The sequence below is a fragment of the Phalacrocorax carbo genome, chromosome 1, assembly GCF_963921805.1.
Source record: "Phalacrocorax carbo chromosome 1, bPhaCar2.1, whole genome shotgun sequence".
NCBI lineage: Eukaryota > Metazoa > Chordata > Aves > Suliformes > Phalacrocoracidae > Phalacrocorax > Phalacrocorax carbo.
This window is the reverse complement of record NC_087513.1, coordinates 34,879,455-35,023,633: the sequence shown is the minus strand read 5'-3', so window position 1 is coordinate 35,023,633 and position 144,179 is coordinate 34,879,455. Positions and strand designations below refer to the sequence as shown.

At 40.5% G+C, this 144,179-nt stretch overlaps 1 protein-coding gene and 2 long non-coding RNA genes across 4 annotated transcripts in view; 1 reads left to right on the top strand and 2 right to left on the bottom strand.

Annotated features, from left to right (window-relative positions):
- AMIGO2 (adhesion molecule with Ig like domain 2) overlaps nucleotides 1-5,145 on the top strand; it is an 8,806-nt gene extending 3,661 nt beyond the window's left edge. The window contains exon 2 of the mRNA XM_064448408.1: nucleotides 3,401-5,145. Coding sequence (XP_064304478.1) covers nucleotides 3,474-5,039 — 1,566 coding nt within the window. The 5' untranslated portion in view covers nucleotides 3,401-3,473 and the 3' untranslated portion in view covers nucleotides 5,040-5,145. The remainder of the gene's footprint in view (nucleotides 1-3,400) is intronic.
- A 50,553-nt stretch (nucleotides 5,146-55,698) lies between these two features.
- Nucleotides 55,699-65,650, bottom strand: LOC135312717 (uncharacterized). 2 transcript variants are annotated; one of them, XR_010372399.1, is made up of 5 exons: nucleotides 64,612-65,650; nucleotides 64,185-64,423; nucleotides 61,740-61,887; nucleotides 60,275-60,485; nucleotides 55,699-59,698 (listed from the first exon to the last, which is right to left on the bottom strand). It is a non-coding gene; the product is annotated as an uncharacterized LOC135312717 (long non-coding RNA). The 2 variants fall into 2 exon arrangements; XR_010372400.1 differs by lacking the exon at nucleotides 60,275-60,485 and having other exon boundaries at nucleotides 61,740-62,696.
- A 19,812-nt stretch (nucleotides 65,651-85,462) lies between these two features.
- On the bottom strand, nucleotides 85,463-133,533 carry LOC135312721 (uncharacterized). The gene is made up of 3 exons (XR_010372401.1): nucleotides 133,411-133,533; nucleotides 90,275-90,443; nucleotides 85,463-87,541 (listed from the first exon to the last, which is right to left on the bottom strand). It is a non-coding gene; the product is annotated as an uncharacterized LOC135312721 (long non-coding RNA).
- Nucleotides 133,534-144,179: the final 10,646 nt, after the last annotated feature.

Sequence of the window (144,179 nt, the reverse complement as noted above, 5' to 3'; positions counted from 1 at the left end):
GGTACATTTATGATGTCTGTAATTTGGATTTGCGTCACCAGGCAAGGCAAGTTATCTGAAACAGTTCTCATTTGTCAACTTCAACGAGCTTGGGAAATGCACAACCTAGTTTGCAGCCCTTGCAGAGTGTTTTTGCTCCTTAGAACTCAAAGGTATTACGCTGATTTACACCAGCCACTGATCCGCCCTTGGGATTTGGTTGCAGACTAGCTCAGAGTACCTGGTGAGGTAGTTGTTGGTATGGACAGAAACAAACGTGCAAGGCTATTTAGTGTATTAAACTTGGTAACCCATCCAAAACCGAGCATTGACCTATTATGTCTCATTTGGAGTATCTCCTGGATCGTAGTTATATTCAAAACAGGAGCTGATTTTTGAAAGTGCCATTCATCTTTTTGCAAGTGCAGTTACATTAAAAATTTGGCTGCATAGGTTGCAAAATCAGGCATTCAGGTGTTAGTGGGAAAGGTAACCTATGCAACAGCAGTTTGTCTTCCATTTTGTGGGTGCTTTATAATTCAGTCATTATGCACATGGTTTTATGGTATGCAGTTTTCAGATACCTTGCTTCATGCAACAAACTAACTAAATGAGCAGTTATTAAATTCTTTTTTTCATCTGTCAGTGTGTTTCTGTTGTGCCTGATGTACTGCGTGCCATACAACTCCACACCGCGGTGCAGATTTCCTGATGGTCATTTCTGTAATCTTTTCATAGGTTTCATCCTCTAGAAGAACTTGTGTCTCTTAATTGTTGTCATAAAAGACTAGCTAGCTAGCAAAACGGACTAAGTTAAGTGCTTAGGACTGGTTAAAAAAAAAAAATCCTCTGGGCTCGTAACTTCCCACTGAAAACCCCCTGCATTTAGATACTTCAGTAGGATCTTAAAAGCCTAGAAAACTTTATGAACCTTGATACTAAGCTTTTATTCTAATCAATTAATTTATTTTTACAATATTCCTATAGTTGAGATCATGTTGCTATATCCCTTTTATAGACAGGGAAGCAAAGAGGAGCCTTTATAGCCAGAAATGGCAGCTAGAGTCATAGCATTTTGACTCTCATCTCAGCACTTCTTGAGATCAGTTCTTCCCAAACTTAATACACAGAGGTTCCTTATTTTCTAAGTGTCAAGCTGGTGACTGCAATGTGTTCTTTATCTTCTAACAGTCACCAGTGCACATAGTTTGCCTCATCTCACAGGAATTCTGTGACAGAGGCTAGGATATGCTCCAGTTCTCAGAAATAGACATTTACCGACCTCTTGATGTAATCACCCTTTATTTATCCTGTTCTTCCTCAGATCCTGTGCACAGAGTTAGGAAAGGTTTTGGGGGGAAAAAAATTAAGCAATCACGTAGCTACGGGCTGTATATAAAATTTAAAATGGCACAGAAAACATTAATTCTGACAGTTTAATTTTTGAGCACTTAACTTGGCAGTCTTGTCATTCTTTTAATATAGTTTTTGGAAATGCAAACATTTAAAGCCAATGTATATGTACATTCATGTGAAAGGTGAATCCTGCTGCCTTCATATTTCTTCTTTGAATGGGTCATTAGAAGGTTCAGCTCTTTAGATTCACAGCACATACTCTACCACTTGACTTATGAGTAGAAGATCCATCAGGAGAAGACAGCAGCCTGCCAGATTGGCAGAGGGTTAGAGAGGAGGGGAATAAGGAACTGAGAGGGAGTGCAAATTAGCACATTTCACATATATTAATTAATTGCATAGATAATCTTAGATTCATAAGTAGCAGATCCAAAGTGTCTGGAGAAGTGTGTTCTAAGGTTCACCTCCTGAAACATTTGCCTCTCTTCTGCTTAACCCTGTTCTTGCCCTTTACACCCTCCCCATTTGCTTTTCTGGCCTCATATGCCTTAACCCACTTCTGCATCCTCAAACTACCTCCTTCTCAGTTGCTTCATTGGTAGCAATGATGATGCTCTATTCACATCCTCCTCCCATGGTTTTGCCCTTCGTTCCCAATGCATCTTTTATCCTCCTTTTACCTCTCTCCCCTTTGGCTGTTTCTCTGCCCTGCTGTCCCCCACCCTTTAGGTCTTGATTTTAATGTTTTTGGACTCAAGACTCATCCTTTCTTCATCCATCTCACCTCATCAGAGAATATAACTTATCCTTTCATTCTTCTCCTTTCCACTTGAGGTTGCCTCTTTCTCCTCCTCCCCGCTGCCCGCAGGCAGTCTCCCGGCTCCTGGCCATAGCCGCTATCAGCAGCGCAGAGCAGACATTGCGGGGTTTGTCCCGCTCAGATACTGTGTCAATGGGTAGGTGAGATTACAGAAATGAGTATGAGGTTAATAAGTGGGGGCTGAATACCACGTTTGAACTATGAAGGGGTGGGATAATCAATGCATGTGGATTCCCCTGGGAATGTACTGACAAACTCTTTAATAAGTATCCAGGGAGAGCAAGAGTGAACAGAAATGTTCATTACTTTGCTAAGTGTGTGTACATTTTCTTAAGAGATGGCAAAAAGCATGTCCCTCGGCACAGAATGACCCCTGCCAAATGTTACATCCCTGCTTCAAAGCATAGTGACACTAAAATATTCTCAGAAAAGGGTATGGTTGGTTTTGTTCTTACTATTTAAGTATGAGCAAAATATTTTTGCCTTTATTAAGTTTTGAGAAATGGCTGACTCATTCTTACTGAAAGTTCCTGAAACTTGTGCCTGAGGCAGGCACCAGGCATAGAAAATTTCTTCTTCAACGGTTACTTTGGCAAAGGTAGAAGTAGCAGAATACAAAATATTCCAATTGCGCATCTTGAATAACTTCAAAAATAGGCTGTTGCTACCTGAACTATCAGTTACTGATTTTTTTTTTTTAATAAATAAATTCATATGACATTTAAAGCTAAGTAGTCTGAGAAAATCCTTTGCTTGAAAATGTGTGACATTTTCTGATTGGGAAGAAACACATGTTGTAACTTCTCCCCACTAGACAAGAAAATAGCTTTTCTGGGTGAGGCTTTTTCTTTCCTGTACCAGGAGTTTTCTATCTAGGTTGGTTTGGAAGCAGGTGGAGGATGCCATTGCCCAGTCATGTTCCATGTAGGAACATTTCTGTTTTGTTTTTTTTTTAATCAACTGTCAGAAATAGCATTTCTTGGTCCAAGACTGAAGAGTAGTTGCATTGTTTTTTGAAGAGAAAAAAATATTATATCTGTAGTATGAATATTTACACAGGGGTACAAAATTTTATGTTTACATAAAAACAATGTTAAGCTTACATCACCTAAGAACAACTAGATTTTATAATTAACTAAATAAAACATTAAGGATTCATTCCCTGTGTTTTTCAAAAGGCATGCGTAAGAAATCAGGCAGGGTATGAATCGTAAATGTTAACGTGCTGTATCCCTCTTTTGACAGCCATTAGTGCAAAGCTAACTGCACATAAAATCTGTGGCAAGGAGCACTGGGAGACGGCTAAGAGACAGTGACAATGTCTTTAAACTGGCGGACAGTTCCTACTCAACTTGGAGTTTTTAAAGTGAGCTGCAAGGGACTGGCATGTCTCTTGGTCTTCACAGTGAGTGTCTGTGGCAGTGCCCCGGGGATGTGTCCAACAGCCTGCATCTGTGCCAGTGATATCGTAAGCTGCACCAATAAGAACCTCTCTCGAGTGCCAGGAAATCTTTATAAATGTATGAAAAGGCTGGATCTGAGTTATAACAGAATTGGGTTTCTGGAGCCTGAATGGGTCCCAGCACTGTTTGAGAAACTGAACACTTTAATAATCAATCATAATAGCATTAGCAGCATTATCACTGGAAGCTTTTCCACAACCCCAAATCTGAAGTACCTAGACTTGTCATCCAACAGCCTGAAGACGCTGGGCAGCCCTGTGTTTCAGGAGCTAAGGGTGCTGGAGGTTCTCCTGCTGTACAACAATCAGATAACACAGATAGAGTCTTCAGCCTTCGGAGGATTGTACAAATTGCAGAAACTGTACTTAAGCTATAATTTTCTCTCGCATTTCCCGCTGGACTTGTACACTGGAAAACATAAGCTGACAGACCTTGTGTTGCTGGACATTTCCTTTAATCACATCCAGTCGATGCCTGTTCAGCGCCTGAGTTCAGTGCCGGCCAAACATCTTAGTGGAATTCATCTTCATGGCAACCCGTTTTATTGTGACTGTACGCTGTACTCCATGCTAATCTTCTGGTATCAAAGGCACTTCAGCTCAGTGGTGGACTTCAAAAACGAGTACACCTGTTTGTTGCAATCAGACCCAAGAGGTTACAATAAACTGCCTTTGCTGCATGACAACTTTCTGAATTGCTCTGAAAGCACCGTCAACAGCTCTTTCCAAGCCTTCGGGTTTATTCACGATGCCCAGGTTGGTGAGAGGCTGATTGTACACTGTGACAGCAGAATCAGCGATGCAGGCACGCACTTTGTTTGGGTTACTCCGGACAATAGGTTGCTGGAGCCAGATAGGGAGACTGGCAACTTTAAGGTGTTTCGTAACGGCAGCCTGGAGATAACAGATGCCCAGCTAGAGGACTCAGGGCTGTATTCCTGCATTGCAATAAATAAGAAAAGACTATTAAATGAAACCATAGAGGTTAGAATAAATGTTAGCAATTTCACAGTGAACAGGTCCCACGCTCACGAAGCATTTAATACAGCTTTTACCACCCTTGCTGCCTGTGTAGCCAGTATTGTTTTAGTACTGCTGTATCTCTATCTGACCCCCTGTCCGTGTCAATGTAAGGCGAAAAGGAGGAAGAGGAAGCTGAACCAAAGCAGTGCCCACTCATCCATACTGAATTCCACACCGCCGCAAGAACTGCCAGCCGATGAGAAGAAGGCTAGCACTGGTAAACGGGTGGTTTTCCTGGAACCCGTGCACGAACCAAAACACAGTCAGAACGGGAAAGTAAAACTGTTTCCTAATGACAATATCATTGCTGAGAGTATCTTAAAAACTACTCGAACAAAATCTGACTCCGATTCTGTCAACTCCGTGTTCTCGGACACACCTTTCATGCCATCAACTTAGTTTGCTGCCTGTGTTTGTATTGTGCAGTTACATCTCTGAATACCTCTTTTGCTTGTAGCAACCATCAGGAAAAACAAATAAAAAGAAAGAAAAATGTTTTAAAAAAGTATCTATTGTCAGTCCTTGAACTGCGTCTCCTCTCTTTGTGAGTGCAGGGCCATGCGACAGTGATATCTTGTTTGGGAAAAGCAGAAAACGTGGCATTAATGTGAATTCCTTCAATGCAAGTTTAGCCTTGGCTTTTACTCTCTGGTCCATACACAGCAATTTCTCATGCATGTTTAGAGGCACTTTCAGTGCATGCAGCTGACTCGGAAGAGGCTGACCCCTATAAAACACTCTCAGTCACGCTGATAACTCAGCTCCTCTGCAGTAAGCACAGAAGAAAACTCAGACGGCTACTGAGAGAAATGCCCAGGCTTCCTGTAATTCCTTACATAGGCTCATAAAATCTTTGCATTAAAATCACTAGGGGAAAAAAGTAATGAGTCTTCTTGGAGTGATCAGAACAAAAAGATTCAATTTACCACCAGGATGACTAGCCGCACTGGATAAATGTTTATGGCCTTCAACTGATAATGTGTTTGCCAGGAACTGCTTGAAAACTTTAAATGGGGGGCATTGTACTAATGTTATTCAAAATTTAGTCATAGGATTAATCACAAAAAGTAAAGTCTTTATACATTTTGACACATAATGAGAGAAGTAAAAGTTAACACATTACTTTTGCAATTGCCTTAGACGAGGAATGAAAGTTGCCATTCATGAGGACTCAAACTCATCAGCAGTAACTCATTAAGCTGCAGTAACTGGACTGATTGCAATCAGTAGTCTTAACTCTGCCGCTCACTGTACACTTGGCATCACATGTGGTGAACAAGCCTGCCACCTTCACCATGGCTCCTGCTTCATCTCAGGATTGGGTGGCTTCTCTTCAGAGCTAACTTCACAAAATAGGGAGGTTATGTCAGTCCTTTCAGTGGCACATGGTTCCAGCAGTCTCATAAAAGTTGCTTCCTGAAGATTTTTCTTAAAAGAGGAAATACAGTATTTGGACAAATTCATTAAAATACTGACTTTTTGCACGGTGAATTCAGAAAGCTTTTCTCTAGACTTGGCTCTTGTCTTGTATGTGCTGCTTCCTTTCTTGCCTAAATGTATCATTAAGTTTAAGAACCTGCGAAGGCTGGCCTGGACTACTCGTGCAACACAGGTTGCAGAAAGTGTTGTGTTATTTCAATGAGCATACTGTTATGTTTGCTATTTCTTTGTCTGTTCTATTTGCCTTTTTGTTGTTTTTTTTTTTTTTAAAGCTTATTCACATTGGGACTGGGCTGGACTTTGCCAGTCTTCCTCACATTGATTAGTGCCAACTTCAAAGGAGTTTTGCAAGGAATTACAGCTTACCACAGAAGAGTAATTGGAGCATGTCTGTCTCATTCTATCTTTGGGGAATATACTGAAAGGGTAAAGGATAAACAAAATCAGAATCAAAGGGCTACATGGTATGGCAACTATAATTTGGTTTTGAGAGGCTTATTGTAACAGCCACTTGCCGTTTTTTTATTATTTCTTTTGAGAGGCATGTCGTCATGCTAAAGCTTGTATCTGGCTGAGCCAAAGCTGTCAACAATTGATTTGCTATGGAGAAGTCCTCGTGTACCTAATTGTTTGAAAGCAAGCTATCTGGAAAACAGATTAGATCAGGAAACAGTGTTGCTGTGATGTGCACAAATTATGTGAAATTAGAAAACTGCTGGAGATTTTCATTTAGATATTCAGGGAAAGAGAAGATTAAAATTCTTTTTCTAGGCAGAGGATAATAAATATTTAGGAGAGAAAGATCACAAGGGGTTTGGGTCTTTTATTTGTACATTTTGTTGTGTAAATTTAAAAATAGCACCTGCTATCAAGCAGGTCAGTGTCCTTTCATAAAGCTCTTTCTCTCTTTTATCCATATGCATGCATTAAAACAAAATCCATATGTTTATATACAAGGTATGATGGAAAACCAGTGATTGTCTTTGCTGAAATCAGTGATATAGTTGGGTCATCTGTCAATGAGGCAAAGGCCTGGCTCCTTCCTTCTCAAAGATTTTTTTTATTTAAAAGATTTAATTAAGCTGCATGACCTGGGACTGTGCCACATGTGTGGTGAGTGGGTATCCTCCATGTTGTGCAAGGAGGCAATCAGTGACCCAGAGCCAAAGGGCTGAAACGGTGGTGGGGCAGAGTGGGAAATGGAGAGGCAAATACTCTCATGGAAGGTTGTACAGATCGGTTACAGCTCTGGGCAGATAATATGCTCTGTTGTCATACATGAGGTTAATTGACCCAGATTTTGATGTTTACAAGAGCGCTGATGGTCAGTGCCATATTGGGCTGGAAAAGAAACAGGCTGTTGTTCGTGCAGCTGAGAGGCACACATACACATCTCCTTAGCAGCTACGGCTGAGCAGATGCACACCACTGCTGTTCACAGTGCAAGCCAGTGACACCATGTCTTGAACTGACCGTGCACTTTAAAACTGCATGGTAGTCCTAAATAAAAAATGTAGAGATCCTGCAGCCTGCCTTCCACAGGGCTGCTGTCCTGCAGCAAGAGTGTGGGGATTTGTGGGATCAGAGTAATCCTACCAGATAACTACAGAAGCCGAGCATTGCTCTAAACAGCAGATATTTACTATGATTATTAGCTAGCTGTACTTTAGTGACTGCTTCAAAGTGTTCAGAGTTGTAACTGTGATTATGAACAAGGTGGTAAAACCAAAGCTTTTGAAGGAACCATTGGCTTGTTTGCCGCTTCTTTACATTATCACAGTCGCATGAATTCAGTAGGTGCAACTTTAATAAAGATTTTTAAAGCCATTACTGCGTATATATAGCACCAACACCACAAATCTACAATCCCATTCCTCTCCTTGGAAGGCTGTGGAAAGCTGATGCAGCTCAGCTGTTCCTCCCTTCCGACTGCAATGCAAGCCCCCCAAGGGCTCTGAGCCAACATTGCCATCCTGCTCCATGGTCACATGGCACCCTGGGTGGTCACAAGGGGTTGCCCAGATGCTGCACCAGCAGCTCCAGTGTGGTCCACCTTCCCGGTGCACCTGCAACCACCGTGTCTTCCCCGTTAGTCTGTGCCCTAGATTACACACTGCTGTTTCCAGCAACTACCAAAGAGCTGAATGACGTATCTAATACAGGGTGAGCTAGGTTCTGCAAGGTGTTGAGTGCTCTGGCACCAGTTCAGCCATGCTCTTAAAACAGGTTTGCAGTAAGGCAGAGGTACCAACACAGAGGCAAGAATTCTCTGGTTGGGCATGGGCTTATGTACTGCCTCTGCAAGATGCCTGGAGTGAGATATTCCCCATGCAGCTCATATAATCCCAGGTGAGTTTTGCCCCCCCTTGTCTTCTTTCCAGTTCCTGAGACTTTGCCAAACAAGGCTCTAACCTGTAGCTAAACACTATGTCTTTTTGTGGTCCTCCTTTAAACCTAAGTCCTCCACCACTTGAATGGCGGTGAACAGCTTTCCTCTTACTCAAGGGCCTGTTGCATCAGTTGCAGCTGTCTCACAGATCAAAAATAAGGGTAATGGCCACAGACAGCTCTGGGAGATCATGTCCTTGCCTCTGTATTTCCAGTACTTCACATGCCTACAAGGCATAAGCTTTTGTGGAATGCTTTGGAAACCAGTCGTGTGAGGCCAGCACAAAACCTCTCAGGCCAGTCCTGAGCGTAGCAGCAGCAACTGCACAACTGCATTGTCCCCATATTACCCACCTGTAGTGGCAGGTGAGAGGGAAGGCTGCTAGTCATCTCTCCAGACCTAAAAGTGTCTGACTGCAACCACCTCACTGTTGATGAACACATACAATGGCTGACTCCACCTCAAACACACTGAGCAACTTCCAACCAAGCTGGAAGCTGAGGGTGAACTGAAGTGCTTTCCTGATATCAGCCATTAATCTGCTGTTGGTTATGACAGCCAGTGCCATGTCCGTTTAGTGCAGGTGTTCACCTCAGCTTGTTAGACAAATAGTGCTCTGGGTCAGTAATATATCTATCTGCTTAGCATTGCTTCTTTGAAAAGTCAGATTTCCAAGGACTGCTCATGACAGTGTCAAAGGACTAATGGAATATATAGCTCGTTCTTCTGAACAAGCAAAACCCTAGGGTCAAGTTGTGATTAAACCATAAACTTTAATTTAGGATAGCACAAGATAATTTCTTCCTTAGACTAAATCAACTGCCTTCACAGTGCTTTTATTTCTCGACTGCAGCATATTCCTAATAACCTTTGATATCTCTGAACTGGGTGAGAACAAACCAGCCTTTATGGGCCAAAGCATGCTATTGTGGCCATCTCTAAAGTAATGCAGAAGTGACAGTCCCCTGTGGACTACAGCCACTGACCATCCCGCCCAGCACACACTTCTGCTCTCTTTATCGAGGCTGAGCCATCACCATTTGGCCGTGGCAGGTGCAGGGACTGTTTCCAGACTCTTCCTTCATAGTTCTCTCTGTCAAGACTGACTTCCTGGAGATGGTTTCTGGATGCACTGCGATGTTGCTGAAAGGGATCCTTTTAATTGATTAATTAAAACAGCTACTTCCAAATGGTTTCTAAATGATGAGAACTGGCATTGGTAAATAGTAGCTTTTGAGAAGACAGGAGACCAATTTCATTTACAGCCTGAGAAATGTAGATTTTACTGACTTTCTTTCTGCTCTTTCTGGTAAACAGTACTTGAATCATTATATATATAGAGAAAGAGAGTGCATATTTAAGGCATTCTTCCTCTGTTTTCTTTTATGTCTTTCCATTTGTCCACCAGGGCTCAGATGTGGATAAGAGTAGAGATTTGAGGATGAAGGGGATAAGAGCAAGAAATAATTTTGGCCAAAGTTCACTTCGTGTTTTAAAAAAAGGCTAATATCTGAGCTCTTGCCTGGAATGGGTACATGATAAAGACTTAAAAAATGAAACACTTTATACATTTACCTAAACCTGGAATTCATGGGTGGTCTGCAGGGTCTGGGTGTTAGCAGAGTTCTGACAGTAATGCAGGTGTAAAAGTGATCCATACAAAAATCAAAGTGTAAGAGAATTAGTGTTTGGTTTTGAAGAAGAGATAACCCAAACTTGCTGAAGAGATCATATCATAGGTAAAAGGATCATGCCTCTCTGCCTTACTTGATAGAAAGCTCTATTTTCAATATTAACTGACGGGACAGACGCAGTGGATAAATTATTTTTCTTTTGACTTACTGGTTTATGCTCTCATTATGTTAGGTGGATTTTTTTCTCTTATATAAACCTATTTTCCTTTCCTTTGCAGAATAACTTAATTAACGGGAATAATAATGTCTCATTTAGTTCTCCTAATTCAGTCTACATTTGGTAGGGGAGGAGAGGATGGTCTAGACTGATACAATCAAATTGATGACACCTAGATATCAGGAAAAGTTAGTTGTGAATTCAAGTGTTTTCTTTGATCAAAAATCAGAATCACAGAATCATTCAGGTTGGAAAAGACTTTTAAGTTCATCGAGTCCAACCGTATCCAACAGAATTCAGCACGAGATTATCCAGGCATAGACCTGTAGGTTGTTTTAATTTAACTGAAATTTTCTGTCTCATTTGACTAATTTAAAATGGCATATTTCAAGCCTTTTATTTTTTTAAAGGAGAAAGACCATTCATGCAACTTCTTGCATCAACTTAACTAAATTGCTTTAGAAACTATTACTAATGTGAAACAACTCTGTTAGCATAAAGCAGCTCTGGTTTACAAAGAGGCTGTCCTGTTTGTATGAATATTTCTGATGACAGCCCAGGATCAACTGTAAGTATTTCCTTGGCAAGATAGAGCCAAATTGCATCATACAGACCTTTCCTAGACAAGTGGGAAGATGTTTTCTTTAATCAGATTAGCTCAATCAACAAACTCAATTGAAATCCTCATCCAGCCCTTGCCACAGATCGTCTTTTGAATTCAGTGACTTTATTTGCACTTTTGAGCATCAGAGACTGCTATGGCATATATCCCTGACAGGAACATCAGGACAAGTGAAGAGTGGTGGTGAGGGAGTGAACATGTTTGCTTGAGAGCTGCCTAATACAGTACACTGCCAATTTTTCTCCTCAAGGGTTAACGGCCCTAAAACCAAAATGCTCACCAGGACCAAACGAACCTTAGACACCCTCTCCAGAGAGGGGTGGAGGCTCTGGTATCTGCTCTTTCCACAGAGCACAGAGCCTCAGCAAGTGCAAACACTGCCCTTTGCATAAGACAAAATGTCCTTTCACAGAAATGAAAGGATTTCTAGCACTTTCCCTGGTAGCTGAGGTGCTGTCAGCAATAATATGCCACAAAATAAATTAGCTCAGATAAGCACTGCTGTTGCCTGGAGCAGCTCAATTAGCCTTTTGCACTTGGAGCAGAGGGTTTTACAGCACTAGGTAGAGCCTCAGATCAGGCCACATCTGACTTTTGTCCTCTTTGCTCTTTTTACCTGTCACAAGAATCACTGAAAAGCATTGGTTTTGTTATGCTTTTTTACAAGAGTATTTAGAACATACAAAATCTTGAGCCTTTACCCAGGCAGTCCACTGTTGCCTAAGTGTTGGTGGAAGGGAAACAAAGCTTTTCTCCTCGGTTTTAGTGCCAGAAGGTTCTTTCTGATTTAAGCCATGGAAGCAACAGTGTGGATAGGCTGTTACTACTAACACGCTCAGGTATGTCAGTCCTGGATATGGCTCCTGCTGAAGGAGATATTTTGCAAAAGAGCAGCGGGTATACTTGCTGCTCTGACATTATTTTTTTTTAAAAGCATAAATTAATATACTCGAGGTATCGTCTTAAATAATTTCAAGCCCTATTTTTTTTAAAGTAACATTCATGAGGGCAAGTGAGTGGCATTTGTAATTGCAATCCAATCAGTAATTCTGTAATTCTGTAATTTCTCTTTAATGAGAAAACTTTCCCTCGATTTTATCTCCTCTCCTTTCCTTTTTGTTCATATACTAAAAAGGTAGTTGATCTATTTTTCAATGCGTGTGCCTCCCTTCTCTGTTTATTTTCAAGCACAGATAATCACTGCATACAATTTAAGCAAAGCAATTGTGTTCAGTGAATGGCCTCTATGATCCATATGTTCTGCAGAGATAAGCCGATTTGTTGAGTATGCCATTCTGTATATCATTTCACATTTTAAAAGTATATTTAGACATGCTGCTATTATTGTTTCTACATTTGTGGTATATAATTTTCTTAAAATTTCCTTCCCATTACAGAAGAGGAATACAGTAAAATGTCAGAAATCATTGCATTTACTAGAAACAGTCATTTTTGTCCTTTAACACTGTAAGGTTTTTGTTTTTTAACAGTCCCACCTATTAATTCACACCTAATGCAGAGTCAGTCTGGCTTTCAACAGCGCCTGCTTCATACCAGTTGTGAAAACAGGGTTCTTCCCTTCACCTAGCAAGGAAAACACTTTTTTTTATTAATAGCAGTACTTTATCCCACATCCACAAGGTCTTTCAAAAAATTTGATCCTAGGCAGAGTCTGTGTTGGGTTTAAAAAATGTTACAGGTATGTAGAAGCTATATTCTCATCATTTTTTCCCCAAGAATTTTGTTATAGGGTTAGCACTGTGGCTGTTGGCATTATCATTTTGTATTAAAGAAAATTGATTTTCATTGGTGATCCATCTGCAAAATTGCCGTTGCAAAGTGCTGTTTGCTCTATGCAGACTGCTTGTGATGAATCCCCAACTCAATCATGTGCCTGTCATCTTGTGTAAGTGCCCGAGAGTGATAAGAATGCACATGGCCAGTTCTCCAGCATGGCCAGAGCCTGCTCCTTTTATACTCATCGGGGAGAATTTGTTGGAAAGCACACCAGAAGAATCAATGTGCTGTGTACTTGGCACATTCGTGGTGCTTTATAATTGCTTCATAATAAAGAAATGCGATAGAAGGTAGTTTTAAAATTCTTATCTTCACGGTGAATAAAAAGGTTATAAAGCTACCCTGTCATTACTGTGCCATTTTCATATTCTTCAAAAGTATAAGTAAATCTCTCCCTCTCCAATATATACAATAGTATCAAATTAGGCCTATACAAAATACAGTACTCCCTGGGAATAACTCAGAGTTATATTTCCTGTAGCTCTCCTACAGGTCTTGCTCAGTAAAGCATAACTTGCAAAATTTGTGTTCATCTACTACAAAGAATCATGGACTATGCTAGTTTTCGTTGTCAGCGCCGATATGTCCCCGGCTGTATTATGCAGGATGCATTTCATAGTGATGACATGTGTGAGGGGGGGCCCTTCTTCTTATCAAAACAGCGTTCAAAAAGCAGAGCGAGGTCTGGGGCTCAGAGGCAGGGCTGTTTTATTGCCGCCCAGAAGTGATGAGCTTCTCTTGTGGAGAGCACAGTCTGCTCCCTGCATTGGCCATGCAATTTGTTAAAAATAGAAACACTGTAGAGGGAAATTTTTGCCAGATGAAAGATACTATCCTTCGAGTTAAAGATAAGAAAATAACATGCAAGAGTCAAATAAAACCAAAAGCAGTACCTGGACCTTGGTAGGAGCTCGGGCTTTTGAAAATATATTAAACCTTCATACTGTCTTAATGATTTCTTCCTGCATAGAGCACTGTTGTTTCAATAAGGCACGTGCAGATCGTTCATCCCAGAAATGAGAAGACCTTACCATGGACAGAAAACAAGTACTTTCTGGTTATCATTAACCATCATCATGTCCTAAGTTCAGGCAACTTTGCTAATGCTAAATGATGGTAAAACTAATCCATGATCTTCCTAAGAGGCAGTGGACAATTGGACTGATTTGTCAGGATGGCACAGGACTAGTGACCTGGGTATTTCCTTAAGTTTTTTTGTGCTTTTGAGTAGATCTCTTACTATCTTCAAGCTGTCACTTGTAAAAATAAATAACTTATGGGAGAGATGCTGAAAACTTGTCATTGAAGTAGGAGTGCTTAGGATTTTTATATTTTCTCTATAGAAAATCAAGGAACTAACTTAATTGTGCCCAAAAGACACAATGTAACATTTTCTTCTTTAAAGATATATTCACTAAAGTGTGTGACATTGCAACAGGATACGTGTGCTGCTGTCAGCTTTGCCAATTAATATTGCACCCTTGTAGTGGGAGGAGAAGAATTGTCACAGTAAGAGGGGGAAATGCATGTACATCTCTGGAGACTAAATATACAAGATGAGGATGGCTTTATATGGTTTCCCAAACAGCCAGTGTGGGAACTCATGTTCTCATGGAAGCTAGAAGAAACACAGGTCTTCTGGCTACTAACTGTGCCTGGATGGACCAACAGCAGCTGTCACCAGAATGGACAGATGCCACAAAATTCAGGTATTCCTATAGACTGATACAAAGCAAAGTAGGATTAACCTTATCTTTCTGATAAGGAATGTTTCTTTTTTCCCAAAGCTTGTGAGAGGAGTTTGACCAGACTTATAGGACCTGAAAAAGCAGCTTCATGTATGTATAGTAAGCTGTAAGCTACAATCTATGACTATTGATAACCACTCTGGAAATACAGTGTAATGGTATTTTGGTAAGGCCTACTTTAAAATCTGTCTCTGAGCATCTTTGTGGAGGTTGATTTATCAATAGCTGCAAAACATTTTGATTTCTTGTGAGAGGAAGCATTATAGTAGCCCGTATTATATTAGGATCTTTCCACACCGTGGATGCTTTTTGAATGTCTTTCTGCAGCACAGTGCCCATTGTGCTTCAGGGAGAAAATACTTTCACAGTAGGTACTTATCAATATACAATGTGTGTGTCTTCAAATATATGATGACATTACTTGCTGACTATAACATTTTCACACAAGTACTCCCAGACTGTAGCCTACTGCCATCTGCTTAGGTTGAAGAGAAATATTTTCCTCCAGAGCATGATTTAGAGCTTCAGAAAGCCTTTCCCTCTTCACTGAACACACAGGAAAACTAGGGAGGCTATGTAATTGAACGTACACTAGCCTGTGGGAATGCTGCCATAACGGACCATTTGAGTCTAACTCTGAATCCCTTCAAAAGGCCGTGCTCTCAGCTGTGGAAAGTGTTTTTCTGTAACATCCATGCTGAAAAACTCCCCAAAAACTGACACAAGAAGCCAATCCTTGAAGTCGAGATGCATGCTGTAGTAGTGAGAAAGGAGCCTCGCTGATCAGTGAAGATTCAATGCCAGCTGACCTTTCCAGAGTGCCAGAAATGCTGTTTTTGTCTGTAAGGTTTCAAAGCCTCTTGTTGCTGAGAAAGTTGTTATCACTGACTGCTCCATGGAGTAGCACTGGCATATTACTGACATTAGTCTGCTGACACAACTCAAGTTTAGGCTTTGCTTTCTGCCAACTCTACTTCCTTCCGTGAATAATAGCAGAATCTGGAAGTTTTTGTGATTTTTTTTTTCACATCTTGTTTTTACTTAGTTTCTACATGAATTCATGAACATAAGCCAGACTTAACTGCACTGCCCATGTGCAACCTCTTTTCCCTTTATCTCCTCTTCTTTATATCTCGTGGGCATTGCTCATGGGGATTGCTTATGGCCAGGCTGAGGTTGTGATCTGCACCCAGCAAGAGGTTCAAGGAGGATGCAAGAGGTCCAAAGAGGTGTTTTTAACCTTGTGGAGTCCCTTCAAAGGTGAATAGTTTGGAAATATCCAGGTAAGGTCTGACAACATAGGACACATACTCTCGATCTATGCCAAAATCTAAAACTGTCTTTTGGTATTCAAAGCAGGGTTTCTTGAATGTTTCAAAAATCCTCTGAGACTGTCAGTAATCTTTACATGAACAATATATATAAATATGCTGTCTCTGTGGGCAATTTTAATTTGGGTAGCTGAAGCACAAAGCCACTGCAGTTTCCTATCATTTCCAATTTAAGAATATCAGTAAGAAAACCCTCCAATTTAGTCACCCACAAACTAGCAGTAGCAACATTAATGAGGTTGTTAAAGCTAGAAGAGAATTAAGCTAAATTTTAGAAGGGACAATAAAAGAATCACAGAGATCAGTAAGAAGAAGTATGACTTGAGTCTCTGAAGTAGGTAATCTAAGATAGAGATAGAGCACATCAGGAAACATAAGAATTGGTGATAGGAGCTACATCAAATGCACAATGATAAATTTACAGGAGACAAAAAACTGGGAGCAAAGTGCATTACAACTGCACCAAGACCTTCACAAGAACCTAAAATCAAAAGGAGTCATACAAAAAATAGAAATAAGGAACATAATTTAAAAGGAATTGAGAAAGTTCAGATGGTTAAGGTGTTAACATTAGTTCGGAACATAAAGGCAGCAAAAATATGCAAGGTACAATAAGTACATGAGGAGCAAAAGAAGGGCAAATTAAAGGTTCATTGCTTAACAAGCAATGCACTGAGCACTGAAGAGTTCACTGTCTTCACACAAAAAGATTAATTTCTGATCAGCTACTTAACCAGATTAAATTTAATGTGAAGATAGGAACATAGCCAGAAAAGGGAGAAATTAAGTTACAAAATGTCTGGATAAGCTAAGTGTAACTGGAGTCATCAGGGCCTGATGACATTCAACTTCACTTGTTTAAAGGAATAGGAAGAAATCTCTGAAATATTCACTGTTTTCTTTGAAAAGTCACAGAACATGAGTGGGTCCCAGATAATGCAAGAAAAGCAAATACAGGCCATACCTTTTAAAAAACAAACAGGGAAATATAGATTATTCAGTGAAATGCCTATCCCTGGAATGATTCTGGAACAAGTGGTTAGATAACCAGTTTATAAGTGCCTGGAGCATACTAAGATGGTAAAAACAGCTGACAGATTTGACAAGAACAAATTGTATTGACCCTGCTCACTGCTGACAAGTTAACTGGCCTTGGCTGGATAATAGGAACAGCTTTTTGGCCACCTGGACAGTGAAACAATGGGACAGACTATTGACTGATGCTGTTGCATCTTTTTTTTCTTTTTTTTGCTAGAGGATTTTTCAAAACAAGTTAGGCACACACCGTCTGGGAATGGTGTAGGCATCTTTGATCTTTCATCAGTGTAGGGTGTTGGACCTGAGGAGCTGCAAGATCTTTTCCAGCCCTATAGTGTTATCTAGGCAACATTTGTTTGGGTCCCCCTTGCCCCATGACTTGTGTTGCATGTTTCCTGCCCTGGATGCAGGTTACTGAAGATTGTCTGGGATTACATACAAACTCTTTTATTCAAAAGTGACCTGAAATTGAAATGGTTCATGTGTGCTTCATCTTCCTTTGGAAATTTTAGCAGAAAACAAGCAAACTTTTTCCCCGGAAGTTTAGTTTGGTTTTGCTCCTTAGGATCATATAAACAGTACTTCTGAAATCTGCCCTTTCCCAAAAGTACCTCTGAAATAGATGTCATACACAGGATGATGAATGAATTAGTTGGGGGACAAACTGTGGTCACTCCACTGTAGAAGTGAATGTAATCTTGTCATTAAACTGTCTCCCACTGAACACTAGCGTGTTGGGAAAATCTTGGGCCATACTATATTACTTGTGAAGCAGCTCCACAAACAAAGTGTCATTTGGGTTCACTTTTCAAATATTTCCAAGTCACTGAACAAGATATTGCCTTAGCTGTGAGTGCTGATCATTGTAGATGAATCTTCCTCTGTTTCATAGTTTCTCTCAGTGCAGGCAGGCTTAACTTGGCCTTGGAGAACAGAGATGGGAAAACTCAGATACTCTTGGGACCTCTAGTAAGGCTGGGGTTTGCTTTGCAGTGCATGCAGCCCAGCATGAAAGAGTGCAAGGCATGGTCAGTGTGATGGCTGGCATGATTTAGTATTACTCAGCAGGAGGAATTTGTGCTGTCTGGGCTGGACTTCAGAAAATGAGAGAGGTCTGTTACCACAGAGTGCCCAAAAAGGAACGTCCCTTTCCTCCCCCCACTCCAAATTTATGTGACTGTAACAAGTTTAAAAGACAATGTTGTCTTTGAAAGGCAGGGTTGCCTTCGCTGTGTGTAATACATCTCATTTGACTGTCTACTATTTTGCAGTGAAAATAGTAGATATTTTTTCAGGTAATAAAATACTTCATCCCCAAATGGTGGCAATCCTTTCACATTTCTGATAGCACTTCCACTAAAAGGAGACATTAATCTGCAAGGGTGAGCAAGGCAGAGCTACCTCACTACAGTTATCTCCTTACCACTTTTTCTGCCTGGCATTTTTTAGGATCCAGTGTCTTTAGGAAAAATGGAAGATATTAAAATATCCTTAATAAGTTGCATATATAAGGACTCAGACCTATTGAAAGTATGTTTTGCTGGTTATCATTTAACAAAACCAAAATTATAGTCTGAACAAGCTTGTGATGTTAAACACATCTTAAAACTCAATCTGTCTGTAGTATTTTATTAAAATAATGAGACCTTATTAAAAGCTAATTGCCACATTTCATTTTAGAGTGGGAGCTCTTAAAGAATACAAGATATATATTAGCCTTGTACAGATTTAGGGCTTGATTGTTCTCTTTCAGATGGTTGCATCAGAAGAAACTATTAAACATAATAAAGTGACAATAAACTAGACTGAGAGCAGAATTAGGGCCTGCAGTGCAATCAGTAACCTTCTGAGATCCTCACAGCAATGCCACAGTGACGGAGCTTTGCAAAGCTAATAACATACTTCTTAATTTTTACCCCGAATATGAGATCTGGCTGAGAAACTTTGCATTTCCCACATTATTTGTATTCTATTATACTGAAGTGTTCAGGACATATTCAGTCACTGGAAGCATGAGACTGGGCTCCTTAATAAACTATTTTATGTACTGGATGGAATTAAAAAAAAGACACAGAGTTATCAGCATTCAGCTGAACAACATCTTTTTATGTAACATGATGTTTTCCATCCTTTACATTGCAGACACTTGGCATTTGTGATGCTCTGAGATACCTTTGCAGAAAGCTGCACAGGAGAATGGTATATGATAAAGTCAAACCTGGAGAGCACACAATGGTGCCAACTAAAGTGATTCTATTTTGGTCTAGGCTTCTCTTTTGTCCCATACTAGAATAGCAACTCTATTTTAAGCACCGAATGAGCCTTTATCCTGAGACTATCCTGTATCTTGAGATTATCTGTGTGTCTTCAGGCAGAGTTACTGAGTTCATCTGTGCCTTGATTTCCCACAGATAAAACATGGAGAAGGTAAATGAGCTAATTCACAGTGGCACCATGGGCATAAAAAATTACTCAGGACTGTCAGAAGTCTGGGAACTCTGGCAGGTCTGGGAGCACCAGCTTTGGAAGTGTACATGCGCCCTCAGCTTGATTCATCATGACTCATCCAAGGCCAAAGTAGGACCCAGCCTCAGTGTTTTCCACCCTCTGCTGCTTGTCTTCCCAATCCAAGTGCAAGAAGAGAGATCCAGAAGAGCTGCTTCCTGGTGTCAGGTAGATGGCTGGAAAGTTTTCCTATGGATAATTTTTTAAAATTTTCTGTACATTTTGTAAAGAAATAAACTTATTTTAAAAACACTCATTTTTTTCCAATTTCTCTTGAGAATGTGAGACTGTTGCAGAAAAGGGTAACAGTTTCCTCAGGTTAAATATGATGCCAGACTCAGATCCCATTTGCATCAGTAGAGTCAAATAAATTCATTTCAGGGCACGCAAGTGTAACTGAGATCAGGTTCCAGGCTTTCATAAGTAATCCATGATCCTGTGGCTGAAAGTCACCTACATTTATGCACATTGGGTGCATCTTTCAGGCAGAGAACTCATCCTGTGAGGGATGTTTTGGTTCACTGAGCAGCCTTTCATAAAATATTACAACTGCCTCTTGTATTTTGCAGGTGCAATCTCCATTCTATTATCTTTTATCCTACACATTACTCTGAAAGAGTTACATGTGGAGAAAAATCTCATCAGTAGCCTGCCACAATGATACACTATTTGCGATCGATGTAATGGGTGCATTGATTAAGTTCTCTGTGGAGTTCTCAACTCCATGTCATCTTTCTGAACAGTAGATTTTTGCCTTTACATCTCTGATGTAGCCAAGATGTGTAAAAATTGATGTAGACTGACAACTTATTAGTTACACTTCTGAAGAGTCTCAAGTGGATAAGCTGTTCCTCCCCAAGTCAGTTGTGAGTTATACTCACTAATTGACTCAAATCTGCCTGGGTTAGGTAGTAGTGTATTAATAACCAAGGGCAAATGGTGGCTAGAGCAAGGGCTTTGGAGTCACATCACGTCAAAACCATTTTCATTAAAGCCACCTGCTATCATTGTATTTCCTCAAGCTGGAATCCTTAAATAATAAGAAAACATGTTTCAGAACCATTCCCAATTCTCTGCTCTGTCAAGTGACTGTCAGAGCTCTTGCTGTGAGCTGGAAGCTGGGGTCGCCATCTTCCTGCACGAGAAAAAGGGCAGCCCGCAGCTCTCCAGTGCCCAGAGAGAGACCTGCATGCCACTCTCCTGGCAGCCATCAAAGCAGACATGGAGAAGGGGGACAAAAACAGGTTGGGAGAAAGAGGTAGGAATGCGAAAAGGAATGAGAGCAACAAACGAAGAAATCAAGAATAAAGCTACCATGAGACAAGGAGAGGAAATATATAAACACGAGTCTGTGAGGTCAGAAAATGTGCTGTGCAAGGGCATTGCTCAAGTCTGAGCTAGGCTATTTGTGGGCCACAGGAATCTCCAGAGAAACTGTTTGAGATGGCTGAAAGCCCGCTGGAGCGTGGGTCTTGTTCTGCTGCACTGGCTCACTCATCACACCAGTATCCAAAAGGAGCCATTCTTGTGTTGTCTGGATGCACTCCGCATGAATTTAAATAGTTATGATCATTTCTTTTTATTTAAGAACACTTTATTGTGATAATTTCAAAATACTTTTGAAAATATATAATACTACAGACAGGAAACACAGATTTCATGCTACCCTGTTATACACAAGCTCTGAACATAGCAATTTAACTGAAAATAAACAAACCTGAAAATCTGTATTTCTGTATAGCTAGCAGAAAACCATTTTAATGCTATCTTGACAATTTTAATGGGTTATTTTTTCCCGTTACAATTTATTTACCTTTTGATACATTATTGGGAAAAATCTGTTCTTTGTAACACTTCCGAAAGAAAATTATTCTCTAGAAAATTCTTCAGCCACCTTTATTAAAGTTAACCTCCTGTAACTGCAGTCAAAACTTAACAGCTAAAATAAAATACATTCTCAAAGGAATGTCTGAAGCTGTGAGGGATATGGATCAGAAACGAAATGCTTCATAACGATTTCACCTCTAACTGATCTGTTTCCACAACGAGAGGAAAAGCTGAATAAAAGACCATTTATAGAAATAAGAGGAGGGAAGGTGAGTAAATAAACCAGAAGTAAAATTTTAGGACAATTATTTTGTGTAAAGCAGGTATTTGAATTACCATATTGAGTTACGTGAACATTTTTGTTCATAGTCAGAAGGCTTTAGTGACTGCAATAGGAACAGGACATAAAAAGAAAAGATCTCCAGGAGCACTACTATGGAACAGAAATGGGAGCAGATGGCCAGAGTTTGTATAAACAGTTTCATGTGTAACATGTTTTATTTTTAAGGAGTGATGTTAGCGATATATTTCGATATGAATACCTGTAACATTTAAGTATTCGAGGCCTCCTTAAAAAAGTATGGTTTTGAAACATTGAAATCTCTTCCTGTCAGTGTGGACTGCTTATTCTTATACCCTGTTCCAGATAATAAAAACACTTGGCAAGACCTGGTATTTCAAGCACAAGCAACAGTAATGGACAACTGGCTTCTGGCCTGGAGCTGAAGAACATGAAGGTTGCACATGTCTGCCACCAGGTACATAGGCATTCCCCAGGAATACCCATGAACCTTTAGTAAGATAATCTGGGATAGTGCATGCCAAATTAGTCTCCTTATCCTTTCTTTAAAAACATTACACATTTTTTCTAAGATTTTGAGGACATCCCTGAAATGGAGAAACTTTTCTTTGTCCCCTGTATATTATTTTCTCTCTCTGCAAACAAACTTCCCCTAAACAATACGCTCTGTTCATGAGGATGCAGACTGACTGAGATTTCAGTATGGGCTGAGTTACAAGTGTGTAAACCTAGAGTAACAGCTGCACAGTCAGTGATGTTGCTTTAGACTCAGGCTGGTTCAGCTGAGACTAGATACCAGCCAAAATGTCTACATGCACAGAAGATGTAGGTCTCCTTGCAAAGCACTGCCATTGCACAGATGAGGAATGTGTGAATTGGAGGCTAATTCTGTGGGATTCCTCTGTGGCACAGTGTGCCGGGCATTCAAACGAGTTAACTTATGACTATTTTCTGTGGCTGCACTGTGACACTTAAGGCAAATATCAATCATTTTATTTGAAAATCTGGAGGGAAAAAACACATGAGTGATGAGAGGAGATCATATTGTTTACAAAATACTGTCTCCTCTCTGAGCCACATCCTTGTGATTTCAGCTAAGGTCAAATTTTACGGATGAAGTATTACCCTTCTGAAAAGTGTCTGCCGTATGTGTCTTGAGATCTGGAATTTACAAAGAAATTGGCTTAGCTTAGTCCCTCAAAAGATTTGTCTTTTCAGACAATGTAGGCCATGTGCACAGGATGGAGAACCATGCTCTGGGATGTGGTTATCTGGAAAGGATTTGAAGATCAGGGGAGAAAATTACTCAAGCTGAGGTCCCAAAGCAATGTGCTAACATGATTCTTACCTTTGCAAATGGGAATCCCAAGTAGGAGCAGGAGAGTATGTTACTTTGTGGGAAGAGCGTCCTCTTGTGGTGCCCACTCTTTGAAAGAAGTGTTAAGAAACTCAGGGGAGTTCAATGAAGAATAACATATCAGACTAGGGAAGAGGAGGAAGGAAGGGAAAACAATCTTTAAAGGCTGATTCCAGCAGCTTAGTATGTTTAGTTTAATGAAGCAAAGGTCAGGAATGACATGAGCACATGTCAGAGAAGAATTTATTCCACCTGACCTTAGCTGATCTAGCGTCATCTAGTGTAAGCCACCTCTTCCAGGCCCTCTCTGTAGATGGGAAAAGAAAGTATCATCACCCCAGGATGTTTTTGCTCCAGCATAAAATAAATGTCCCAGGCAGCTTGGATAAATCATTATCTGTCCCCATGGGCTACTGGGGAAAACTAAATGATTTGTTCAGACTAGGGGCCTGATTCTGAGACAAGAGCATTAGGAAGAGATTAATCCCGACATGCACTGCACAGGAGCAAAGCTATGCAATAGCTCAGTGGAGTAGACCAGGGTTTAACAAGAACTATCAGCTAATATTTGAAGCTAGGCTAATTCAGGCTATAAATAAAGAGCTTTAAAATCAGTATAAATATAATTAACAGCTGGATTGATTTACTAGAAAACGCAGTAGATCCTTCATGACTTATTTTAAAAGAGATTTGTTGGTTTTTTCCATAAAATACTTGAGCTCAAAAAATTAATTTCAGAGAAGTCCTACATCTCACATTACTTTAGTAGTGGGATTCAACTGTCCTAAGTTAGGGATCTAAAAATGTATCATTCACATTTAAACGCAGCATCTCAGGCTGAGGTGCTTTCATTATTCACAAAAAGTAGGTGCCTCTGGAGGGTGATACATCTAATCCTAAAAACAGGGCAGAGAAATTGTTTACCAGAGGCACCTGTTTTCTTCCCACTGTTTTTAAAGGGTGCACTGGGCAATTCAACTCGACATAGGACATTTAACTTCTTGCCATCCTATCCAAGTGAGATGGTTCTTGCATTAGATGGTGTCTCCTAGCCTGACAACTCATGAAGCTCTGACCAAAGTGATGCGCAGTGCTTCCACACCCAGTCCAAGTCTGTACGTATTTCTTCTCACTAATGCAGATCTTGACATAAAATATCAAATTCCATCAGCTTCCCTGAGCATATCACTGTCTTCCAGTGTTTTTATGTGTATGTATTAAGTATTAAAATATAATTCTGTTCAGTTACATGACTATGTAGGAACAGCAATGTTTTATTCATTTATTTGTTTCCAATGCCCATTCTAAGCAACATTAAATTATTTCCGCTTATTTTTATGGAAAATAGAAGAACTAAGCTATTCCCAGTTTTCTACTCTAGAAAGTCCAGCAAAGCAGGATAAGCAGAACATTTTTATTAATGTATTCTCAGCTGAGGGAGTTCATCTGAAGAATCATTAAGCCTCAGTCATAATAACATGAGGACAAAATAATGGCTATATATTCCCAAGCCACCATTAGAAAGGCATTTTTTTCCACTTCTACCCTGAATAATTTGAGAAGAAAGACACTTAGAAACAATACTGTCCCCATCCTAGACCTTGTCATCTATTTTTCAGTCCTTTGTTCAAAGGGAATCTGAAATGCCATTGCTCATTTATATCTCACGTTAATGCATTCAAACAAAATTTCCCTCTCCACACTCCATGTGTTTAAAGGTATGTTTCACAGACATGCTTTTAAAGGCATGAAAAAACCTCAAAATGCTGTCTTGTGCAAAAAAGGCATTGACAGCAGATGCTTCTTCCAACTCTTGACTAATAACAAAATGACTCTCTCTGAAGTCTCCAAATAGCCCTTCATCTTCATTAAATGCAAAAGTGGTTTCAGAGTTCTCCTTCTCACAGGCTTTAGGCTCACGCAGTGAATCAGTCCCAAAGGTGAATGTGAAAAACTGCAAATTCCCCCCCACCATCAGCACCACTCTGTCTTTCCTACAGAGAACCTCAGAGAGGAGGATTGTGTTTTGCAGGGAGAAGCAGCAGTCTGTGCAGCAGAACCACATTTATCCCTCTGCCAAAGTGCTTTATGCATCTGCAGTGTGAGGGCCAGATTTGCCTTCGCATGCCAATTTTTCAAAAGAAAAGCCTCAGCTTTCCAGATCAGTGGTAGAATATTTTTCAGCAAATCAGGCAGACAAGCAGATCAGATACACTTCCATCTCTACTGGGCCTGGACATAAACCTTAAAAAAATCCCATTTTGCAAAAACTTCTGTGACAAATTATAGCATCTATCCACCATAAGACAAGAAACCCTAAATACTGGGAGAATTGTGTCAGAGACACTCTGTTATGAGCTCTTTCAAAGTCCTGCTGACATACACAACTCTTTACAGGGAAATTGTCACTTTTAAGTATATAGTCAAACGTATCCTGAGCAAATCACCAGAGTAGTCAGTCTGTGAGCAGATCAGCACAAGAGCTGAGGGCACCATGTCTTCAGGGCCAGGCCGTGCTTGTGCTCTATGGGACAAGTGACAGCAACAAGGCCATGGAAAGTGACCCTACTAGCCCCAGTCCCTATGGGTGTATGGTGCATTGCCAATCGCAGAAGCCGAGCAAGAGAGAAGCAGGGAAGCCTACCCACAGTGAGATACAGCAGATAACCATAGCTTTCTCTTTGGCTGGTATCTACATCTGAACCAGTTATCTAGATTTCCTTCATAGCTAGTGAACAAAAGCGCTTGTCCGATACAAGTCATATGTTACGTGCCCTAGATGGATCTGCTGGCTACAAAGTGCATCCCTATGACTAGCTCGGATGTAGACACCTGTATTACAGAGATCTACCCTTCTGTGAAACCTATCCCAGAGAAAATATCTGACAGTGCAAAGATACCGGGGGACAAAACTACCTATGTGAGAAACATCTGGTTCCTCTTTTATCCTGTGTGCAGTATTATGGCTAAAACGCGCTGTGTGACCTCTTCACAGATGGAGGAGAAGGCTTAATTGCGCTGCAACAGATATAGCTCCTTGATTTGAGGCTTGTCCACAGGATCAGACTTTGGCACTGAGCTTTTATGGGGTACATTCACTCATAACTGCATAATACTACAGGGAAGTGTTCACACTAAAAACCACAGATGTTCATCACGAATTGTGGTTTCACCAACCACAACATATTACAGAAATACACAATGTCATTAGATTGCAGAAAAGTCTCAGTATCTCAGAGATGTTGAAGGTTCTGATGGTGGAGGATTTTCCAAACTGTAGAGCCCTGGAAGCCTCAGCTGTTGCCTAAACTTTATTTTTCTACTACTTCTCTTTTCATCTGATTTGCTCAAAGACGGCAGCTGACAAAAATGTCAGTTCCTTTCAGTTGCTTCCAGAGTCTGGAGAAATACATGCTGTGTGGAAATGCTTTACTGCTCTCTAAAGTACAACAATACCAATTATAATTTCTTTTTTTTTATTATTTGTGAAAAAAAATTCAAGAGGAAAACCTGTTTTATTCCATGTTCATCAAGAGCAAGATCTGAAGAGACCAGACTTCCTAGAAACAAGAAATCCCAAGCCTGGGTTATCTCTAAGCCAAATGTATCTGAAAGAATCCTCCAGAAGAATAGAATCAAAAGAGGAGGAATAAAGGCTCATTGCCACAAGAAGTAATTTCCATGAGCAATCTGTAACTTGCTCTTAAACAAGTACCATAAAATTGGTTGTGTCTCTCTTTCAAGGAAAGTAACAACCAGAAGACCATTTCATGCTTTTAAGTGAAATTCATTTGTTAGGCAATTCTTTGCAGCTTAGTGGACCAACAGTCTTAATTTTGATTTTACTTCTATTCTTTATCCCCGCTTCAAATAATAAAAGACTCATCAGTTTTCCACTGTAAACTATTGATATCAGCTACATTAGCATAACGTACTACAGCTCTGGCTAGCCTTTCTGTAAAATGTCATACATGCATTCTCTGCCAGCATTGGATTTGGCAGAGAAGCAGAACAGGCAAAGAATGAAGTAGGTAGGTACTGGAAATATGCCACTCTGTCAATATTCCAGAGTCCCATCCACTAGCATAGGTGACCCTCTTGGACTGCAATCCATTTTTAGAAGCACGTAGTTCCTAGAACCCAGCTTCTGGGTATTCTATTAATATAAAAAAGAAGTTCCTTGAAAACAGAAAAGTTAACAAAGTTGACCAGGAATTTCTATAGGCAGAGATAAACAGCTGCAGAAATGTGGCAAAGGCAGCAGGTATCTTCATCAACTGCAAGACCACCACCCTCAGGGGACCATAGCAAAGGAGTATGGAAGGCCTAGCACACTCACTGGAGAAAGCCAGTGTACCTTCCTTTCCAAGATAGCGCAGATGCCTCTGATTTCAGCAGAAACTTGCCTAATTGCTGGAGGGAAGTAGTCAGCCCTTTTTTCCTCATCTGCTGCCCTGGAGGAAACAGCAATTGCATCTCCAGACCCTCAAAGACTGGCAGAGGAGCAGCTGGGAGCACAGCCCATGGCATGCTGAGCTGTCCAGCAGCCTCCTCATGTGCTCTCCCGCAGACACTCTTACCAATGGTTGGGGTTGCCATCCAGATGGACCACAAATCTGGACTTAAAAATGGCCACAGGTTAGCACTTGGGAGGAAACACTGACTTATACTCTCTGTTTATTCTGGGGATAAAATTATTTTCTTTTCTAGTTATTTCTGCATCTCACACTTCTCACGGCCTCTATAGAAATGTTTTCCAGCTATGCGATACCATCAGTAGGCAGGGTTACCCCACTCATTATACTTGCTTTATCAGTTAGTTCTAGCACAGATGGAAAGTCAGCAATGTCACAGGATTTGCATACGGCTTGCTCTTCAAGCTTAGCCTCTAATAGAATAACAAAATGACTGACATACAAGAACTGATTAGAGGGAACATGAGAATATAGCCACCAAATGCACAGGCACGCACTGCAATTTGATAGAGGCCAAAAGTCACAGTGCGGTGCAGTACCGAGTTCATATGATTCACATCTAATTCAGTGACATCTCTTACCCACAGGCAAGTTAGAATCGTGCCACAAGAATTTCCTGTCGTTTCTTTCTTTTCCTCTCAATAAACTCCAAGACCTATTTAATACTCCAGCTACACTGGGGACCATGCTTTTAAACAGCTTTTAAATAGCCTACCCATTCTCAAAGCAAAGATTTTCAGCCTTCCCATGCCATGAACTGATGTTACAGAAATGTCACCTTTCTCATAGTCTCGGCACCTCCTGCTTGTCCAGCTACAAAGACCAGGAAGGAATAATGTGGGCTCATTAACTCTCTTTCCAACTCTCATCTGAAAAAACAGTCACTAAGCCAAAGTAAAAAGCAACATACATTCTTGATGCACAGAGCATATTGCTGATCTAGTGCTGGTGAAATGTTGTTTCCTAGGAGCTGAGCAACCCCGTCATTACACCAGAATTTTCTAAGTGTCATTTTTTAATAGCTCTTGAATGACTCTTATCACAAATATTCACTCAATCAAGCTATTAGATTCTGAAACCAGAAAATCAGTATTTTCTAGATGTGTTACTATATTTTATATTGAGAGGTTTTTAAACAAACATTTCTGGTTTTGCTGCATCTAGAAACATCTGCTGTTGTGTCATGTCCAGTAACATGCTTTGACTATCATGCCTCATTTGCAGCAACCTAATATTCAGAATTGAAATAAAAAGCAGAAAAACAGCATATATTTGAAAGTCTTCTTGGGTTCTACAAGAGCATTTTCATGTTTCCTCCAGTCCTTGCTAATTGACAGTTTCTCAGTTCTCAAGAAAAGCCCGTGTCTTTCAACTTACAATGATCCCCCCTTTTAATATTAAATGCGTTTCAGGTATAACACTGTCAATTTAGACACCATGGCCAGATTCAAATAACCTGATTTCCACATACCTACCCTGTGTCTATGGTATCCTACTGACCAGACAAGAAGGGCAAACAACAATATCTGTGCAGAGGGACAGAGGAGACATTTGGGCTTTGTGAATGCAAACCCAGGTGTAAATATTGACGCAGGATGAGATACGGTAAACAGGTAAGTTAATGACACACTTGTGCCGATTCCTCGGGGTTGATTCCTTTGTTATTTAATATTATGGTTATCTCAATGATTCAAATCTCATTACTGCTAGCAATGGCTGTTACTAACTTGCTGTTGCCTTACCACATGATGTGCTTTGCTACAGTACTGGGACAAAGATTTACCATATCTAATTTAAATGTTCATTATCTATCTAGTCTAAGCTACTCAAGTAGGCTTTTCCATAAGCAGTGAAGTATATATAAAATATGTATCTAAGTATCTTTGCAAAACTTGCTCTGTGAAGGTGTCAGTTTCTCTTCCCTTATATGAAAGAAGCTAAATGACTGTCTTTGTTAGTCTGCTTCCCCTGTGTGCTCCTAATTTAGCTTGGACAGCTAGAGTTAGGCAAGACAGATTCCATACTAAAACCTTAAATCGCCTTTTAGTGTTATATTCAGTGACCTGTTATAAGTAGTACATGTAACATAATTTCCTTCCTATTTTCTTTGAAAACTAATTATTCTAAGCCATTTGTTGCTTGGGTAATTCATACCTTGACATTTGTGTTTCAGAGATGTGCCACCTTAGTGAAGCAATGCAAACAATCATGTCAGGTCCAGAGGCATATTCTGTGATTCTAAGACAGAGACAGCAAAAATACACATTAACCAACTTTTCACATGAAGGCCACAGGAAAATACAGAGCAAACAGCTGTTCAGAAAAATCGCTCCAAAAGGTGGGACCAACACCAGCCTGATTAGCCACATTCTTACTCATTCAGCTCCTCTTGCCAATAACACGAATTCAGACTATGATTATGTAAGAAAAGGTTTCACAGTTTATTTATTTCCAGAGTCCCTTTATTGCAAGGATTTCTTTGATTTTGGCTAGTGGTCCCAGTTTCACCACTGAGTAGGACACAGAATATTTGTAGCTATGTAGATAGCAAGGATCCCTGCTACATCCCTCTTGTGCTAAACCTTCATCATTAAAAGGATGAAAGGCATACCAACCCAGTGTCTGGCCAAAGCTCAGTTCACTTCTCCAGCCCCAGTCTTCACTCCAGACAGCTAAGGGGGCACTTGAGTCATCAAGCAGCATGCACAGGTGGCCCATGAACACAGTATGTCTAGCAAAAAGATTGCCACATCTGGGCTCCTAAAAACCGCAATAATAATGTGGCACAGGAGGAAAGCAAGAGAGATTGATGTCATCACTGCTCCCCATAATGGCAGAAAATGAGCTATGTCCTGTGCCCAGCTGGTTGCTGTGTCAGGCAGGTCTGGGTCATGTTGGGGATGTCTGGGGTGGAGATATACTCAATAACTCAAAGAAAGACCCTGCTGGGAAGGGGTCCTCTGGGACACTAAGGCACCATTGTTATGCCCAGAAAATACTTCCTCCAAGTAATTAATAAGCATTATTTAGTGTCATGGTTTTGGCTGTGATAGAGTTAATTCTCTTCACTGTAGCTGGTATAGTAATATATATAACATTATATTTCCATTATAATAATCAACTGCATTAATAATTAAACTTTATTGGCATTCCTATTTAATGCAAATACTACAGGAAATATTACACAGTTGAGATTTTTGCATGCCTGGATAGTTCTATCCAGGACAACTTTACAACTATCTTGTCTCAAACTAGGCCCTAATGCAATTATTTTTTATAAAACAATTATTGTATTACTTTAAGAGGCATAGCTGTAAGAAAAGATTAAGGCAATCCTAGGTCTATAAGATGTGGGGTGACTTGGCCCTCCGGTCTTTCTGCAAGACCTTACCCTGCATTACAAATACATAACTCCTGTTGCAAATACCAGAGTTAAACACACTCTTTGTAAACTCTGCAGCAGTTGGACCACGGAAAGGTCAAGCATGTGTGCAGTGGGTCTTACTGAAAGGTCACAAGAGATGCAAACATGAGTCACCTTTAGCATGGTCCGCACCATTTCTCCCTTTGGAAAATGGGGACTAAATCCCTCTGGCCAAACCTCTCTCCCTCCTCCCTGAGTGCAGAGAGAGCAGGACGAGAGGTCAGTGTGCTTCACTGGCGGCTCTCCCCACAGGGCAGCGCTCCAAGAGGCGCCTTCTGCCAGTGCAGGCTGCGAGGAGGTTTGCACAGCTCACCTGGGTCACAGTGGGTCCACAAACACATTACAGGAGTAGCCAGTCTATTTTCCTTAATCCCTTTTCTGGTTTTATTTAGATATTTCTTCTGTATACTTCTTTATTCAAAACATGTATGATACCTACATTCACCGAGGCTCTCAAAGACAAATACATTCTAACACATTAATATGGAATGACAGCGGGTTTACATTTACTGTATTTTATCTCATCCTCTGCAGTTAATTATGCCTCAGATTAAAACCCCTAAAATCTAACACATAGGTTTAAGAGTAGTAATAATAAACACATAGGTAACTGCTTCAGGATTGAGACCTAGCTGTCCATTGATCATATTTTTTGAAGCATGGAGGAATGCCCCCAAGCACTGCACATCAGTGCATAAATACAATTATAAAATCAAAATAAATTTAGAAATATTTTTCCAAATATTATTTGAGTTGGTGAATTCCAGGAAATTTCACTTTGCTGTTAGAGTCCAGTACTGTACCTTTTAAATCTGCTTATTATTTTTAATAACTGCGTGCTTTAGGATGGGATCTATAGGACTCCCTGGCCAACAGGCTGCTGAAGTCAGCCCTTTCACTCTATTTAAGCAAAAGTACCTGGAATTAATGACAAGTTATTTGGGGGCCATCAAGCCAAACAGTTTATATGGGGTAAACAGCTGCTGAACCAGAGCTGAGCCTAGATGCCTGTATGATCGGGTGACCCAGGCACCACACGCCTCACTCCCAGCTGGTCCCTGTCCATGGCCGGAGTCACCATCTCAGCATAGCCATGGGTCAGGGCTGCTGCCGCCAGGACATTCTCCCAGCAAAGCCATGCTAACCCTACAGTCAGGTATCACCTTCTGCCTCCTGCTCTGCCTGGTGAAAAGACCACTCACTTCATCAGATTTATTGTCCCTCCTGCCTGGCAATCACCACCTTGCCAGCTCTGCCAAAGCAGTTTGTGCGAAGCACTTCTTTATTCCATGCATTTCTTAATCCATTTCTTTGCTCCAGGAGAGGTCTGTCAGGCCAAGTCAAACCACCCTTTAGAAATGCTGAAGCTCAGAGCAGCGGAGCAGGGAACACCCACACAAATTGCACCGCTGGTGGGAATGAGGTCAGGCACCTGCATCGCCAAACAACACAGCTCCGCACTGATGGGAGAGCCCACCAAAAGCCCAGAGCGGGAAAGTCTAACATCTAGGAAGGTCTTCTGTTACTGAAAGCACTCTTCGCAAAGCATATTTTGTGTTTGTTTTACTGGAAATACTTGATGAGAGAAAATGCCTTTGAAAACAGCTGGTGCTTTCTGGTCTATTTAATCCTGCTCAGTGCTCAGTAAGTACCCTTCTTAATGAGCCAATTGTTTGTGCACCTACTTGAAGATTAAGATTTATGTGAATAATTTTGTATTGACTGCCTTTTTAAGGTAGATACAATTCAATAAAATATCTAAGTATATGTTGCACAATAGTATATATAAAATAAACTAGACTGATTCCATTGAATCACAGAAAGTTATAGAAATAGACAAAAATCAGCCCCACCCTGTTAATTAAAGAACATCACCAATAAACCAAGAAGGAGAAAAAATCACATTTGTATAAAATTTGTTTGAATCGCAACAAGCAACAGTGTACAATGGACAAATTTATCATATTTCCAAAGAGAATATTTTCCAGACTAGCAGTTTATCTATTACCTAAGGCAGGGCACTCGAGAGATTGGAAAGAAAAGGCTTTTTTTTTTTCTCTGAGGATGTAGTGGAACCTTTCTAGCCTCCTCCAAGCCTGGAGGTTGGGCAGAAGGCAGCTGAACTGGAGATGACCTTTTGCCCCTCCATCCCTGCAATCTCCCAGTGCCTCCACTGTGCTGTTCCTGCCCCCACCTCCAGCTGCACGCACAGGAGCGGTGGTGAGCACCAGGGGTGGGCCTCAGCCATGGCTATACATCTCAGTGTCATCCCACTGCCCACTGGTGGCAGAAGAGGTATTTGTCCTTATGGCCCACACCCAGCCAAGAAACACGCAGCTAGCACACGGGGCTTACGAGTCAGCTGGAGATGGATTTTCATTTCATTACACTAGATGGAAACCCAAGCTATTCCTATGAGCTCTCTTCAGCAGCAGAGACAGCCACCCCACATGCAATCACAGCTAGACAAATTTTTTATTGAATAAGGCCCTCAAAGATAAACAACTTTGCTATTAGTGCAGTGCAATGAAAATAAAATTGATGGCAAATGGTTGCCAATGTGTCTTGTTCAGGCAAACACAGGGAATGGTGGAGAGACACAACAAGTGTAAAACAAAAATTGGTGGAAATGAACTATACTGTGGATCTGCCACTATCTTACAGACTCCTTTAACTATGGGAAAGCCGAGATAGTTGGAGATTTATCCCTTTCTGCTTCCTCCTCTCTAAAAATTTTGTTTAGATGTATACAACAGCCTTTACATACAAAATAAAAACCTTGAATAAAGTAAAAAATTTGAACATAGAAGGCTAGAAATATGAAATAGAAGTATAGCATAATATGCCTCCTGCACACAAAAGGAAATAATAGAGAAAAGTCTATTGTTATTGTAAGAGTTTATTATTGTCATCTAAAACACTAGGGATGTGTTTTTGAATCATATTGTCCAATTGTTTGGACATATATTTTAAGCAACAGGCCTGAGATTAGAGCAGAATGGAAAAATAACTATTTTTGCAAGCACCTCATGCAAACAAAGACTAGCTCCATTGAAGGGCAGCATCTTTTATTGATTTATTTTATATTTCATTGAAAGCAAAATCCACTTACCTTTGTTAGTAAGGAGATAGTAAAAGACAAGAATATATGATTTAATCTTCGTGTGTGTGCCTATGAACATTTAAGTGCTGATTTTATTTCAGCGTTTTACCATCAGCTGTCTCAATATCCCAGCAAGACATGGTCAGCCCAGCCAAAAGCTGCCTGTGATATGAATTGTGAGGAGTTCCAGGCTAACAGCATCCTGTGTAACAACACGTTTTCTTTTCTCAGTTTTAAAATGGCTTATTTCCAATTCCACAGTAAGTTGCCTCATTCTTCTACTACAGAGTTGGGTAGGAGTGCTATTCTTGTACCACACGTTACATAATTTTGTCAAATCTCTTCTTTAAATAAGATCGGTCCTACTCTTTTCAGAATCTACCACCTTCGTTTTCAGCTTTAATTACATCTGTCAAACAACTTTCTAGATATTGATCAAAGATCTCTTTAGAGCAGCTTTTCTGCCTGTAACTCCAGCTTCCAGCACTGAGGAGAGGAAAAGCACGTGAGGAGATCTAGGAGCGCTGCTCCTTTATTTCCCTCCTCCTCACCCCTCCCAGCTTTTTGGGGGGGAAATCCCATCAAAATATCCTAGTTACTCCACTGCCTTATTTATTTATGAGAACAGAACAAGACTTAGAGGGTCCCTCCTTGCACTGCTGCCATCTGACATCTGTGCAGTGCCATCCACAGAGGTGGCACCCTGTGAGGATGCTATCAGCCCTAGGCTGCGGCAGGGAACATCACAGCCCACTTCCAGCTTCAGACCCCTCCCCGCCAGGGAAAAGGATTTACTGTCAAAAGATGAGTCAGAAATTTGTGGCAAATGGTGTGTTTGCTCATATGTCAATGATAAAAAATCAATGATACTGATAAAACAATGAAGGAATGAGAATGCAAGGCAGATAATTAGGTGTAGAAGAAAGACAAGACCCATATTGTGAAAAGTAAAAAGAAAGCAAATATTACCGAGAACTGCTCATTTCTCACAAAGCACTGTACATTCTTACCATCCCTCTTTCACTGAAATCTGTTCAGGCGATATAGAACCCCAGACCACCTGCAAACTATGTGTTATGTCTGGCAGCTGCCAGTTGTCTTGAGGACTCAACTTGGGGAACGTCAGAGCAGGGTCAATGCCACTGTTTGCTGAAACAAGGTCTCTGCTGGTTGACTTTCTACTCCGTAGTTGAATAAAGGGCAGGAGTGCCTGCAAGTCCCCACTACACCAAGGGGTATTAGTGCAATTTCCCAAACCAGGAGGATGCTCTAGATGGGGCAAAACTGTTGAGAAAAAAACTAATATCTTTCAGGAGGGTTTTAATAAAATCAGGGTTTTTTCTGTAAAATTTTGGTGGTGATGTTTTGCTTTGGTTTTGTTTTGTTTTTTTTTTCCTTCCCAGTGCTACCCTCAAATCCTGCAAAAGCTGGAAAGGGTGACTGACTCCATCCTTCCTCTCCCAGTTATGCTTTCCTCATCTCAGGGGTTTTTCTTCTTTTATTTTTTTACCACTACTAAAAAAAGTGAATTTAATTAAGGCAAAACTTCAAGATAAAATTGCTAATCACCTTGTTAGGGAAAATCAGCAATTACTGAAAAAAACTTCTCTTTCTTTTTCCCTTAAAGAAGACAGGACTGCTTATGTTACAGCTGTACCAGTGAATCATTACCACTTCCTTTTTGTTTAAGTTGCCTTCACAATCATTGCAACTGTTTTTCCTACCATACACTGGGTCACTAGCAGGGTTTATGGTGAAATCTTCTGTGCCTTTTCCCCTTCCCAATTATCAGTCTGAGTGTAGCCTGTTTTATTCTTCATGATAATATGAAATGTTACCACCTAATATGAGCAGCTAAGAAAATAGCATATTTTACTTTTTTAATTCATTAGCAACTACAAAATGTAGTATTTTCTAGCCTCATTAAAAACTAAAACTTTTGAAAATGTTGCAGAATCGAGGGGTTGAATTATTTCTAGCTGGAGAGGATATTTTCTTCTTTTTTTACAGAAACATCATAAATCAATGTGCTTTCCATGGTGTCCATTTAAAACAATGTACTGATTTTGATGAAATCAAAGGAGAAAAAAAATCATTTCAGTTTGGAAAGTGAAGCATTTTACTCTGAAAAACGTTGACATTAACCATTGTGACAAATGGTTTTGATTATTGTTTCAAATCTGCAAAATAATAAAAAAAAGCTCACAAAATATCTCAGTATCTTTTTAGTTTCACTCTTTTTTCCCCAGGTAATTTTTCTACATTTTTCACTCAAAACATGCCCTATAACTCTGGTTGTATATTCTTATCCAGACACATGCTTTTTTTTTTTTTTCCAGACCTCCTCTTTGCTGATCTCTTGTAGCTCCTGGCTGTTGAGAGAAGCAGAGAGTAGATATGGATGCCAAATAAAAAGCATGGGCTCAACAACCTTACCAAAAAAACCTAATTAGAATTGTTTTCTAACCTTCACCCAGCACTGTTTTTGGTAAGACAGTGATAAAAGAAAACAAAATTAAGCTGGTGCTAGTCCCAAATATGTTTTTATGCTAGAGCACTGGTATCAGTTCCTCAAATGAGGTGACTGTGGTTTGAAAAGTCTATAGTCCGTGACAGCAGCTTTTTGTCTTTTCTATCCTAGGAGAAATATTTTTCCCCAATGCTTCATTCTTCAAACACCCAAAAAATTATATTATGCTTTTTTGTCAAGTTATAAATGTATTACAATTGACATTCTGCCAGAGAGAACTTTAAACCCCATACATCTTAAATATAGCTCAAACTCTTTACCTCTCTCAAATAATTTTGACTCTGTGGGCTATCAGGTCTATTTGTCTTTTGTTTTCCTAGGTGATCTTGCATCTATATTGTCAGGTCTCATAATGAGGGGTCAGAGCAGACACTAAGAAGTTCTACTTAAAACTCAGACTTTCTGCTATGAAACCTGTCCTGCTGCCACACCCACAAGCCTATCTGCTTGTTATCCAGAGAAATGCAGTCTTTGCAAACTGCCACAGAAGCCTATTTCAAGAAATGCCCAGAAACAGCATTTTTTTAAGGAGCTTGGGAATAACCCTGTAGGCTTCTCAGAGTAGGCTTGGAAGGTGATTTCAAAGATCACAGCAAGGTACAATCAAGGGCATCTGAAAGACATCTGTAAAAGAAAATGCCTGCATTAGAATATTTTTTTTTCCATTTCTGCACCTGGTTATGACAGCAATATCCCAGTAAAATCAATGGAGTTTAACAAAAGAATTAGACTAGAGCATTTTGAATAAAATAGTGCATACTTCAGTAATATGTGAGAGAGATTGAAAGCATCAGTACATTTCTGAACATATAAATGTGAGCGCTCTACCTTTAACAGGCTACACTTTGCATTTAAATTATATTATCCACTTCAGTACTTTGGGCCTGATTCCTCTTTTGTCTGTTTTTATTCAATGAGATCACTTGAATAAAAATACAGTTTCGGTGACACTGAAAAGTATTGTGAATTTCTATTCATTTTGCAGAATTTTGATGTCAGAACATAACTTATTTCTCAAGGTGTTTTCAATGCAAAAAAAACTGAGAAAAAACCCTTGATAAGACTTTAATAAGAGCAGACTCTTGTTCCTTGTTACTCCCCATAGCAGCATCTTTTTTGTGATTGCAAATTCTTGCTGGTTTTCTTGGTTTATTGTCTGTAGCCCTATTATCTTTACAGAAGCTACAGATTTCATTAACTTGGCATATAAGACTTATCTCTTCTTATTTTTTTAAGTTGTCTGTGTGTAAATATTACTGTCCCTGGGGAAGAGTGGAATTGCTTGTGTTGAATTTAGTGCATCCATAACTCCTTCAGCTTTTTATTGGAACAAATACAGAGGTAAAATTCATCTTTCAAGGCCTTTAGTGCCTGACCAGGCTGGAAGGAGAGGGCATGGGGCGGGGGGATCCTCCTCATGTAATTTTCCCTCTGCTCTCTTTTCTTTTTCTCTTGTAGTTGTTGCTTCACTTTCTCCTACTTTTCCAGGCAGCTGGACATGGTTGGAGGCAAATGTTCTCCTGGTGCTCCGAGAAAGCAAACAAAACATCTCAAGCTCTTGGCTAGTGCAGTTTCTTCTCCCATCAGGGCTGAGAAGGGCGTGACTTTGGGGCTTTATAGTGCTCCATGGCCTTGGTTCACCTCATCGCGTCCTCCAGGCGAATGCATTTCAGCCATGCCACAGGGGTGATGCTGTCCCCAGGGAGGAGGTCTCCCCTGAGCTCCGAGAACGCGGCTGAGTGCCTGGAGCAGGAGGCAGCTCTCCCTGTGCTCCCAGTGTAACTAAGGGAGGGGGTCAGGCTCTTCCACACAGGAAGGTGTCACAGCATCTCAGCTGGGAACCTGCGGTGAACTGCTGTCCCAAGGCTCAGGCACTGCCTGATGAGACGGGGTGCCCAAGGACACCAGGGACTGGACACCCACAGCCAATCTTCCCCTGTGGGGAACGCGGTTTCATTTGGGTGCCTATATTTTGACCTAACCACTGCTTTTAATCTTGATATAACATTCCAAAACTGTGTTTGCCAGCTCCTTTGTTTCAATACATGCCACACACAACACCAGGGGATGTTTTTAAGGGTCAATCTGAGAGTTCTGGGTAGTTTGGTAACACTTAGACTAGGCAGATAACCTACAGGCGTGTTGCACTCTTTGGGTGCAAAGACCCAAGTGGTTTTTTTAATGTGTCTTTAGTGAGTAAAGGTTGAAGGAATTGGAGGAGTTGTTCAGCTTGGAGAAGACAAGACTGAGGAGGGAATGGCAGCAGTCTTGCAAAGTGTGCAAGACCCTTGAGAGGGGAAGTGAATTAACTCTGCTCAGTGACCACTGTGGCAAGAAGACACGTTAATAGGATTCTAGGGCCAACTGTAGCCAAAGTTTCATTTAGCTATCAAGAAACTCTTTCTAATACTGAGGATCATTAGCCACTGGAAACATTGTCAGGAACAATTTAGGTACAGTTAACTCCATCTAGGGAGAAAGAGACAGACTACACAACCTCTGAAGATCCTATTTTACTATTAATTCATTTGGACTAGGCATTATGGCTTTTAATGTACAGGGGTTCAGACTGGATGTCTGTTCTGTCTGTTCTGGTCTTTGGCTTTATTTAACTGTGGAAATTAAGAAATCTGTTTCTCAGTCTGTAATTCAACTTAAAACCTCTTTCAAACCCTCATGCCTGTGCAAACCACAGCAGCACCAAGGCTGCTCAGCCAGAGCCTGTCCTGGGTCTTGTTGAGTCACAGAAACAGCGGCAGAAGCACGAAAGGACAGAAACTGGAGATGATTTCGTCTAACGCCCCTGCTCAAGCAGAGTCACCTAGAGCAGGGTGCCCAGGACTGTGTCCAGACAGCTTTGGAATATCTCCAGGAACGGCGACTCCACAATATCCCTGGGCAACCTGTGCCAGAGGTTGACCACCCTCCCAGTAGAAAGGTGTTTTCTTGCATTCAGAGGGAACCTCCTGTGTTTCATTTTGTGCCCGTTACCTCTAGTACTGTCACTGCACACCTCTGAGATTAGTCTGGCTCCCTCTTCTTTATTCTCTCCCATCGCATATTTATACACATTGATAAGATCTCCCTGGAGCCATCTTATCTTGAGGTTTAACAGTCTCAGCTCTCTCAGCCTCTCCTCCTGTGTCAGATGCTCCCATCCCTTCATGCTCTTTTGCCAGACTTGGCTCCAGTATATCCATGTCTCCCTTGTACTTGGGAACCCAGCACTGGACCCAGTACTCCAGGCATGTCTCACCAGTGCCTGAGATAGTGACAATGACAGAAATCATCAAAAGAAATGTAAAGTGGATCCAAAGTTCAAGGAAAGACTAATTTGTATGAGGCTGCCACAAGTGTCCTGCTTACTGCATGGGATCAATCAACAAGATTTAGCTGTGATGATATCATGTTTCTAAAGATACCTTCCTGTAGCTGGATATGTTATCATTCATTAGTCTGAAGAGAGTGAGAGAAACCTCACTGTTATTTCAGAAAACTTTCTCTTTTCTGAGAATACAATTTTTTATTATTATTATTATTATTATTTTATTAAATGACTTTCCTGTATTTTCCTAAACTTCACAGGGGTATTATTAAAAAAAAAAAACAAAACAAAACACTTAACAGACCGCTGTTACTTGAAAAAGAAATCTTGCTCCTCATCTGATATTGAATGAACCATACAATCAGCCACTAAACTGCAGTATCTTGCCCAGGGATATTTTATATTGTATATAATACCTCACTGCAAGAACACCTTCCTCTTCTGCATCCTACTAATGCACTAGATGTCCACAGAGATTTTTTAGGAGTTTGTAAACTGCTTACAATTGAAATGACAAAATGAGTTCCTAAATTATGAGAGCTGGTTGCAAAAGAATACACAACAGTTCCCAAAGAACAGGAAGAGGATCCCAAAAGTATAGAAGCTTACAGCAAGGAAGTCCTTTAGACAACTCCTTGTTTAAAGTAGACAGGAATGTTTAATCTTCTCACAAGGAGAAAATATTTTTCATGCTGTCAACCTAACATACGAGCTATAAAAATAATAGATATTCTGTCATCCTATCTGGTTTTGCCCCAAAACACAAGGGATTTAAGAAGAAAGTTACTTGGAACTAAGCCACATGTTTGGTATGAACATCCCTCAAGACCCAAAACATGTTTATGAAATAAATCCAGAAGGAATTAAAATACTATAGAGTATTTTCTAATTCCATTTATGCCCTCTTGAAAAAAAAAATGTTCTGAATTACTGCTCATTCAAACCACTCCTCAATAGGAAAGCTTTATTATTTTGAAAAAAGAGCATTCACCCATAAAACAAAAACAATATCTGCAGTAGGAGACTAAACAAGATTAAGCTACTCCCTGAAGAGTGATAAATTATTTACCAGAGCCCTCTTTCTCTATCCTTCCACTTTCCTCCTGTGTCACCCTCCTTGCATGCCCTGTGTCCCAGCTCAGGTGCTGGTAGGAGCACACTCATCACTCCTGGAGGGATGCTGGCAGACTGGATTGAGAAAGTCCCCAAAAGCCAACCCACAAAGCTGCTCAGGACATGGAAGTGTGTTACCCTTGACTGAAAGCCCTCTATGCAGGCTTTCCTCAGGCAGCAGCCCACACAGTTCCTCCAGAGACCCCATAGCTGCAGAAGGGTAATATGCTCCTGCGACTCCAAGGAGTCCCAAGCTGGGAAAGGGACCTCCTTTGGAATAACTGAACTCTATCCAGTTATTGCTGGGAGCTGCAATTTCTCTCAAGTCCCTGTTTGCCTCGGCAGCTGCTGGCTGCGTATGCTTTTCTCTCTCAAGAGCTGCAGCTACCACAGAGCTGCAGCTCTGTTCCTGGTAATTTAGCAAAAACAGATGCGAGATTTACATGACCATGCTCACAGGGCAGGTGGGATTCATCTTGCCAGAAGCTAGAGATATATAGTATACAACCCATGTAGTCATCTAGACTTCCATTGTAGTTAAAGGAGAGGAATGCACACTTCTCAGGTATGAGCTACATGATGTATTTTAGTCATCTACATTAAGATGAAGTGACAATTTCTTAGAAGTGACTTTTTTTCCTTCACTTACCAAAGGTGACTAAGTCAGATGCTAAAAAGTTATCTGAAATTAATCCCATCCATTCTATCCTGCTGGTGGGTTAACAAGTCTTTATAGACAATAAACATGGTGGCTGCTCACATATACATTATTATCTTCCATATCACTGCTAATGAGGAAAAGATTTGCCTAAAAAGAACGCAAGGGGACGTTCATTCTTTAGCATTCATTCATCCATTATCAATAATCACAATCACTAGCCTGGCAGCCATGCATTTGTCTGAAACATTATTTCTTACACAAATGTGTAATTCATTTCTGGAAAGGCAAAATTAAGCCTGAGGGGAAATACGTAGCTTATGCCTCATTTGTATCTAGTGACAGCCCTCCAAAAGACAGGGCTGTGTACGCACAGTGCATTAAGTGGATCACAGAGGTCACTTTGAACAGCTACTTGTTACTCTGGGCTGAAAGGGCCACTGGTATTATGCAGATCATTTCAAGCAAATGCCAGTAGAGCCAGTCTAAACTGCACTGTTTCCTTATATATTACAGGCAAAGTATTTTAGGAAGGTTTCTGGCAATTTTAGCATTTTATCATTGGAACCCATTTTGCCCTCTTTGGATTGTGGAGTCAGCTGCTCTTGCTATCATCCATCAAATTATATAGGTTTCAGCAAAAACTATAAAACTCACGGTGACATTTTTGTATTTCAGTGCTCAACACTTCAGACTCTTCCAGGCAAGGAGTGAGTGAAATCTTGGTCCGAATGACACACTGTCTTTTCATATGATCCAGCTTTCAGTTTCAGTCCCGAAAGGGCTGCCAAAAATTTAACATCATTTTACACCTCTCTATCTAAATGTCCAGAGACCACAGCATGTGGGATGGCAGGCCTGTTTAATAAAGTTGTTATGGAAAAGCAAATAGGGAGAGGAACAAAAGGAAAACTTTCTAGACTTATTTTTAAACTTTGCATGTTTCTGGACATGTTCAAAGGTCCAGGTGTTACTCTTGACTGCAAGGATGTAGAGCACAAGGAAGTGCTCTTCTGGTGGAATGACTGAAGGCACAGAAGTTCTCTGCTCAGACACATCCACAAATACAGAGCAGAGCAGTGTGCCCACCCACCATGTTCAGCTCTACAAGGAGAAAGAAACATTGCTCTAAAGGAGCCTTTTCTTGTTTCTTAAAGTATTCACCCTGCCCATACCTCACAATCAACTGCAAGGGGAACCGAGCTACTTCACTCTTCCACACCAAAAGACAAGCTATGGAAGTAAGGTTTGAGGTAAGGCTTAACATAAGGCAAACATCTTCATAGGGAGTGGTATGAAATCAAAAGCCTCTTGTGCACAGACAGGGAGTCTACTACATCTATCTCTGACTCATAAAGTAGAAAGGACATGGGTTAAATCCAGGTGCAGCATGCTGAGAGATACCTTCTTCACCAAACTCCAGAAAGTCACGCTCTTCCCTTGGGGGTAGAAGTCACTTGGTGATGCTACCCTTCAAGGTATCTTCTTCCCCACATTCTTATTTTCGTGTGATTGTATTGACCCTACACATTTCATTGGTAATAACAAACCCAGAAAGTGCAAGAATTCTGGAAAACACGTTCACTTTTGTTTATAGTCTTTTCAAAAATGCCAACTTGTGAAGCCAATCTGTTAAGGTGGACATCAGGGCCCTCTAGTGGCTTGGGAGAGGGGAAATTATGAAAGAGGAATGGCAATGAAATCTTTCAAAAACTCAGTAACATTTCCTACAGCTTTTGAATCAAAACATAAAGCATAAGCAGAGTTCCTCCATCACTTCCAGTAGAATCAAAAGTCTTCATTTGCCCATGTTCCTACTTTGCTCTTCCACTCAACTTTTATTTTGTGAAGTAGGACTAAACTGGACATTGCACATTGCCATAATTTTTCCAAAGCCAAAGGCTGACTGTGATCCTAACATAAATCCTGAACTCCTCCTGTCATGGGGAAAGGCATTCCCAGGCTGCCGCAGATATGGCAAGCCTGTTAATTGTATGACCTGTCAAAGCTTGTGCACCAAGAGTGGGACACAAAATTAGCTTCCATCTTATTCTGCTTAAGTGCAGTGACTTTTTTGCACAGTGCTCATTTACAGCACAACTCTTCTGGTTCCTGTCTTATTCTAGAACTCCAATACCTGGGAAACAGGTCAGTGGGCACTTTGAACCTCTGACTGCCATGAATGAAGATGTCCCAGCCATAAGGTTGCACTACAGCCAGGGGAGCAGCACTCTTTATTACCTCAGCCCTGGAGGGAGGCTGCAGCAGGCCAACACTGTGTCTCCTCAAATGTCACACGGCCTGAGGATTGTCTCAGGCTTTGCAAAGAGGCTGCAGCTGAACCCCAAAACCATACTCAGCAGTAAAGTGAGAGGCCACTCAAGTGTTTTCTCTTAAAAATGCCATGCTATTTTGTGAGAAATTTGGATAGCTGACCATTCAAGGATTTTGGAAGCCAGATTAAAGATTTCTGAAATCTCTTTAAACACCTCAAACTGTTGTAAAACAGTAGGAAGAAGGCTTAGAAATACTCAGTGAGCCTCAGGTAATTCCCATGGAGGTAATTTCAGTTTTGCTAACCCAAAAAGTTTGAAATTCTGGTTAAAAGTATTCTGCTGCATAATCGTAAGATTTTTCTTAAAACCTTGACAGTGTAGGAAAGGCAGTATGGGTTTCTCTTTTTGCCTAACTTCTGGTCTTCAGGTTTCAGTATAGCACTTTCTGTATAAAATTTTATTTAGATCACAGCTAGAAACTTATTTTTATGTAAAATTGGAGATTACCACAGACGCCTTAGAGGCCCAGAGACAAGCATCTTCTAGGCAGGACTTGCAATAAAATCACAATTGGCAGCAGAGCAATTTACTGCTGCTGTCATGCTTATAAACGTCTAGTGTGGATAACCTCAGGTGTTTTTTTAATCAAGGGAAATTTCATGCCAGATCATTGTCCACTTTCAGAAGAGATTCGAGAGACCATGCAGGCCAAGATACAAAAAAGAGAGGTCATGTTTGTGTTTAGTTTATAGGCTGTACCAAGGCTGCTTTCAGTAAGTGTTTAGGTATCCAAGGGGCAGGTACTTACGGAGACTCCAAAAGCCCTGTTGTGGTCACTGCAAAAGGGAAGGGTCAGGTATGAACACAGAAATATCTTCAGCTGATCAACACTGTGATTGTTCATTAATCATTATAAGCTCTTGAGACCCAAAGATTTGGTAGGCGTGACCCCATTTAAAGTTGGTGCCCTCTCTCCTCTCTTGTGAAAGCGTGATTTCATGACTTGGCGATGCTGCAGAGAGGATGCTGACTTTAGCAAGCTGCAGATGACAGCAGACAATACATCTGTCCAACACAACAGCATGTCAAAAAAAGATACCTCTCCCCTGGAAGAAGTCTAGCTGCATGAGCACAGTGTTTTGTTGTGTTAAATAGCTGAGAGGAGGCCAGTGCTGTGGTAGGACAGCAATACTGCCTCTGGTAACATTTACCTATGCTGAGCATAGCATCAGGCTGATCTTCACACCTGAAGTCTGAATCAGCAGCACAGGTCTTCCACTGGAATAAAAAAACTGTTTCTTTAAATGCATCTCCTGTTCAAAGCCTAGTTTCCTTTTTGTCTTGTTTTTTTTTTTCTTAACTTCTCTCTGCTGATTTCACACTAATTATCGCCTTTACATAGATAATAAAGCATAAGGGCTCATCCAGACTTGAAAGTTAAAGCAGATTTATGCTGAGCATGAATTTGCATGACCACAATGGCTTTTTCTGAATAATTTCCTGTCTGGACAGTCCCACTGCTATTATAGAGTAGAGGGAATAATCCCCAAGTCTCTCTTGAGCATCGCCTCAGACCACAGTTAAACCAACTCAGCCTACCTCTTGTGGGCACTTGGGGAAAGAGTCTCCAAGTGCCCCGGCCTCCTTTCTTGAATGAGACATGGCTGAGAAAAAAAGGGCAGTGGCCAGACCTCTGAAAATGCCTGAAATATTGTGTGGGGTTCTCAGGGCTGCGGTTCCCCAGAGCCTTCAGCACCAATGGTGGCAGCTGTTCTCCACCTCCCATCACACTCCACTCCTCTCCTGAGCAAAACCCAAACAAAGCAGAAGATGTAACCTATGTATCTTATATTTGGCCTGCAATCTGAATGCATTTTTCCTCCCACATGCTGTCATACTGAATTAACGGTTCATCTGTAAGTCCTTTTTCCCTTCTACTCTGATAGATCATTGTTTCTAAATGACCAAGATGGAATAAAATGTACCATGAAGAGCCCAAAAGGATCAAATTAGTGGAGAGTGGATTAAATGTGCAGCATTTTCCATTTCTCTAACACTCACAGGGGAAGAAATGAATCTATAGGATATTAGAAAATGTTGCACTAATTGACATTTCAACCTGCCTGTGACATTTTCTTTTGAAGTCATCCATTAAATCACAACGTGCCTGGTCAGTACCTGTAGCAATGCATTGTATTGTCACAGCACTTCAAGTACTTCATACAGAGTACGCTACAAGTAAAATTACTCCATCTGCTTACAATCTTATTCAGTATTGTCTCATATTTTTTCCAAGACCCTAGTTGCCTTAGTTTCACAAAAAGATGCTGTGGTAATTATTCCAATAGGAGACCTATAAATGCTATGCTTTTATTTTGCACTTCTCAAAGCTGCTCATGGCATTTAAAACTAAAACTATTCAAGTACAAAATCAAAGAAGAGAGAAAACTTAGTAAGTAGGAGAAACGATTACTAGGTAATTGGTATATTTTTGAATAATGTCCACTCTGTATTTGAAATTCTGGTTCAGAGCCCGTTGAAGTAAATGGGAATTCTCCCTTTGAGTTTCTGTTTCTTTTCTTTCTTCAAGAATCCTTGTCCAATATATCTAGTATCTGGTCAATGGTCTGGTGTTTTTAAAATTTTCTCAGTTTCTAAAAGTAAAATAATTTTTACTCTGCTAAGCTCACTACACAGCTTCTTCAGATGTGGTTTCCTGGTAGTTTCCGAGCTTCAGCACATCTGCAACACTCTGCTGGAAACCTTAGCCCAAAGTGTAGCTGCAACCAAAACATAAGAATGTTATGGGAATTAAATGCAAAATAGCTCAAAAATATATTTATGCGTCACTATGCATTCATTGGACTAGGGTATCTGCCACACTGGACAAATGTCTGTCAACCTGTCTGTCAGTAAGAAGTAAGAAGGTACTGATTATACATGAAGTGTGGAGAGAGACCATAAGAGGAATCAAAGATGAAGACGACCTCCGTGGGAGGGAAAAATGGGAGAGCTTTCTTTAGAACAAATTTAACAGAGGCATTAAAAATACGCAATAGTCAGGCAAAAAGTGAACCAGGCTTTCCTGCTTGCTCTTATTTATAATATAAAGACTTGGGGAACTCCAGAGGAATGTTACAATTTACAATGGACGAAGAGAAATATTGGGGGGGGGGGGTTTATGCATTATTTAGTGCTTGAATTCTTTGTCAAAGGACCATAGATAGCTGCCTTAGCAGATTAGGGCAGGGGAGTGGGGAAAGGATTAGCTAACAGTTCTGGTAAAGAGAACTTTCCAAGATACTTGTGAAAAGTTGTTAAGAAAGCGATAGAAGGGCTTATGTCTCAGGACATAAAGCAACTTCTAATTTTTGTGGGAAGAACAGCTACCTTAATGGGAAGTTTTCTCTTTATTACCCGGTGTCTTGCTCCTTTCTGTAAAGGATGTGGCATGAGTTGGCACCAGGGCCAGAATTCTGGTGGAGATGGCCACACTGGGATCTTCTAATAGGGAACCATGACCCCTACAACATCAGGGACTGAGGTCCTCACACAAGTACAAGGTAATCCTGAGTGTGAATCTTCACATCACCTCTCTAAAAGAAAGAGATGGGAACCTGAAGCACAAAGACTGAATGAATTATCCAAAACCACCAAAATATCTTCTGCAGAGTGCTGAAAGGCTGTCTTACAGCTCAGGCCCTCCGATCCCAGCCTTCTGGTTCATATGTGTCCACTGCACTGAACAGAGGCGGTAGCTGCAGCCAAGCTGAACATCAGTGTGCTCCACAGGAGGCGTTACACTCCCCTAGTCATCCAGACTGGGGACCTCTGTATCACTTCTCTGCCCAAGCACCCATGTGTCCTGTCTGCACTGTCAGGGTAAGTCCAGCAAGCGCACCTTCACCCAGAAATTGGGCAGCTCAGGCATATCCCCTGAGAAACAGGTCTATAACACTTGCAACACAGAGATGTTTGCACATGCACAATACAGCTGATACACCGGATTTACATTGTGAATTTCAGAATACAGGGGACCAGGCCTTTCAGCTTCCTTAAATCAGTCCTGGAGCAGGAATCTGGCCTGGACTTCTCAACTGTTAGGTGAATATCTCTGTTGTTGGAATATCTGTTTCCCAATGTTTCTTAAATAGGTGGTTGTTCTCAGCATGGAAATAGTTTCACTAAAAGGAACACGGGGCAACGCAAACACTTAAGAACTCTCAATGCAAGCTGCATTTCTCCTGTGGTTACATTTTCTTTACTCAGTGAAGATATTTGTTTTCTTTCACTCCACGTGTAGTTACCTAATTTGGTTTACTGTTCTCTTATTCTGCACCACTTCCACAAAAAAAAGAAATGAGAGCCTTACGTGGGATACTTTTTCTCTCTTTGGTCATCTGTCAATCACTCTGAGACTTACGCTTGTCCTCCAAACCTTCATAAATAAATCATGAGCATGGTAAGGTGAAAAAAAAATAAATTGGTCTGTGTTTAAAAAGTGTTTACCAATATACCTTGCCCAGTGGTATTTCAGCTGAGGCTTCTCTTTCCTCTCATTTCTCCATCCGATGGTGTTTTCCTGACAGCTATCTAGGAACTATATGACTCACAATTCAAGAATAGAGACTTTTGAAAATTGAAGAGAAATAGGAAATGTCTTATTGCAGATGCATGGATTTTAATTGTTTATGCAGGGTTAAGACCTCGGAATACAGACACATGCACATACAAGCATAATTTAAAGTTTTTGAACAAACAACAAGTTCTATGTTTTGTGCCAGGAATGTAGACTGGAGCAGAAAGATTACAAACCTGAATGCGTGACTAAAAATATATGTACAGCTGGGAGGGTATTAGAATCCATGTTGCTTATTTTAGAACAGATGGAGATTATGCTGTATTACAAGTAATATTTTGGGAAAATACTAAGCTGTGCAAGTCCCAAATTAAAGTGCAAATACAACAAAGCAGGCAGTATTTTTATGTCAGTAATCAGATGCTTTTAGAGGCAATATGTTTAAAAAAGAAAAAAAAAAAGGAAGAAGGAAAAAAACAGCTGAACCACATAAATAGTCCTGGTGATTTCTCACAGGTGCTTAAGCTTTGCCAGAATAAGGACCTTAATCACCAGTTCACTCCTTGTAATTAATAAGAGAGCCTAATCTACTTTTTTTCCCTTTCAAAAACACTGTTCACTGACTTAGAGCTTTCTTATCAGCATTACAGGTTGATTTTAGGGCACTCAGACTGATATAATTACATTAAGATGGGAAAAAAATCACAAATAATTATTTGGCCAAATGTTACGAAAAACTTCCTGACAATGTGCTCTTTGATGATTATAAAATAATTCCTCACTGGGAGAAGTGGGAACAGCTCCTCTTGGGACTAATTTGTCGTGAGTCTAAGAAATAAATGATGTAATAGGTTACTGCTCCCTCCCTGTGACTCAGCAGCTGCAATTTCAAACTGAGCTTCAGTGTGGAGTGCTGTAGAAGTATGTGAGCTCTCCAAAGATTTTATAACAAGCTCTGAAAGAAACCAAGCTATAGCAGAATGAAGAGCACAGATTTGTTTTGGCCTAAAACAAAGTAAAATCACTTTTGAGCTAAGGCCAACAGTTTAAGCTGGGCAAATTCTGGTGTTTGTTGCTTAATGGAGGCATTAAGAATAAGTAGTTCAAGTTGCTTGCCTACCTGTCTTCTTGGGAAGAGTAACTCAGATTTCCGAACTACCTAAAGCAACGGAATATAATGGGAAAAACCTGAGAAAATTAGCAGAGGATTTCCAAAGCTCCTCTCAAATAACAGAACAGATGTAATTTCTGTTTTCTTCCACCACCTCTCCCTTCAGCCAGGTGACTCTGACCATCTGCATGATTACATCTTTTTTCTCCTGCCAATAACAGTACTTAGCTCTAAGCCACTAAAAGGTTAGAAGATACAGCTCAAGGATGCACCAGCCCATATGACTTCTTTTCTTTCTGTCCACCTGGTTTTTATTCTCTGTTAAAGGAAAAGAGATGTAGCAAATATTTTTATAGTGATTCCAGAGTTTTGGTGTCACAACATAAGTAGCTGGTAGGGGATGTACTCTGTCAAAACTTAGAGTATTTGACTTCTATTCAGTCAGTTCACAGAGTAATGCAAGCACCTTGGAAAGATCCTCCAGAACTGATGCACCACATTCTGCTCCTCCAAGATGAGAAAGAATGTAAGAAGACAATGACAGACATAATTCAGTATAGACATACTGAATTTGACAGCTCCCTGGCCATTTTTAACTGAGATAAGCTAATGATGACTGAGTTATAATATAAAGAGAATTCTTCTTTCTTGTAGACTTTTGGCTAGCATACACTAGCTTTGCACTGAATATATTTCCATTCTTGAAGTTTTGTACCACAAAAGTGATCCCTGGCTCTAGCTGCGGTTGTGTCTGTTCCCTACAGGTAACGGGTACAGCAGTTTTGTTTTACTGCTTTGTCTTCACCAATCCATGGCTGCCACCTCAATAGCTTCTGGGGACACTGAGCTCTCAGCCACCAAACCGAATGCAGATACAGGCAAGATACCTTGGAAGTATAAAGTATCTTGTTCTTCTATCTTCTGCAGTTTCAGTGGCATGGACAGCTGTCTGAGACATCTTCATTATCTAGGGCTAGATAAAGGTTCATTCATTAATCAAATACTCTGTAAAATATATGTGACCCAAAAATTACTGTGAAACACAGAAGATTTTTCAGAAGCAAATGAAGAATATTAGTGGCAAAATGGAGGAACATAATGCAAGGGAGAAATAGTAAAGGAAGCATCGTAACAGTGACTAATCAACATATCAAATAAAAGCTAAAAGATAGGTGTCAGCATTAAACATTGAAAACACTTTCTGCTTTACAAATACTTTTTAGCTAAAAAAAAGTGCTTTCATTATTTAATATGTTGTTATTATTGGCATTATTTTAAAAAAAGTGCATTTGAAAATAATAAATATACTTAGTTGGTAGCTTTTTTTTTATATGACTGGTTTTGAATTGTCCGCATCGATAGATGAGCTTAGTCATATACCGGAAATACCTTTAAAATTTAATAAACTTCAACCTAAGCAATAATCTAAAAATATACAAAAATAAATTATAGGACTCAAAGGAAATATTTTCTTTTTGTTCTAATTTCCATATGACTATTTTCTCTCAGGTGGAATACAAGTCAAATAAAACTAACAAAGGTCAGAGTTTCACTTGTTACCTTTCAATTTCAATCCTCTGTGAACATGTTATGATTTGCAAACCTCAGAAGCATTTTACGAACAATATAGTAGGAAGTTACTAACAGTTCACTGTAGAATTAAACATGGTTATTTTAATTTCTAAGAAAACCTCTAAGTTTTCCTCTCTACTGGCTTGAAATTACACAAATCCAAGACAGCAGAATCAAGTCAGTCCATGCTTTTTCTGAGTTTGATGGGGTGGGACCGGTCCCATTTTATCAATCTCTCTGCTGCTATATCTAAACTCACATTTAAACTCCTTGTCAAATGGAGCTTTCAGAGCAGAGCTGGAAGGACAGATTTCCATATTCCTACTCCAGTGCTGAGCAATACAAGCCCACATATCTCCAGAGGAAAAAAAAGGAAAACCTGTTGGCCCATTCTCATTTTAATAAGGAGCTTGATAACTTCCTCAAATATCACTGCATAAATATTTCTACATATTTACTATAACAGGCAGCAAATGTATTGTTTCCTATTTGTTGGGGGAGATAGCTGTGCCACACACAGCAGCTATATTTGCTACCAATTCCTGCTGTCACCAGCTTTTCCAGCTGTGCTTTGCCAGGATCTTGCCTAAGGGTCCTTAGGTTTTAATATAATGTACTCTCTTGTTAGTACTGTCTTTTGTAAATTAAGATATTTCTGATGGTGCTACATCAGTGCCACAAGCAAAGACTATTTTCCATCCATCACCACGTTCCTTTTGTTCCTTCCAGGAAGAAGTCATGCCTGTGTTGAAACCATTTTTTTCCCAACATAATATTTTGGGCATTGTACTTATCCTGGCTTTTTTCCCTGCAGGACCTTCTCCGTAACCAAGGAATTATTTGGACTGAAAAGGACCAAGGGGGAGCATGCCACAGCCACTCTTCTGTTAACACAAGGTCTGCAAGCCACTGCCGTCAGCCCTGCAACTAAGTGTACTTACTGTACTACATGTCAGCCAAAGCTATATCTACTTAGCCTATATGACTAACAAACAAATTTAAACTGTCAGTAGTATTTCTGAAAGATTCCTATCCTTCAGGATGGTTCAGGCTCCTCAAAAATTGTCCTCATTCTGCTGTTGACACTGTCACTTGCTGTTCCAGCCTTTCTCACTACCATTTAATTGCCCCTTTTAAAAGAACTAAAACTAGCGAAGTAGTCGTTTTTGCATAAAAACCTGCAGAGTAAACAAACTGACCCTATTAACTGAGTTTGCCACAGAAGTGACATTTTCCCCACTACATTATAGCACTTCTTTCCCAGAATGGCTCTTCTAAGCTTCTCTCTTTCCCGTCCTGTTCCTTAGTGAGTGTTTGCCATGACAGAAGTAGCTTCATACAACAGATCACAGGTATTTAGCATCCATTTCCATTCACAGGCTCAGCTGTACTATTTGTGAAGCCAGCCTCCTGTCCCAGCCACTGCCGCAGTCGGGTGAGAAAATTAAGTTCTGCAGCCAATGAAAATTGTTGTTTGTCCTTTTGAGTACAAAGAGACAAAACAAGTGTCTCTCCCCAGTTTTCCTTTCCCTGTGGAGCTTCACATCTGAGACCTTTCTCAAAGCCAACTTTTCCCAAAGCAAGGTTCTTTTCTTCTCTCTTGTCATTTGTTCTTTCTTTATTTAAATCAGAAATGACTGGCTGATCAAAATTGCTTTAAGTCCTTAGTGGTTTGTGTGGCTGTGCATGCTGCCAGCACAGCTATTGAAACTCCGGGGACTTCAGCTTATGACAAAGGCTTCAGTCTGTGACTGGCTGGCTATGCTGGGACTCTGGGCTCTATGTAAGAGTCATTTGTCTCTTCCCAACAACCAATAAATAGTACCCAAGTGATTACTAGCTGTAACAATAGTCCATGTTGCTATCACATTTAAAGGAATAAAGGGCATGGGAGTTATAGAAGGGAAAATATTCTTAGCTGTACTCTTATGCTAGAGTGAAATAAAACCCAGGCATTACATGCAAGTGTCACCCACACCCTGAAATGCTTTTTCACCACTTTGCCAACATCTCTAACTGCAAGTGGTGGATTGCTGGTTATGCCTCAACCCAGTCTTCCTCCCCAGACATCTTATCCTTCTTCAGACTGGTCAGTTGAAGCCCTTGGCTGGGATGAGGTTCCTGTCTCACAGCAGCTCAGTGGGGAGGTGATGAGCTGTCCCTCAGCGGCACTCTCAGGCTTTGCAGAGAAGTGGTATTTTCCCTTTGCAGTGTTGCTTCCAGCAGTCAATGTATCAGTGTGTTACTGGGTGGCTGCCATGACCCCAACAGCCCACCCGCGCTGCCCAAAGAGGTTTGTGAACTCATGAAAACAAGAAAGTTTTGTGGAAGAGTAAACAAGCATCTGCCAGAAGCTCTGGAGTTTTCACTGATACTCCCGTGACATGCCTGCTCACTGAAGACCCATTGTCATACAGACAATGCCCTCTGAAGTGCCATTCAGGTTCCACTCTTTGAGATTCCCTGATACTTGTATAAAAATAGATAGTTTTGTTCTCATGCCCTCACAAAAGACCAGGGTAACACTGAAAGCAATAAGGCCTAAGGTGGTGAGCAGCAAGTGGGTCTGTATAGCAGTTCTCCTGTGGAGCCCAAAAGCTGTCCACACCCTGAGCCAGTCTCTGCTCCTGGAGAACCAAGTGCAAAGAATGAATGTTAATGATCATTGAGCAGAAGGTATGGACTGTCTTCTGCCAATAATTACCAAAATCAACTAGCCGAAAAATTAGCTCATGCTTGTGTTCTGGACATCTCTGGATATTTCTTTCCACTGAAATTATGAAATATGATGTAAAATTAGGGGGTTTTATAAACCACTAGATGGCAAACTAGCAGTGTGATACACATCAGGCTTCCTATCACGGAGATGTCTGATTAGGCATATTTTTAAAAACACAGGCTTTCTGTATGAAAATAAACAGTGGTTTGATGTGGTGCATGCTGATATAAACCAAAGAATACTTCAGCTTTCATGTTTCAAATTAATTTGTGATGCTTTAAGGCTGGACAATACAGATCTTGTTGGAATCACAAAAGATTTCTAGGGCAAACATTTCACATGGCCTTTGCTTTCCCTCTTGATTGCCCACAGCCACACACCTACAGCTTCCTTGCCTGGGGCTGAATGTCAAACAACGCTGTAGTGGTTTTGTCTAGAAATAAGTTGGGGAGATTGAACAAGACTATCTATCACAAGGCCCTTGAAGAGGGGCTGTAACACCAGACTGAGATGTGTGGAAATGCTTGAGGAGCGCAGCCAGGCTCTTTCCAGTGTATACATTTTGTAGGAGTTCTAGCAGCCAGAACAGCACTCAGTCAGAATAAACTTTAACCCTTTAGATAACATACAAGCATTTCTTTCAAATCTAACAGCCCTGGGAGCAGTGAAACCATGAGGAAGCTCCATGGGCAAAGCCATTATTTAATATTTCATTTCCTCTCCACCAGCGTCTGCTTGTAATCAAAGCTGCTAAGGAGTCATTTAAATTGGCTTTTTATCCCTGCAAAGGATTTTTTACAATAAATGCAGGAAGATGTCTTCTCTGTCCCTCTGGCCAGGACCAGGGCTTGGCAGCGCTGGAGGGGCAGCTGCCCCACATGCCTCTGGGACCAGAGACAGCTATGGGGACAAGCATGGCAGGTTTCACAGCCATGACTGTTAAAGCTGCTGCTGCTGCTGCTGCAACCACTTCCTGGGGAGGTCTGCAGGGACAGAGCAATTAGAAAAAGTCCACTAAAAAGAGCAGAAAGGCACCAAAAGGTCTCCCAAGAGCTCCTAGTCATTTTCCCCATTGCTAAAATGAAGTCAGCTAAGAGTGTAATTGCTAAGAGTTGGCTTTCTAGCTCAGAAAATCTCTAAATTACAAAATGAGCACTGGAAATACAGAATGCTCCATAGCCCTACTGAAATGCATGGAAAATTGGGAAGAGAGAATGTGCTCACTCAAGCCAAAATGCAACCCCATAGTGACTCAAGAACTGAACAGAAGTGGACGCTGGGAGAAAAGCAGGTCGCTTGACTTGTTCATACACATTTAGTCCCTTGTATTTTATTTATATCAGGAGGTGAAGATGATGATGGAAGCAGGTATTCCCTGGACATAAGTGAGGGTCTGCAGACTATGAACAGAGAAGCTTTGCTTTCCTGTGCACCAGAGAGTCAAAACTCAGAGATCACTCTTCTTGTCACAGACCCCAGCCTGTTTTTCCATACCCACCAGGCCCAAACTTCCTGAGCTCTCTGAGGACCACATCTATGAACAAATCCTTTTGAGTTCTCTGCCTGACATCACTTCACAGACAGAGCAGTTATTCCCCAACCCTTATTTTAGTTACAAGCTGCACAGGAACCCCAGTGCCCACATGTCCCAGTATCTGTCCGGACTTTTATACAGTGCTGTTTTCAGGGACTAATTTCCATTATTTCAGCTGTCACCAAACACATATTGACTCAAGATCTTCTGCAGAACAGGGTTTCAGCAGGCTTCCTGTTTGTCTTGGACAAAAGACACGAAACCCCAGCATTCAGAAATTGCCCTATGGCTCTCTTCATAACAGCAAAAGTATAAAATATTGTATTATTGTTGTTAATATTATTACTCTTGAAAGTGCTTATTTCAGTTTTCTTTTTATTCACATCTGGAGGATCAAGGCAAAAGCAATAGACGTGCACAAGTTTTTGGGTATGCACTTTTATTTTAATGTATTGCAGTGTCTGGACTGCAAGAAAACTGCTCAGAAGTAAGCCACAGCATTTGCTTGTGATGCATTTTTTTCTGCTTAGCCTGTTTATTTAAGTCTTAGTTCATCAAGACTAGGTCTTACACTGCAGAATAAATGCTTTTTTTATGAACTAGGCCCTCCACTGTGTTTAATAAGTGCTTAAAGACTTGAACTAGGCAGTTATTGAAGGCTGCTGTGGGAAGCTTCCCATGCCTGTTTTACCTAAGCCTGAGCTCTGGAAAGCTGAGAGGGCTGGGGGTACATGGGGTGATGGGAAGAGGTTAGGGAGACAATGCTGTGGTCCACCCCTGCCTCCAGCCAGCAGAAGCAGTGGCTGCAGCAATCTCTGCTCTCTCCATTTTGCACCCATTCTCAGCCCTCTGTTTTGCTCCCATCCCTTTCTTTTCAGTAACAGAAGCACCTTAGGCCCTGCCAAGCTCTCATCCTTCACCCATGAGGCAGGAAAACCATTGCTTTACATATATTTCAGAGGGCACTAGAGCTGAGTCAAGTTGTCGCATACACCCAAATAACAGACTATGTTAACTGAGCTTCAGTTGTGTTTCTGAAAGCAATGTGATTTTGACAGCTTTAAAACACAGGAAAGTCTGTAATTAGCAGAGGGTTTTTCCTAGTAGTTACATTAACCTTTAGTGGAATGTTACTCAACCCATCATGATGTTATTTTTATGGTCCCCTACCAAAATATGCTGCTGTAGGATTGCGAACTTCTCTTGGACAGTGGAAAATTCCACATCGTTGCATAAATCCTACAAGTCCCTTGCTCTGGTTGAGTGCCACCATGCACTGTGCCTAGTAAGGTTTTGCAAACAATGGCCTCACTCGCTGGAGGGAATCCAGCCCCGCTAGTAGCATTTTCAGTCATTCTTTCCCTGCCCAATGAATGAAGAATGAAAAATGCAACTATTCACAGAAGCAGTTTTGTCAGATAGCAATGACCCAAGTACTAATTTAACAGAGTTTGTCACATGATATGTTCTGTATATTGTTATTTTCCATAAGGTTTGTTTGTTTCCATGTTTTCCAAGCACAGAAATATATATAGGGTTCAACAGAGCTCTAGAAATGTACAGAGAAAAGAGTGGTCATGACTACAGCAGAAAACAAGTAACCTGGATAAATATGCAAACATTCCTTATAAAAATCCAATGAAGAGATTAACTGCACAAATACACAAAAGTTCATGAGAGATGATCTGGCACCACAGAGTCTTCCTTTGCTCATTTAATCTAATTAAGTTCATTCCATATAAGAGTAATTTATGATGCAGTAAAAGTACCACTGTAACTAGGCTTAGTTCAAATACTAGTAAAAATTTCATGAGTGCAGTTATGACAACAGAATAAGACCTCATAATAAGCCAAGTGGCTAAGGCACCAGAAAAGTTATTTTTATTAAAAATAAATCAGTAAGAAATAAAACTTTCTACAGTTTTGCCTAATTTTCTTTCAGTATTCTTAAAATTGTGATCCTGATGCAGATCTGTGAGTAAGAGAAAGAAATATTAGCTGAAATAGACCTGTAAACTGCTGAGAGTGGAACTAACCTTTGGTGACTCAGGTCACCAAGCTTTGGGGACATTGATTTATCTTGGCCTCAGTTCCCTACCAGCTAAATGAGTGTATATCTTCCTTTTCTGCAGCCTCCTTTTGTGTTCAGACCAAAATATTCTTGTGGCAGCAGGTTAGTCTGCTGTAGACCTCTGGGTTGGGGTGTTGGCAGGACTTCCAAGTGCCACCATACTTCTGTGATTGCTATGTCAAAGTAGAAATAGAGTTTCTTCATAATGTTCATACCAGCATCATTCTGCTGCTGTTTTCTCTTTTACAAATGCACACATTTGTGAAGCCTCCCACTCTAGGTGTGTAGCACAGTCCTGCTTCAAGGCCAGGTGGCCCAGTCCAAGCACCCAGAGCTGAGTATATGGGTTCAAATGCTGCCAAGGGAGGGAGGATGGGCAACTGACCACCGAACTGGGGTTTCCTCTGATAACTAGGATACAGGGACTGTACAAAGTGATGCACCTGGTCACTTACATGCTTCGTTTCTCAGCACAACCAAAGGACTTTTGTCACACATCACCTGGTCCACGAATAAAAACACCTCTTTCAATTAACAGATTTCATGAGCGATGATGTAGCTCACCTTGCAGACATCTTCATCATGAGGATCCAAAATTGATTAACATGAATCCCGTGCTAAACATCCTAACTTCCAGAAACCCACCCACTTCTGTAGGAGTTACAACCCAATACAAAAAATCTGAGGTTATTCAACAGCTTTTTGAATTTTTGTTTTTAAGAAATCACAAACTCATAGTCTTCTGCTTCAAAGTCATGATGAGTTCAACACTTGAAAGCTGCAGGATGGCAGTTCACATTCCTCCTGTGTAGTCACGCTCCTTGAGACAGAAAGGACCTCATACTGCCTCCATTTCTGAGACAAAAAAAAGGCTGTTCTGTGCTATGATGACTATACAGTTCAGGAGTGGGGAGCTGTGGGGAGTTCCCATGCTGTGGTATGCCTGGGGCATCAGATGACAGCTTCCATCTGGAGCACTTCTTATATCCTTATATATTTCTGCAAACTGAGAGTTTTCTCCACCAGACTGGGTATGTACAACGATGTTCTCTGAGGTTAATTTTAGCTCCAGAGGAAACTCCTTCCACAGCCAACAGAAAGAGGTAGACTTCTACAGAAACCAAGTCAAAACATCTAAATTACAGTCACTTCTGGGGCCCTAAATTGGCCTTAACCAGACCGTGGACGGTGGGTAAGGAGACTGGCTTCATGAGGCTGAAGGTGGTTTCTCACCTCTGCGGAATAAGGTCTTTAAAAGAGCAGTAGTCTTTGTTCTATTTATCAGCATTGTGTCTACCAAACCAGAGCCCCAGGCATCTGTAGCCCTCAACTGAGCTGTTGTCTAGGCCAAAAAAAGCAGCAGACTGAGCTGTCATCAACAACTGTGAGCAGAAACAATATGAGCAGTAACTTCTTCCCTAAAGCTTCCATCACTAAAGAAATGGTATCCACTATGGTCAACCATAGGGGACCTCTTCTTGCATTTCCAGAAGGCTGAACCTATTTTGGAATGGTTTTGGTGAAGACTGTGTATTTCTTACCACTGTACTTAATCAGATCCTTTTTAAAACTTAAAAAGACCCCAAGTCAACAGAAGATTAGATAAGATAGCTAGATAAAGTACTTTCATTTCTTGTGAATATTTTCTCAGAAGAACAAACTTGAATCCACAGCACTTAAAGTCTGGAAACTTCCAAAGCAAAAACAAACGAGTGTGTGGTGTGGCTGAGCTTCTGCAGGACACCTCGCTGCCCAAAATTATCTATTTAATGTTCTTACAGAATTTGGTAGAGCAGTTTATCTTTAGATTCTAGCTTTATATGAAAATGGCAAATCTTCACCTAAAGCTACCTCACAGAAAACCTTCAGAAGACCATGATATTTGCAGAATTTCTGTACAATACTATAGGATACACACTGTTACATCAGCACCCATTGCAAGGCTGGAGACATGGTTTTGTAGTATCCTTTGTTTTCCATATCTACAAAAGTTTTACTGTGACTGTAGAGGGCATTGGACTTCGTTGTTTATATATAATGCCATGCATAAATAACATCAAGGCTAGAAAAGGGCAGCCATGGGATAAATTTGGGCTTGGCAGAAGAACAGGAAAGTTCATTTCAGATAAGCCTGGCCGATAATAATAAATCTTTGCACAAGGTTCATATGAGGCCTTTTCTTGTCTTTCCTTCATCTTTTCTAGGAGTGAGAAAACATCATGTTTTAACTCCTCTAACACTTCCTGGAGTAAATGGAGTTCCAACATACATGCCTAGCTCCTTTTCATGCTCAATTTTTTGTTTTCTTTATACTTCAAAATAGTGTGGAAGGAGTCCGTCAGCACCACAGCGTCGCCTAAACCTGTTTGCATATAAAAATATTTTAGTCAGTTTATCACTCAGGAAATTTGCATCAAGATCATAAAATACGTGTCATTATTCCACTTAACAGCCACAAGGATACAAACTTCATCTTCTCCAATTATGTTTTACTTCTGGCCAAAAAGATTTAAAACTTTTTCCTATAGGTCCTAGTTGTTCAAGACATACCAGGGAGCACTAAAATTTTACAGCCTTGTTTAAAATACAGTACCACTACTCTCTCTGGTTAGTCTTCAAAATCTAATCACCATCTGGTATGACTGCAAAAGACACAGTAAAAGTATGCTTTAAAATTTTTCCAAACATTCTAACAGAACAGCATTAGGTGGTAAATTTGCTTGTGTTGCCAAAATACCGAACTTCACTGCTAAAATAGGTATTTTGAAATAGATCATGGGATATCTTACTGCCTGTGGAAATAAATGCTTATTTGATTGTCAGTAGATTTTTAAACAGAGTTACTGACGTCCTCTTTAACGCACCACACAACCCTCATACACTTGTGGTGGCTTTCAGCCTTTTATTTTGGTGCTGTGCTGTCCATGTGCAAACACACCTGACTCTGCATTTGAGCAAGAGCCTGCTCAGACAGCTCTGCATTGTCTCCTTGTCCACTCCAAGGTCAGAGCCCTCAAGTCGGTCTTGCAGCTTGTTTCAGTTTCAGTGCCAAAGCTGCCTGGCTGCCTTGGAGGACAAGGAAGCCAAAACCACAACTGTCTCTGTCTGCTCACACCAATGTAGCTGTAGCCTCATCTGTAGCAGGGCTTCTAAAGAGAAATTCATATGGAAAATATATTTATCAAAAAAGCAAAACTTGAATCGTTTTTTTTCCCCAGGATATTTCTTATTCAGCATTATCTTCTTTAACGTTTACTAAAAATAAACATTAACTTTTGGTGTGACTAGTTAGATGTTTAATATTAGTATCTTTCTCAACAGCATAGTTTTTCAACAAAGTCAAAACTTACCACTGAAAATATTAGTGAAAAAAGATATATATTTCTGAAGATTTTTTTACAGTTTTAAGAAAGAAAAAAAAGTATTTTTTTTCAACAGAAGAAAATCAGAATTGCCATGATCTTCATTAAAGAAAAAATGAAAATCCAGAAATCATAGCAAAAAATGAGTAGGGATCAACTTTGAACATCCTTAGATACTATTGACTAAGAAATTAGTTGAAACAGTCCTTTTCCTGTTTCATACTGAACCTTGTTTACAGCCCAGACCTTGCTAGGAAATACCAAAGTTCCCCCAGTTTTGTCCACTTTTGCCACCAGTCCCGTGTTTATGTGTTGGTTATTGTTGAGACACCATATGGCAGGTATTGCACACCTCCTGATGGACTACAGAAGTAGGCAGGAATCATTAGGACCTCAGAGGCAGCAAAGCAAGAAATGTGGCCATGGGAAGAAGGGCTGCAGAGCTTCTGTGTAGACTCCCAGTGTTGGAAACATCACCAGCACAGCTGCCAAGAGGTAGCTGCCCACAAAAGCACATGCTAAATGGATCCTTATCTCTTCATTCTACCATGAACAATTATTTGTTTTCTCTTTATCTGTATTTTTTTCTCCATCCTAGGACTCATTCAGCTCTTTTAAAAGACAATCCTTGGACAGGATTCAGATTCAAGCTGCTTTTTTTTTTTCCTCCAGACAAAGCCTTTTTATAATTGTGCAGGCATTACATAAGATTCCTTTTTTCTAAATTTTCACTCAAGTCAAATCTCTCTGTATTGTATAATTAGGCTGCATTTCCACTTCAGACAAACCCTGAGAGTATAACTCCCTAGCACTCAAAAGTGAAGGAAGGATGCTACCATTACTTATGGAGAATCAGACCACAATTATACCTTAGGGCTTGAATGCCTAGGCCAGCTGAATTACATAAATAGCTTTAGATAAATAATCAACATTGGCCTAGATCTGCTGAGTGAAATGTGCAGTGCCAGGTAAAAGAAGGTAAGCAGAGGTTAACCATTTCTAGCTTGGCTCATCCAAAGTTTGCATGTTTTCACCACCCACCTCTGTATAGTGGGAAACTGAGTTCAGTCCATCATATGTAATTGCATTCCTGGTTTGGAGATTGGTACAGAATGGACTAGTAAGCATCCGCACTGAATGTACTTGATCTTGCTGCACTTTCTCTTTCGAGATGGAACCTCTCAGAAACCTGAGGATAAAAAGGGGTACAAAAAGGCCTAAAATGCATCATCATAACAATGATGTGTCCCAGCAATAGCCTCTTTCCCTGATCATGTACAGTACTGCATGTTATAATGGCAGCAGCAGGAAAGGAAAATATCAGAAGAGCCCCAAAACTACCCCTGTACTCCTGTGTGACCCCCTAGTATGGGGCTGCTGTCCTGGTGCTCAGCATGCAACACTAGCCTAACAACCAATGTATCAGTGACTGTAGCACTCAGGATATAACGTTTTTGAGACATCACTTTTTTTTTTTTTCCCCAGACAGGAAACCATACATTTTAGTATCACATGAAAGACAGCAATCTCCTGCTTTTTTTAGGTTTGTTTTTTTAAAGCAACAGGTTTTCTAATGGCTTGCACAAATACAAACTAGGTTATTCACATGCTTCTGAGAATATTCTTGTTCTTTTCTAAGTCACTTGTTTATTAAATGGCATAGGAACGTCTCAGAATTATTGAAGTTCAAAAGACATAGAAAGATTAGAAAAAGCCATTCCTCAAACTGAGTTTTCAGTTCATGTAAACTCCAGTACTATAATTTTAGCAATTTAAATTAAAATATATTTTGAAAAAAACACATTCCTTTATTGTCAAAAGCATCTCATTCAGCTCCTCCAACTAGGTGATAGCATGTCTGTTCATGTAGTTGTTAAACTAAGGCCACAAGGAACTGTTAGACATACAGAAAATAACAACTTATCTTTGATAAAAGCCGTGTTTCCAAGAGAACTATCCAGTAATGAAGGTCACAACAGGTGAGGAATCCACCACTTCCTATGGCAGATCAATCCCAACAGTCATCAACGATATAAGTATGTGTCTGCCATTTCAGGTTCTTACCGGATACAGGGATAAGCTTTTTCCCTGTGAGGACAGATTGGAGCAGGTTGCCCAGGAGAGCTGTGTTCTCCATCCCTGCGCATTTTTAAGACCTGACTGGACAAAGCCCTGAGCAACCTAGTCTAAGCTCAGAGGTGACGCTGCTTTGGGTAGGAGGTTGGACTAGTGACCTCCTGAGGACCCTTCCAGTCTGAATTATCCTGTGATCTTATGATACTATAATCCCAAAATTAATTTGCCTATCTCCAGTTTCCAGGCACTAGTCTTAATTAGGCCTTCATGGGCTACCAAGCTTAGCTCTGCTGAATTATATCTCCTTGGAGCGCTCACCCCCTGGCCACCAAGGAACCAGAAAACAAGTGTGACAGAGTGCTTAGCCTCCCTGCTGTGAAACTTTGGCTTGTTTAGCAAATCCAGCCTCCAAGGAGTTCCCCACTCCTGGCTGTGCAGCAGGAGATCTACAGGCTCTCAAGCTGCCTGCTAGTGAGCCTTGGGAAAAGCTCTCAGCTGCATCACAGAACAGCCCAGAGCCACAGACCTTGGCCTTTCTTCATTCACCACCAGGCAGGCTAGCAGAAATATTTTTGACTGAAAAAAACGCACCACAATTTCCAGGCTGCCCCTATGCCTAACCGCAAGCAACTGATTGCAAAAATATTTGATTATATAGTTTTATTATCAAAGTTGACTAGATATCAAAGCTAACTCAGACCAGAATTAAGAATAAGGGGCTCTTATCAAGGCATGATAGACGATCACAGTAACACATGATGTTCTTTCTTATTATAATAGAAATGGCAAGTAAGTTTTGCAGTTGGGATGGTAGAATTGTTTCCCACATGGAATAAAATAATATACATTTCAGGTCTTTTGTTAAGAATTAAAACAGAATTCAAAATAAGGGATTTTTTTTTCATTTAGGAAACTAGAAAAAATCATAGTAGAAAAAGGGGAAAAGACATGAGAAAAGTTAATATGTTCTCTTTTATCTGTAACAGACATTCTTTACTGTTTTGGAGGCAGCAATTAGTGTAAGTAAATTAAGTTGAGAGTTTAATAAGATTTTTAAGAAGTCAGGAAGGCTGGAAAGAGACAAATAAGTCTAGACAAAATATCCCTTTTTAATATGGTTATTCATGCCACCTATGAAGGATGTGACTGGTGGTGATCTGTAATAATTTTAGCATGGTACAGAGTCTTTCATTTGAATGAAAGTCCTCAGGCATTTGAACTTAGGGTGGATAATAGTCCCTCTTATTCTGGAATTGTGTTTAATGCGTTGAAACTAGTTTGAAGAGATAAATTGTCCCAGCTGCCATTTTTTTCTGCAGATTCTTTTTAGGTTTGGACATTGTCCCAAGATATTCAGGAAACTCCACTCAGGAAGTGGGAGGAAAATCTGATTACACTTAAAACACTTACTGTAGTCAATGCTTTGCACTACTTTGATTACTACTGGGTTAACTTCTGCATTTCCTGCTGAGAGTTCGGTAGAGCATTCCATGCAGCTATCACAAGGTATGGATTTTCAGTATAAATTTTTACATTTCAGTCATGGAGAAGCACGAAGTAGAAGCTGCTCTACATCATCCAGGATGAGATCAGAAGTGCCATAGAAACAGGAAGCTGATATATCTTTGCCAGAAGACATGGATCAAAATCTGATCAGAAAGAACACTGAGTAAAGTAAATATGAAAGAGAATTTATTAACCTACTTCTTCCCACCCCATTTCAGTGGTTTGATCCATCATTTCAAAAGAAGCGCCATCATTAATTTGGAAATTTTGTGACCCCTCAGTAATATTTTAGGCTGAAGATCATAATCCCAGATTACAACACAGTGCTTACCTGATTGGATCTCTCAAAAAGAAGTGAGTGTCTCCTAGGCCAGAATGACAATTCTTATTCCTGTTCTTCACTTGTAGGTTTGCAAGATGCATCTCACAGTACGACATGAAAAAGATTCAAGGGAGAAGAGCTGGAATATGGCTATCATATAGACACAAGATTCTGTTCTTAGTCTTTCATCATCCCTTCAAATGCTTTGCAGGATACAGCAGGCAAACTGGATTTCATATAGAAAATGCTGATTCACCTCAAGCCAGACAGAAAATACACCCCTTTTTGCTTTCAGCCAGTGAGTTACCATGGGTATCCCTGAAGAGCTTTGTGCTTCATACAGTGCTACAATACTATACCACTGACACGACGATGCAAATAGCAAATGATAACAGAAGAGTAGGTACTGTAGGCATGCCATCCAGCCACAAAACCCTACCCACCCCACAAAGAAACCAAGAAAAACCCAAACAACCTCAAAATCAATATTTTGCCCCTAAATGGAAAACTTAAAAGATCACTCTTGAAAACAGGAAACTAATTCTATGTAGTGAATCAGAAGGCTTTTTGGCCACATGTTAATTCCTGATGGGTTGGACTTCTAAATAAAATATAAACCACAAAAAGCTCATTAAAGCAGGAACAAGAATGGTGTGTCTCATTTATTCTCCTTTTATATTGCTGATTGGGCACTTAATCATTTCCTTGTTTTCTAGAACTGAAGGCTACAGGATCTTGAATTCTTTTTGCTGACTTTCTCCTGGTGCGTGAATAATGCTTTTTCATTGCTTGACTTACTTATTAAAGAGTTTTCACTGAGGCTGTTTAAAATCTTACTTCTTCAGTCTATCTCATCACTATTGTCAGGACAGGAGAGATGGCTTTGGCAGCAATCTTAAATAAGACGGAAGAGGCAACAGAAAAGGTTTATTCACAGAGCTTTGCCATTAATCTGACTCCTTTTAAAAGCCAGTGAATATTGCCCTGTAGTGGATTTGCTGCTGAGGCTTACAGGGTATCATGCAAGGCAAAGCACATACAGTAAGTATGAGGCAGCATCTTACCTGGATCATATAGCTTCTCAACATGACATTCAGATTTTATAATTTTTGTAAAGTGCATATTAAGTGCTGATCTGGAACACGTCTTTTATTCAGACAAGACTGCTTCATCTCAAGATCTGTGCAAAGCTCCACAGTTATGGTCACAAGAACCACTGAAGACCCAAAACCCAACTTTGACCTCCCCTGCCTCCCACCACTATCACAAAGGAACAGACAAATTTTACAGGTCACAGAGAAACAAAACCAAGAGCTCAGCAGAAGTCCAGGAACATGGCAAAACAACGTACAGTTTTAGCCTCAGTTCCAACACCATGCCATGGCCAATGTTTTCCAATTCAGGCCACAAGCTTCCAGGGTGCTGAGCAAAAAGCCAGGAACTGAAAACTCACCTGCAGAGGTAGCTACTTAAAATAACCAAGGCTTCAAGAGAAATTTTCAGGCCGACATATTTTGAGATCCTCTGGATGAAACTAAGGAGCATACACAGAACATGAAAGGTATGAGATGCTCCTGAAAATCATCACCTCTTTTTCTTTTTCACACAGTCTGTAGATCTACGCATGGGGAAATCAAAGCTGTGCAACGTAAAAGGGCAAAAAATTTTGAAGTTAAAATTTAGCACAGGATTTGGTCAGCAAAAAGGAATATTACACAAATCAGGCATAAGAACTGGTATTCAAGGAGCCTGTGTCCCAACACAAAGGGACTGGTTAACACTGATAATAAGATGCTAAGACTATGAGGGAGTTAAGGTGGCAGATATCATTGTTTCTGCAAGATAAACCAATGACCCAGCAGGCTAGCAGCACCAATGAACAAACTTTTTTAGCACATGGTTCTACTCTTCCTAGTGCTCTGGCATTGTGGTAATCAGTGCAAAGGCTGCATGGGTACTAAGCTCTTGTGTGGTCCCCAGCCTTACCCTCCTCCAAACTGGGAACCAGGCAGAGGACAAGACAGGGCCGAGATGGTCTCTTTTCATTGATTCAGAAGTGCCTGAAGGAACACAGCAATACAGTAGCTCTCAGTGAGCATCTGCAGCCCTTTCCTCCTCAAAATGTTGTGTGATGATGCTTCCAGCAAAATTAAAGGTATAGCAAGTCAACCCATTCAGGGTACCGCATATAGCTATACGCTCTCGTACTCCATGTCTGTACTACAGCCAGTGCAGAAACACCTTTCTTGCCCAACAGTGTGAACTAAGATCTATCTCCTTGTATTTAAATCATATGAATTCTTGGAAACCAGTGTTGTTTCTGAGTCATCTTATGTTCCAATTGGGCTCAAACAAGAGTAGACAAGCAGAGATATAATGACTCATTACTCAGATTTGAGGAATGTCTGCATTAGAGTGACAAACAAAACACAACCCTAATGACTGTTATTTACTCTCCTTACTCTCACCAACCATGTGAGCAGGAATAAAATTCAGATGCTAATTCTCAACTCATGTGAGTCATGTTTTCTTACAATATTCATAGAACGATAAAGCCATAGAATGGTTTGGGTTGAAAGGGAGCTTTAGAAGTCATCTAGTCCAACCCCCCTGCAGTGAGCAGAGACATCTTCAACTAGATCAGGTTGCTCAGAGCCCAGTACAACCTGATCTTGAATGTTTCCAGGGATGGGGTATCTACCACGTCTCTGGGCAACCTGTTCCAGTGTTTCACCACCCTCACTGTAAAAATTTTTTCCTTATATCCAGGCTAAATCTACCCTCCTTTAGTTTAAAACCATCACCCCTTGTCCTGTCACAACAGGCCTTGCTAAAGAGGTCGCCCCCATCTTTCCTTGAGTCCCCCTTTAAGTACTGGAAGGCCACAAAGGTCTCCCCACAGCCTTCTCTTCTCCAGGCTGAACCGCCCCAACTCTCTCAGCCTGTCCTCATAGGAGAGGTGCTCCAGCCTTCAGAACATTTTTGTTGCCCTTCTCTGGACCCAGTCCTACAGTTCCATGTCCTTCCTGTGCTGAGGGCTCCAGAGCTGGACACAACACTCTGGGTGGGGTCTCACCAGAGTGGAGTAGAGGGACAGAATCACCTCCCCCGACCTGTTGGTCATGTTTCTTTTGATGCAGCCCAGCATATGGTTGGCTTTCTGGGCTGCAAGCGCATATTGTTGGCTCATGTCCAGCTTTTTGTCCACCAGTACCCCCAGGTCCTTTTCCACAGGGCTGCTTTCAATCCCTTCATCCTCCAGCCTGTATTGATCCCAGGGGTTGCCCCAACCCAGGTGCAGGATGTTGAGTTTGGCCTTGTTGAACCTCATGAGGTTCTCAAAGGCCCACCTCTCCAGCTTGTCTAGGTCTCTTTGGATGACATCCCGTCCTTCTGGTGTGTCAACGGCACCACTCAGCTTGGTGTCATCTGCAAACTTGCTGAGGGTCCACTCGATCCCACTGCCTATGTCACTGATGAAGCTATTAAACAGTACTAATCCCAGTACAGACCCTTAAGGGACACCACTTGTCACCGATCTCCATCTGGATTTCGAGCCATTGACCACTACCTTCTGGATGCCACCATCCAACCAATTCCTCATCCACCGAACAGTCCACCTATCAAATCCATATCTCTCCAGTTTAGAGAGAAGGACGCTGTGGGGGACCATGTCAAAAGCCTTAAAGAAGTCCCGATAGGTGGCATCCTTAGCTATATCCACTGATGTAGCCACTCCATCATAGAAGGACACTAGGCTGGTCAGGCAGGACTTGCCCTTGGTGAAGCCATGCTGGCTGTATCAAATCACCTCCCTGTACTCTGTGTGCCTTATCATAGCTTCTTTTTTTTTTTTCCCCCTACTTCTCCCTTTGGCACACCAGTGCAAAAATTGTTGCTTAGAAAGGAAGGGGAAGAAGGGCAGTTGAAAATAATTGATGGAAAGGACTTGTTCTTCAAATTTGAATGGAAAGGCTAAGTTTCATGGTTAAATTACCTAAATCTGCTAATACATAAGTATTACTGACAAAAATAAGGACGAGGAAAGGGGACTCCAACTATCTTTTCTTTAGCAATCCGGGTTTTGGAAAGCCTGACTTTACTTAACAGAAAAAAACCTTCTTACTTTAACCACCCTTACTGAGCCAAATACAGTTCTCTTTAACAGATTTATTTTATCCTTCCACACCCCCATTTTCTCAACTCAGAGCTTAAACTCTGATACCTTTATGCACGCTGAATGGCCTTAAGCACTCATACCTATTTCAGTGAGCCTTTGAGAAGAAACCTCTGTGTCAGCTAAGGTTTCTAAAACTGGCCATGCATGAAAATTTTTTTGTGAAGCGGAGTCATTAGGCTGGATCTCATTACATACCAATAAGACTGTCAGTTCATTTCTGTTTTTACAGAGGTTTTCCAGTTGTGTCATACCGACCCTTTAAACATTGCTTCAAAGTTCCAGCTCAAAATGAAGTCCACAGACACAAAGTAAGATCTTCATCCAGATGGCATTTACTTTCAGTATGGATGCTAAAAGGTTCATCTAAAAAGCACAGAATTAGGGAAAACACATTATTTAAAATTTTGTGGTCTAAATTTAAAAAAAAAAATGTCTGTTTCAGGCTCTGAAACATAAAGGGTCATGTTCATTACCTAGAAACGACCCTTATAAATTTTGAAGACAAGAGAACAAGTCTCTATGTATCTTTATCAGGCACACTGTAAGCCTCCTTTTGGACTGAAAGAGCTGGGAAGATTAGATGTTGGTGCTATTCTTTTACATATGTTTCAATAACAAGTTCATTTTGGTCATCTATGCTATATCTATACTTGTAGTTAAGGTTGACCTTATAGTTGCCCCAAGCCTTCTGTGTTTTAATCCCAGGATTTGTGCCCAAACACACATGTGTCTTAACACTAAAATTTCCACTGAGCTCCCAAGAACAAAATGAACTTCTGCTATTTGCCTCTTACTCAGCATTTTTTGCAGGATATCTTGAATTTACTGATGAAGCACCCAGCCTTACAAAAGGAATTAATCCAGAACAAAACCTATACTTCTCTATCTTTGTCTGAAAGACAAAGATATTTTTCCACCCAATTATTAGAAACAAAATCCATCATACTGTCATTTTTGCTGGTAAAAGAATTTTCAATATTTGTCCAAATTTGTGACAAACTTCACCCCTTTTACTGAACTATTTTTGGAAGATTTTTCCATTTTCAGTTCTAAAGAATCTTCACTCCTGCTAGACATAATACATTTCTGAAGATGTTTAGAATATTTGTTCAAATATAGAAATTTTGAAAGTGTTCAGTTGGCATCTGTGGTTCCAAAAGTGTCCTACAATGTTATTTCTGCATTACCTTTTTTCTGTGAACCAATCAGAAGAAAATCAAAGTCAAGACAGTTTTCACAGGTGGTACCAAATGTATTGTTAGAAGTAATAGCTGTTTGACATCGGAATTTTGCACTTTTGCCCTATGGCAGTCTTGAGTAATAACCCAAGCTGGTGAGCAATTCTGCTGTCTCATTTCACAAAAGCAAAGATTCGGAGAGTCACGATACCACAGCACCATGATATTCAAAAGTCTTTACAGCTACCCTGGAGCAAAATTTTCAGTGGCATGATTGAAGGTAAATAATTCTTTGGCAAAATATTCTGGCTAAATTTGTTTGGTGCACATTCATGCCAGCTGAGAGAAAGAAAACACATTGACCAGTGGGTCAAATGTTAGGTTAGAACAAATATGGACGTGGTCTGAAAAATTGCACATAAAATCTCTTACCCAACAGGTAAATCCTTAAGGTTTTACTGGGTGTGTAGGACCAAGAGAAGATCAGGAAATTGACTCCATATTGGACAATGGATGCTTCCTTTGACCTGCCAAAATCTTTCCTGTTACCATGCTGAAAGAAACCTAGTACTTTTTTTTTATTAGGTTTTATTTTTTATTTTATTAGATTTATTAGATTTTAATTAGTGAGGAAATTAAAAGTATTGGATTACCAGAACTAAAACTACAAAATATTAAGCACTTTTCAGAAAGATTTACAAATATTATAGGTAGTCTTTAGTTCTGAAAAGGGCAAAGTCTAATGACACTGCCAAAGGAAAAGGAGCCTCCTTGTCTTGTGATTGCTGGAAAGATTAAAGCTGGAAAGCAACACTGCTGTCACAAGCCACGTCCACCAAAGATGACAAAGAAAATCCAGAGCACCAGCATGATGGGAAAGAGAGAAAGAAATCATAGATCGTGTCAGAAAGGCACAATGGAAATTGCCTTCACCTTCTTTTGTGTATCTTCTGCTCCACTCCTCACTTCCTATCAGTAAGACAGTGTTCTGCTTTACATTCTTCATATATCATCTTTATTAATAAATTATTTTTAAAGTTATCATTAATTAGGGATGAGTCGTGTTTGCATAAGATCTCTTGAATGAATCCTTTGCTCATTTCTCCTTCCTTGCAATTGCCATGACTTATAAAGTTTGATTACTTGCTTCTTATAAATTTTTTGTTCACAATTAGAAGTTTGTCTCAAAGCAAAATTTAAGTCTGAAATGTAATATGACAATACATCCCACCCTACCTTAAGTAACCACAAGACACAACTAATTTGGTTTCTTTATTTAAGATGATTTATGAATGTGGACACCCTTCATCTGAAAGCTGTCATAACCTTGCAGATTATGCTGGCAGTGCTGCATTATCAGGGGCACCAATCTTTCAACTAAGCCAAAACCAAACTGCAGGCTTAGAGTTAATTAAGAATTAGCTAAAATTTGCTCATATTTTTGAAACTTTTGAAATTAAAAATGCATCAAAAACTCAGCAAGCTAAAAACTCAGCACTTGTTCAAATAATTCTATTTGGTTTAAGACTTTTTTATGAAAAACAGAAAACAAAAACTTTTATTAAAAGTTTATGGAAAATTTAGTTTCTGTAATTCAACTTATTCCTTTCAGATACTTATTTTCAGATTTCAGGAATCTTTTGAACCACTCTAATAGAAAGAAAAAAAAAAACAAACCCAAACCTAACAGTTTTAAAAGTACATGGGTTAAAAGGAGAAAGAAGGGGGGAAAAAAACAAATTCAGATTAATTTTCTGCTTTCAGAACATTTCATGATATTTAGATGATCCTTAACTCCAAAAGAGAAATTATGCCTCACAAAAATATGTATTTTAATGGGATAGTGATAACAGAATAGAAACAGAAATCCAAAAGCCATTCTGCATTCCTAAATAATTCTCACAGAGAATGAAGTAACTAACTTCTTGCTCATATTAGCTTGTTGGAACGTAAAGCCAGTAGGTCTTTTTCCAAGAGTAAGCTGTCATGTAGAGAGCAAAACTTGATGGTTAAACTGTATGTTATCTAACAGCCCAGGCTCCCATTTCATTACAGCTCCCCAAAGAAAACACTCAAGTTTGTCAGCATTCCAGCAAGAGTCTTTAAACACAGAAGTTCATGAACTTATAGGACAGCAGAATCAAAAAAGTTAAAAAACTACATACCCCAAAAAAGACCTATCATGAAGTGAAGACAAACCAACCTGATGACTCTTGTGTCCAGTTTAGAACAGTAGACAAAGCAAATCCTGAGGGGAAAAAAAAAAAAAAAAAAAAAAAAAAAAAAAAAAAAACATGATGAACGCAGCTGTTTTGTTGTGGAAAATTTTGTAGAAAAACATTAGTGCATCATATTTCATTTGGACAAAACCGGAGATTTCTGCCCTCTCCTGTCAGTCTGACTTGGTCTGTATGTCCACCTTCTCCCCCCTCTGTCGGATTAGTTGTTCCATAAGGGCAATAGAAAAGGAAACACATAAAGCTTAATTACATTAAAAATCTTATCATATTGAATTTAAGGATGGAAGATATATTTAATATTATTGTACACTTTACAACTATTTTAAAATTTTAAAAAATGTTTCAAGGGATGAGTTAATATTTACCTTCAAGAAAAAGAAAATGTGCATACTGTTCAAAAGTTATTTTCTCAAGAAAGACTTCTGAAATTCTTTAAGTGCACGCAGTCCTTTAGTAAGCTTTGCCTCAACATCTGCTAAGGACCTTGAAAATCTTCCCTTAACATTTTTCATGCAGAATTTGAACAACCTTTCTTTCTTCACTCTTCCTTAGGTCAGGTTTCTTAATCTCTGTAGTCTCCTCCTTGCCTTTGGAACAGGAGCAGCTATACTCCACTCTCTGGCCTGCCTCACATGAAGTCAGACAAGACAATCTTCAGGCCTAAAAGTCCTACGAACAAGGCTCTCCTCTGTAATGTTCTCCCATATAATTCTGAGTTTGCAAAATTAATTGTCTACTGTCAGTAGAGACCAAGCCACAATTTCAAACTCAAGCTTGTGCATCCTCAGTTTTTCTTTGCTTCTTTGCCACACTTGCCTCTGAGCAGAGTTCTAGGAAGAACAGGATATGATTGACATTTTATTAGCCATCTTTCACTATAAAATTTCCTTGGGGAAGTAATGGAAATGATAGCGACTGGTACCAACTAAAAAGGGTCAGAACACAAGCCACTGGCTTCAGCTGGGGAATCTGCAAAAAAAAAAAGTTTTATTCTGATACCACTGGTGAAAAGAGATTAACTTTCCTATAGCATTGTCTAGAAATAGTCTAAGACTCCCTACTGCCAAATCCTTAAACTAAAGAGTAAAAAAATCAGTCAGATGGTGGGACAACTTCTCTCCAAAGGCAAATGGCATACATTAACCTCTATGAGGTTTTGCACAGCTATGCCAACAGAGAGGGAGGTGCAGGTTGTCTTACTAAATTTTAAGTAACTCAATGGTGTGGCTGACGCACATACTCTTCAGAGGCCTGTGGCCTCCGAAGTTTTTATAATTTTATCCTCCAAGGTTCAAATCATGCCCAACCCCAGATCTGGTAAACATTCCTGAAAATGTGTGTGGAAGGCGTGAGTGTGGCCTCCAGGATTTTCAGGTCTCCTTGATTCCAGCAATATGTTTACCCTGCTTAAGGAGGCTTCTGGCTTTTTGGCTTTAATGTTTCGTCTCCTGCAAAGGAGATGAAGCAAAGCTTTCCTTCATCCTGCTTTATTTTATCATGTCTTTGATTGTTGCACATTTTGTAATGAAACAAACTGATTGCAACAGCCATAGCATTTGATGAATCTTCTCAGGACCTTGAAATTTCTGCAACATATTGATTTTTATGAATGACTGTCCTCAAAGCATCTCCCTCCATATTCTTCACTGTACTTAGATAATAAGAAAGACCGGACAAGGTGATTTCTTGGAAACATCTAGGATCCACTGTACTTCATAACAATCTTGCAGAAGCAGTCCAATGACACAGCTCTGTAAATATTTCTTGTGATTAAATTTCCTTTTTCCCTGCCCGCCATATTTTGTGTTTATTATAATTATTATTGAAGATCTCTGCAAAAAATATAAGTATTATTGCTTACAATTTTTTACACTAAATATTTCCACATCCCTTAAGTCACGCTGGAGGTATTCTCAAGGCCTTTCTAAGCAACCATAAGGAGAGTTGTACAGTGACGGTTTATGATGGAACTAATAGAGCATGGCTGTTTTACTTGATACAGCTAAATAAACACCTTCAAAGAAAAAAAGAAAACCAATACCCCCCCCCCCTTCAAAGGGAACCTTATTTTTAATGCTCTAGGAGGTAATGTAACTCTCCAAATATCAAGCCTCTAAAAGCTTCTTAACATATTCCACATTTTTTCTGAGTGATTAATTTATTGAAGTAAGGGAACAGCACAGTGAAAACGTTGGCACTGTCCAAAACTGTTACTGTGGTAATTTGCCCTGGCCCAGATACAGATAGCATTTCTAGGCAGAAGAGAGGAGAAAACACAGAAAAGCAGGGGAGGCTGTGCAGCAGCAGCAGCAGCAGCAGCAGCAGCCCCAGCACTCTGGGAGAATGGACTGGATGTGGGAGGTGAGGAAGAGCCCCCATGTTGGAGTCACGCAGTGGCAGGAGGCTGTGGGCAGTGGTGAAGAGGTGGCCCTGCTGTGCTGCGTGGGAATGTGGTGACAGAAGGCAGCAGGAGAAGCTGTGTCTCCCACAAGAGAACAAAGCATTTATGTATGTAAAGCCTGAACACAAAAAGAAATTGAAACCACAGTTTAGGAATGCTTCAGGATGAAAGACCTAACTTTGCCATTTGGAGGGGGGCTAAGTCCCAGCAATAAAATCCTCAGGCGCTAAAAATCTAACATCTGGACTTGTCAAAAATTTCTTATTTGGCACCCAAGAGAACATGAAAATAGGCCCAAAGAAAAAAAATTAAATGGAGGGGGAGGGCAGGAGGGGGAACTCAATCTCAGAATCACAGTCCGCAAGATCAGATGTTCCATAATAAACTCTGCAAGTCAAGACAAAGAGATGTTGGAATATGATGCAAGAATTGGAATGAATTATCAGCTTTGTAGATATCATTTCAACATGCAAATCATGGAAAAGAAGATGGGAACAATAGGACTGCTGAAGTCTCCCTAAGATTAGAGACTAACGAACAAGAGCTGAAAGCAGAAATAGTAGAGAAATGTGTCAATGCACTGAAGGAAAATGAACTGTGTATTCATTTACATGTCCAATGCAGCATAGCACAAGGACAAGTCATTTTAACCCCAAAAGATCAGTGAAACATTCGGATGTGAAGAAGTGTGATTCATTGGAATGCCATAGAAAAAGAAAGCACCCCGTAATTGGCTTAGAATGGATCAAAAGTTCTCATTTCCACCAAAGGCAAGAGTTGGAGAAGAGGAGGGGACTAAGCAGGTCAAGAAATAGTCTGTAATGTCTTGTAGAGGGCAGTGAAGCTCTCACTAGAATAGATCTGGAAAAGACTGTCCATGTCTCCAGGAAAGTGCCCCTCATCCTGAAGCTACAAGGTAAGCAGCAGAGATTCCTGCTTTGGGATATCACAGCGTGGAGGAAAAGTGGAGGAAGATTTACACTGTCTGAAGTGAAATGCTGTCCAAAAGCAACTCCTTCACTGACCAGATAAAGAACATAAGGCCCCTGAGTACTCTGCTTTATAGCTAAGGTAGCTACCTTGGGTAGCCCAAAAAGTTGAATGCCTGCAGCATGTCCCCCCACCTTCCGTGGACATCCAGGCTAATTAGATGGTATGGCAAAGGCAGCTCCATCATCATTTGAAAAGGCAGCATATACAACTTCATGGACCATTAAGCCCATTCTTGGTATTTTCTTTTGATGCCCTTGAGAACCGCAGCAGGACTGAGCATGTCAAAAACAGAGGCAGAGGAATGCCTATTTTCTGGCTCCTATTTGAGCTTAGTTTTGACTTAGATGCCAAATTGTTCAGACCATTTAGGAAGATGATTCAGAAATGTGCAAAGGTATTATTCTAGGTCATCCAGACAAAATGTAAGGTGCTCACATTTCTTACTCATCCCAGAAGTCAGGCAGCAGCTGAGCAGCGTCATCACACATTTTGGACAAAAGCACCTAAATTCTGTCTAGTCAATTACTGGAATTAGGCCTGACACAAAAAGGGAACATTTTCAGCTTTCAACAAAGACAGAAATGCTGGGACAGATGATCAATGTCTGTGGTTTTTCCATGCCTTATGCATCAGCACGGGTCTGATGGGTGGGTTAAGAAAATAATAGATCATACTTGTTTTCATTCAGCACCTCCTTTGGGAGACACTGTCTGCATCTCAAATAGCAAATGCAGTCTGTGGAAATTCCTCAGCCCTGTATCTATTTCCCTGCTGTTAAGACTGGAGACCGGTGAGAAACCAAGCTATAAAAGGTAGAGAGGAAAATGTTGATTTTCCTGTCCTCAATTTGAAACAAGGTCAGAACAGAGCTGGAAAGTGCACTCACATCTAAGGTCTTCAAAGATCTCCCACATCCAACTGTTTCGACATAGTCACTGTCTGTGTCTCAGCCCATGTTCTCAGTTGGTTCAGCTCCAGGTGTTTCACCAAAAGCCACAAGATTTCTCAGTATTTATATGTTAAACAGCTCAATGTGTTAAAGTTTACATAGATGACATTTTGATCTGAATGTGTGTTTATACAGCAAAAAGCATGACAGATGGCTCAGAACAACTTGGGAAAAAGCCCAGCCTGATGGGTTAATGCTAAATAAACAAGACAAGAAGTTAAGTTTAGGCAAATGAAAGAGGGGAGGAAAAGTTGATAGAAGAAGATATGAAACGAGGGGCTGCCTGTCCCTGCAGCACTGAAAGGAACAAAGTTTCCTTGGAAAGATAAAGTACCCCAGGAAAATACATCTAATCGGGCTGCCTCAGTCAACAACCTGCAAGCACTACAGGACAAAAATGTCTGAAAAGCAGGGGGTAGAAGTGATGGCCAAATGCCTGAGACACATTACAGATGCTAACAAGGGCTGAGCACCAATGTATTCACACAGAAAAGAAGGGCCTGCTTGAGTCAGGCCTATAGAGGCCTTGTGTACTTATTATGGGAAGCGTAATCACAGGACAGGCTTAGGATGACAGTAACAAATCATACAGCTTTTTTTCTGGAGCTGGCTTGTGTCCTGCTGGTCCAGAACTTGAGCACATTGCATTGGCAGTGTTCTGCAGTTCAGCACTTAGATACTGCAGGCAATGCCAGCATTTCTTTTTAAGCAGAACAGACCTAAAGTGCATAACAATATATTACTAAAATATTATCCTCATTTTAAACATGGACTGTAGATGTCACTGTGCTATAGGAAGACATGCATTAGCAGTAATTATCCAATGCAGTAATATTAGGACAGCAGTTTATACAACCCATCCACCTGAATTTCCAGGCTAGATTTTCCAGGCTAGACTGCAGAGGGGTTCTCTCTTTTCCTACCATGGAAACCGGGCCACTGCCCAGCTGAGACTGCAAAAGCAGCAAAGCCAGCAGGAGGGCGAACCAGATGGAAGCTGACTTCAGACACACTGCAGGGGCTGGGAGACCAGCCTCCCCTTTGGCAGCTGTTTAGGGATGCTGCTGTTTAGTATCTAAAGCTCTCAACTAAAACAGGTTGCTGCTGGGTACTTAATGAGCAGATATACTATAAACATAGTACTCTTCTGGGTGCCTTAAAGAATTTAGTGTCCAAACTGCCTGATTTCTCCTGACTCTGACACCAAAAAGAACAGGAAAGAAAAGATGTGTTTGTGATCTGGAGTACAGGCAGACTTAGCCTAAGTGTCCTCTGCAGATTGATATGTGACTGCAGCACAAACAGACCTTCGTCATCCATTCGGGTGCCAGTAGCAACATCACTGTTAGCCAGGTCTGGGGTGCAGTCTATGCATACTGCATCCTGCAAGATTTCCAGTCTAGCCTGGAGCTTATGGTCTGGCATTTCAATTGGTTTCAGCATCAGCAAAATGAAAGCTGTCCCAGGTCTGCCTACAGGCCCTGCAATCGTAGTCTTTCAGTGGACATAGTCCTGCTGATTCATCTGAAGTTGCATACTGAGTCTTATTTGGGATATTTGATATGGGTAGGCCTGAGCAATGGAAAGGCAGCATGTTCAGCAGCACATTTGCTACCAGACGTGATTGTCTATCTGTACAAAGAACGATTAATTTTACCCCTACACTGTCTTCCCAAAGTCTCCCATAACAGATAGTTGTCTTGGCTGAAATCCACTTCGCTGGCAATATTAGCATGTGGACACAGCACTGCTCTTGGACAGCATATCCAGATAACCGATGGAAATTGTCCTGGAAGGAACCCACGGAACAAGGTAGACAACAAAAGATGCAACAAAAAACACAATGCACTGTGGCCTGGGGTAGCAAGCAAGGATCCAGGTTTGGGTTGTCAGGGAGACAGCATGAAGGAACTCTTCAAGTCAACATCACTGTGGTCCCCATGTGGTATAGCTCTGGTGTTGCTAGTAGCTATGGGACAGTTTGAAGTGTATTGAAACTTGTGCTCATGACTGACACATTCTGTTGCTGTACTGTTGTCCTGGAGGGAACATTTGGGCAACACAGGGTGACCAGCCCCAGCCTATGCCTGAGTAATTTGGCATAAAATTTTTGCCCTATGCTGGCACATAAACCCCACTCCCATTTTCCTCTGGAGTCATGCTGCAATAGGAAAACACAACGTGGCGGAATTTCTCTCATCATAGATCTTTTTAATTTCCTTTACTTCTTCCTCTTCTGTGTGGACTACAGATGCTTTATTCCCTGACGTCCTTAGTGTCATGCAGTACATCCAGGGCAACATCTACAACAGCTGGACCACTTCTGTTGCTTTTCAGTCCCCAGTAACAGTTGAGATTGGCTGAATCTGTCTGTATTTACTTCATGACAGGAAAGCACACACACCAGGATGGAGACCAGACCTTAACTGGACATGGTGGGTGGTGGAGTTGTCAGATGTACACTGCACCACAGTCCTTAGACAGAGGGTCCCAGGACTGAGATATGAAGAGATTAAAAGATAGGATGAAGCAATGGTATTTGATGCTGGACTTGATTTCCACTGGAAACTGGTTCAGTTGCTGAATGCTTGTTCAAGAGCAAAGTGTGATGAGATTTGGACACTGTGAATCCAATTCTTCTCTTGAGGGTGCTAATAGGGAGAAACATATCTTAATTTCCATTTGTACCAGTGGGACAAGACAATGAGACTTAGGGGTCAGAATCTCACTTGCCCTAAGTCAGTGTTGTTGATATGTCAATCTTGACCCACTTTGGCTTTTATCTACTTAGCTCCTGGCCATGGTGCCAGCTCAACTGCAACAGCCCAAAACTCAGAAGAAAACATCACAACATAGGCTGCCTAAACAAGCCCTGCCAGCCTGATACTGCCACTCAGCCTGGTTCAAACTAGCATTATACCTGTGCTAGGATACTGCAGAGATTCCTGCAGCTGGTGTTTAGATGTAGTAGTAGTGCAATCTAAAGGCTTTATTATGTTAGACTTGGTATCAACCTCCTTTTACTGTCATCGTGTTTGGTGTTGGAGTTAAATATGGAGACATGTGGACACTTGTAGTATAGACTGCATCTGGAATGGGGGGGGGGGGGGAACAGTAAAAAGGGACATTTCTATAGAAATACAACCTTCTGGGCAATATTTTTCAGACAATTCTGCATAAAGTTCTGCATCCCTTTTTTAATGGCACTGCATTGACTGGTGGTAACCTTGGATTGTTCATTAACCACAGACTTCTGTCCTGCTGTTGACCTGTTATACTGCAATTGCAGTGGTGCATGTGTGGTCTCCAGAGAGTCCCTCTGTGGAGAAAACAAAATCACGGAAGTGTCTCCCATCCATCTTGATTGTTATTGTGAGCAGAAGGCTGTGCTCACAGTCTGGGTTTGTTTCCACTGACTCATGGCTGCCTCTGGAAACTCTGAACAAATGCAGCTGCTGAGCAGTCTTTTGAGCTGCTTGGTTGCAGGTTGATAATAATTGCTATCAGAGATCTAAGGAATACATATCTTTTATGCAGAATTCATACGCAATATGTTTAGTAGCCCAAGGGAGAGATTTCTGCCCAGTGATTTTCTGTGCATATCTGCTCACTTATCTCCTTTTTTGCATACCTATTGCTGTTACCAAGTCCTATTTCCCCTGAAAAAAGAAATGAGGGAATATCAGCAAAGCCGCAGAACCAGATCACTCTTTGACACTGTGTCATTCATGGAGGGAGGAAAAAGAATCACAGCTGTAATTCTGCTATTTGCTTGTTTAGTTGTACCTGTAAAAATCAAAAGCAGAGCAACTGCTGATCCCAGAGAGTCAGCAGTGCTATGAAACCAGATAGCTCTGTGCTGACAACACTGTTAGGTGAGTTAGTGCTGTTACCTTTCTTTTGAAGCCTCACATAGTGTCAGACACTCCTTCATCCTTCTGGGACAAAAAACAGAACTAAAGGGTCATTCCTCTAACACAATATCTGTGTCTTTGCCACTGGTAAACATTTGCTATGAAATACCAATGTAAGCCAAAACACAAAGGGGTGTCAGGAAGAAGAACCCTCGGCAGTGTAATTTTTGTTTCTTGTATTATTACAAAGTTCATTCAATTTCTTTAATTTTTGCTAATTTTATATTAAACATTATGGATATAAAAGATGAACTTATGTTACCCGTGTTATTCTAGTCTTGGCTTCATTTTTAAAAGAAAATTTGTCTCTGTAACCATGCAATTGCTGTAGAATTTAATTGACATGTAACTAAAGTACTGCCTCTTGGTCATACGTTGCCATTATACAACCCTTAACTCAGCTACAGTCATGACTTAACTACATGGACTAATCCAGTAGCGATTACAAGCTAAAATTCAAATAGCACGATTTGAAGGCACTTCATGCAACAAGTATGAAGTAGAAAGGGCATAAAGAAGGATGCTCTTAGCCCCGTAAGTGTTGCAATTCCTTTTTTCATTTTCAGGGACAGGAAAATTCTGCCCCAGAAAACCCCACCACAGAGAGGCGGTTTTGCATGCTCAGAAATATAGGGTGCAGCTTTAACAGTCTTAGCTGCACATGCAGATGAGCACCAGAGCACAGCACAGCACACAGCAAAGGCAGTGTTTCCACCCAGGATAGATTAACTGGTGTGTAAGCATTAACCTGTTTGCATCAAGTCACTGTGGAGCCTCTCAGCTCACAACTGAGGAATACGAGATGGGATTTTCAGCATGTTTTACTAGTTTCAGCTATTGATGGGAAGGGGATCCAAGGAGTTTTGAGCTTCCCACTGCATCATTGGCAAAACAAATTTAAGACACCAGGAGGGTTTGGATCATCCCCAAAAAATCACTCTGGGCTTGCACAGAGAGCAGAACAGGGCTTGGCAGAACCACTGAGGAAAGAGATGGATGACTTGCTTGCCAGGTCAAACCCAAGCCTCCTCCAGTTCTGTGATGTTGCAGCCTGTCAGGTAAAATGAGGCAGAAAACTATGGCTATGACAAGACATCTAAAGTATAACGAAAAACTGGAAGAAGTTAACATAGATAAAATAATGCATCATTCAGATGTTAGTCCTTTTGGACACAAAGTGAATTACTGTGTTAGTTATACATTCCTGTGAGTTAATGGACACCAGCTTATGAGCCAGCCACAAGTGTTTGAGTATGGAGATGGGGCTCCTTTAAACCAGCACCTCAGTGACTTTTGCAAACTGCAGTACCACAAAAGGGTGCATACATTCATCTGACTAGCTTTATAAAGAGCTAAACAATTTTAGTGTTGCCTTTCCATCTAGTAAAACAGTCTGTTTTAGAGCCACAAGAATAAACTTGACCTCTTCTTCCACAAGCTAGTAACTAAAGAGATAATCTCCGGTGGGCTCCTTCCTACCACTTGCTTTTTTAAGCCCTGTCATGTGTAACAGTTTGCTGTAAGCTTAGTGAAATCAAAGTGCAGTACGTACTGTCTTCCACCAATCCCTGGTAATATTGCCAAGAAACTTAGCAATTCTTTTCTCAACCTGGAGCGTGAAAAATAAAAGACACTAAATTTCTATACTGGCCTGCACAGTAAATGCTTAATATTAGAAAGAGAGCAGTTATAAAATGGCATCCCATCCAGCTGTCCATCACTTACATTTTCATTCAGAAACCCTAATTCTCCAAAGTAATATTTGGTGGAATTTTGTTGCATACATATCCATTCAGAATGTAAGTCTATGAACTGTATCATCTCATAGTCTGATCAAGGCTGCTTAGACTATGAGGCACATTAGACTTCAGTGATGTAGCTAATGTACAAAACTTCACCAAGGGGTGCAGTAGTACCAGCTCATTACAAGATCATTCAGCTTCAATATAAATTTTATAGAAGTAAATCATAACATGAAACCAATGGCTTTTATTGCTGGCTTGACAGCAGAAAATTATTAATAGGTAAACCACAGCTTCTGAATACCTATAGAATATGGAGTCCTAATAACAAAAAAGTGCCAAGTTATTTAAAAATTCAGTGAAGTTCATTAAAGATTAGACATGGATGTGTTATTCTACCTTTAGTAATTTTTCTAGTTGGTCTTCCATTATAAACTTTACTGTCTGTGCCCACGGAATGCTGAAAGTCACCATCTTTCAGGACTAGAATGGCTTTGGTCTTTAATCAGAAGAGGACACAAGTCCTGGCAAATTACACATGATGGTGATAATAGTACTTTCTGTGAGACACTTGGGCCTCACAAAGAAGGTCTGGATGCAGCTTGTGTACCTGTGCATGCAGCAGTTTGAAAAAGCTGCCCCCTGGGGCAGCAAGCAAGGTCAAGTCAGCAAATCTGTGTTGCAGTCACCTAGCTAGAAGACTGAAGATGAAGGAGGTATCAGATGCAGCTTCTTTGGATTGCTGGCCAGGACTATCTTCTCCCTTATGTATAACATCTTTATAGAAGGAAAGTGGTAACGGAGAGCCACCAGGCCTGGGGTACTTCCCATGGAGGTTGGGGCTCCCAGCACAGCACCACCAGGGTGCCTGCCACACAGCAGAGGGACAGCACTACCACACAGGACATGATGGAAATACATTATGGTCAGGGACAGGTTGTGATTTCACAGAATCCCAGGTTGGAAGGGACCTCAGGGATCATCTAGTCCAACATTTCTAGGAAGAGCACAGTCTAGACAAGATGGCCCAGCACCCTGTCCAGACGACTCTTAAAGGTGTCCAACATAGCCGAGTCGACCACTTCCCTGGGGAGATTATTCCAACGGGTGACTGTCCTCACTATGAAAAACTTCCCTCTGGTGCCCAATCGGAAGCTCCCCAAGAGCAACTTGTGTCCATCCCCCCTTGTCCTCTCCATGGGACTCCTTGTGAAAAGGGAGTCTCCATCTTCTTTGTAGCTACCCCTTAAGCACTGGTACATGGGGATGAGATCCCCTCTGAGCCTCCTTTTCTCAAGGATGAACAAACCCAGTTCTCCCAGCCTACCCTCCTATGGCAGGCTTCCCAGTCCTCTGATCATCTTGGTGGCCCTTCTCTGGACCCCTTCCAGCCTGTCCACATCTTTTTTGTATAGTGGGGACCAGAACTGTGCACAGTACTCCAGGTGTGGCCTGACAAGGGCTGAGTAGAGTGGGATAATTTCAACAGGTCTTGTAACTGAAGTAGGTCAATCTGTTTTTCAGTGAAAGCAGGAACTATGATGTTTCTTTCCAAAACTGAGCAGATGATGCAAGAATCCAGTAATTAGACTGTGCAGCTAAGATATATGAGACCTCATTCAGCTGTCTTCTCCCTTTTGAAGGATTTTAGCCTCCGTGCCACTTTCACAGATGCTGCAAAATTTGAAGGCTTAGGTGTATAGTTTGTCATTGCTTTTAAAATAAGGATGCAATGTGGACAGGTTAAGGGCTGATTTTGCTTGAAGCTAACAGGAGCTGGCAGTCCCAGTCACAGGGTCTGTCAGTGTGTAAGCTGACACCGGCCTCCAGAAGGAAAACAGCTGTCCTGGTCTTGGCTGGGGTAGAGTTAATTTTCTTCACTGTAGCTGGTATAGTATGTTTCAGATTGTGTATGAGAATAGTGTTGATGGCACGCTGATGTTTTAGTTGTTGTTAAGTAGCTGCTAAGTGTTGCTAAGCAGTGCTTACACTAGTCAAGGACTTTTCCAACTTCCCATGCTCTTCCAGGGGCACAAGAAGCTGGGACGGGATGGGGCACAGCCAAGACAGCTGACCCAAACTGGCCAATGGGATATTCCATATCATATGACATTATGCCCAGTATAGTAACTGAGGGGACGTTTGGAGTGATGGCGGTCATCTTCCCAAGTAACCATTATGTGTGATGGAGCTTTGCTTTCCTGGAGGTGGCTGAGCACCTGCCTGCCCATGGGAAGGAGTGAGTGAATTCCTTGTTTTGCTTTGCTTGCGTGCACAGCTTGTTTTCATTATATTATTATCGTTATTATTCCTGTTTTCCTTTACCTATTAAACTGTTCTTATCTCAACCCATGAGTTTTCTCACTTTTACCCTTCTGATTTTCTCCCCCACCCTGCAGGGTTGGGGGGAGTGAGTGAGTGGCTGTGTGGTGTTTAGTTGCTGACTGGGGCTAAACCATGGCAACAGCTCAGAAGGAAATTGTGTTGCTTCAGAAAAGCAGTTTTCTGTTAAAAGTCTGGTTTTCTTTTAATCAAAAATAAACTCTTTGTGGACTTCACAACTCATTATCAATTGGATAGCCCACAGATAAACTGCAACCCAGCTAAACAGAAATAGCTTCTGTCATCACTACACCAAACAGGCATGACAACAGACAGGATGGGAAGGAGGACTTCCTTTCTTGGCAAGCCAATAAAACTGCATAATGTGAACATGGGCTGAAGTGAAAACATCTCATCTCTGGAGGTTTCTCCACTCATGCATGGTCATCCTTTCCTCACAGAGCAAGTGCTCCAGCTCCTTAACCAGCCTGGGGCTCCTCCACTTAACTCGCTCAAGCTTATTGAGGTCCTTCTTGTGCTGGGTTAGAGTTGGGGAGAACTGGATCCAGTATTCTGAATGTGGTGTGATAAATCTCATCTCCCAGTCTACTGGCTGTGTCCGTTTGTGCCACCCAGGAGGCTGCTGGCCACCCTTGCTACCAGGGCACATGGCTGCCCCATACTCAGCTGCCCACCCAGGCCCCAGGGAGCAGCTCCCCAGCCAGTCCCGCCCCAGTCTGGGCTGCTGCAGGGGCGCTTCCTTCCCAGGGACAGCACTGGGCATTTCTCCTTTGGCATAGTGTCCATTGTCACTGTCTGTTAGATAAATGGTTGAACCGTAGAACCATAAATGACAGGACCGGATTGAAAGTTTTGTCTAAATTGCTTCACATCAACATCCTTTTCCCCTTATATTATTTATGAATAACAACATAAACCTGTTAAAGTAATTCCAGATTTATTAGAAATAACTAGCAGAAATCTGTTTCTATGTTTATAAACACTGATTAATTTCTCTGTACATACATATACTTTCCTAACTGCCTTCAATTTCTTTGAAGCAGCACATTAGCAATACAGCCAGCATGCCAGAGCGTGTGACCTTCCTCTTTGTCATACCTAACAAATGTATCAGTGGTGGAAGAGCCCTTCAGCCTCCCAAAAGTGGTGCAGAAAGAGCCCTTCTCCAGGACTTTGTGATTGCAGTCTTACTTTCCATAGCACAGGTTTAGAGAAATTGAAGTCTGTTTTCCATTGCATTCTACTAATCCCTGCAAGACCTTCTCAAATCCCAGCTATGCTTTTCCAGAGCTAGGTAGTGTGGTCTCTGTATCTCTTCATACCACAATAAGGTCTCAGACACTACTTTCTGAAGGGTAGTGATCTTAGCTGGCATAAGTTCAGTCTTTTCCCGGACAAATGAGAAAAAAAAGACAGTGACTAAACTTCTGAATGATGCTAACCAAACTCAGTCCCCACAGACATCTCACTAAAATTCCTTTGAAAATGTGGCATGGGCAAAGGTGTCTCTTCAGCAAATCCTGCCTGGCATCTCCTGGAATACTGAATATTGCTAGCAAGTATGTCTTAAATGGCAAGATCTCCATTTGGAAAGAGTAAAGTTATTACATGAAAGGAAGGTCGAATATTTAAAATTCTATACACTCAGAATGAGGCTCTACCTAGTCTGGAATCAGAGATGTCAGCTGAAGAAAATCTGATTAAAAACAAAGCAATTAAACAGTGTTTCTTTCACAAGAACACTTCCCTTACTAGTAGTTTCCAGTTTAGGAACATATTTAACTGGAGTTTACATTTGGATCAGGGTACTTAACAGGCACTGATGAACCTCTTAGTCATTAATTTGTCATTATTAAGTCATTTTTATTTGTGGTTTCTGTAACTTCCTATTGGAATGAGTTCCACAGATTAAGTATGCTTTAAATTTGTTAAAAAATATTTACCCATTACGTTAATACATAACCCCACTGTTCACAGTAAAATGAAAATAAAACTTCGCCATAAAAGAGAAGCATAATCTTATGCTGCAATAATATTGTAACCTTTTCCTCCTTTTTATCATGCAGATAACTGTCTGTGTTTTATAATGCTAAAAATGGAAAAGGTGTCAGTGAGTGTCTAATTCCTATCAGGTAGCTCTCTTTTATGCCTAATACAGCACACTAGCATGTTTGTATCTTTCTAGTTGGAAAGCATCCATTATGAGAGGCATCCAGATAGAAGAGGGGCTTGTAGTCAACTCGCTGGCAGCTGTGGGCAGCCAGTGGCCAAGCAACGGATTAACCTGCTGCATAAGCAGCAAAGACCCTGGCAGGTCACCACCCACTTGCAGATGCAGCAGCAAGCTGAAGCTGCTGAATTACCCCTCTAAATGCAGCACAGCTCAAAAGCACCTGACTTGTTTCCATATCTGGCTTAGATCTGGAAGCAATTTATGTGCCACAGACTCTGATAAACATCCTGCAGAAGCTCAGCCAGATACCATTTCCCCACCCCAATGGTTTTCCAGGGAACTCCCACCAGTTCCTCATCTTTTCTGCTCCAAGCAGCTGACCTGACTCAAAGGGATGGTCAGGGCTGGGACACCCCAGCGCCAGGTGATTCAATGCAGGGTGGGCATGTCCACAGGATCCCATCCAGGTGTGCGTGGCAGTGACCCCTCGCAGCCATGCAGGGACACCTCGTGGCTCCCACCAAGCTACTGCTGCCTGCTGCAGAGCAGTACCCACCACACCCCATCCAGCTGGAAACACTCAAGCATCTTCTGGCGCACACACAGTCTGGACTTAAGCATTTCCATTAAGCAGGAGATGCCCATTCCCTGTGCAGTGAGTAGGTGGCTCTACACGCTCCCATCAGAAAGGTCATGCTCAAACCATTCAAAAAGAGCTGAAGACAGAAATTTTCATCTTAGTGCTTGGGCCTTCTGCCACTGACTTCTGGGGTGGGCTATCGCTTGTTCTGTAAACCTCAGCTGGACCTGGAGAATCAAGGCAAATCTGAAGAAAATATATTTCAGAAATGGTAAGACTATAAAATGGCCGTTTCTGGCAGTTATTACATTGTGCGCACAAGATTGTATCATTTAACATACTTCTAAGTTGTGACAGTGAAAAACCTGTCTTTCAAAGACCTGTAATTTGCTTGGAATAAACAGAATACCAGTTTATAAAATAAACTGATGGAACCAAACAGCCAATTTTTAGTTCAGACACTGACTCAGGCAGTCTGTGAAGATTTCTCGATCCTACTCAATCCAGACTGCAGACAGAACTTCTCCTGGCTTGCTGAGCCCTGCTCTTTTCTCTTTTTGCAGTATGTGTGGTTTATTGTTATTTCAAATGTTTTTTGTTAAATATTGAGAACACTGAGATGGTTTTCTTCCCACTGGCACATGACACATAGCAGTTAAATCTGCAAAAAGGAATGTGTACATACTGTGAGCAATCCAAATGAGGCCAGTGACAGAAGTAAGGGGGAGTGTGTAAAATATATACACAAAAAGTTAATGAACAGTGATGTTAATTGAATTATTGCACTAATTAGAATGAAAAGCAAGCCAAGAAAAAGTGATCAGAAGAACCAGAGGTTAGTCACCATTGTTATTTTCTAGAGTCCTGTTAAACATTCACATGAAAATAAAGTGATCATAACTTCAATTGAGCAACTCTTCTTGTATGAGACCACAAACTCCTGCATCCATTAAAGAAAACAAGTTGATTTTTCTTAGGGATGGACCAAAAGAGCCAAGGGCACTAAGGGTCTGGGCATGTTCCTGTGTCCATCATTCTATGTGCACATCTTGTCATCCTGGTATTGGTAGTCTCCACAGGCAGCACAGGGCTGTGCCTTGCATGTAAAAGTGTTTAATTACCTGGCACAGGTCTGGAAGATGGGTCAGCACTTTATCTGGGGACTCGGCAGAGCTGAGCGTAGGAGCCTGGTACTCAATCCAGCTCACTATCACTGTCATACAGCCTAGGCACATCCTGATGTTGTGTGGTCTTTAGCTGATAAAAGCTTCAAAGCTTGCCCCTGACATAGATGAATATTACCACAGTTTCAGGAGTAAAGCAAAAAGGCAAAGGATGGGCTTTGGTTGAGAGGAAGCTGATGGCTGAGATAAGATCAGAACAGGGATTTTCTGCAGGAGTGGTGCCCATTTTCACCGTTTCAGAAAGATTTTCAGCTCTGAGGGCAGCTCTGGGCTTGATCTGCCAGGCTGTCCTTCTTTCCTCACTGCTTGGGTCTTACATCACTGCTTGAGCCAATTATTAAAATTGCAATGCCAGAAGGAAAATTTTTAAAATAATCTTCTGGATTTTCGTATTCTTTATGTCTTTGGATGGGAGGAAAGATAATGAAAGTACCAGACACAGATGCATTATTCAGCAAAGTGACTGCTACATCATAGAGGCCCATGCCAAGATTTGTGAACCACAATGGAAATAAGTGGATGTAGATCCACTTAGGCTGTGTTTCCTGAGCATACTGGGTTACCATCCCAGACCATTACCATTCCACAGGACATAGCAATGATAGTTGTCCTACAAGTCTAACTATCTGTAAGTAAAAAAAGTTTGTATTTTAAGGATTGCAGGACTGATCCGATGGAAACCACAAGTCTATTTGGTTTCTCTTGTAAGTACTGCCAGAAAGCAGGAAGGAACTGAGGATACCTCAGTAGGAAATTAGAACTCCAACTTATCTCTGCTGATCCAGCATAGCTTGTCTCTAGACAAGACAGGGTTTCCTCATGAGATCACAGGGAGCTTGTGAAAAGTCTAGTAATAAATGTGGGTACTTTTCAATAAACCTTTTATATAAGAGCAAGGAGGGCAGAAACACCACTAGCTGCCCGGTGAAATAATAGCATTAATTATTTTGTGGTAAATCGCATCAAATCTAAAGGCCAGTTTTATCAATGAGATTTTTTTCTGCATTCAGTGCAGTGATTTATTGCATCCTTTTACAACATGAGTCCCTTAGTCTTGGTTCATGTGCAGTATGTTTTAGTTTTAATGAATGCTTAGGTAAATCTGGAATTGTCCAACTAGCTGGTATTAAAAACACCTTTTTAACTTTCACAAATAAAGTTTCTGAAAATGTTGTCTGTGCTCAGGTAAAGAGGTCAACTTATAATGGCCATGTCCCAATCTGAAAAAGTAAGTCCACTGATAGTTTTCAAATAACTGATCGTAATGGTAATTTTGAAAAGTCCACAGATATCCTATTACCATCACACAAGTAATGAGAGTATTCTTAACATCCCTGTGTCTTTTTGGTGTAAACATATTCCTGGACAACAGAAAAATACAGATTGTATTTATGTCTTTGCTCTGAACTCAGGGCATTAGGACATAACTAGCACAACAGTTTACAAATGTTACCCTTCCCACTGTGGCCAAAGAGATTCTATTAGAAGCCATGCTGAGAATAGCAGCAATTTGGCCAGTGTCGTGGTTTAGCTTCAGTCAGCAACCAAGCACCTCACATCCACTCGCTCACTCCCTGCCTTAGTAGGATGGGGGAGAGAATCAGAAGATTCTTGCAAAAGCAAGAAAACTTGTGGGTCGAGATAGGAACAGTTTAATACTTAAAACAAAATAATAATAGTAATAAAGGGAATAATAATAATAATAATGATAACAACAATAATGTTGTGTTGAAAAGGAAAATAACAGAGAGAGAAATGAAACCCGGGGGGAAAAATGAATGATGCAAACGCTCACCACATGCCGACCGATGCTGCCGGTCCCCGAGCCGCGATCGCTGCTTTCCTCAGCCAACTCGTCCCAGTTAATATACTGGACGTGACATCATATGATATGGAATATCGCTTTGGCCAGATTGGATCAGCTTCCTTGGCTGTGCCCCCTCCCTGCCCAGCTTCTTGTGCCCCTGGAAGAGCATGAGAAGTTGGAAAAGCCCTTAATATATGCACTACTTAGCAACAACTAAAACATCAGTGTGTTATCAACATTATTCTCACACTAAACCCAAAACAGCACTGTACCAGCTACAGTGAAGAAAATTAACTCTATCCCAGCCAAAACCATGACAGCCAGTCACAAGTTATTTTTAGTTTGGTGCTAAATATAGAAGTTATAACCTATTTGGTGTTCCAGGCTGAGCAGGCAAAATGGTTAAATGTTTTATCATCCAAATCATTACTAAGAGATTTCCATTTAGCACCATTTACTTCTGGTATTTCCATGTGAAAATGAAAAAAAACTTCATTTCCAATAGATTTGGATGAGTTTGGTTGTTTTATTTTCTATGTGCCATCTAGATTTGAATCTATATCAGTATAAATATAGGTGTCTAATATCCTTTTCCCAAGTTTACAAGACTACTTACCTCTTTAGGCTGTAATGTAGTCAATCATATTGTCTTTTTGCTTATATTAATTCATTATGTATGATTAACCTTTGTAAAGAAATAATTTGTAATTGAATTGGCATTACAGAAGCCGAGTATAGAAAAACTTGGCAAAGTGCCTGTTTTAGTATATTAATTCTGCCAAGCAAGTTGATAATAAGATTGAACTGGATTTGAAAGATTAGAGAGACTTGGCTTGGAAGGACATGACAGTTAGTTCCATACAGTTTTTTTCAGCTGTTTAAAGAGAACCGGTATTTGGATTTTTGTCTGTACTTTTGTGATGAACTCTTTCCATAATCTTCTTCTGTGGACAAAAGGGTGCCAAAATTAAAAATTAAATAGAAATAGCTGATGATTTATTTCCATTAGCTTTGGATGCTGAAACTGATCCACACAGTCCCAAGGTTTATTAACTCAGAAGCTTATGTGTCGGGGCCTGCCGGATAACTGATCGGGTGACCTACATGCTGTGAGATCATATTCAGACCGCTCAACTTTAAAAGTTTTTGTTTTATGCTGCAGGCTATAGACAGAGGAACTTGGCAAAATTAAATCAAAGGGGTCAGTGAGAGCTGCCTTGTTGCTTCTTTCACAGATTTTGCAGAAACTTTTCCTGCCCGTTTTAACTGCAAGATAGATTGCACAAATGGTTGAAAATTTAAGCAACTGCCCACAGAAAGAAGTAACTACAAAAAAGAGACAAACAAAACCCTGATGCAATCAGCAGCCTTCTCAGGCCATCAGGTTTGTCTCTTTGATGGATGATCAAGCTCTGTTTGCAGCTTCTAATGCTTGTTTCATATTTATCATTCATAAAACAAAAAGTCTTGGCAAATTCAAATGTATCTGCAATGTTGTTAAGACAGAACGAAATCACTTTTTATGTTTGTTTGTTTTGAGCCATGCTATTATAAGACATTGCATGAACCTCATTAAAAATATCTTGCTGTTATTCCATGATTGCACCTTTATATGCCTGTAGCTTATCTCTGCACCTGTGAGGTACCGGTTAAACATTTCTGTAAAAAGCCCAAAGCAAAGCATGAAAACAAAGAACCAGAGCTATTAGTCCAGTACATCCAGACATACAGCTGAGATGGATCAGACCTTTTTAGTTAAAGGTTTGGGGATAGAAATCGTGGAAAGCTATTTCATCATGGTATTTGTTGTCCAGATACTTCTTAAGGTGAAGGTTTTGTTTGACTCTTCTAACAACTAGAGCCAGGTAAACGAGCCTGGAAATTCATGTTTGTTTTGGGGTCTTCTGAGGGCAGATGGCTGGAATAAAACTTCCAGCAGAGGTTGGATGCTATTCTATGAAAGCTTCATGCTCTGCACAGCATGAAAGAAAACTGATGCTTCCTTTAACAATCAAAATCTTGTGAAGATGGCAAAAATCAGCTCTGTGTCTTGAAACTAGGAGTAAGTTACTGTAATTGCTTTCAAGACATTGTTATCTTGCAGAAGGAGGACTAGGTTCCCTGCCTCCCACCTTCTCCTGGCCTTTGTTGGTTGTAATTAGAGTAACGCTTTAAGCAGGTATCGCCCAGCAGAAATATCTCCTTCTAACATGGTAGGGAAATTCAGTAAATCTGGATGGTGACGGCAGAGAAGAAAGGAGTCAGGAGTTCTGGGAGCTGCTGGATAATCTGTCTCTTTCCTCTTTCAGATGCTGCATAATGCTCCTGCCCCTTCCCCTGCAAGGTAGATGAGCCAGGTGTGTGTGGGAAGAAGAAACCTGAACTACAGCAGTCAACGTCCTGAGATGTGGAGGTGTGGAAAGGAGCCCACACAGCAGCTGTGTTTTCCCTCCAGGAGCTTCAGAGAGCCCTGGCCCTTTCTGCCAGCCCCACGTCCTGGCACAATCCAGCCCAGGGTTCACTGCTATCGCACAGCCGGGTTCCCACCAAGCAAAGCAGGGCAAGCTTAGCACATTGGCTACCTTTTCTCTGCCCAGCTGACCGGACCCAAAGCCAAGCAGACTGGAGGGAACATATACATCCTGTTGTAAGCTGCACCTAGGGACATGAATCAGGCATTCTCTTCTCCCAGCTGTGGCAAAGGGGCTGTAAACTCCCACAAGAGTGAAAAAAACATGGCCAATAGGGCAGTAATGTTGTAAAGCTCCTTTGCCAGACCTGCCAGAGCCATCAATATTGTTTTATAACTAGCTTTCTTGTCTCCAGAAAACATATTTGGTAACCAAGGGTTGTGGTATGCTCCAGCTGTGGTGTTGGTTGCAGGTGTCACCTCTGTACAGGCCTCTTTGAGGTTTCCTTAGGTGAAGCATGACTAAATTTCTGGACCAGACAAATTACCCAGCTACTAGAGGACAGAGGACAGGACAAGGGCAAAGGGCAAAGCAAAAGGTCTTTCTGTTTCCTTTGGGCTTCTAGCACAAAGAAGGTACAAGGTCAATGTATTTTGCCACCTTCCTCTAATACGTACTGAATTTACAAAAGATAGGCCACAAAAAGGTGACTTACAAATAGAGTTTAATGATCCTCATTTCGGTCATGGACAGATTCTGCAATCATAATGAATCTTAAAACAGATTAATATATCTGCTGTTCAAGATAGAGCACAACTGTAGAAAAAGGTACAAAATATTTTATTCATAAGTCTAGCAAGGCTGGGAACTCAATCCGATTGACCGTGCTGACCTACTTTTCATGAATACCTGATCTCACACAGCTGTGTTGGCTGCCTCAAAACTGATAGTACAATAGGCGAACATGCTTTCCTGGCCACTTCCAAGTGGAGAGCTAAGCATCATTTTTAGCTCCAGAGGTTTTTTCTTTGTGTTTTATTTGAATTCATTGCAGTGATAGAATTATTTTTCCTTTATTTTTAGTATCTGCTTTTGGTCAGACTTGCTGGCTTAGTACTTGCTGAGTGTAAAAAGTTTTCAGCATGAAGCATTAAAATAATGTTGTCTTTCTTGTGGCCTGGAATTGTAGCTATATTATCATCACTGCAAATAATTCACAGAACATGCTTGTTCTCTGTATTATAAAACCATGTCCTGTCCACGATATACTTTTCTGTTGCAGATTTCATATACTGCAATTCAATACCCTAAAGTGGAAATTTCCAATTAATTAAGTCCTTTTCACATTAATTTATGGATACTCAAATTACTGCCACTTATTTGAAACCTGTTACAAAATAGACTTTGATATTCTACAGACATTTGTAAAAAAGATGAAACTGATTTTGGCATTTTTCTCCTTTTTTTTTTTTCATTCTTTTAAGTAATAGGGTTTTTTCTGTATGTTTATTCCTCACTGAAACATAGCACTCTCCCTCTTTTTTTAAGAGCAGCGTGCTACGTGTTACATGCGCTAATGAATTGGCATTTATAAAGCAGAATATATACCGTATCTAAGACGACTGCTGTGAAAATGCCTGAGTTGCTGCACTCTCTAAATAGAGCACAATTATGGCATACGGTTGGAGTGCTTTTATCTGTAATGCCACTGCTGGAAATTTAACTGTGTATGTGACCTGAATATTTAGAGCTCAATGGAAAATTCCATAAATGTAGTGTAGCTTCAGAGCACCTAACAGCTGCTACAAATATTATACCCATTATACACCATTGCCAAATGATACATATGAAGCTCCTTTCCCATCCTGGGTGTATAGTGTCACTTGTATCAATGCAGTATTTTAAAAGTCCCTTTGAAAAATGCAATGACTTTAGGTGCTAAGTAGCTTGCAGAATAATTCAGTGGTAGCTTTTCCTGTCTGTATATTCATACTCCTTCCTGGCTGTATGCAGTTAATGTTCAAACCCAAAAATGCAAGAAGAAACTATATCATACGTAGACCACACTTACTATGTGCTTTTATTTGCTTAGTTTGATATACATGCTAAAAGCCACTGCCTAGCTAAGCAAACACAAAAAGAGAGAAAGCAGCTCTTCACAGTCTTAGAAGGTTTCTTATTACAGTGGGACAGAGCAGAGGTGTAATATATCCATGGATGCTCCCTTTCACTCTAACTTACTGCAGGAATACACTAAAACCCCACAGCATCGTTGCAGTAGGAACTGCAGAAACAACAAATAAGAAAGGTTAGAAGCACAAAAGAGACAGTTTGCGAAGCATTATGTTTGAAAAAGTGCAGACTGGATTCCTAACTGATGATTCTTCCTGCCTCCTACTTATAGTGTGGTTCCTCTTGCTTTTATGTTCTTGGAACATGTTAAAAGACTCTTTGCTGTAGAGAGGATAAAAGTGCTAAATGTGGTGCACCCAGCTGCCATTGACAACCTGCTGCCGTAGCACTGCACCGGCTGTGGAAAGGCACAGGGAAGGAGAGGAAGTGTTAGCTGACATCCACCTAGGTGTTCATGAGTGCCCGGCCCATTCTCAGTAACACAGAGGTGTCAAAGTTTGAGCAGAAGTAATGGCAGTCTACCTAAAACCAAGCTCTGTGTGGAAAAGTAATTTCTCTGTGGAGGGGTGGATTGGGTTTGCATGGCAAGGTTTGGGTAGTGGGGTGGCTACAGGGGTGGCTTCTGTGAGAAGCTGCTAGAAGCTTCCCCCATGTCCTATAGAGCCAATGCCAGCCGGCTCCAAGATGAACCAGCTGCTGGCCAAGGCTGAGCCCATCAGCAACAGTGGTAGAGCCCCTGGGATAACATATTCCCCTGCAGCCTATGATGAAGACCACAGCGAGGCAGGCTGTCCCCCTGCAACCCATGGAGATCAGCAGTGGAGCAGATATCCACCTGCAGCCCTTGGAGGACCCCACGCTGGAGCAGGTGGATGCCCAAAGGAGGCTGTGACCCCATGGGAGGCCTACACTGGAGCAGACTCCTGGCAGGACCTGTGGCCCTGTGGAAAGAGAAGCCCACGCTGGAGCAGGTTTGCTGGCAGGACTTGTGACCACATGGAGGACCCATGCTGGAGCAGTCTGTTCCTGAAGGGCTGCACCCATGGCAGGGATCCATACTGGAGCAACTGGAGCAGTTTGTGAAGAACTGCAGCTATGGGAAGGACTCACACTGGAGAAGTTCATGCAGGCCTGTCTCCCATGGAAGGGACCCCACGATGGAGCAGGGTAAGAGTGTGAGGAGTCATTCCCTGAGGAGGAAGGAGAGGCAGAGACAATGTGTGATGAACTGACCACAACCCCCATTCCCCTTCCCCCAACGCCGCTGTGGGGGAGAAGGTGGAGAAAATCAGGAATGAAGTTAAGCCCAGAAAGAAGGGAGGGGTGGGGGAAGGTGTTTTTCAGATTTAGTTTTTATTTCTCATTATCCTACTCTGATTTGATTAGTAATAAATTAAATTAAATTAATTTCCCCAAGTCAAGTCTGTTTTGCTCATGAGGGTAATTGGTGAGTGGTCTCTCCCTGTCGTTATCTCGACCCACAAGCCTTTTGTTATATTTTCGCTCCCCTGTCCAGCTAAGAAGGGGAGTCCTGGAGCAGCTTTGGTGGGCACCTGGAGTCCAGCCAGGGCCAACCCATCTCGAGGGGACACAGAAATGTTACAAATTCCATCCCTTTGCCCTCGGCTGAGCAGGACCAACACTGCCCACTTCAGTCCTGACAGTGCTTGTCCAGATTGGTTTCATGGTCTTCAATAGACACCACCATGTCTCGAGGCCATCTTATCCAGCACTACCCTGTCCGTGCCCTTATAAAATATTTTTTACTCCTAATGTCTAACTTGAATCTTTCTTACTGCAGTACATGCCCATCACTACTCGTCCTAAAGCAGCAGAAACAGAGAACAGATTATTCCCTTCCTCACTGCAATATTGCCTCTGCACATTGCTCCTCACAGTAACCCCTCGTTAGTATTAATAAGAATCACCTCCTCCATCCATGCAACAGCAGGAAGTGGATATTGAATGTGAGGCTCTGTCAGCAAAAATAGGTGACAGAGAAAGAGAGAAGAACTAACCAGCTGTCTAAATCAGGGCAATGGCAATCTGCCCCTCATAAATTGCACAGCAATCAGCATACTAGGACATGCAGAAGTAGAGCTAAGATTAATCCTTGCTTCTATAAGGGTGTTGCAATTCATGAGGATTTCCACAAGGAAACAGTCCTTGAGAACTCTCGAGCACATGAGACCCTTCTGAGGCTCAGCTTTAGGGAAGGCATTTATACAGGCCAGATTTGTTACAAGCACTTACAAGTGAACACTTTTAGGAAGATCTATCTTAGCCAAATCCTGTTAAATTAATAAGACTTTAAGGCAAACTCATGTTTAAAATAGATGATGAAAATTATTTTATTTATTGCTTTACAGTTTAATACTGTGACCAACTCAGATTGCAATAAGATTACATCAGATAATCACACAATTGAAGCCTCTGCTCTATTTTCCCTACCCCTGGCTTCTTTTGAATAATGCAGAGGCATCAGAGCAGGTTACTGTCAATGTCTGTCTCTGTTGTTGTAATATTTTGCATCTTCTCCAGGACTCCACCAAATTCTCTAACTGACCACAAATGTCAAGTTCCATTTCAAAGATCAGAATCACAACAAAGGTAGTATTTAGAGAGCACCGTCCCCCACAGCCCTGTCAAAATAATGTAGTCACATCCAAGCACCTTGTGGAGAACTGGTAATTCAGCCAAAGGTGAATTTGACCTCAAAAATTTTAATTGGCAGAAGATATAAATTTTCTGAGTCCTAAATGAGAAACATGTTTGGGGTTATGGCAGGAATGTTTAACCAAAAGGATTTTGGGGGAAAAAATCACTGTCTTTTAATATAGCAAATACTCTGTAGCACTGAAGACCCAAAATATGCCTGAGCCCCCCAGATATGATTTATAATTGCCCTCATGCTCTCAGTAGCTTTCTCAGTTCTGTAAAGTGAATTGCACAATGTCATTAAAACTAAAGCAATTCATCCAACTCGGTGAAGCCGCATGTAATTAAAATGCAGTGGTAATGCCTTCATGCAGGAACTTACTTGTTGTCATCCCTCCTTCAGGAGAGAAGAGTATGCTCATGTACTGACAGGGAGAAGCATTCACCTCCTTGCACGCAGGACGTGCTGCTGGTGAAGTAGGGACTGAGAAGCAAGGCAAGGATCTGCTTTTTCCCATTACTCACACCACCCCTGGGGTGCTACAGGAAAAGAGCCCAAGTGCACCATGGTCGTGTGCCCCAGAGGAACCTTCAGCTGAATAAGCAAAGCTGGTAACTCCGTGCCCCACAGCACACCGGGTATGTACAAACCTCTCAAGGGGGCTCGTGGGCAGCTGGAAATCTGTCCAACCCTCCCGTGGTCTCAGGGGTGCAGAGAGCCTGGGCCAGGTCCCAGCATGGGCCTGGGAAGGAGGCATTGTGCCAGCCCCAGCTTTGGGTTAATGAAAACCTCAGTGGCTCCTGAGAGATTATTTGTACTCACTGGGATTGTAATTCAAAGGCCCAGATCTCTTCCAGTCCAAACCAGTTAGCGTCATCTGTCACATACTTATTTCTAATTTACAGTAGTAACGTTACCCCTCATAGGACTTAAGTGAGTTTTCTAAATTTCACTATTAATTTTTTTACATAATAATAATTTTGAGACTAACTGTACTTAACATAATTCATATGCAAAAAAGTTAAATATTTTCAGTGTCAGACATATTATTGCCTTTTTATCACACTCTGTTAATGGCTACACTCTTGAGAAATTGAATACAAATCCTAATCTTATAGTGCAAAGTGTGTCAGAATTCACAGGCTTTCTTGGGATTAATACTTTGGCTTTACTTTTCATTTACGACCTAAACTTTTTCCAATGTTGTACCCTGCTGATAACCTTTCTCCTGACGGAACCCTATTGACTTCAGCCAGAGCCACTGGAAGTCACTGAAGAATCACAGAATCATGAAATAGTTTGGGTTGGAACGAACCTTTAAATATCATCTAGTCCAACCCCTCTGCCACAGGCAGGGACACCTTTCACTAGACCAGTTTGCTCAAAGCCCTATCCAACCTGACCTTGAACACTTCCAGGGACAGGATATTCACAACTTCTCTGGGCAACCTGTTCCAGTGTCTCATCACCCTTACAGTAAATAATTCCTTCCATACATCTAATATAAATCTACTCTCTCTCAGTTTAAACCCATTAACAAAATCAAAGCCAGAGACTCCAGAAACCTAACCCTCAGCAATGACACTGTCAATTAGCTTTATCCTTCAGGAAAGCTGGAGCACTGTCTTGCCAGTTCTCCCAGTCAAATTGCAAATCTCTGAAAAGCCCAGATCCTGGATTCGTGGGACAGGGAATGAAGCATTTTACAAGGAAAAAAAAATTACAGGATTAGTGGTTGTGTATAAATATTTGGAAAATGGAAATTATGGTGGACTGAAATCCCACAGCACAGAAGAAAATTATTCAAATGTTATTTTATAGCCTTTCTGATTTCAAAACCTGAAAATTTTGCATCTCTCTGATTCGTGATACTTAACACAGGTAACAAATTCTAAAGCTGTGAATCTTTGTGTGCTTAATTCCAATGCCTTGTAAAGGGAATGCAATTGACAGCTGCCACAGTTGTATTTAGATTAGTACACTTTAAGTGAAGGATTTACTTTCATTTGAGAGTGGAAACATAAAGTGTTGTCACATACTGTGCTAATGGGATAAATCTGGGATTTCCACAGAACCTCCCATGCTTATCTCCCTGATGTCTGTTATAATGATGACCTCATCACAAAGAAAATCCTGTTATCTAAAACTGTTTTATCCCACACAATTGTCTGGGGTGAGGTTAGAAGGGAGGATGGCCGGCAAGAGCAGGAAGACGCAAGGCACCCTGGCAATACAAAGCACATTACATACTGTTGGTCCAGCCCAGCCCAGCAATGATTACATGGCCATGGCAGCTCTTTAATAACCGATACGATAGGAGCTGGTGTCTCCCAGCAGTTCTTTGTTGCAGGTCCCAGTGACACTGAGTGGTGACACCTGCCAAGGTGACTCAAAGCGATACCCATGCTTGTGGCCAGGCTGGCAGCTGACACTCCTTGGACTGGTGCTGCTAGGTTTGACTCGGAGCAGGCAAGGAAGATGAGGACACAGTTCTCTTGAGCTGTCGCCACAACCTCTTCACCCTGCGATAGCAGCTATGCCAGGTGGGGATTAGGATCCCAGCATTTTAGGCATTCCTGTAGAAAAGCGATCCCTGCACTAAGGAGCTTCCAGGCTAAATGTCCACCCTGTACGTAGAGAGCTTCATTCCTTAGGCCACCTGCCTCAAGCCTTTTCCCCACTTAAAAGCATCAATAGTCATTTAAAAGGATAAAAATTCAGTTCCATCTTCATTGTCTGTTCCTCATTTCATGTCTCAAAATCCCACAGGAATAGTTATTGACCCGTGGAGGTTTTACTGTACCTTGTGATTTCTATTAATGTTACCTTGTATGAAATAAAACATGGAATTGAGACAGCAAAAAGCACAGGCAGCAGGGAGCAATTCTCTGTCCTGTGTATATGGTAAGAATAAACAGCAGATGTCAGCACTAATCCAGAACTTGAAATGTTCACATGGAATTTAATCAGAGCCCACTTCACTGTCCTCAAAATGCGTGTGCTCAGACTGTGAAGAAACTCATCAAAATCTCTGCTTGGAAACACAAATATATTTCTATTTAAAGAACCTTAGCAAATTTTAAGTATCACTTCTACATGAGTACTCCTAGCTAGCAACGGAGCACATCTGTATGGATAGGTTTTTGCCTTATCCTTGCACTAAAAGATCACCAGATCCATGCACTTACCTAAAAATGAAATTTATTTTTAAAAAGTGGCTTCAGAAGAGATAGTAGTTTGGAAAAGGGCAAGTGCAAAGGTTCAAGAGGGACCTGTTGAGCAACAAGTAGGCCTCAAGCTGAAGGACAGAGGAGAATCAGAGGGCTTTTGGTGCAGTTGGCAGGTAGGGGCTGCAGCTCAACATTGCTTTGGGGTAGAACTGGATGGGGCAAGTGAGTGAAATGGGTGTAAGAACGTGGCTTCTGCAGCTGGGGGTAGAAGTAGACTCAGTATCTGCTGAACAAGATCTATAAACCAATGAAGATTTTCCTGGAAATAAAGCATAATTTAGCAGAACAAGTACATGCAAACCATGTGCATCTGCATGCTGAACTATATGAAGATGTGGGAATAGAAAACAGCATCCTCCCTGCCTGGTCACCACCACTCTGAGGTCAATGGATGCTAGATTATTCCTGGAGGACATGCAGCGTACATTAACACACCGCCTCTCCATCCCTGGGAACTTTTTCAGCTCTTGAAAAAGAAGGCCAAACCAAAATTTAAAACATGCCACAGATTGCATGGACTTTTCCTGCCAACAAGAAGCACAGAGAAATTCCTCAGGGTTTTGACCTCTGTCATGGTTTATAGAGATACAAGAACATACTACCTACGATAGAGCCCCAGATCGCTCTTTCCAATATCTGTGGTGGGATCTCTCAAATCCTGCAGCAATCTGTCATCTGCAGCAAATCATCCCATATAAGACTGCCCTAAACAGGAATCTTTCAGCCAGGATTTTTCCCAAAATAGGAACAATTTTTATACCAATACATAGGAATGTGTGGTTTTATTCTGTTGGGGATTTTTTTCCTAGTTTTCTGAAGCATTTTCCATCAAAACCAAAAAATGGCAGGCTTAATGGCTTTATTATCTACAGCTATAGCTTGGTCTCCAAGGATCACATGTTCCTTAACTGTCATTGAATGGAAGAGGACAAGAAGTATATCCAGGGTCAATTATAAAAGTAAAAATAGCTTGGCTATTTAAAATCTTATTAGTTCTGGTTACAAAACCAAACCAACATCCATTTACATTATGAACTTAAAAGACTCAGATAGCTCCTCCTGAGCTAAGAGCTAAGTCTCAGGCTGAACAAACTGGCAAGATGCCCAGAGCCACCTTCAGCTTTTAGCAAACACCACCACCAGATTACACCCAACTGCCTCCCCTGTCATTCCACAATCTTTGCTCTCTGAACTCCTTTGCTTTATGCTATTTTTGTTAAAAAAAAAAACAAAAAAAAAACCAAAACCAACAAGAATAAGTAAGCTGTTTTTATTAACTAGTAAAACAATTTACTTTGATTCATCTTCTCTGACCAGAAGAACAGAAGAGGTCATCAGTCTTAACTTCTCTGACAGCACAGAGATGTCAAAACAAAATTAAGTGGTGGAAAAATTGTTGAGGGAGAAAGTGGAAAAAAACAAGACAAACAGAATGAAAGATAGTGAATCCCCTTTCTTAAAAGAGGGAAAAAGAAATACTGTTGAGCTGCCTTCCTGCTACTAGTTGATGCTCTGTCAGGTTGGAAACTTCATTTTTCATGCAGAATCAGAGACATTATGATACCTGAGAGGAGCTTCAGGCTTTTCATAAATTCAGAATAAAATTAGAAAAGTAAACAAATTTTCCTGTGAATTAACAGTGCTTTGATCTCCACTTTTTACAATAACAAAGAAAATTGCCCTTTACACCATATACCTGAAATTAGTTGCACCATCTTTTTTTGCAGGATGCCTCAGTGCAGGATTACAGTCCTCTCTTGCCTTCACCTCTGAACTGCTCTCCCCAAGGTGTCTTTTCTCATCCTAAGTGGTGACTGGATCTTTTCCAAACAGAAGCACAGAAGACTGAAGTACCCATTTCAACACTCTTCATGCACACCAGATGCCTTTATGAGTAACCCCAAGGGATAAGGTGAGCTCTATACCACACTCTGGAGATGAGGAAATTCCAGTGTCTCCACAAGTAAAGTGAAATCGCACGATCCGTCTACCATAAATGTCCCACATCTAGACTTTAGATATAAAAAGATTTAACAAAAACACTTCAGCTGTTCTGTATTACCACTCCAGCAATGACAAAACGAGAGCTGGATTGAGGCATATTGACTCTATAAGTGGTGCAAGTCTACTCTTTCAAATCCCCGCCAGCCAGAAGAAACTTTCAATAGCTGATGGGTGACCTTTCACTTAGCTCAGTGGCAGCAAGGTTAGCTCCAAACCAAACACAACATACCAACCTGACAACTCATACACAAAGGTGAGTTTTATGTCAGATTGAAACTTCTGTAAATACTGACAGTTGAGTGAAAAATAAAGATTTTATCCACTGAAGATGTCTAGGAAACTGGGAACCATCGAGGACAACAAAACAAATGCATAGTATGTAGAAGGTACTGTCTTACAGAATATGTTGATATCCAAAGCCATTTATTTTCCCCATCCATCAGCATCTCTCCTACCCTACCTGGACAAGACCTCAGCCAGCCCTTTCTCATCAGAGATTCACCTCGTTCAGACACTGGGGGAACAAATAAACTGCATCATCTGTCTGTCGGGGGGTGGGGGCATTAAAAAAGGAGCAGAGCTGCTTATTATCAAAGTAGTGATAGCTTTGTGTCCCAAATCACTTTGGCCCCTCCACTCATTTCACATGAGGGCAAGCAGCAGCGAGAAGCCAGACCCCACAGAGCACTTCCTCCTGATGTACCTTCCTCTAAGACCTCCCAGGGAAAAGAGGACAGACGTTCCTGGGCAACCAGTGCTCACAGAGACCTTCAGATGAAAGGACCCCAAAGTCTATCAGATGTTGATGATAGTTCTCAAATAAAGAATATAAATGAATTTAAATATGCGAATGAAAACATGGCCTGATGGAATGTAACAAGGGAGTCACCTAATTTATTGAATGTAAAATTTATTAAATCTCAGTTTACTGCTTGCTTCCTGACACTGTTTTGGGCTACTGTGTTTGCTGTATTTGTATACAGCAAATACAGATATACAGAAGTATTCTGGGTAACATCTAAAGGGAACTTTCAAAAAACAGAGAGTTTATTAATGTACAGCTGTAATTTGTGTGCAAAAAAAGTGAGACTGGTAAAAAAATTTCAAACACTTCTATAAACAAGGCCATTCATGAAATGCCGAGTAAATTGGAAGTGGGTGGCTCTCAGCAATGCTGTCATACCCTCTGACCATTCGGTAGCTCCTTTGTGTGCCTTTTTTTCTTATCTGTGATCCAATCTGTCACAAGACCCCCCACATCCCTAAATATTACCTTTTATCTGTCCACTCTAGTCTAAAAGCAGATAAAATATTTATGTGTCACATAAATATATGCCACATGGCAGAGAGAGTGAATGTGATAATGAAGGCATGTGCAGTCACACAAAGACATGGCTTCATATTGAAAAAGATGCAACCTCTAGTCCACTTGCGGAGATACTATAATTTCTTGCTGTCACTTTACATGAGTAGTTTATCAGAAAAACACATTGACAGGATTGTGCCAACCAGCCTTTTTGGGAATGAACACAGACGTATTTTGGGGGTTTTCAGAACATTCATCTGGTTTTAAATACCACCAGTGGATCATACTGTAACAGAGGAGTCCTTAAGCAGCCCTTTCAGAAAAGAAGAATTTAGCTCATTCGTCCATTCGGAGATGTGAAGCGGTAAAGATAATAGTGCTTTCTATCTAGTAAAGACTTTTATCCTATCACGCTCTTTGTCACAGTGTTATCACTTATACTTCTTTTTAATAACAGATTGCTGCAAAGCCATGAGCAGCTCTTTAATGTTTTGTTTTATCCTTACTAGCACCCACTTTTTCAATGTCTTATCTAAAGATAGATTGATTCATTTCCACCCAACTACTGCTACAGAAAAATTCAGAATAGGACCTGGGAGCTTCATACACATTCAAGAATTTATTTTCACAACCTACCAGAGAGAAGGCAGCTAATATTGTCCCTATCTTTGTACTTGGATAATTTACACATTGAAGGACTGAAATCAGATTTACTCTAAATGCCTATTTAGGTGCCTATTTTAAGAAAATGAGGTTGTGAATGTTACAGCTCCAGATCTAAGCCCTGCTTTTGCAATAATCCCTAGTCAAGCACTTGGGATACAGATTCCAGGTCTCTCCTGTGTCCCTGTCATTGTGTCCCTCTACTCCTGAGCCCATGAAGAGCCATCCTTTGCTGCAAGATGCCATTGCTTCAACAAATCTTGTTCAGATCCTCTCTGCCCTTCTACTCCTTTTGTAATGTTTTATACCCAGCCATCAGAATAGCCTTTGGGCAGTAGGGCATTGGGATTTGGATTGTTCACAGCTCAGTAGAGAGCCAGCTAAGTAGGGATCTGAACTCAAATTTCTCACTCCTTGTAAAGTCATTACAGCAAAAAAAGAGCAACCACCATCTCCATCAGTACTTGGATTTACTCTAATTTTGAAGGAAACTTGGTTTTGTCAGGCAGAGTAAGTTTGAGAAGTTACTTGCACAGAGTCTCACTTCATTTCCGGACCCAAAATGCTCTCAGAAAAAGGGGTAGGTGCTGAATTACTCTGCATAGAATATTATGGGCACACCCAGGAAGAGGACTATGGACACCCAGAGATCCAAACCATTCAGGAGGCTCCTACTGAAGCTGAGTGTACCTAAGGTTGGGTGAAGAATCCGAACCATGTTCTGCATGTAGACAGAGTCCCACTTTCCTCTCTTACATCCTTGGTTGGACTTAATCACACAGCATGAAACATATTCACAGTGCTTTTAATTAAAGGGTTATCTATAATTCTCTTTCCCTTAAATTTGGAAATGTTTGTTTATTTATGGTATCAGAAGACATTTAAAGATATCTTCCTTGTCATTGTTTTATTAAGCAATACCTTGAACTCTAAGAGCATCTTCAACACAAGAGTCATGTGAATGGTAACTACAGAATCTCTGTCATGGAGAATTACAGAATTATTTTTGTTCCAAATAAAATGAGCTGTGAAATTATTAAAAATGAGCATTGGTTCAGTTCACAAAGAAAAAAATGTTATTGGATTGAGCCAGAAATTAATCATAAAACAAAAAAAAAAAACCAACCTGGGAAATTAGTTTGAAAACCTGACACTCCCCTTTCCAGGACAGTCATATATTTTGTGGTTCTCCTACATCCATGTGACTCATTCGATGCTGTGCGTAGCTTGGTCAGAGCAGCACATCTCCTGCTTCTTTTGAAAAGGACCTGAGCTTTAGAGCAAGAGTTTGAGTTGCAGCTGCCACACACGATTAAAACTGTCAAAGAAAACTCCCAGCACTAGTGTAACAAATAGAAATATTCTGTCTCAGGTTTGAAAAGAACCCATGTTTTACTAAGGAATAATTTTGACAAAAAAAAAAAAAAAAAAAACCAAAACAAACAACCAAACCACACATATAGTAACCTGTTAACAATTTCTTATGGTCTTAGTAACCTCTTTACAAACACCAATACAAATTTTCACATTTTCCATGCAGAGAAATTGAGAAGTGAGACTTTTGGTAAGAGCCATATAGTAAGTCTGGGTTAGAGTAGAGTATCTTGCTCCCAGGATTAACTGTCTTCTGTTTCTCTAACTATTTCCAATATATTTCCTACCCTGGGCATTTTAATGTACTTATTATTTACCTCACTTCCTGGTGACTTCTCTGTTCTTTAATCTCCTTACTTCAGTCTTGCTCTGATCCTCTCAGCTGCATCTCTGCCCTACTGCTGCATATTTTATGTACCTTTTTTTTTATTAATCCCCTCCTTGGGTGTCCCCTTCTCAGTACCTCACAGAGCTCCTTCCTCCTTCCTCCAAGCCCCTCATTTTCCCCTCCATCCTACTATTCCCTGTTTTGCTCCATCTATTCATATATATTCCAGGAGATCTTTGTGCAGGCCATCTTCCAGGCCATCTTTTGGATCTTTATGGCACAGCAAGATTAGGTGAGATGGTCTCAGCAGAGCCAGTTGTGATGCCAGAACAAGACCTCCACATCTCACAAAATACCCACTTTGCTCACCCAGAAATAGCAGTAGCTGTCAGAGGATCCCCCTTTCACACAGGAGTGATGTGTCCCCTGTAAAATTCAATCTGAAGCCACAGGTGGTGCTCTGGCAGCAGATATCAGACGCAGTCAGCTGCAGCTTTGGATGCTTGACCACTCCTGAAACATGCCAAAGAGCTTCTCCTTTTTCACAGATCTCTCTGCAGGGACCCTGGTTATGGCATCCCCCTCCCCCAGCTCTGACAGGACCACTGTCCCTGTACTGTTTATACATCAACAGCAAAACCAGAAAATCATGGTACACCACTTAGCTTATGAAGTAGACCTACCTCATTCCAGTTGTTAACATGTCCAAGTTTTCCTTCCTACTTCTTACAAATGCATACTTCTGGTTCTTATAAAAATATAATACTTTCCTTTGCAGAAGCTCACTAATCCATACCATGCCTGGGTCTAATCCAGTATATCTAAATTCTACTGAAGTTAAGACATAAGGCCAACACTGCTGAGGGATTTAGATAAAAATCCAGCCTGGCTTGGCCAGAAAACCTGCTCAGCTCTACCATCTCCTACTTCTGCACCAGCACAGGCAGTGAGACACAAACAGCCTGCAAGCCCTTCCCCATGAACCCAATGACCCCATCACAACACAGCATCCCTGCCTTTTTCACAACAGGTAGCCAGTGCCACCATTTGTCCAAAAAGTGTGAAACAAAGCATGAAGACCTCCAAGAGGGGCATTACCTCCAGGTTTCCTCTCTCTACTGACCAACTGGGGAATAGTCTGTGGCTGAGAGCACTCCCCTGCTCCTGCCCCGCAGCCAGCTGAGGCCATAGGGCTGATGCACATGTTCAGTGTCCCCATGTCCATGAGTGTGTGCTGGGGCTGTCCCTCACAAGGGTGGAGATGGGCTGACAGCTCTCAACTCACTGCCGCTTCCTTGCCCTGGGACATGGGGGACAGCCACAACACCACAACTACTCTTTTATAATTAATAACACATTGACCTGCTGTTTTCCTATTCTTTTACACATGATGGCCACAAAATTGGCCTGTAGCCTCAGTAATGCTGTAAGATGTTATAACTTAGCTATCGTGTTACTTCTGATGTTACTTCTGATTATTCTATCACATTCTGATGAAATAGGTAAAACTACACCCCCAGTTCAGAAGCAACTGAAATCTATCCCATGCCAATAATGTAGGTAGTACTTTAGTACTTAGTTATAAAGGAAATTAAACATTACGGGGAAAATAATATTTTAAGTACCCAGATAGAGAAAACAAGAATGTTTAATGTATCTGCTTCCCCAGAAATAACAGCAACATGTATATTTTAAATATAGTCAGGATATAATTTTAAATATAGTCAGGATATAAGCAAGGTCTCAAGGGAACACTGTTTTTAGCTGTGCTCATGCTTTGCATGACTGATGATTTTAATATTTTGTTGCTTCTAATGTTTATATCCCTTTCTGTTTGTTTTGGGGCACTCCAGAGAGGGGATTTGTACCCATTTAAAAATGCTTTGAAAATCAAGAATACTGGCCTAGAATTTCTTGGAAAGAACTCAGCCGTGCCTTGTAGAAAGGAACAGCTTTGAGGTATTTGAGGAAGTGCTCCTGCTGAGCTGGCATTTTACAGTTTGTTTCTGTCCAAACCGAACTGCTCGCACTGATTCATTAGCAAAGGAAACGTCTGCTCTCTGCCAGATCACACTTGCCTACGCCAAGCTAGTTTAGCCAGGCACCACCAGTTCCTGTACATGGCATGTGCATAACCTCTCCAACATGGTCACAGATTAAAGCCTATGGCAAAGAAGTACTGGGAATGGTTTTGCCTTTAAAAAGATGACCTGAATGTACAGAAACATTTGCTAGGGTTGTACCAAAGTCCAAAGATTCTCAGCAACGAAATCTGCAGTTTGCATGATAAACACGCCAAAACCTATGTTTGATTAAGCAGTATAAAAATATCTATTTCTGCATCAAACATACAAAGTTTGTTTTGGTCAGATGTAAAGCTGTCTTTGTGCTAAATGAACACTCTTTCTAATGTGAAACTCCTGGCTCCTTTTCCATGGTTTTGTGACACCTCTGACTGCCATCCTCCATCTTCAGCATATTCATCGGCAGCACCTGCCCACTGTTTACAAGAGCTTCTATTCCACGTAAAAGCTTTGACCTCTTCCCCCACCTTTGGGCGAAGGAGGTGATGTCTGTCGGGCCATCTTAACACACGAGATTTTCCTGTTTTGTAAAAGGTTATCCTTCTACTGTAGCTGGACCTGAAAAGGGAGAAACCAAACCTCCACCTAGCAATGTGGTTCTTAACTTTAAAATTTACCATCAGGGTCCAAATTTCCTGCTAGCTGCCCTGCAGGCTGCGTATGAGATTTCCTTTCTCTAAAACAATAGCTTATTTTCTAATTGCCTCACCACTCTGTTCTTAGTATTTTTTAAAAAGATGAGATGTAAGCGTGTCTATAAAAGGAAGGAAACCTGTTCTCTCTGAGAATATCACTGGTGTTACAGAAGAATTCTAGAATACCTTGGCCTTTAAAAGGATGTATTTTTCAGGAATTAAAAGTGAGAGTAGGATCACCAATGGGAGTGATGGGGAACCTACAGAAAGACACCGCATCCCCTCCCAGCGAGGCAGAGCCCCAGCGCTGTGCTGGGCAATGTTTCTGTGGGGCTGCCGTCTGCAGCAAAGGGCTGTCTTCCCATTGCAGTAACTCTTTCTGAATATGAATCTGTCCCCTTTCTTGCTGCCTTTGAGCTGTTTAAACTAACACCTTTTACCTCACATTGGAGTGGGATAACATATTGGAGGAAAAATATTGAGGACTGAATATTATCTGATAGTTTAAACTAGGAAGTGTTAGAACCTCTTTGGTATAAAAACATGGTAGGAACACTGGACGTCCACATTGACTTATACTCACCAAACTCACTTTTGATTTTTTAATATGGTTTACACAGGAGGCTCACCTTAAATCATCTGAGTTCACTACACGCCTTTTTTGCATCTCTGGAATTATAACTGTTCCTGCATAAGCAAGCTGGATGAGACTGCATATGAGAGGGCACAGAAGTCCATGGTCAGTTTCTTCCTAGAGCAAGGAAACAAGCCATTTGAATAGACTAGACACATCTGAAACTAATTTTCTGTCTTATCTCCCAAGACTAAAGAGCTTTTGTTGGTCTAGTGTTTGTTTGCAAAATTATGTTATATTATCCTCTTAAATGTGTGCATAAGATAGATGCACGCTTCAGTATCTCAGTGATACAGGACTGCTTGATGTAGGGGCAAGTTGTTATTTAGCCAAGTGTTAGAGACATGTGAGGAGCTGATGCCTGCCTCTAAACCTGAGGTGTACCATGGCAAACAAGGGGCAAAAAAGACACAGGACTGTGTAGCTCCACACTTAGTATGACAGGAGAAGACTTCGAATTCCTGTTCTGACGCCTAGCACGATTTCTGCATTCTGCATTAAACCATCATCAGCTAAAATAAAGAAACAAGTCATGGGAAGGGAAGCTTGATTCAAGGCAGGCCCTCTGTCCCTGGGGGCAGGGAAGTTTTCCTATGTGTCCTTGTTTCCGCTCTGCTTCCTGGGAAGCCTATGAGCCTAACCAGCAACATGGCTCCACTCAGGGAGACAAGTGAGAGACCAAGAAAAGGAGTAGCTGTCAACATTCAGCCCATGGTATCTAAAGTCCAAATACGATGATGCAGAGAGCCTCTACATTTGATTTCTTTTGTAAAGTTATGGATAGCTGAGGTTTTCAAAAAACTGATGTTTTTTTTAAACATTTCTAAATAGACTTCAGGGTAAAAGCAGACAACTTTCAGGACAATCCAGGCTTGACTCCCTCCCTCCCAGCATCTAGAGGGAGGATATCTAGACTATCGTATTTCAAGACTGTCTGTATGTGGCAACACAGTACTGTACTATTTGCTCAATTAATCACTTAACACAGAGACAGACTCAAGGCAATATCTTTGGCAATATTTACAAGGTCTTCTGGAGGCAGACCTCAGTTTGCTCTTCAAGTATTTTGAATGAAACGAAAGCTGTGTGGGTGCATTTAATGGACATTTGTCAAACTTGATGGTTTATTAGCTTGGGCCACACAGCTCCTGTTGGACTCATGGCATGAGCAAAGCAAGGGAACATCTCCCTGCAGAAGCCCATTTAGACATACACTCCCATTTATTGCTCTGACTGTGAAGAAGTCGTTGGCTTCATAACTTACGTTAATAAAAATTTGAAAAATTTATCCTTTATATGAGCAAAGGAAGCTCTATAAGCTCATCTGGCCAGAGGGCTAAACATACTTACTGAATTATTATCTTCTCCATCAGGCTATATGGATTTTCTAAAAATAGGTCCATTGCAAAATCTGGAAGTTTAAGAATTTATTTGAGCCACAAAAGGTAGTGGATGTAACTAGCTGAAGAAATAAGGAGCATAATGAAAGGCAGCTTCACCAAAGAGCAAGTCACTTTTTGAGGAAAATTTGAAATAGCTGGTATAATTTAAAAACAGATGGGACATGAAGCTTTAAAAACAAATTTTACTCTTTCTACCTCGTGACTCCAAGGTGCTGCCAAATTGAATGAGTAGATGGCAGCTGAAGTAATAACGGTCATTTTTACTTGCTCTTTCCTTTCATACATATATACACACATATATACAGAGAAAGAGAAAGAGAGAAAGAGATATGATTCATGAGCATGGAATTTGAATGAAAGAATTGTTGGGCATTTACTTTTCTATTTTACTCTCTAAGGTCTTCAGTTCTAAGAAGCAAGTCAGCCCAGTTTTGTTCCTTGACACATCAAGAAATTTTTATTATCCTTGAATTGAATAGAACTTAAGGATGAATGATGGGGTTTAACTGATTATTAAAAACATACTTATCTCTTAAACACTATTGGTTACAAAGCAGGATCTAGATAAGACATTAAGTAATTTCAAGTACTTAAAATGCAAGCAACATGCATAACCCCTCAATGACAATATGTATCTCCATTTGCTAAAGCTCCTTCCTCCTCCTGTGGGCATCAGGATGCCCACACTCCTTACATGAAAGCACAGGAGTCACAGAATCACAGAATCACAGAACGGTAGGGGTTGGAAGGGACCTCTGGAGATCATCTTGTCCAACCCCACTGCTTGAGCAGGGACACCTAGAGCAGAGTCCAAAAGATAAAAGAAAAGAAAACTAATGCTCATCCATGTATATGCTAGTGAACGTGGTGGAAGATTTTAAAAGAACAGCACATTAACATTTCCTGGACAGAAAATGTTTGGTACCTGGCACTTTCAAACATGAAAGTATGAATTTACAGTCATTGAAAGAAATAAACTACTCTTTATACAATTTTTAAATAAGTGACTTTATTACACACACCAACATTTTGCAGCAGTTAAGTCCCAGCCATTGGTTCCCTGAGGAATTAGGTTATCAGGTCTCCATCTTGATTTACAATATTAGGTCTTCAAATGCTCTCTGTGATGCCTTATCTGCTGTGAAGTTGATATCTTGCCTTTTCTCACTCAGTTTTCTTTCTTCTTGCAATAAGAGAAGGTGGCTAAATTTTAAGGTCTTTTAAAGGTCCCTTCCAACCCAAGCCATTTTAGGATTCTAGGATTCTAGGATTTATTCATGGCAACATCCACATGCAGAAAATTTTTGATATGTTTTATGGTAAGGAATAAAGAAATAATTTTGTTTCTAATGAAACAAAAATTTGTTTTATGTGGAAACACTTTATAAGTTTCAGCTCTTCAATGAGTATTGAAAATCTGCTTATACCTAGTTGAAATCTCTTTGAAATTATTGTAATTGATATTTTTCTCTGCAATTTCAAGTGTCAACAAAATGCAGTTTTTCAAATAATCACTGAAAAAATAGGATCTTAAAACAGTGTTTAGGAAATAATTTTTAAACACCAAACATAGTAAGTTATAGAAAATTCATAAACTGCAACTAAACTAATTTCACCAACTACATTGCAAACAATAAAGAGTTTGAATAGCTCTATAAGGAAATAAATCTACCTTGGGTAAAATTTTGCAGATATAGAGTCAGGTTTTAAGTAACGTTTCTTTTCCTTATGCAATTTACAATGTAACATCTTAGTATAATGAGAAATTGAAACTCCCTTGAAATATCCTCTGTTCCTTTGATGTCAGCTTATAATTTCCTTTACTTATGGGTATATTCTTAATGCTATTTTAATATCTTTTTAAACTTGGTATTATCTGTACTGTACCATTCCCCTGACCCAAGGAAGTGCTAATCAAGTATGTGTTTACACACTTTCCCAAAGAAATATTTTTGAACTGCAAACTAAAATCTGAACTCCACATATAAATTGAATGTCTAATTTTTTTTCAGCCTCAGTGCCTGAATCAGCTTTTTCAACTCCAAAATTCCAAAGGTTTCTTTAACTGCAATAATCAGGGGTAATTATAATTTAACTATGTTTTATGTATTTTAATTTCTTCCCACTCTGAGTATCATAATTTTAACATTGACAAGTAAAATAGGTCATGTCATATTTCACAATAAAATAAAACCTGAGTAACCATGGTCAAGGTAACTGTTGCTGATTAATTTAACAGACATGTCTCTGGATTTTAAATATCAGCCATTAATTGCAACAAAACTTTTATGATCCCTTTGGCCAACAACTATGAGTTAACGACAACCACAAGGTAGGGCAGGTATTCAAGTCCATGAGGTCATGTCCTTTACTTCTGGACCTGTTTGCATTTTGTTCTTTAGCAAGCCAAGGCAGATTGTTTGCAATGAAGTGTTGTACCAAGCTCAACTCAGAGAAAGCATAACCAGAAACAATGTTTAATTTTCACCGAATAGATTCCTTTTTTTCCTACCTGGTAGATGGAGACTCTTGCATGTTAGTGCTTTCCGCATATCGGTCCAATGTAGTCTATGGCAACTCAGCCAGGCTAGATGTTTGAATTGCGTGAGGTTATTTAACTCTTCCTTGACATTGCTGTAACACTTTGGCCAATTTTGAAATTAATTAATTGTTTCAAAATTAAAAGTTGTAATATTTTCCTTTTGAAATTTGCTAAATAAATACTTCAATTTTCAGGGTATTTTTAGGCTCCAAACATTTGCTGAACTGGACATCAACGTATGATTAGTTTCAGCCGATCTCATATAGCATTTTCTTATTACACTGGATCAAATACTGATTTGTCTGTGGGCTCAGAGAAGGACTACAACCTCCTTAAGAGCTATAGGCTGCTTCCCAGAAGTGAAAACAGCTAAAATGTCACTCCAGTGGTTACATCTAACCTTTCCCTCTCCTGTGCTTTATCCTTTGTGCCATATTTCCAGAGCTCTCCATGACAGGGAAGAATATGGACATGGCACGCTGTTGAAAATGGAGTTTTGAAAAGAAAAAAATTAAAAGCCTACCAAACCAATAATGAATTTGGGCTCTTTATTCTCTTATATTCCTTATGGATTGCAGTTCAGGCAGAACTAGTCAGTCCCAGCCCCCACTAACATCAGGCTGTCCAATACTTCCCACTTTTGACCTGTGATGTAAGTGCCTTATAACCTTGTCCAATTTTATTTGGGCTGGATTTTTCCATGATAGATAACAAGCTAAGGCAAACACTTTATATGCCTACACATAATTTTCATGCTTCAACTATTAATGAATGATCAATATTAAAAAAAAAGATATGACCTGGTAAATCTCTTCAGGTTTTGAAATAAAATCTTGAGCTTTGGCAGTGGGGTCCTTGAGGTGGAGGAACTACTTTCCAGGCCTGGCCAAACAAAAACTTCTGAAAAAATCTTAGTGGGCACAGCAAGAGAGAAGAGGGAAAGATCATTAAAGATTGTGCATTCTTGTAAAAGGGACACGACCTGAGAATTCACTGGCAGTCTTGATTCTTGCATTTCTATATCCTTTGAGTGCTTGAACTCACAGCCTTAAAATTCTGTTAAGGGAGACCTGTGTATGTAGGTTGTTATGTGTATTTCACTATTATTTTATAATCTTTAAAAAGAGATCAAGAATAGAAGGCTGCATGAACTCAGAAAATATCAATAAGTGGATATGAACACATAAAAGTGATATGAGCAAAACAAGCAAGATGGTTCTGCTTATTTAATCAACTTAGTTTCAGAGAGGCTTCATTGTGAAATAGGTTGTCCAAAATAATATTCTGCCTTAATCTTGGAACTTTTCCACTAGAAATTAGTATTAAACATATACAAAATAATATAGCTTAGGTAAAATATGTTACACCAAGTCCTTTCCTAGAAAAAATCTACTTATGCTGAATCCAGCCACTAATTACCACAATTATATGCAAAGCATGACAAATAATTTTACTTTTAATCATTAAGTCCTGTGGAGACTCCATTTTACTTCATGAAGAAATGCTTTTAATTTGAAGTGTTTCGTACTGCATTTACCCTAAATATAACCCAACTCAAATTCAGTTCCTGCTTAAACTTGGTAACATTATTTTTTAATTAGAGCTAGCTTATTAACAGTGAAAAATGAACTAGAGCAATATTACTATCAGCATTTGAAATTTTAGAAGAGCATTTATATATACTTTTTACATATATTATATAATATATACATATTTGAAGAAGGATAATGCTCTGATAATGTTCTGAACTTCCTGCAGTTTATTCTGATTTTTCTCTACTCTACCTCCAGTTCCTGCCAGTGCCAGTATGCTGATGAGACAGTGAATCTTTCTTCAACCTGAAACAGGAATGTTACAGTCTTGGTTTTACTTTGTGATTTCTTTCTGAGTTTCTACCTGTTTTCAAAGTCTAATTAAAAAAAAATATATATATATATACGTGTAACAAGGCATTGTAGTTGGTAGGATAATTACCTGAGGCAGATGAGAAAAGTAGACACATCCTGCTTATGTCTCTGTTAGTCAATTCTTACCAGACCATTTGCAATTTATTTACAAAGTCTGCATAACTTTTAGGGGGCTGGGGGCTAAGTGGTTGACTTTGGGGGTTTGGCCATTATAAAATATTGGCCACCAGAATCTGAGAAATTTTTTAGATAACATTGCCTAATTTTACTCTGATTTGTTTCCCGTGCTCATACAGAAAAATAGAACTACTTCATTGCCTTTAGATTGATATTTTCTGGAAGGGCACTGTAATTGCCCTCCCTTGATTTGTAACACCAATAACCTTGTCATTTATCTTATGGTTTTCCACCTTCCAGCTCAAGCAAGTATTAGTAACTACGGTAGAGATTTTAATAGAGGCACAGTAATCCTGCCTCCCTACCCCAGGGTCCCCCCAGCAGCATCTCGCTCACTGGCTAGCACATCTCTGTGAATACACTAGTGCTTTGCAAAGGCACCAAAAACTGCCTTTAAATGGTAAAAAACCCTTCTCAGGCCTCCAGCTCAGACCACTTTAGGTGCTTGACCCAGTCTTCTGGTAATATATGAAGGGGAGTTTGCTGGCTATGGACTTTTGGCTAAGGCTTCCTGAGACATTCAGGAGTCTGAGTGTTTACACAGGGTGGGTTTTTTTACTAACCTAATAGCATGTCTGTCCCTTAATAACATTTTATATTACTTTTCAAATTAGCATCAAGTTCAGGACAGGTCACATCTTATTTAACACACACTGAAACTAGAATAAATTAACAGAGATACTTCTTACTCTATTCTAGACTAAGATTAAGATCTCCGCTTTTAAAATACAGTCATCAGTCTTTTGATATTGTATTGTTCCAGACCATTTAAGCTGTATAGTTCCTTCAGAAAATGATATTTCTGAATGCCTAACAAAACATTCCTGGAACAAGAAGTCATTCCACATTTCACCCTTCCAGCCTTAGAAATCAACTGTGCTTGTTGCATGTGTGTTTTATTTTGTTTGGCTCATTGTTTCCCTTAGTTTAGAGATCAAAAAGTGAATCTGTACTGTAAAAATAAGGCCTGTGTGGGTTGAAAGGGAAAAAAGGGGAGAGGAGGGGAAATGTTTCATCGTATATAGGTTGTATCTAACAGCTTTATTAATGGTGTGCTTCAGATGCTTTGCATTAAAACTTAATATAAAGAATGCTCAGTGAGTGCCAAAATCAACTGCACTGTTGGATAAATGGTATCACTACATCCAAGTTCTGATTTATTCTGACATAAAATTGCTTTCTTGCAATTAAAGGTTCATTATTCCACCCTAAGACGTAAGTAAACACTGATAATAAGGATTTAAATTATCATAATTGTTTGTATAAATTCTATGATCAATTTTTATTTTCCTAGTTTTATGCTTCTAACAGCTATTACATAGTCCTATTAATACTGATAATTGCCACAGGCATACATTAAATACTCTATTTTTGTCTCATCCCAGTATCAGCCTGAACTTACATACTGCCTGGCTGCCTTCTACAATCTGCTCCACCATTTTCTTATTGCGCATTTTTTCTTGTTGTGTCTACCCATCTCTTTTCCTTTTCCCACAATGTCATGTTACCCTCTCGCTTGTCCTGTAGATAACATATAGTTTTACAGAGAAAAACACAAGTGGGCTGAAAGGAAGGACTGAGGAAGGAAAGGAGAGGGAGCTAAGAGACTCCTGAAGAAAAAGACACGCTGATTTTCCAAGTGCAGGGTGATGACATAGCTGCTGGAACACATCGGCTCAGAACACTGCAACGATTTCTTATGTACTTCTGTTGTATTACCACACATCAGTAACCTCAAAAAATTTTCCCCTTTCTAAAACTTTCCATTTGAACACTGTCTGAAGGTAAATTGTCCTGGAAGGTTTGAGCAAAAGAAAGTGGTAGCTTTTTATGTGGGCTGAGTGTAATGAAGCCATGCTTTCCCAAAAATAAATTACTTTTAAAGTGCCAAAAGACTTAAACTCTTCCTAATTGAGTTATTTTTCTGTGATTTTGTATTTTAAAGAGATAAATAAACACAAAAGTAAACCTGGAAATACTACTTAATCCAATGAGCAAAGTGTAATAGGTATTTACCCATTAAGAAATCAAGAGGCAGAAAATGCCAAAGGTTGCAAGCATAACCTTAATTCAATGAATCTTTTTTCTAGCGATAGCTATTGGTTGTTTGGTCAAAATAAACGATGCTGTTCCCTACCTCATGTTTACTGAGCTAACGCACAGCCCAAGCAGAAGTCACATGGGTTGACTGTTCAGAGATGGCCCCCTCCCATCGCACGGCCTGGAGCAATAGCTCAGCTTTGGCCATGGGACAGATTAACATTTTCTGTACTAACATGCCACTCTCTTACTGAAGCAACCAAATATAGGACTTCATGGAATGTAGTATACTGATATATAAAATTTAGAGTTGCATGCAGAACATAGGACTTTACCTGCTTTTTGTTAATTGTTAACCATCACAATGTGATTGTTAGTAGGGATTGTCACAACATTCACACTTGCAGGTACAATCCTTGCTAAAAATATTCTTCTGTGTGGAGAGATCACTCCATAAATCTCACCATTTATTTGATGCTGTTTTCTGTATGCAATATGTATTCATATTGTTTAAAAACCCTTATCTCCTCTAGATTATACGTATATGAAATAAAGAGCAGTAATTGAGTGCATATTGCCTGTCTTCCCAAAGTGCATTTCACCTGTGTGATGGCCATAGCTAAGAAGTCAAGAAGTGCCATAATCCGTTGTCCATGTGTCCTTTAAACTGTTGTTCTGCGTATTCTGAGGTAAGTAATAGTATGCATTATCTAATTAAATGAACACACACTGATTTGTCCTCAGGAAAAGTGAACATTTGCAAGTAATGAATGCAAAATATTTAGTTCTTATGCAGAACCCAATTAATTTCTGAATGTAATTTGTCTGCATATTTGGGGTTATTTTTGTTTAAGTTGCCTTAGTTAATGATGGTAATCCAGTTGTATTATTCTGTCTCCACTCTGATATTAAAAGCGACAAGCTCCTCATGTTAAAAAAAAACCTTATTTTTATTTTTCTCCTTGCAAATGTATGTGGTTTGTACTAGATCACAACTGGATATTTGTAAGTCTCAACTAATTTGTCTTGTTGGTGGCCTTGAGATGAAAAAAGGGATCTAATAAAATGATTTAACATTATCTAAGCAAGAATTAAGTAACCATGTTCATATTATTCTTATGAGCGCTTCAGTTAACCACAGTAAGACTACTCATCTGAATCAAATGAAGAGGATTAGGATTTCTGACCACTAACTAGTTTGTTTGATGTCAAAATGGATGTCCATGTAGTCTGAATATTAAAAATTGAGCTAAGGACAGACATTTTTCTAATTTTAATGACTGACAACTCATAAAATGCAAAGGTTCCTTCTGACAATGTATTCCAGCAGTTCATCCAATTCCAAAAGACATTTGTCTGTTAACTAGTACGCAAATTTTAACACTTTGACCCAAGCAATGTCCTTTGATTACACTTGTACACCACCTAACACACAGGGTTGCAACCTCAAAGCACTCCGTGGCAGTAGTTTTGCCATTAATCATAGAAAGAGATAATTTGCAATCGAACCAAATGGAGCAGCGAGACCTGGGGCAGGGTTACAGCAGAACTCAGTAAACCCTGAAAATTTGAAACTAAACTGAGACTTTGTCCTTTATTCATTAGATATCACAAGTTCTTGCAACAGACCTTACATAACCTGCAGCAGATGCTGTAATACAAACAAATTGTATTGAGCTAAGACAAAAAAAGAGTGGATGTCTTAACTGTGAATGTCTTTACTTCTGTGCCTTTGGTTTTACTCCTGAAAACGAGTTACCTTTTCAGTAGTGGCTGGTGGGAAAGCAGAGCTTTACAGGAGTTCAGTGTCACAGATACATTTTCTACCACGTGCAAATGTTTACCCCTCAGGCAGAAACAAGTGCATATTCAAATTACTGTCATTATTAAAATGAAGTCTCACTGACATATTTGCAGTAGTACACAAAATTGCATTTAAAAAAAAATAATTGCATCATACCAGCCAAAGCAAGCACAAGACTTTCTTCTTCTAGAATAAATTCTGCATAAATCTCTGGTTTGTTTAGAAGCTATTTTAATCTGCTTTTGTAATTATCTCCCTTTTCCCTTAGTCTACATGTCAGTGCATATCCAGTGGGATGAATTACATATAAGATCCAAAACGAGGTTCCACAAAATTTCTGTTTCCTGAAACCCAAAGAGACAGTGCAGAGAATCACATTTCACAGGAGATGTCAGCAGTAGGAACTGTAAATGCCAGCACACATCACCCGTGGCTCAGTGTTTCTTTTCCTGTTAGAAAGTGCAAATAATTGTTCAGCTTTGCTTCTTGATGCTCATCAGGCTCTCCAGAAGGATTGCTGCAGCACTGGACAATGAGCTCAGTGCTCTCAGAGGGGCTGGTGGCAAGCAGGTTCACAGGGGACAGCCACCAGGGGCAGAGGGCAGTGCTGGGCAGCTGGCAATCCAGGCACAAGCAGCTCACCATGAACTTTACAAGGTCATTTTCCTGCCTTCTACACGTTTCCCTAAGAACCAACAGAACCTTAGACAAATATTTCCCAGAGTTTGAATTTGGGATTTTGTGGTCCACAGCCTATAAGAGCTTCAGGGCAGCAGTCTTTGTTATGCACCATAACCTTTTCTCTATCCTCTTTAACAAATGAGAAATAACACACAGTGAATTACAGGATTAGGCAGCTGAACGTGAGTTCTGCCAAGAGTGCTGAGACCCACTGCAGCCCGAGAAGGGGGTTTCACATGTTCCTTTGGATACAATCCTGTCTTTGCCTGGCCTTGCTTGTTACCATTTTCCTAATGGAGTATCTCTCACCTACCAAGTGCCCCAGTCCTGGTTGGCAGCAGGAAAAATTCCAGCTTCTGCAAACCACCTGAGCAGTCCGTTTGCATCTTTTTTGACTGATAACAAGCACTGCGCCCTCTCTCTCTGCCCATATTTCTCTGCCCTGTGTCCTTCTGTCCTTCTCTGTCCTTTCTCTGTCCTTGCAAGGAGGCAGCCCTTCTCCCACAATGGGCTCCATGCAGGAGAGCATTAGATCCCCATGTTTGAGTGCACATGGGTGCCAGAGCTGCACAGAAACACCCAGTTCCCAAAGGAAGCTGGTCGCCCCAGAGTTAAGCCTTCATGCTTTGTTACAAAGGATTGTATACCCATCAGACTCTCACTGCAAAGATATATTTGCCAACTATGATATGGAAGACTGACTTTCAAAACAACAAATTTTGGAAGGTTTTATAATTAAGTGCAAATAACTGGCTAAATGTTCACCTTCAACCAGGATTGGGAAAAAATAACGAGGAAACCACCTTCCCTAGATTACATCTGATGCCCCACAAATACAGAAGCAGAAAGGTAAGCATATATCCCTGACAGTGCAACTGTTTGCAGAGCTGTGTTGGGACTTGGATCCAAACAGATGAGCCTGGGGACCTCCACAAAAATCCACTCCACCCATCTCACAGAGCAGCCCCAGCACCAACACAAGCATAGGGGTGCAATTAAAAGAGGGCAGAAACAGCTGAGTTCAGCACTACTGCCAGAGAAAAAGGCTAGGCAACCATGGCCACAAACACCTCAGCTTGATTGACCTACTAGCTGAGCTGGAAAGACCAAAGGAGAGAAGTGAAGGAAGGTTGCAGAGGAACATCAAGCAATGAGATGTCCCACCCCAGCTCTGCTATGAGCATTTGTTTCAAACAACAGCCGTTTTCTATAAAGCTGACTTGAAAATTGGTATCTTCCTACTTCTGAGAGAATTTGTTCACTTCATCTTTTTACTGGCAAAAGTACTGTTATTGCTTTTCATTCCTGCCAGCCCTGCAGAGTCACCTTAGCGCTGGGGAGGTGAAAAGGAGTCTATTTTGGCATAAAGCAGAAAGGACACAGCTTGATGTCAGATCCCAGGGTGAATTTTCATTGCTGGCAGTCAAGAAAGTCATGGTTTTATTTGTAAATTAAAAGAGAGGTCAACAGGAAAGTCATAGGGGGAAAAAAAGAAAAAAGCAAATATGGAACCCTACCATGCCATTTATAGTCTCTTTATAGATGAGAGCAGAGTTTATGTAATGTGATTTGAGTTATAAATAATATTTTTGTTTGTTTCAGCCAAAAAGCTGTAGTTCATTTAATTAAGAGAATGGATGTGTTTGCGTTGTGTTACTCATTACTTTATTGTAAAATATATCTGTAATGATAATCTATGGAAAAGTTACTGCAGTGGCAGGGAAAAGGACGGTAGAAGAACTGACACAAAGTATTTCCGGTACAAAAAAAAAAAAACAAACCTGAGCATTATTGAATCCCTTTGTTCCTTTAAATCAAGTAGCTGGAAAAAAAAAAAACAAAACCAAAAACAAATTTTAAAGAAAAATAAATAAGGGAAGAAACGTGAATTGACAGATTTGACTTTGGAGTGCAACATTAAAAAGGGGACCATTTGTACCAATAAGTCTGGGAGAGAGGCTTAGTCATTTTCTAAATCTGTTCAACACTCAGGGTGTCCCATTCCCTTGGCTGGTGTGTGGTGCATATGCAGCAGTAAGACATACTACATTATATCAATCTTTAATCCTCACTTATTTCAAGAACCATTGATAAGGAATTACTATGTGATGTCAAAGAGAAATGTTCACTGCAAAAGACAAAGAAACATCCTTTTTCAAATATTGTAAATGAAAACACCACACAAAACACAGCTATAACAAAAAATACGTCACACTCTAGAAATCTGAGATGGCAACAGTGAAAGATTTGTGGAACTTCTCTGAGCCACATAAATGCTGACATTTAATTTTTACAAAGCTGATGTGAACATTTTTTTTTCCCCAGAAAAAAAAAAGATACGAATTTTTAAGAAAAATAAAACATTAAGCTCTATAAAACAATTTATAACATCACCTTGCAATACGTGGAACAGATTGTTTCCATCAGAAGTAAGGCAGGTGGAGGAAACTTAAAGAAGAAACACATTCTTGTGAGGAAAGGTTAATGAGGCAAGGGCATATGATTTTATTTTTAATGACTGAATCAATGCAGTGAGTACCTAAAGCAACAGGTATAGCAGGATGTCATGAGCTATTTCCATGGCTCCCTGATGTGGCTGCCATTTTGTAGAGGGGAAGAGGTGGGAGCCTGATGGGGCTTTCCCCCTTGGATCCAGAGACCAAAGTCCAAGCTCTGGTCTGTACTGGTGCCAAAGGCCATTTTCAGAAAAATCCAGTTATAAATAGCAAGTCATCTGTTGAAGCCAGGGACTCAAAGGCAGCTGAATGTAATGCTGGCCGCATCACACCCCTGGCTGTCACTAGTTACAGAAAATGGTATACTTATGTCAAGCTTCTTTGGAAAGCCACACAGGCAGACCTTTGACTCATTTTGATGCAGGTTGTAAAGGGTTTAATGACCTGGATTTACATTAGCAGGGACAAGTGACAGATATACCCCTGTGATAGTTAATCACAAGGATCTCAAGCTAATATAAGAAAATCAAAGCCAAGGTGACTAGACTACTTCCATCACTTAAACTGGAGTAAATGTATAAACCTAGGTCTTGAACAGTAACGTAGATTGTTACTGGTTTCTAATAAGTTTTGGCCATATTATTATTTCAGTCACCTGAGGACTACAACCAGCAATTCCTAGTTTTGGGAGCTGGCAAACTTGTGGTGCATATAAGTTGGATCAATCAGCCAGGCAAAAACCAAGTCCAAATGGTACCAAAACTGAGAAGAAAAAAAAAACAACCAGAACTACAGAGATATCATTGCTTGGGAAGGAGTGCTAGAGATATCAGGAAGCCATGGCACAGCTCACATACCCTGTGACAAAGTGTGCCACCACAGGGTCACAATTTACATTATCCCTCTGCTGAGCAAAGGGGCAATCAAAACTGAGCACAGCGAGCAGCTTAAAGAAAATTTTGAATTATAACAATGGTGTAAATTGCCACACAACTTCTGAGGCAGGCACTCTTCGATGGGGTTTCACCAGAGCTGGCTGAACCATCCCTTCTCACCGGAGCTGCAGCATGTTTTGCACCAATGAGCAGTCATGGCAAGGGAAGAAAAATCGGAGATTAAATGCAGCCACTGGCTTAGCATGTCTGGGAGGGACATCACCCGTCCTGGTGGCGGTCTGTGTTGAAGCGTCCCCAAGCCCTTATGCCACTCAGCCTCAGCCCCTACCAGGAAGAGGCCACCCATCTTGGGAGGAGCAGAACCAGGGTGGGAGCTTTCCCCAGCAGCGCTCAGACCTCAAGGCAGGGGAAAGGCGTGCCCACGAGTCCCACCACAGCCGGCATTACAGGGACCAGGGCATGTCACCAATGCACAGCAATGCTGGGTACCATCCCTTCTGTCACTGTGCATGATCCCTTACCTAAAATATAAATAAACCTCTGTGAAAGCAAGGAAATAGAAAACCAGTGGGGAAATGCTGCTGTAATAAAAATAGGTTACATCTGAGGTGGATGCACTTCATCAGTAGATTTCTACATTGGATTTTTAAACATCTTCAGTGAAGAAACATGTTAGTTCATAAGAAAAAACCCACTTCGTTCTGATGAAATGGAGACATGCTGATTGACAATGAGGTTTTGGGGCTTATTAAAATACTTTGAGGCTTTGACTGAATCTCTGCTTCTGCTACCAAAAATATTCACAATATATTTGAGGTTTTTGCATTTCTGTACCACAGAGAGAAGACCTTCCTGAACCATCTAATTTTGGAATAGCATGAATTCTCAGGACCAATGAAGACAGCATGCCAAGGTAATAAATTGTTCACTGCTTAGAAAAGAGGAAGAATTTGGGGACTCCAGCACAGTAGAAGAGACTTTATAGAATACAGCAGGAGTTTTAACCTTTTAACTTGACCTGAGTTGGCAATTTCTGAAAGCCCATGAGAGGTACCTAAGAAAATCAAGTATTTTGTCAGTAGGATCAAATTCACTGCAGAGAATCCTTACTCATTCAAAATTCATTAAAAGTCTTCAAATTTCAAATAGTTGAAAGCTGTTGGTATAATAAGCCAGTAATAAATGTGATCAAATCAGGTAAAACAGAAGAAAGAAAACTCATTAATGTAACTTCTAAAAGAAATAGTGCAGTTTAAAACAAGTAAAATCAAAGCATAATGTAAAAATTACAACAGTAGTAGGGATGGTCAACATGTATTTATTTTTTTCTAGAAGTTGCTGATTATTTCTGCTACAAAATCTGCAAAACAATTTAGCATATTAATTTGTTTTCATATAGCTCAGGATTTTTCACTCTTCATACCTGAGACCTATAATATTTCTAATACATATTTCAGAATACTGAATGGAAGAATTTCAATCTAGAATATAATTCTTCACTGGGTAACAAACTGGCTGGATGGCTGAGCCCAGAGAGTTGTGGTGAATAGAGCTAATTCCAGTTGGAGCCGGTCACAAGTGGTGTTCCACAGAGCTCAGTTTTGGGGCCAGTCTCGTTTAATATCTTTATCAATGATACAGATGAGGGGATTGAGTGCCCCCTCAGTAAGCTTGCAGACGACACCAGGTTGGGTGGGAGTGTTGATCTGCTTGAGGGTAGAAAGGCTCTACAGAGGGACCTGGACAAGCTGGATTGATGGGATGAGACCAGTTGTGTGAGGTTTAACAAGGCCAAGTGCCGGGTCCTGCACTTTGGTCACAACAACCCCATGCAACGCTACAGGCTTGGGGAGGAGTGGCTGGAGAGCTGCCCGGCAAAGAAGGACCTGGGGAAGCTTGTTGACAGCTGGCTGAATATGAGACATCAGCGTGCCCAGGTGGCCACGAAGGCCAATGGCATCCTGGCTTGTATCGTGAATACTGTGGCCAGGAGGAGCATGGAGGTGATCGTGCCCCTGTACTCAGGTGAGGCCACACCTTGAGTACTGTGTTCAGTTTTGGGCCCCTCAGTACAAGAGGGACATTGAGGTGCTGGAACATGTCCAGAGAAGAGCAACAAAGCTGGTGAAGGGTCTGGAGAGCGAGTCTTATGAGGAGAGGTTGAGGGAACTGGTGTTGTTTAGTCTAGAGAAGAGGAGGCTGATGGGAGACCTTATCGCTCTCTACAACTACCTGAAAGGAAGTTGTAGTGAGGTGGGTGTTGGTCTCCTCCCAAATTACTAGCGATAGAACAAGAGGAAACAGCTTCAAGTTGCACCAAGGGAGGTTTAGATTGGATATTAGGGAAAAATTCTTTATTGAAAGAGTGCTTAGGCACTGGAACAGGCTGCCCAGATAGGTGGATGAGCCACATTCTCTGGAGGTATTTAAAAGACGTGTAGACGTGGCACTTCAGGGCATGGTTTAGGAGACATTATACTGTTGGACTGATGGTTGTACTTGATGATCCCAGAGGTCTTTTCCAGTTTTAACTATTCTATGATTCTAATAACTGTTGGATTTTATAATTTCTCCTGCTCTGCTGGATTTCAGCATTTCAGCGAAATTTCATATATTGAAGATACATTAATATTTTGCAGTAACATCTTCTGCCCTCTCCTTAGTAGTCCCAAGAACAAGATTTCCTTCATTTATTGTTTTGTTCAGTTAGCTGCATTCTTCATGTGATTTATTCTGCTGCATTTTGGAAGGCTTGAAATATGATTAAAATGCTAATTAAAGTTGTAGGTGAACCCCTGCAGTTCCCCTAAGATTAAAAATAATGTTTGTCATTATTTTAGAAAAATAGCATTATTCAACTATGTTATTTTAACATAGTTGTGGACGTAGGTGTGTTGGGCTAGCCCAAGGCTCAGTGTCTGTTCTCTCATGAAAACAGATAGGTGTTAGAGGATGGCAAAGGCTTCTTAAGGGAAGCACCTCTCTGTTGGCCTGACGTTGACGTTGCAGAAGAGGCACTGCTGAGGTATAAAAGAACTACCAAGTGTCACTCAGGTTTTCTGCAAAGTGCAGAACTTTCTGATGTGAAGTGTAGAAACCAATTGCTATTGATGATCAAGCTGGATAACACTTCAGAGATTTAGCAGGCAGCTGATTCTGTGACGATCACAGAATGATATTGTTCTGTTATTTTTTACGATATTCTGTATAAGAAAACTTCACGTGTAAAGCCCCACTGTTTCCATAGACAGTGACCATCTTAGTGTGCTGGCTCTAGACAACCACAAATGTATGTATCAGTTTGCATTGCAGTGAGCTGCTATTTTGAACAACGCCTGGTGTAATCTCTTCCTTTCTTCAGAAAGAGCTTAAAATGTCCAGTTCACTGACAAATCAGGTAGTTGCTCAGTCGACATAGGCTAAAGTAGACTTGGGAGAAAGAGCACGAGAAGACAACCATATTGCATACTAGTCATTTCATAGAACTAGCAGCCTTGTCTCCATTTCTTCCTCCTCCACGTGGTCCCAGTGGACTAGATATGGAGAGGAAGGAAGCTTGTAGCCCTGGAGCTGTGCACAGTTCCCGAGTTGCTCACATGATCCTGCTGTGCTCAAGCTACAGCTCATAACCAACAGAGTAAATTTGACATGTGTCTCCCAAGAAAGTTGGTCAGCAGTGATGAAAGAACCTACGGAGACAACTTCATCTGGCAAAACAGAATACTGGTGGTCTTTTTTATCAATCTTCTCGGGTAACGTGAGAAAATGGATGTTCCCCCTCTACAAGTGAGATCTGGGAAGAGGCAACACAGTTGCTTCATATCAAGAAAAGACCAAAGCAGATGTGATCACTTCCTTCTCCTTCCAGGAGTAAATTCTGCCATTAATTGCTGGGTAAATTATAAGAAAGATCCAGCAGCAAAAGTTTCATTGCAGGAGGCATAGCAGCCCTTCAGGAACTTGCTTTAGGCACTGCATAAGTGATTTAATGTTGATGCATATGAACAGGTAACCTGCCAAGGATTTTGGTCAAGTTGGAGTCAATTGTACATCAACCCAAAAACCTTTTATTAAGATATAAGTAATACTGGATATATTAAGGATCATGCCTCCAAAGGAAAAATGCTAAAATTAAAATCAGCACAGAAAATGCTTATATGAATCATGGGAGAAGGACTGAAAGGATGAAAACACTTAAGTAAAAAAACAAGCAGTAACTTTGTAAATACCATAACATTTTGTTCATGCAGAAGAAGGAAAGCCAACCTAAACAAAGATAAATTGAAGGCACACACACTACCTGATAAAATTCAAGATGAACACTAAGAGCAGAAGGATAATGAAGAGGAAACAGTCATATGCTTAAAAGTGGGCTACAAGACTGTTCAGAAGAAAACTTACTTCCAACCTGAACTGTATTCATATAATTCTACTGAATATCTTATGGTGAACAGTAGTATTTTTGCAAGGTTTCAGGCCATCAGCAGAAGTCCAAAAAGGCCAGGTGAGTCTCCTGCATTAGTAGGGAGCGTGAGGATTCACAGTGACATTTTGGAGGAACTCAATAATGTGTTTGCCATTGCTTTTGCCATAGTGATTGGGAAGGTATCTAAACTTACATTTTGAGGCAATAATCATGAGACAATGAAAATAATGTCCAGTAATAAATTAATAATTTACATAGCATTGAGTTATGCTGCTTTTTGTTATACAGTATGGCAAAGTATTTTTGAAACACATTTTGGAATTGATAGATGTTTACCTAATATTTATATGTATTTCTTCAGAAACATTTGCCGTATCTTAGAAGCAGCATATCTGCAATATGATGCAGGGGTTGCTATGGTGAGTTCACATCTCTTATTTAATGCTGTACCTGAGTAAATACACATTGTAACAATCTCTGTTAGAGGTGCTATTAGTAAAGTTAAGTCAGCATTTCTATCAAAAATACTTGTTTTCCTGTTGCAACTTGGACAAAAGACAAAGAAAACTATTCCTAGACCAAATCCACTGAAGTATTTTCATTCTTCTCAGGTATTTTTTCCACAGCTTCAATTACTTTCTGAAGTCAACTGTCATAAAAATCAAATAGAAAAATCAGTGGAATTGTTTCTATTCTTTAGCAGCTAGTGACTTTGATGACAGTTATAGCACTTTTTGTTTAGAAAAACCTTTAGAAAAATTTGGGGGTTAGTTTTCATTTCACTGTTCCAGTCAGTGCCAGTGGACATTCAGTCAGGCATTAATTGCATTACTTGTTTTACAGCCCTTCTGTACTGCCAGAGTGGTATAAAGACACTTTTGTGTAAAGGAAAACCAGGTCCTCAGTTCTTATATTTAATGACTCAATTTAACTAAATGGCATCAGAAATTTAACTTCTAGACTCCAGTGCATTCTTTTTGAGCAATTATTTGAGTCACTCTCTAGGATAACACATAAGAAAAGAGTGCATTGCTGGAAGTAATCAAATACATTTATCTTTTTGGCACCTATTTATTTCTCTAATCATTTACTTTGAAAAGAGTAAGTAACTTTATGAGAATCTTTTTCTCTGTGGGGTCCCCTGTGTATGTCAGGATAACATTTGCATTATGCATTTGTATAAATTTGTAGGTTAACCTGATTAAATGTTTTCCTTTGGTAATTTTTTTATAACTAAAATAACTTTTATAGGAAATGTCTATATTAGGCAAAATCCCTTACACAAAATAATATTTGTGAAACAAAACTGCTACAAAATTATTCCTAAATACACATAGTTTTGCTCAAAATTGTGGGTTTTAAGGATGTGGGTGGAAAAGTCAAAATTTACGGCAAAAAAACAAACTACCTTTCCCAGTTTGCCCATAAGGTCTGGATATTATACTGGGAGTTGCATATGTGCTTGCATGTTGACCTTATGAAGACTATACATTTGAGTGGAACAGTTTCTTCTGTGCTTCATGTCAGCCAGTAAAAGTGGATACTCATTACTGAATTGGCTGAACAGTGAGGCTGAACAAACACATCTTTCCCGTAAGTCAGAAAGAACACGGTTGAATGGAGAAACTCAAACAGATCATAAATGTACATCATTAGCTGGTAATGAGAAGGGAAGGCTATTTTTTGAGAATTTACTCCCATAGTCAGAAAGAGAGAGATGCCATGTGTTTCAGATGTTGCCCTGATATAAACTATAGAAGTGGGGGTTTTACACAGCATAAATCAAAGTCCTTCATGTTAAATTGAATCATAGAAATCCTTTAAATAGTTTTGAACATGGTTTTGGGTGTGACTCTTGAAGTGCTACAGTATTTGGATGTTTCTGCCTAACTTGTTGCTCAAATTCTGCAGTACCATATAACAGAATTGATCTCAAGCTCCATAAAATCAAGTATTACAGCACTAGAATATAAGAAAAATACCATGCATTTTCAACCTTCTGTTGTAAGGCATTCTTTCCAAATACAAGCCAGTTATCTAACATTGCAGTATTCAGAGCCAAAAGATGCAACACTAAAATATTTGCTGTCCAGTAATATAAATAAAGGAATAATAGAACATATTGAATTCTACAGGTCTTATGGCACCTACCTATGAGCAGAATACGACTAAAACACCAGTCTATCCACCTTCCAAAAGAACTATCACCATGAAGCACTAGTAATTAATCTTTTTTCCCATTAAGTTCCTGTATTCATATTGTTCATACCCGTTATCTTCAGCCTTATTCATCAATGTGTAAAGAAATCCTTCTAAGAGAGTGAGTCAATGTATTCTTTCTTTCTCTTTCTATCTCTTTCCTTCACTTGTGCATATAAAACTGGAGCAGGGAGGCCTGGAAGGAGAGGACTAAGTTGTACATTTAAGGGTCTTCATCATAAAAGAGTTTTCAGACCCAAAGGGTGAATACCCATATAATATCAGCAGGGTAAACCACAGCGGCTCTGTCAATCTTATTCATGGTAAGACACAAATGAGTTTTTCAAATAAGTGGATCCAAGAAAGTAGCATTTAGGCTAACTTGAAAAAAGCAGCAGAATACAGTGTGATGCACCAGGGTAACATGCTAAGAGCAACTTCCCAACCTTTCTTAGGAGGTCAGTGTCTACATGTTGAAATAGTTGATGCTTCTCTGCTGTCCTTACAGACAATACCAACCAGAATGCATTTGAAGTATAACCTTGAGGTGACAAAGGTATGGATTAAAAGACCTACAAGAGATGGAATAAATCTTGGTCCATGCTTAAAAAGTTGTACCAGTGTGATACCATTTATTGTATGTACCACTTTTCTGAGGCACAATGGATTGATTTGAAGTTAACTATAAATTTTCATTGCTTTTGTTTTGTGATAAATTTAGTACTTCTTAGTGAACCTCAGTGGTGGCTAAGACTTCTTGTGGTTACGTTTATTCTTATGACAGAAAATTTATCAGGTAAATTTGGAAATACGACCTTGTGTGTTACATCTTTACCAAAAGTCTCGTGGGCCACCAGTGAGCACAGACTCTAGATCTTGACAGTCATGTGACAGACACCCTTGGTACATAATTTGACATTATTTTAGTCTGTTGCTGTGAACTATTAACATCAGTAAGGAAAAAATCAGAACCACAGTGTAATAATTTTCATCACTAAGAAAATCAATAGCTTTATCCAAGAGTGTGAAGTTCAGAGAAAGGGAAGATCATCACCCTGTCAATATTTTAATATTCACTTTCAAATCATGCAAGGTGCAGCCTTCTGTAGGATATCAGCTGCTAGACCATATCATAGCTAAAGATTTCAGAGGTTGAAGGAAGTTTTTAAAAAATTAATAATTATGTTATTAAGAAATACATTAAGAATATTTAAGAATATTACATCAAGGTCAGACATCCAATTAAAAGATGAGCACTCATGCAGCATTTTAGCCAATCAAAACATTTTACAAGCACTAAACGGTTTTCACAAAATCATTGTGAAATATGGAGGAAATTATCACACTTTTCCTATCATCAGAATTGAATATAAGGGCTTGAAAAATGTATCGTATGTCACTGCCACTGATGAGTTTTGCAAGGAGTAGTAGTCAAGATTACCATCTAGTCTTGATAATTCATTTGGTGATTTGGAGTTCATAACCACCATGGACAGTTTCTCTGCACACTATGAAAAATGGTCGAGCTAGCCCATTTTGCCTCAAAGTAGAGTTTGCTTCAAAGTAAAAAACAAATTTCATAACATTGCAACAAGAAATGTAACATCTTCCTGGTTTTCTAGCCATTCATGACCTTAATTTACAGAAACATTTGACTCCTAATATAGCTCATTTTCTATTTTTTTCTTTATTATATCCAGCAATTAGATCTGAAAATTTAAAAGTAATATTTGAGAAATTAATGTGAAAGACATTGCACAGAAGGAGAAGAGATAAGGTAAGTTAACAAAAATCAGAAAATTCCACTATGACAACAAAGGTTGACATTTAAGGAACAAATCTTTGCTTCTCAAGCCCACCACAAGTCCTGTTAGAAGGCAGAGTTCTACCCTTCTGCTTTTAAGCCAGATTAGTGGGTAATGTTTTGATTATTGAAACTGAGAGGAGAAAAATTGCTGGATGCTGCAGAAATATGATTTTTCAGTATTTTGTCTTTTTACAGTGAGGAAATTAGGAGATGATAAGGTAGTTCAGACAGATTTTCCTCTGCAAGTAATAACAGTTTAGTCTGAATGAGTATCTCAGGATTCAGTCCACGTTTCTACTTCAAGGTTTATTGCCTACAGACACCAATGCAGGGAAAGACACAAAACAAACGGAAAAGTGGCTGATGTACACTTTTAGTTTTGTTTGAAACAGGTGTCACAGAACTCACACACATCCTAAAAGCATGACTCACCTTGTACTTTTTTGTTTCTATCTTACTATGGAAAACATCATTCCTGCTCTGAGAAAGTCTGGTTTTGTGGCACTTATCGTACTGTTAATTTAGATCAGATCTTCCTCCATGTGAGAATGAAGTTGGTCACATGCATAAACACTGCCCACAGGAGTAGAAGGAACATTGGATCAAGCCCTTTCTGACAATTTACATTGTTGGCCAGTGGGGGAGGAGAAGATGAGTGACACCACCTCAGCCATGGGTGGAGCTAGAATGGTTGCAGAAAGCAGCTCCAAGAGAGAAGGAGCGCTGTGAAAGATTTCTTCAGCTAAAGTTAGGTGTTGACAGGCTGAAAGGATTCCTATCCAGAGACTGGAAGAAGAAAGGCTAAAACAGAGTCCAGAAAGGAATTGTAAAGTGTGACTGGCTCAGGAGACACAAACTTTCCCCTCTAGGTCAAACCATTGAACTTAGCCCGGAATGGGGGCGATTAAAAATCGCTGTTACCATTGTTACTGTTCAGGATGCTGTATGAAATTTAGTGATAGCTAGTCCATATGCACACATCATAATACCCTGGTTATCACTCTCAGCTGTTTAGAATTTAATTTAAATCAGAATCAGATCTGAAACCAGTTGCATATCTTGAATTGGACTGATATTCTCTATGCAGTGATTCTGTTTTCCCTCTTGCTGAAGTGGTAAAGCCAGAGTAGCCAGATCTTAAATATCAAGCCAAATATGGACAAGAAGGAGCTCTAAACACAAGTACTTTTAGAAACAGAATTATATTCATTTTCAAATAGAAATGTCACTGAGCAGTATACACAGGCATTGCATCTGGACAGGAATATGGAAGTTTCCCACCTTCATATTTAAATAGGACTATAGAGAATAAATTTCTCACTTACCACATAGCACTACTTGCAATAACAAAAAAAAAAATATATATCTTCTGAGCCTCCTTGTTTTGCTGGAATGGAGGTGGGGAGAAATTCAGCTCAATTCATCAACATGTTTAAATAGTGCCTCTGAGAAAGGATTCAGAAGCAAATATGTACCATTGCACTGGGCAGCTGCTCTTGCGGATTTCCAGTTAAGCAAACATCTATTGCAAGGTATGTCTCGTAATGAGGTTGTTTTCTCTAGACTTTTTCTAGGGTCATGGTCATCATCTGGGAATTGCGGTTTTCAGATTTACGAAATTACTAATCAATATTTGTGCAAAATTACATAATAGTATAATAAACAGTAGTGATGTATGAATGTGCAGCACATAAACGTAAAAAGTTCATTTCCTGTGAGAACTGTTGATTTCCTGATTTTACTTCAAACTGTGCTTAACAGTCAAGTAGAACAAGTGACAAAACTTGTAACATGTTAAATAATTTTTGAAATTTGACAAAAAAAGAAAGACATGGAAACAAATGCTGACAAAATAAATACAAATACACCTCTGTTTTAGCAATACATGTATATGGAATTTCTGGTTACTTTCAACAGGCAAGAGTGAAGTAAAGAAGCCTGAGTCTTTGCAGGAATGGTGATGGCTCATTGCAGTGTGCTCACAGTCTTCTCTGGCATGTTCATTCAGTCTGCTGAGCCAGGAAAAAGCTTTTACTAATAGGATTTGATTAAAAGAAATGCTAATTGCCTACTGGAAGTCAAGAACCAATTCTTATTTAATACTTGAAATTTAAAAAAAAAACCCCAAACCTGATATATTAACAGATTTCTCTTGCTAGGTACCATTTTAACCAGTATGATAAATATATTTGTTTTCAGCTTCAGAAAGACAAAACTCTCCAATTTGGATGACTTCTCTGAATGCTTTTACAACTGTATGGAGTTACAACATGGTCTCAGCTACTGCCAAGACCATGTACTCCCTTCTGACTTAGGTGCTCAAACTGCAGTGAAGCGCCTGGCTTCATTTGTCTCTGATTTTTAGCAGCTGTGTTTGAATTGAGAGCTTGATTGACAATTATCTCACCTTGACAGAAGCTTCATTACTTGGGCTATGAAAAGATACTTTATGCTGTTTTGTGGTAAACAGTTACTTTTTTTATCCCACTTTTTGACATTAACTCTTACTTGTTCCTGAACAGCCACAGCTACAGTTTTTAAAATTAAGCCAAAAGCATTAGGTGGTTGTGGCTGGCGTGACGCTTCAGTGTCTATTAATGTTACTTCTTCGATTTGCCTATGTCAATGACATTTTAGCACGGATAAAATTCAAAATCAGTTTTTCTCCACAAGTTCTACTGAGCAAGGATTGTGATAAACTCTGTTAATTTAGGATTAAAGAGAGAATGAAAATCCAGCAATAAAGGCCCTTTGATAGCAGTGAGGGATGAGTAATGGAAAATGTTCTTGCTGCGGACTAATCAGAGTGTAATTGCTAAAGGAACCAGTCTTTCATTAATTGGAAAGGCAGTAAACTCAATCAGTCACAGTGCCAAAATATTGCAGTTCAGTTGAATTTTATTGAACTAATTGATTTAATTGTTTTAAGTAATGCTGTTATAAGAGTCATTATTAAGAAACATTATTCCTAATAGAATTTTCTGAAACATAAAAAATTTTTATGAGGCAAGTGATTTTCATTTCGAAAAAAAAGATGAGAAAATGCTTTTGATTTAAAAGAGCAACTTGACTAGGTTATGTTTCATCAGAAACTATCAGTACTTGATTTTGGATGTCATCATGGGTAATGTGAAGCACTTTATAAGTAAAGGGTACTTTAGCTATGTTTAGACTAGCTTAAACATTTCTGATGGTGTTTTCTCAGAGTCAGAAAATTGGTTTCATTTTATCTGCCTAATCCTGATATAATGGACCAAGGAAGTCTGCCTCCCACTTTTGCACACCCACCCTCTGCTCCTCTTTAGCCCTGAGGGAACAACATACAAGTGCTGCAGGTGACTCGCTAGCTCCACAATCAGTTTAAACTGGAATAAGCAGCTCTGGCTTACCTTCCAGTCCTCGTCCTGCTTATTGTCACTTGCATGTCTCTCGCCTTTCTGCCAGATGTTCATGCAGCCACAATGAATAGGAACAGGGCAAAGCCCTGGATTAAAACTAGACTCTTTTTTTTTCCTCCCATATGTATTTATGACTACTTGCGGACACTGGGGAAGGAAAGAGAGTGAAAACAATGATTGGGTCAGTGGGAAGCTGGCACTGCCTCTTTTAGCATCAGCATTTCTTTATGTTGACTTAAGGGAGTTGTGGGACTATAGTGTTAGGATCACTCCTCCAGGGTTCAAACCCAGCCAGGGTCTGTGGAGCAAGAAGCAGGAGCCCAGATACATTGGTCACTCATTCTCTTCCTTTCCCAATAGTGTTTGGACTGATTGAAAAACTCATCTCATTGGCACCAGTTCTGATGCAATATCCCTTAAATTCAAAAGCGGAGAGAGAGTGCTTTATGTAACCCTATATGAACTGCAAGTGCAGCGTCCTGGCCATGTCTGTGTAACCTTTCTGGGTCTATGACAGTGACAATAAATATTGACATCGCTGCAAAGCCAAGGAAACTCTTTTGGGAAGTTTTCATGCCACAATGAACATTTAGTATGTTTCTAGCAACATCCCATTGGTTATCGAATCGCACACAATGCTGACGGCACAAGGTCTGTAGGGGAAGGTAATGTGATTCATTAGACCCAACGGCAGAATTCAGGAGGGAACGTTCCCATTTCCAGACACCAGGTCCAAAAGTCAGAGCTTGTTAGTCTGTCAGATATGGTCCACAATCAAGGAGGTATCAACAATGACTGAGTTCCCATAAGGTGTCTAACTCTGACTGCTATTTGTGTTCAGAAAGTCACTTGGCAGACTTCTTGTGATCAAGCTGTGGAGTCAGTGTGGCTCAGGGGTCCAAAAGGCTTGGTTAAGTGCCTGGAAAGCCAAGGTTCTGCACAAATTCATTGCAGCTGCAATATGAAAATAGGGTTGTCATTACTGTTGCTTTATCACTGTTATTTTTAGCTATTACATACGTCTCCTGCGGCTTCTCCTCTTGATCAAATGCCATTATACTAACAACCATACAGACAGGCAGTACATGACCATTTCTAACTCACATTTTTATTTTTAGGTAAGAATAGAGCTTAAAACTCAGAAACTCTCACAAATTAGGACTAGATTCATGAAGGCATCTTCCCCACGGAGTGCCTCCCAGGATTAGGTGTGGTACTGAGAGGTGGAGGACAATCTGCTGGGTCAGATACTGGCTACCATCATGTGAGGCTGTTGAACTCGGTCGATCAATGGCTTGAACAGAGAGGGCAAAACCTTGCAGAATTTTCACAGTTTGGTCAGAGCAAAAGTATGTTTTGCACAAGGTAGCAGGAGGGATATAAAAACATGACAGTGGAATAAACATGTTTTAGCTAGTATAATAAACAGAATTTGAGGCCTTCAGAGCTGAACCAGATTTCTCTTTTAAAAGAGGAAAAAATGCACAGCCAGGCATTGTCTCATATGACAAATGATAATAATGTGTAATAAAAATAACATGAATCATTGCTATAAGTCATCTGGTGATTTTTATTTTTTTGTTAGAAACCAATAAAGCATTACAAAAAGTCACTACCATGGGGTGAGGAACACTTTCAAGAAAAGTTTGTTGAACTGACAGAGACAAAGCTTTTCTAGCTATGAAGTTTCAACAGAAAAAAAAAAAAGTAAGAGCAAGAATGTTTTACATAGAGTATGATTTTGATCTTTTTTTAACCCTTTTTGCTTCTTGGGGTTTTTTTATGTGGCTTTGCTATATCATTAATTTATTAACTAGCTGATAAATGGCAGCCAGTTTTTGCTGAGGGTCTACAGGCTCCTTTGCTGCTTAGCCTTTAAATATACTCATCCCTGTGATGTCCGAGCGAAACAGGGATGTACTACATGCCCAGTTTTGCAGATGGATGACTGGGGAGCAGAGAGTGGATTAGATCCAATAAGGACATTGATACATCTTATTCTGAGCTGCTGGGAGTTTGTCTCCAAGGTGTATTTTGGGCAGACATGCACTGACACTTCCTATGCTCAAAGTCAGTCCAATCCATGGAACCCTTAAGAGTGCAGCAGAGGAGAACCGAAGCTTTGTTAGGACACCACCTCTCATTCCAGCAGGTGTGTGTCTGGTGTATTTCAAAGAGACTGGGCAGACTGAACAATGAAGAAACTTTGAATTCATAGAACCTGAGCTGCCCAGGCGGCGAGCTGCTTAGCCCTGCCTGGGCAGTGGCCATGCCAGACAGGGCTTTTTGCTCCTTTGAAAGTATCAGTGCCTAACTGACATTGGTGTGACCTCTGGCTTCCTAAGCTCTCCACAAATATTGCCTTAGAGGTTTATTCAAGACGGCAGAAAAAGTCTGCAGCAGAACCAGGAATTCAGTTTCATACCCTGGACTAACTGCAGGGCACCTGGGTAGATCAGGACTAGGTGTACAGATTCTCCCTCTCACTGCCAGAAGAGAGTAATGGGCTCACACTCTACTGGACCAGGAATGTATTCGTTTCACCTCTTTTTCATTCATTTTAATAAATGGGAAATTCTTGCAAGCTGTCAACACCCATAGGTCTCTGAAGGCATGCTTTTCCCCGTGTGTGAATACAAACCTTTTTAAGAGTCGTACCTCGTCCTGATTCCTTCTAAAGAGCTGACTCTGTTCTCAGGGTCTAAGTAATGCTGTTAAGTGCTGCAAAGTATTATACACTGCTCAGACAGCACAAATAACACTATTACTCTCCCGCAGAGTCTGCTAATGAAAGGGAAATCTGATTGTTTTCACGGGCTGATTCTAATCACATCTAGTTTATATGAACACGTTGTTATTTTTATAAACAGAAGTGTAGTCACAGGACCCTAAAGATTACTGGTGAACCTAAGTTATCTGTGGCTTTTTTTGCATATTCTATAAAAACTTGTTGACTCCTAATGTAACAACAACCAAAATAGAAATGGCCAAATCATGGTTAATACAATCACAGTCAAGGACAGACTAGACAAATGCCTGTCAGGAAGAGCTTGCCCACTGTTTCCAGCTAGGTAATGGTCTGATAAAAGAGGTTCCTTACCCCATTGCCCGCTTCTTTTCCTTAGCTCACCATGGGAGCTACAACTATGCTTGTGGTCTCAGTCAAGAAGGACCCAGGTGTTGCTAACCCTACTGTGGGTCAACTGTGTTCAGTGCCTCTCTGCCTCCAAGGAGAGCCTGGCTCTCTCTTCTCCATATCCCCATTAGGTTTTTGTAGACAGCAATAATATCTCACCTTAGTCTTCTTTTCTGCAGGCTGACCAAGTTGAGCTCCCTCAACATCTCTTTGTGTGCCTTGCACTCCATCAACATCTTGCAGTACTCCTTCTTGGGGGGAGACAAAACTCCAAAGTGCCTGATGGAGGGGAATAATTTTTTCCCTGCCCTTGACCTGCTGGTCGTGCTGTAGCTCATATAGTCCAGAGGGTTTCATGAGAGCTATTCCAGGCCTTCACTCTGTGACCACGAGATGAAGGGTAGTGGTCGTCAGGTCTTTGGTCCCCGCACGTCATGCTGGCACATACAGAGGCATTTGAGAGCTGTACACTACTAAACAAATATCGGCTTCTCTGGCTGACTAGACATGAACAAAAATGTGTGTATATGTTCCCTGTTAAATGATGAACGGTGTGACTGGAAGTGTATTTATCTCATGGTATATAACCATGGACACATGCCATGATGGACACAGATCTGATCATGCCATGGGGCAGGCATTGGGCCCCAGGGAAGAGGCATCCACAAGCAGGCTGGCCGATCAAGTAATCCCGCTGGAAACCTTTCCTTACATCTGAAGGGCCTCCACAAGAGGTGGCAGCAGAGATGGGGAACACCTGGATGAAATGTTCTGGCAGGTTGGATCTGAGCTGGGCTGCTTCTGATGAGTTGATCAGGATGCAGGGTCATTGCAGCGGCTGCAAAAATTAGCCTTCTCCAATGAAGATGGAGACCAAAACATCAAACTAGGTTTAACTCCTTTTCACCCAGCAGATCTAGACCTGCAAGTTTTCCAGATCTTAAAAGAAGCAAAGGTCCCAGACATATGCCTAATGTGCAGCTCTGGATACTCCCAGGGCCCCTGAGTCTCAGCACCACTCACTGCCCAAGTCACAGGTGTCAAACCAGTGGTACATCTGAGAGCTTGAAATCACTCACTCACATTTGGGCAGAACATGGCAGCAGCTATAAGAAAGCACAGGCACTCTGTTAGTCACCTGAAAGGGAGGTTCTCTACACTTAGCAAATGGCACAGTGTATAGAGATTGGTTAAAATGCAATATATGGCTCCAAACAATATTGGGGATTTTAAGACTTCTTATATATATCAGTATAGAAAGGGGCTAGGCTAAAATAACCTAACACCTCAGTATTCCTCCATAAGCTATTACATTTAAAAACTTATAAAACTGTGATATTATATTGCATGTTATCCAGCAGTGACTATTCACTTCCTAGTGAATCCATCATTCCTCTGCCCTGCAGCTTTGTTTGCTCAGTCTTGTCCCATGTAGAGCATGGACAATATGTTCTTTCTAGCACACATGGACACTTTCAGAGCAAACAATAGACACAGGCTTGCAGTGAAAATCTCCAGGTAGCCCCTGCCTTTGCTCAGGCACAGCTTGAAGGCAGGAATAATTGTACCGACAGTGCAAGATGTTCCCAAATATGTTCTGAAAATAATGGAGGGGGTATTGGCACCACTGAAGTAATCTTTTTGTATGTGAGGGTGTGGAACAACAGAAGGTCTTGGGTAAAAATCTAGAGAGGATGTTTTTGTCCATTCCTGACATCATTCGGATAGAAAGAAGGCAAAACAAATTTTCATGGTAAGTCCTTCTGAATAGTATAAATAACACATACACCCTTCCCAAAGCCCAGGCTCATACCATCAGCCTTTAAGCACCTAATTTCAGTGTATTAAAGCAGCTGGCTGGTGACCATAAGCCCCTTCTAGGTGGTCTGAATCATTTTCTGAGATGTTCTTGTCTCCCTCCATTGAGATTATACAGACCGTAAGGCAAATTGTCTCCTTAGTCATTGCAGTGAAGTGCCTTTTGTTAGGTGTTATGAACCTGAAGGTCTCTGTCTTTCCCTTCTTCTTAAAAATATTGGGCAACAATAAATACACTCTGCTCTGTAAGGAATCATTACAACAGGGAGATGTGATAATGTTGCAAAGAAAATACCCTGCGCCACCTGAAGTCATGCTTAATGTTATAAACACACTAAGTCAAAAAGCACAGTAGTAAAGTGATTAATATATTATAAATTATAGCTATAATTATGAAGCTTGTGTTTATTATAAGGAATCCTATTTCTTAAAAAGAATCACTTGAGTTTTATTTAATATACTATTTTAGCTCTTCCTCAGTTTACTGTAGCCATTTGTAAATGCAGGTTTTCATACTTGCCCTGCAAAGCTCATTATTGCCAGAGACACTGGAATAAACATGGGGATAAGAAGAAATTATGTTTTTGGAAAGGAAAAACAGGATGTTGCAGCCTTTTTTCAGAACATACCAGTTATTCTGCTACAGAGACTTTAATATATTTATCAACTACCCTCAGTTCTGTTTTGCAAAATGTGTGACTATTAATATTTTAAAAGAGCACTTTGAGCTCTTTTGTGGGTAGTTATGTATTTACGGTGTATGCATGAAGACAAAAAGATTTCTTAAGTCAAAACCTGCTGGTCTTTCTCCAGCTAATCTCCTCAATAAATCAATGGACTACTGAATTCCTCACTAAGTCTTTTTTTTAACTTGCTTCTGATTCATGGAGTTTTGTTTGCCTCACATCTGGCCGTGTCTCACCTAATCACGTTCCTGCCATCAGTAGTCTTGAGTGCACTTCTAATATCTTTGTGTTCCTGCTTGTGGCACTAATCAATTTCACAGACTTATCGGAACACTGGTTGGAAGGGACCTGTGGAGGGCAGCTGGTCCAGCCTCCCCCACAAAGCGAGGCTGCCACGAGCACCAGGTCAGCTCCGACATGGCTTTGCCTTGCAAAGTCTCAAAAACCTGCAAGGACAGTGACTCTGCAGCCTCCCTGAGCAATGTGTTTCCAAGTTGCACTACCATTCTTCTCATGTCCAACCTGAACCTCCCACACTCTGGTATGTGGCTTCTGCCCCATGTCTGGGCTGCCTGGCACTGCTGCAAAGAGTCTGGCTCTGTCATCTTTGTAACTACCCTTCAAGTAGCTATAGCTTGCTCTTATGCCCCCACTTAGCTTCCCCTCTGCCAGCTTGAACAAACCCTGCCTTCCCAACCTTTTCTACTCTAAAATCCAAATGTTTTAGTCCAGCTGAAGTCATGTGGCTCCTTGGATTTGCAGGATCTGGGTGAGAATTCTGGGTGTTTGAGACGCAGATGACATTACCCCTCTTGGCCTTAAACTTTAAAAAACTGTGAAATAAAAACAAATTTTTTAATGTGTATTTCTAAGCACTAAGCACAGCAAGAGTCAGCTAATACTGAAATGATCCCTGCAAAACGCATTCTAACCCTTTCAAAGTGTGGATTTGGACCTGCGTGTAGATGTGTGTGTAACGGCAGGTGCTTTGAATACAGCTGGTTTATTGTCACCAGGATTACTTTGTCTTCTAGTACACTGGTGAAGAGCAGATAGCCACATCAAAATAGAAAAATACACTTTGCTTTCCTCTGCAGACTGGCTGCCTCAATGACAATGTCGATGAGTACAGAGTGAAAACTAAACTCAGAGCTCCAACAAAATCTCCCACAGCTTCAGAAGATAGTATTTGAGCAAAAAGCAAACACAGACAGGCATTAGGCTCTTGTACCAAGAGGAAGGTAGTATGAGTCTGAAAGCAGCCATTACTGGTTTTTAAATACATTACAGGTATATTTCCTGGTTTTTGTTTTGGTTTTTTTTTTCAGTTTATAGATGAGAGCAGGATTTCCTGTTTGTAGAAAACAGGAAAAATGTTAGTGAAACATTTAACACAACCTCACATTCTAAAAAACAAGGCCAAACTGCAGAAAAAATGTGCTTAGCATTTTGGTAGAACCATCTTCTGCACCTTCAGTACCAACCTTATTTCACCTATTAAATCCTTTTTACCAACCCAGGCATAGCAAAGTAAGCAGCTACAGGGACAGCAGCGCGGCCCTGACCTGCTTTGCCTAAGCCCAAATCCTAGAGGCTGACCACTGCAGCCCAAGTGTGTGGGACAGCAGCGGGGGCAGAGGCAGTTAGCAGAGCACACTGGACTTCCCCCACCAGTGTCCCAGTGCTCCCCACGTTTGGGAGACTTGAAGTACCAAGCTCTGGGCCTTGAACCTCCAGTTCATGCAATCAGAACAGCTCTTGATTGCCCCTTGCCTCAGACGAGGGCTCTGAGCGCTTGCAGGTAGGTTTTGCTCCCTGAAGAGCATTAGACTTCAGAAAACAGGACCTGCTGATGTGGTGAACGTAGATTGTGCCTAAAGCACAGGGACCACTGGGCCCTTTCTAATGTCACTGCCACCCCCGCTAGCTCCACTCCTTCCTGAAAACCTCTGCTCCAGAAACACCCTTCTAGCTATAGGGCTGTCTACCAAAGTTCTGGCTGTAGGTGACCTGGTTTGCTCAGGGAAAGGGTAAACAGGGCTCCAGGCACTGCAGGGGAAACACTCCCTGGTGAGCTGCAGGGTGCTCCATAGGCACTGAAATGACTATCAGAGCTCGTAGTATGAACCCACAAATTAACAGAGGAAGGAGAGATTTATTTAGCAGCTTTTGAAAGAGGAGTCGGTCAAAAGTAGTACACCTGGCTGCTCTTTGAACGTAAGAGAAACTTCTCTGGCTGTGGAGTATCTGTGGCAGAGACTTGTCTCACAGAAAGCTAGTGACAGCTACAATCAGGTGTCAGTATGACAAATATCCCAAGGTTATGCTTTCTTTATTTCACTGTTTCCAATTTTACAATTAAGAATTTAATCCTATTCTTTGCCAGAAAACAAGAAAATATATTTTATTCTTTAAACTCATGCACAGTCTCAAGTAATCCTAGCAAATTAAAAGTTTTCTTTAGAGACAGTGAAATCTAATACAGCCAAGTTGAGGACAAGATAGAAAGGGCTCTGCAGCCCTAGGGTTATGAGATGCCTCCCTTCAGCCTGATGATTAGACACCAACATTTGCTCTGCTGAGAGAATTCTTTCCTGGTGAAAATTAAGCAGTGCTTTTCTAGTTAGGGATAGGCGGATAGAACTGGTGGTGTCAAAAAAACCTATATTAATACAGATGGCTCCTCCTCTGTAAACAAAGTTGCCTACAAGCATTTGGATGGTTTCTGCCAGCCCCACCTGCCCATATACCTTATGCTCCCTGGCATCTTTGGGGCATCAGGTGCTGGGGCAGGGGCACTGCTGAGCACCCTCAGTCCTGCTGACCCCATCCCTCCACGCACTGAGGAAAGACACACCCAAGAGCCCTGATCTGGCTACAGAAAGAAATGTGCCATGCTGCTTAGGCTTGATGGGTATCACATATAGACATTGGTATCTGGGGTACTTGAAAAGGAAATTTACTTTAATCTTGAATATTGTTTTTTTAATCAGGTTCAAAAAAATGCATCAGAAGTCATTTTCACAGCTGTTGCTGATTTGTTAGTACATCTGTCC